The sequence below is a fragment of the Hemitrygon akajei genome, chromosome 11, assembly GCF_048418815.1.
Source record: "Hemitrygon akajei chromosome 11, sHemAka1.3, whole genome shotgun sequence".
NCBI classification, from domain to species: Eukaryota; Metazoa; Chordata; class Chondrichthyes; order Myliobatiformes; family Dasyatidae; genus Hemitrygon; species Hemitrygon akajei.
The window spans coordinates 130,978,576-131,089,950 of NC_133134.1; the positions used below are offsets into that span (position 1 = coordinate 130,978,576).

Here is a 111,375-nt window from a genome sequence, read left to right on the forward strand (position 1 = left end):
AATACTGTTAAAAATAGTAGCATCAGACTTCAACGGACCTCTCTATCTTTGCTGGTAAGTGACCTGGTTACGGGGTACGTAACAACTTGGGGTTCTTGTCTCGAGATTTGACACCAAATTGGGAGGCCAGTGAATCGGGCTTGTAAGTCCAAACTTGGATCTGGTTACGCGGGTAGCCAGACGGAAAACCAGCAAAGATGGACGTGGGTGAATTTATAGAAAACCCGACTCTGGAGGCGCTAGAGGCAGCCACCAAATCAGACTTGATAAATTTGGTGAAGGGGTTAAACCTCGCAGAGGTGAGGTTGTCAATGAAAAAGCGGGAGGTGCGAAGGGCAATAACTCAGTATTATATTGGGAAGAATGTGTTTGCAGCTGAGGTATTGGAAAATATCCCTGAAAAGGTACCAGCTAGTGGGACGGCTCAGTTAGAGTTGGAGAAATTAAGGTTGGAACATGCAATTAAATTAAAGCAGTTGGAAGCAGCTGAGACAGAGAAAGAAAGGGCCGAGAGAGAAAGGGAGCAAGCGCTCCAGCTAAAGGAGTTAGAGGTGAAACGGGAGGAGGAAAGAGCTGAGAAACAAAGAGAGCACGAAATTCAGTTAAAACAGCTGGAAGCAGCTGAGAAGGAGAAAGACAGAGCCAAGAGAGAGAGAGAGAAAGAGAGGGAAAGAGCTGAGAAAGAGAAGGAAAGGGCCGAGAAGGAGAGGGAGGCAGAGAAACAGAGGAAACATGACTTGGAGATGGAGAAGTTAAGGCAAGAGCAACGAGTTCAGGGGTCAGACCGAGAGGAGCGGTTTAATGTTAGTCGGGAGTTGAGGTTAGTACCTCCGTTCGAGGAGATGGATGTTGATAGTTATTTCTTGCTTTTTGAAAAGGTGGCAGTGAGTCAGAAGTGGCCCAGAGCACAGTGGGTGGCGTTGTTACAAAGTGTGTTAAAAGGGAAGGCACAGTGGGCATATATGGCGTTGTCCATGGAGGAGGAAGAGGAGGAGAGTTATGACAAAGTAAAGGCGGCCATTCTCCGGAGTTATGAGTTAGTACTTGAAGCGTATAGACAAAAGTTCAGAAATTTGAAAAAAGGGTGGAATCAGACGTATACCGAGTTTGCCTATGAGAAGGGTGTGCTCTTGGACAGTTGGTGCACAGCAGAGATAGTGGAAGAGGATTATTGGCATCTCAGGGAGTTAATTCTGATTGAGGAATTTAAAGGTTGTGTTTCGGAGGATATCCGGATGTATTTGAATGAGAAGCCGAATAAGTCCATCTCAGAATTTGCTAGGTTTGCAGATGAATATGCCCTAACCCACAAGACAAAGTTTTCCTCGAATAAATGTTCCCAGAGAGACCGTGGGAACGATCGAGAAAGCCCGCCGGCTGAGGCAGAGGTCCCGCCGGGAGCTAGTGGTAAGATTGAGGGGGAAAGGCAAGAGGGCCAGAGATTTCCGGGCTTGACCTGTTTTAATTGTGGAAAGGGGGGGCATATTGCATCTAGGTGCTTTGCTCCGAGGAAAGAGACAGGAAAAGGGAAAGCAGCAGTCCGTATCGGATGTGCCGTGGTAATCAGTAAATCGACAAGAGAGCCCCGGGTAGACAGAGTACGAGAAGGGTCTGAGACTTGTATGTCAAACGGAACTGTGTCTGTGAGGGAGGGAGGCACCTCAGTTCCAGTACGGATCTGGAGAGACACGGGGGCTGAACTATCATTGATCAGCAGTAAGGTACTAGATTTTGGTCGCAAGACGGGAATGGTAGCTGTGAAAGGAATAGGCAAAGGGACGGAAATTGTGCCCTTGCATAGGGTCATTATGAATTGTGAGCTAGTCTCTGGACCAGTTGAAATGGGGGTGCGATCAGAATTCCTGAGAACTGATGCGGACATCCTTCTGGGTAACGATTTAGCCGGTGGTAAGGTTTGGTCAGCAATGACGCTGACGAGCCGGCGGGCAAGCATTGCAGCCCCGCCCCTAACGTCCAAGATCTATCCCGCATGCGCGGTTACTCGCAGCCTGTCGAGAAAGGCAGCTGAGAACGAGAGCAGTTTAAATCTGGCCAGTGTCGATTTGGCTGAGACATTTTTACCGACCCTGTACCACGAGGGTTTAGAGGGTGGTAAAACGAAGAGTAGTAAAGTGAAAGAGAGTAAGGGAGAGGAGGTAGACCTGCCCTTAGCGAGGAGAAAAGTTCTAGAGGCAGGAGATAAAGATGAGAAACAGGTAAGAGCTGTTAAAAGGTCCAGGGTTGGACATGGATGATCTGTCTGGTTTGGCAGAACTGTTTGAAGAAGTTGAAAATTCTAAAGGTGTTCCCGATAATGAACTGAGGGCAGTCCTAGATGAAAAGGGTGCCCTTACCTTGAAGAAGTCTGCTGGGTTGGCAGATGAGGTTGTTTCAGCCCGCGGGGTTGAGTTTACTCCGGAAGGGAGTTGCCCAGAGAGTAGCTGGAAGAATCAGGGGAATTTAGAATTTGGACCGGGTACGGGTATTGAAAGCCTGGAAGAGGCAAATGTCCCGTTGGAGTGTGTCCAAGATGTGGATGCACGTGGTACTGAACCTAGTAATGAAGCTCAGAAAAAGTCTGAGGTATTTGATTCAGTTGACAAGGAAGGCAGTCCTTGTGGGTCAGATAGACTTGGTTCAGCGAAGAAAGGGTTAACCTTGGTAATAGTGGGAAGTGAGAGTTCCCAGGTGTTTGTGCTCGAAGGTGTGTTAAAAGTTAATGTGGAGATCAAAAGTGGGGAGATGAATATTATCATTGAAGAAAACGGGAAATATGTAGTTCCCAAATCGAATGAAGAAAATTTAAAGCCTGCGGATCACTTACAGGTTGAGTTGGAAGATGACGGGGCCCCCATGCTATTGTTATTCCAGAGTGTGGTGTGAAAAGGCAGAATCTGAAATGCTGCTTGAACAAAGAGTTTGAATTGAAAACTAATAGCCTGAGGGGTCCTGAAGAGAAAGCTAGCAACGCGTAAAATTAAAGAATTGGGTGGAAATTTAGAAGATGGTCTAAGTTTGGGACACAGTGTTGATAAAATAACTCCTATGAAAGAAGTGGGCAAAAGCCTATTTCGCCAGGGTACCCAAGCTCCCCACGTGGGAACTAACCGGAAAAGAGACGAGGGTTAATGGGGACGCCATTTTTAAATAGCAGAAACCGGTTTTAAGGGATTTCGACAAAGCCTGTGAATAATAAAAGACAACCCACATGGAAGCCTGCCTGTTAAGTTTGAAAGATACATAACGATTGGTATTTGCATGAACTTTTGTAGTATACACGTAAGCTTAAGATCACAACTCTTTAGTTTTGTTTGCTGAAAAAAAATAGGTGGTTACTAAATTGGAGTCTGATGCTACAAGACTTTAGTAGGGTACAAGATGTTAAGCTATTAAAGGAAGTGACAATTGTAATCGGTAACCATCTAGATGCTGAATTGAATGTATAACTGTATTACTCTGTAGTGAAAAGGAAAAGCTTTTGTATTGTGTTAGATTCTCAAATCCTGTAAGACTCTGGATTTTCACCGCTTCATTTTCACCGCTGGTGAAAACGCTTTGAAGAAAGGGGGAGTTACAAATGTACCACAGCTCTGAGGGGCTGAAGGGTGTGGGGTAGCCCCCTCCTTTGTGAGAATCGCAAGATCACTATTAAGTCAGTTCAGGGGACACAGGAAATGAGAGAAAGACATGCAGAATCCACAAAAGGGTTGGAATGTGTCCTGGCCTCCGAAAGGCGGACCCATTGATACCGGCTATTGTCTCTTGGAGACGGACTTGTGTATTGCATCCTGCACGATGCATTGAAGCCCCCCCCCAGGCAATGAACCGAGGGGGAGGTTGGTGGAGGGATTGCATCATCCCAACCTGATCGACATCTGCGACCCTGTGAGTCAGGATAAAAAGAGGGTCTGGGGGAACAGCCCCTCAGACGCACCAGAAGAAACGCTAGTGATCCCGTAATAGCGAAAGCCGGTGGAAGGTCACGTGCGTCTGTTTCCATTTGCTCCGGAATCGGTGGTCTTTACCACGGAAGAATGGTTTTTAGCTAACAACGGGGAAATCAACTCCCAACGACTCTCAAAAGATTGGCATCATAAAAGGAATGGGCAAGTTTTAACCCATCTTTCTCTCCAACCAAAGGCTGTAACCTACAGCTTGACTGAACTAAAGTGATTTTTATATTTCCATCGGACAATACATTATCCCCTAGACAACGATAGAGCTATTTCTTATTGATTATTATTATACCCGCGCTTTTAGATTTAGTATTGACAACATATATTATCTGTGTGTTTGCATTGATATTATTTTTGTGTATTTCTATCAATAAATACTGTTAAAAATAGTACCATCAGACTTCAACGGACCTCTCTATCTTTGCTGGTAAGTGACCCAGTTACGGGGTACATAACACTCCCGGCGGGCTTTCTGCCTCAGCCGGCGGGCTTTCTCTACCATTCCCACGGTCTCTCTGGTAACTTTTATTCGAGGAAAACTTTGTCTTGTGGGTTAGGGCATATTCATCTGCGAACCTAACAAATTTGGAGATGGACTTATTCGGCTTCTCATTCAAATACATCCGGATATCATCCAAAACACAACCTTTAAATTCCTCAATCAGAATTAACTCCCTGAGATGCCAAAAATCTTTGTCCACTATTTCTGCTGCACACCAGCGATCCAAGAGCACACCCTTCTCATGGGCAAACTTGGTATATGTCTGATTCCACCCTTTCTTTAAATTTCGGAACTTTTGTCTATAGGCTTCAGGTACCAATTCGTAGGTCCGAAGAATGGCCTCCTTTACTTTCTCATAATTCTCCGACTCTTCCTCCTCCATGGATAACGCCGCATATGCCCGTTGTGCCTTCCCTTTTAACACACTTTGTAACAACACCACCCATTGCTCTTTGGGCCATTTCTGATTCACTGCCACCTTTTCAAAAAGCAAGAAATAACTATCAACATCCGTCTCCTCAAACAGAGGTACTAACCTAAACTCCTGACTAACATTAAACCGCTCCTCTCGGTCTGACCCTTGTGCTCTTCGCTCTTGCCTTAACTTTTCCATGTCCAAGTCGTGTTGCCTCTGTTTCTCTTTCTCCTAATACTCTCTCTCCTTCTCGGCTCTTTCCTTTTCCTTTTCAGCTGCTTCCAGCTGTTTTAACTGAATTTCATGCTCCCTTTGTTTCTCAGCTCTTTCCTGCTCTTTTTCCTTTTCAGCTGCTTCCAGCTGCTTTAACTTAATTTCATGTTCCAACCTTAATTTCTCCAACTCTAACTGAGCCGTCCCACTAGCTGGTACCTTTTCAGGGATATTTTCCAATACCTCAGCTGAAAACACATTCTTCACAATATAATACTGAGTTATGGCCCTCCGCACCTCCCGCTTTTTCATCGACAACCTCACCTCTGCGAGGTTTAGTCCTTTCGCAATATTTATCAAGTCTGACTTTGTGGCAGCCTCTAGTGCCTCCAGAGTCAGGTTTTCTATAAATTCATCCACGTCCATCTTTGCTGGTTTCCCGTCTGGTTACCCGCGGTTACCAGATCCAAGTTTGGACTTACAAGCCCGATTCACTGGCCTCCCAATTTGGTATCAAATCCCGAGACGAGATCCCACTTTGTTACGAACCCCGTAACTGGGTCACTTACTAGCAAAGATAGAGAGGTCCGTTGAAGTCTGATGGTACTATTTTTTACAGTATTTATTAGTAAAAATACACAAAAATAATATCAATGCAAACATACGGATAATATACGTCGTCAATACTAAATCTAAAAGTGCGGGTATAATAATAATCAATAAGAAATAAGCTCTATCGTTGTCTAGGGGATAATGTATTGTCCGATGGAAATATAAAAGTCACTCAGTTCATGCAGGCTGCAGCCTTGGTTGGAGTCGAGAGAGAGATTTTTAGAAACTTGCCAATTCCTTTTATGATTTCGATCCATCAGAGTCTCGTTGGGGTGGCCGTTCACTTGTGGCCTCTCCTTTAGCTAAGCCGGTCTTCTGTGGTAAGGCCGCCAATTCCCAGGCAAGGGAAAGGACGCACGCAAGCCCCCCACCGGCTGTCGCTATTAAACGCTGTCACGGGATTTCTAGCGTTTCTCCTGGTGCGTCTCAAGGGGTTGTTCCCCAGACCCTCTTTTATCCTTATTCACAGGGTCTCAGATGTCAATCAGGTTGGGATGATGCAATCCCTCAACCAGCCCACTCTGGTCATCCCCTGAGGGCTTCAATGAATAGTACAGTACTCAATACACAATTCCGTCTCCAAGAGACAATGGCCGTTATCTGTGGCTTTGTCTTGCTGAGGCCAGGACACATTCCAAAACCTTGAGGATTCTCTCTCATCTCCTGGGTCCCAGACCCGAATTAATAGCGAGCTTGCGATTTTCAAGAAGGAGGGGGCGACTTTGTACCCTTCGGCCCTTCAGAGTTGTGGCACATTCGTAACAGGTCCTATATCTCAGAAAGGATGTGTTGTCATTGGAGAATGTCCAGAAGAGGTTCACGAGGATGTTTCTGAGAATAAAGAGGTTAACATATGAGAAGTGTTTAGCAGCTTTGGTCCAGTACTCACTGGAATTTAGAATGCAGGGGGATCTCATTGAAACCTACTGAATGTTGAAAGGACTCGAAAGGGTGGATGTGGAGAGGATGTTTCCTATGGTTGGGGTATCCAGAACTAGAGGGTACAGCCTCAAAATTGAGGGGCAACCTTTTAGAATGGAGGTAAGGAGGATTTTTTTATCCAGCGAGTGGTGAATCTGTGGAATGCTCTGCCATAGACTGCAGGGGAGGTCGAGTCGGTTGGTATTTTTAAGGCAGAAGTTGATCTTTTCCTGATCGATCAGGGCATCAAAGGATATGGTGACAATGGAGATGTATGGGGTTGAGTGGGATCTGGGATCAGCCATGATGAAATGGCAGAACAGACTTGATGGGCTAAATGGCCTAATTCTGCTCCTATTTCTTACGGTCTTACTGTTTTATCTGAAAGACATACGAGTTAATAGTTAATTTCTCCCTTTTGTGTAACTGGGTGGAGCACGCTCATTGTGCCTGAAGGGCATATTACAGTACTCTATCTCTAACCATACCATGTCACAGTCTGGTCCATTGACACCTTGTTTCCATTGAGTTCCTTTTCCTTGTGGTTTGCCTGGATTAGGTTACCTGATTTTCGTTCAAACTGGCAGCATTACAACTCGGGTTTACATCTACTCCCTGCTGGTTTGTCACCTCAGCAGTGTGGCTCTGCTCGTTCCGAGCCGCCGAGAATGGGTTGAGTCAAGAGCTTGCTGCCTGGAGTCAAGATACAAATGGACTGTCATTGTTTTTGTCATTTTCTGTCCAGCTGAGTATTGCAGGCTGTTTTGCTGCTGCTCCGAGCCAGGATGTGAGTAGTCTGTCGTCGTTTTGTTTTATCACTTAGTGTCCAGTTCCAGGCTCGAAGTTAAGTCCTAGTCCAGGCCTCAGGCTCGTCATCCAAGTCAAGTCCGAGTCCAGGCTCATCATCCAAGCCAAGGCTTCGAGTTCCGAGTCCAAGTCCGTCACTGTGTCAAGTCTCCATGCCTGTGTCCTGCACTTGGGTTCATCCCCAGTCACTCTGTGTAACATATCTAAATTCTAGGAAATGACTTGAACTGGGCAACCTTTTGTCAAAATTAACTCCTCTGTATTGATCATAGGCTGCCACCCCTCACTTTCCACTGCCTGTCAATCTAAAAATTATTTCAGCCTTTCAAATAGAGTGGATACACTATTTGGAAATGGTTCAAAGTTCTCTCATAAACTGCATTTTATATTTACGTTCCCCGTTGGCTTCAGTTTTTTTTGTCAGGAAGTATATTTCCTGATAAGGAATATTACCTTAACTGTGGACCAATGATTTTTTTATATGCAGATTAATGTTAACGTTTAACAAACATTCACATTTCCGCATTTCATGTTTTGGCCACAGATTTCTATCCTGCTGAGTAAGTTTCTCAGGAACTAAGCAGGACAGAATTCTATAAAAAGGAGTGTAGATCAAATATCTCTCACTACTGTGTCATGTATTTCATCATAAAAGTATGGATTCTGCTGCTGACCTTTCCTACAGTAAGTGTTACTACATTTCTATCTTTAAATTGAAATAAAATGCTTGAGTAATTGTTAAAATATCAGCTTTAATTGTATTAAGGTCATTGTTCAAATTAATTGTTTAAAATGCAAACATATTTACATTTTCCTGGACATTGTGTGGTGGGGTTGATTCCTCAGGTTGAGAGTCTGACCTTGACAGACCGAACTTTGGAAGTGGAGCATAATATGTGAAAGTTATAATTCTTGAGACGTTTGTGTAAACAACTGAAATGTTGTATGTAGTACGCATTCTTAATTCAGAGATTTTTTTCTTTATCTTGGCAACCCTCATCCACGTATATAATGAAATAAATCTTTCCAAAAGCACCATGTCAAAATACCAGCTTATTGTAACACGCACCAAATGCTGGAGGAACTCAGCAGGTCCGAAATGTCGACTGTACTCTTTTCCATAGATATTGCCTGGCCTGCTGAGTTCCTCCAGCATTTTGAGTGTATTGCTTGGATTTCCAGCATCTTCAGATTTTTTCTTGTTTGTGATAAAATAATCAATGATTAACTTGGACTGGAATGTCTGATTAAGTTCATTAGCAGTATGAAAAACATTTTACACAGCTTGGCAAAGCTTTACTGATCCTTTTGATCTCTTGTTGGTGTTCAGCAGCATTCTAAAGGCTGAAATATGTGCCCGGGCAGATGATATGCTTGACCCTTCTGTAGAGTGTGATATATGTGAAAGCCCTTCCCCTGCCCATGCCCACCCTCCCTAATTTTTATCTTTGGGTTTTTTCTTGAGGAGTAAGTAAAGGCTCTGCTGAATTCACACCGTTTTAATCGTAGAAACCTCTGTACTGATATTCAAAATGTTATCTTTATTTTGATTATGAGTTTGGAAATAAGCACAAACAATCCCCAAATCAAAATAAATGACAACTTTATATATCCCAATTATAATTGTAACAGGTAACATTTAAAAATTTGCAGCAGGATATAATAGAGCCAAAGCAAACTCAAATAAAATCAAGTTTACTTGTCATTCAGTCATATTTGGATACAGGCAAACGAGACAGTGTTCCTCTGGGGCCAAGTTGCAAAAACATAGACACACATTCAAAATAGCGAGAAAGAGGGGAAAAAAAAGAAAATGAATAAAGCACATTTTTAGTCCAAAACCCTGAGTAACAAGTCCTGCAAATTGATGGTTGGTGGCAGTCCAGCCTGTAATCCCACTGATCCAACACTTTAGGACAGCACCAACGGGAGAGGCCAGATGCCATGGTAAATGAAAGCCTGCGACAAGAGGCCCACTCCTTGCTCCGATCGAGGCGACACTGCTGCCTCGCTGCCTGTCCCTCTCCACCAAACGAGGGAAGCAGGCTTGCAGCAATCAATGTCCAACAAAGTCTTCTGATCGTAAAAGAATTGAACAAGACAGTCACTCATAGTTTCACTACACACCGCCTTCATTCCAACTTGAAGGCACCAACTCCATTGCCTCCAGGTAGCAGGCAGTAGCATGATCTGCACCCAGGTCACCTCTTCTCAACACCATCTGGCAAACCCCTTGGCATGACTTGAATCCTCCTGACTCGCCTCCCTTGGCTGACGGCCCGGACTGACTTGCCTTCTTTGAACAGCTGGCTGGCTCTTACGACACCCTGGCTGGCTACTCCAAACAATGAGCAGCTCACTGATGTGGTAGACCTGTTTTATATGTAGTTATTGGAGTTAAGAATCATTTTACTATGTATGGAAACACATTAAGCAAAGAAATAAACATCTTTGATTGTCTAACATGAAGAAATCTGCAGATGCTGGAAATTCAAGCAACACACACAAAATGCTGGTGGAACACAGCAGGCCAGGCAACATCTATTGGGAGAAGCACTGTCAACGTTTCGGGCCGAGACCCTTCGTCAGGACTGACCTTTGATTGTCTATTGAGATCCTGCTGTGTGTACAAGTGCCGCTGTCTTACCACGAGACCGTCATTACATCAAACACTGTGAGGTGGAATCTAAGAAAGATGTTGTTGTGATGCATCTATCCAAGTATTTCACACTGCACATCCAATTAAATAAAAAGTTAAAGAGCTTCAAGATGCAGAGGTGGCTAGTTCTGTAGTCATTAATATCCTGTCCCTTGTTCTTGTGTTCATGCAAATTGCTGGCTTTGTGCAGGTAGATGTTAACTCACCACTTGATGTGCGATGTAATAGGAGGAACAGAAATAGACAACTACAGAGCATTGAGTTATCAGCAATTAGTGCAATTATACATCGGAGGCTATCCGGGAGGGAAAGGAGGTGATAATGTTAATGTACGTTAGACCTTTTTCCACTCAAAACCCATCTGAGCTGTGGACATAATTTAGCTGGATCATCCTCATTTCTTATACGGCAGCAACAAACTATGGGCGGAGCTGTGAATCATTCTGAAGGCAATATCTGTTAGGCTAGACTGGTGAACAGGTTAGACGGGATGTTGGAGCCAGGTTGATGTTATCAGATCTGCAAAGGCAAAACTAACGCTGCATAGAACGTGGAGGTGGGTGTCCCTCCCGGAATGTTAGAGGGGATTGCTTATTAAGTTCTGGTTTTGCTGTAGCCCCACACTCCTGATATTTGGTGACACAGAGTGGACATGGCAGAACAATTGAGGAACCTTGTTAGGTCTGCTCCTAGGCCTGGCCGAGGTGGGCATTTAGAGGTGGAGGTACTGGACTGTTTGAACTGATTGCCTGCCCCACTTCTGAGGATACATTTGTGCTTGTAGAGGACGCACATAGTGGCTCATAGGAGGTCATAAGCATGACAAGAGGGTCTCCTGTCAGATTCCCGCTCCTCCAGCCCTTTTATCTCTTTCACCAATCCAGTCCAGGTCTTTACTTCACCCCCTACCCTTCTCCCAGTTTCACCTATCATCTGCCACCTTGTACTTCGTCCTCCCCTCCCCCACCTTCTTACTCTGCGTTCTCATCGTTTCTTCCAGTACCAACGAAGAGTCTTAGCCTGAAATGTCAACTGATTCCTCTTTTCCATAGATGCTGCCTTGCCTGCTGAATTGCTCCAGCAATAGTGGAAATACTCTACAAATAAATGCTCATTCTGGGCCTGTTTCTCAAGTTCTACTCACATTAATGATTTATTGTGGAATTAGTAGTTGCTTGGAAAAACAAATTTGAAGAAAACACGAATGTCATTAATATTCTGGAAATGTTAGAAATGCTAGATATGATATATCATGTAGAAGGGATAAGTCAGAAAGAAGAAAGATAGAGTGAAGCAAAATGTGGGTACTAGACATGGAAATATATCTGACTAACCTGACTAGAAATCACTCTTGTTCTCTACATAAATGCGTAATTACAATTACATTTACTTGTTGTATTCCCCTTGGTCTCCTTTCCTTCAATTTCCCACGCATTTTAGTCTTCAATATCGTCAGAATTTTTATCTTAACCAAAACTGATGGAAATAAATACTCGATTCTCACAATTTCCTGTGTAAAAACATTTTTGGTCTAGTTCCAGATCTCTTTATCTATGAATCTGTTGCTCACGTTCATGACCTCAGCTCAGTTTGAAGCAAACAGTGTGATGGTATTGGGTTTGCCGACCATAAAGTTCTAAACTCAAATGAAAATCTTAGCCCTCTTCGATATAGATAGCTATAGGTACCTTTACTAAAGGGAGTTTATATTGTATCCACCTGCTGTTTAAAAGCTAGTTCGCTTCCCTGTTTATCCTTCATGGCAGGTTTAGTTGCCAATACCCAATGTTTGAGCATTGTATCCTAACTTGGAGGATATACTTCCATCTAACAAAGTAGTTTAAAAACGGTTCATTTAAATTCAGTGATGCACATTTAAATTTAGATAAAATTCTTCCAACACTTTTAAAATTCACTGAAAATTTTTATTATATAAAAGATTTTCAAATTGCAATCCAATTCTAAAACACAAAGGATTTCCAAAACACAGGGACAATTTCTTATAAGCTAGGCAACAAGTTGAGTTGAATGAATCATCCATCACAGAAATTGAAGGCTGGGGTTAGATTCTAGTCTCCTGTCTTTCTGTCACTCTTCTTAATGTTGTTGGAACATTCCTAATAAGCCTGTCTGCTCTCTGCATGTATGTTGTTTTTCTGCCACTTGGGTGATTTCAAACACATGGTATTTTTCCAGATACCTTTTCATACAAGTGGTCTGAAAGCCATAGGGGACAAAGATTCCCACAATTAATTCTGTGAAGCTGACTCCCTGAGCACACAAACCTTCCAACTATTAATAAATCAGCTATTTCTAAGTTTTAAGTAAGTCTATTATCAAAGAACATATTCGTTGCCAGATACAACCCTAGAATTCATTTTCTTGTGGGCATACTCAGTAAATCCAAAAACCACAACAGAATCAATGAAAGACCGCACACAACAAAATGGGCAAACAATGGATGTGCATAAGACAACAAACTGCAAATATAAAAGAAAAATGAAATAATAATATGAAATAAATAAGCAATAAATATTGAGAACATGAGATGAAGAGTCCTTGAAAGTGAGTCCATAGGTTGTGGAAACAGTTGGTGAGAGTGAAATTATCCCAACTGCTTCAAGAGCCTGATGGTTAAAGGTTAATAACTATTCCTGATCCTGGAGGTGTGAGCCCTGAGGCTCCTGTACCTTCTTCCTGATGGCAGCAGCAAGAAGAGAGCATCACATGGGAGGTGGGGTCCACTGATGATGGATGCTGCTTTCCCACAAAAGCGCTCCATATAGATGTGCTCAATAGTGAGAGGGCTTTACCCATGATACCCAGTACTTGTAGGGTTTTCTGTTCAATGGTATTGGTGTTTCCATGCCAGGCTGTGAGACAGCCAGTCAATATATTCTCCAGCACACATCTATAGAAGTTTGTCAAAATTTTAGATGTCATGCTAAACCTTCACAAGCTTCTAAGGAGACAGAGACATTGCCGTGCTTTCTTCGTAATTGCACTTACTGTACATGCTTGGCTCAGGACTGGATCTCTGAAATGATAACACTAGGAATTTAAAATTTAAAGTTGCTGACCCTCTCCACCTCTGATTCCCTGATGAGGACTGGCTCATGGACCTCTGGTTTTCTCCTCCTGAAGTCAACAATCATCTCCTTGGTCTTGCTGACACTGATTGAGAGGTTGTTGTTGTGGCATTACTCAGGCAGATTTTCAGTCTCCCTCTGTATGCTGATTTCTCACCACGTTTGATCTGGTCAACAACTGTGGTGTGTCATCAGTAAAATTAAATGTGGTATTGGAGCTGTACCTGGCTACTTATTCATAAGTGTAAAGCGAGTAGAGCAGGGGGCTAAGTACACAGCCTTGTGTTGCACCTGCTCTGATGGAAATTGTGGAGATGTGCTGCCACTCTGAACCGACTAAGGTCTGCAAGCGATGAAATCAAGGATCCAATTGCACAAGGAGGTATTGAGGCCAATGGTTTGAAGCTTATTGATTAGGTTTTTGAGTAGATGTTAGTATTGAATGCTGAGCTGTAGTTGATAAAGAGCATCCTGAGGTATGCATCTTTGGTATTCAGCTGTTCTGGGGTTGAGTGAATAGCCAATAAAATAGCCGTGGACTCGTTGTGTCAGTAGGCAAATTGAAGCAGATCCCAGTTGCTTCTCCGACAGGAGTTGATGTGTTCCATTACCAACCTTTTAAAGCACTTTATTACAGTGAATGTAAGTGCTGCTGGGTGATAGTCATTAAGGCAGGTTACCACATTCCCACATTCTTCTTAGGCCCTGGCATATTTGAATGCCGCTTGAAGAAGTTGGGTACCTCAGATTACAGAAGCAAGAGATTAAAGATACCGGTGAACACTCCAGCCAGTAGATCTGCACAGGGCTTTAGTACTTCACCAGGAACCTCATCTGTGCTGGATACCTTTTTTGTGAGCTCGCCCTCCTGAGGGATGCCCTCAAGTTTGTCTCAGGGACTGAAATCACAGGGTTATCAGGGCTTGGGAGTTCATGAATGGTCCTCCATGTTTTGATGGTCAAAGCCATCAGAAGGCATTGAGCTCATTCGAATGCAAAGCCCTGTTGTCACCTCTGTCACTTGATTTCACTTTGTATGATGTAATAGCATTCAAACCCTGACACAATTGTTGAACATCCTTTATTGATTCATGTTTGGTCCAGAATTGCCATTTTGCCTGTAAGATGGCTTTCTGGAGATCGTACTTGGACACATTGTACCTTAATTAATTTCCAGACCTGAATGCCTCTGATCTGGCCCTCAGCTGAGTGTGGATCTCATGTTTCATCCAGGGCTTCTAGTCAGGGAAGACTCTGAATGATTTTGTGGGGACACACTCATATACAACTGATTTAATAAAGTCTGCAATAATCATGGTGTATACATTCAGATCCACTAATGCGTTCTTGAAGACTGCCCAGTCCACAGACTTAAAAGCAATCCATTGCTGCTACTCTGCTTCCTGCCAACACCCCTGTTGTATCTCTGCAGCCTTGATCTCGAGCCTCTGCCTGAATGCAGGTAGGGGAGAGACAGCTAATTGGTCAGATTTCCCGAAATGCAGTCTTGGCTGGAACAGCAGGCATTCCTTATCACAGTACAGCAGTGGTCTTGTGTGTTGGGACCTCTGGTGCTACAGGTTATACACCGATGGTAATTGGGCACAGATTTCATCAAACACGCCTGGCTGAAATCTCTGACTATGATTTGAAATGTACTGACTTGGACTGGTTCTTGTTTGGTGACAGCAGCATGTACTATCTCAAATTCCTGATTACAGTTAGCTGATGGTAGTATGTAAGCTGCAGTCAGGATCATGGAGAAAGAAGTCTTTTGATAAATAGAATGGTCAGCACTTGATTGTGAGGTGTTCCAGGTCAGAAGAACACTAATATGACAGAGCACCACTGAGAGCTTATCATGAACCAATCCCCCGCCCTCCACCCACGCTAGCCTTTTGCCTTTTCTGAATCAGTAATTCAGTCCAAACTATGTATTAAGAAGCCTTCAGGTCTGATGGCCAAATATGGCATGCTCAGAGTAAGCCATGTCTTGGTAAAACACAGAATACAACAACTTCTCATTTCCCTCTGATACAGCAATCTTGCCCTCAGATGTCCAGCCTTGTTCTCCAGAGGTTCCACATTTGCCATCAAGATGTTGGATAGAGTGTTTCAGCCTGGCTTGGAGCCCCCCTCCCACCTCATTTCTGGCCATGTTGATGAGCCTTTGTCCATTTAAAGGAGCTGTACCTGCTTGGCGCATGGCCAAGCAGTTAAGGCATTCGTCTAGTTATCTGAAGGTCGCTAGTTCGAGCCTTGGCTGAGGCTTGCCTGTGTCCTTGAGCAAGGCACTTAACCACACATTACTCTGCGATGACACTGGTGCCCAATGCCCTTCCCTTGGACAACATTGGTGGCATGGAAAGCAGAGATTTGCAACTTGGATGACTGCCGGTCTTCCATAAAAAAAACTTTCCAAGGTGCAAATCCATGGTCTATTGAGACTAACGGAGGCCTACACACCTGTTTGCTTTAGATTTAAGTCTTCAGAAGACTGTGACATCTATAGTTCATTAAGTTGGTACAAAAGTACATTGCTTAAAGGGAAATTAAATTACATGCTGTGAGAGTAACTCAAAAGAAGTATAATTAGAAGTATTGTACATAGCCCAGAGAACTATTGTACTTGGAGTATTGTACATGGAGAAATAGTAAATTGGATTAGACATTGGCTCAATGGAAGAAGCCAGAGAGTGGTAGTGGAGGATTGCTTCTCTAAGTGGAGACCTGTGACTAGTGGTGTGCCACAGGGATCAGTGCTGGGTCCATTGTTATTTGTCATCTATATTAATGATCTGGATGATAATGTGGTAAATTGGATCAGCAAATTTGCTGATGATACTGTTATGATCGCAGCCCCCTCCTTCTTGAGAATCGCAAGATCGCTATTAATTCGGGTCTTGGACCCAGGAAATGAGAGAGAATCCTCAAGGTTTTGGAATGTGTCCTGGCCCCTCAGCAAGACAAAGCCACAGCTAATGGCCATTGTCTCTTGGAGACACCTTTGTGGATTGGGTGCTGGACTACGTGCAAGCCCCCCAGGGCAACGTGGGCTGGGTGATGGGGAGAGATTGCATCATCCCAACCTGATTGATATCTGCTACCTGGCAAGTCCAGATAAAAGAGGGGCTGTAGAGGTGGCCCCTCAGACGCACCAGAGGAGACGCTGGCGATCCTGTATAGTGGGCAGCCATTTGAAGGAAGCCACGTGTGTTCGGTTCCCGTGCCTGGGAGCCGGTGGCTGATACCACAGAGACGATTTTCTTGAACTAACAACGGGGAATCAACTCCCCCGACTCAACGGATTGGCCTCATCAAAAGACCCAGGCAAGTTTCTTTTCTCACAAAATCTCTCTCTCTCTCCAACAAGTGAAAACCCAGTGATCCCCAAAGCCCAGAAGCCTGCAGAAACTGAGTGACTCTTATATTTCCAATGGACAATATATTACCCCCTAGACAAATGATAGAGCTCTTTCTTATTGATGATTATTACTATACCCACGCTTTAGATTGAGTATTGACGACGTATGTTATCTGAATGTTTGTATTAACCTTACTTTTGTGCCCCTCTATAAATAAAGACTTTTAAAAATAGTCCCATCAGACTTCAATGGACCTCTCTATCTTTGCTGGTAAGTGACCCAGTTACGGGGTACGTAACAATACAAGGACTGGAGGTGTAGTGGACAGTGAAGAAGGTTTTAAAAACTTACAGAGGGATTTGGACCAGCTGGAAAAATGGGCTGAAAATGGCAGATGGATTTTAATGTAGACAAGTGTGAGGTATTGCACTTTGGAAAGACAAACCAAGGTAAAACATACAAGGGAAATGGTAGGGCACTGAGGAGTACAGTAGAACAGAGGGATCTAGGAATACAGATACAAAATTCCCGAAAAGTGGCGTCACAGGTAGATAGAGTAGTAAAGAGAGCTTTTGGTACATTGGATTTTATAAATCAAAGTATCGAGTATAAGAGTTGGAATGTTACGGTGAGGTTGTATAAGACATTGGTGAGGCTGAATTTGGAGTATTGTGAGAAGTTTTGGTCACCTAGTTACAGGAAGGACATTAATAAGTTTGAAAAAGTGCAGAGAAGACTTACAAAGATGTTGCCAGGACATGAGAAACTTGAGACTTGAGATTTAAGAAACTTGAGTTACAGAGAAAGGTTGAATAGGTTAGGACTTTATTCCCTGGAGCGTAGGAGAATGAGGGGAGATTTGATAGAGGTATATAAAATTATGATGGGTATAGATAGAGTGAATGCAAGCAGGCTTTTTCCACTGAGGCTAGAGGAGAAAAAAACCCAGAGGAAATGGGTTAAGGGTGAAGGGGGAAAAGTTTAAAGGGAACATTAGAGGGGCTTCTTCACACAGAGAGTAGTGGGAGTGAGGAATGAGTTGCCAGATAAAGTGGTAAACGTGGGTTCACTTTTAACACTTAAGAAAATCTTGGACAGGTACATGGATGAGAGGGTTATGGAGGGATATGGTCCAGGTGCAGGTCAGTGGGACTAGGCAGAAAAATGGTTTGGCACAGCCATGAAGGGCCAAAGGGCCTGTTTCTGTGCTGTAATGTTCTATGGTTCTAACAGTGCCATCTTGAAAGAAAATATTTTTGATGTGTTAAGTGATAGCATCAAGCAAGCTTCCTTGATATAAATAACATAGCCAACATTGTCTGCTTTGATACAAGCCCAACTAACATAACTCATTGTCTTACATTGCATCCTTGAGTAGTAAGCATCCTGGCTCGAAAGGCAGTGCTGTTTATTTGCAAAGCTGTCCTTTTTTCTTCAGACTGATTATTGCTTTCTATTTACATTAAGAACTGATGACTGGCTCCCGTTTATGACATGAAGCTAAACAAAGAATATTGGTTGGATGTCTAACCTACTTAAGAACAACACCTTGATCTCTAGTAGTTCAGAACTGCTGTGTTTAGCAACCTGTGCTTGGCGAAATCCATCACAGCATTAGTTTTTGTTCAATCCTGCCTTTTCGCAACGTTAAGCACTTTCATCAAAACATCATGTTAACTGTGTTGTTCCAATGTAAAGTTCTTTATTCATATTTCCACATGTAATGATGCATGCCAATGTATCTACATTGCAAGTACCATAATTAAGTACAATAATTGTTGAGAAGTAATTTTGGGTTCCATTTTTACTCCAAAGACTTAAATATGACTCTTTAAGTTTGAATCCAGAACTGATGGACTTATGCGAAACAAAATTCACTGCCAATTATGCTATTATTTTGGATATGATGTTAATTTAAGCCTTAATCTGCTTTCTCAGCCTCCATGAGATTAAAAAAAAATCCTGCAGCACTACTTCAAATGTGTAACCCCTGTCTTCTTTCCATTTATTATTTCTTAGCCGACATAGAAAATATCCATTATCCAGTCCTCATCACTTTGCTGCTCATGGAAATTCGTTGTGTTTAAATTGATCATGTTTCCAACATTACAAAGTGGATTAAAAATGATTCTATCAGAATGATAGATCTTCAGCCTGATATAATAACTGCTTCTCTTTCTGCTTGACCATCAGTGTTTCTGTTTTGATATAAAATTTCCAACATCTGCAGCTTTTTGATTTACAAAGTTTTGTATTAAACATTGGGGTGGCAAGTACATTTTATTCATTTGTTTCAACATCCTTTCAGTCATAAAATTAATACTGCACACAATGCTCTTAACCAGTACATTAATTGTTTACAGAGGCTCATTACTAATTCTTGACATTTTTGTTTTATGCCCCCTGCGATAATCCTAGAATTTTTCCAGAGCTGTGTAGCATTATCAACTTGAACTTCTGTAGTTATTGACTGCCTCCATTAGTTTGCATAGGGCACATTAAACCTAGAGTGAAAATACAACTCACGATATGTGTTACTTTGGGGAACAGCACTATAATTTATCCAGTGAAGTAAAATGATAAGTGTTAACCAATTTTAATGAAAGTATCCGGAAATTAACTGGAAATCTAAGAGTGTGGTAAGTGAAATGACTTTCTGTTAGTTCTATTGAGTGGTTGGTATCATATTAAATTATTCCGGAGTAAAACGTGAAACAAGTATAAAATGATTTGAGAATGTTGTATCTAAAGGGCAAAAAATTTAATTTCAGAACTTTGGCATACAAACTGAAGATTTGGGGCCTGTGATATTACGTCGCCAGAAGAGGACATGGGTTCTAGGTAGTATTGATATCACTGAAGAAGAAGAGGGGCCCTTTCCCAAAGTTGCAGTTGAAGTAAGTCAGTATTTGCTACAAAGTTCTTTATAGGGGATTACATTTACAATGTTGCATTCACCAAAGTGTTGCCATTGTTAATCATCCAAAAGTTTTTCTTAATTTAATCAGAAATTTATTAGCCCCCATGTTTACTCTACAAAGGGAAGTTTTAACCTACAGCTTATTTTTTAAATTATATCTCATTGATTCAAAGTGAGCATTCTATCCATTAACTTCAGCATGCTTGTTACAATTAGCTTTTATATTTTGTTGCTTTTCTTACCAATGGCTCTGTGAGGTAACAGACTGCTCAATTTAGGAATTGCCTGTTCTGAAAACTACTTTGTTACAATTAGTTTTCATTTTGTTTTTATAAGACTAGAGAGATTTTAAGTTTTTATGACGATGGTTGAAAAAGATGTGGGTTTGAACTGAAATAATTTGTAGTCTTCCTTCTCTTATGTTTTAGATACACCATATTAGGACAGCTAGAGAGCAAGTTATATTCAGATTAAGAGGAAATGGAACTGAGAATAACTTGTTTTATCTGGACAAAAAGACAAATATAATAATGGTTTCACGCAAGATTGATCGTGAAAAAACTCCAGTACTTACGGTAAATTTTGACTTTATTTTCATCTGTTTTTGTTTACTGAATTTCATGGTGTTAAATTGCTGTGACAGAAAATAAGATTTAAATAATGAGAGTTAAAATCATACAGAGCAAACCTCCACAAAACTTCATCTGAGCAGCAACACAAATTTCCACTTTATTAGAGAACGTGCAAGTCCACTCAAGTTAATGGTACCACCTTAAAGGAAGATGATAAACTAAACATACGTTTGAACTAATGATTAGAGATATTTGAACTAACAATTAGTTCAAATATCAATAAGTGAGTTAATATTTATTTATTTTATTACTATTTATAGACACTGCATGGTAACAGACCCTTCTGGTCCAATGAGCCTGTGCTGCCCATTACACCCATGTGATCAGATAGACAGACAGACAGACAGACTTTATTGATCCCGAGGGAAATTGGGTTTTGTTACAGATGCACCAACCACGAATATAGCAATATAAAACCATAAATAATTAAATAATAATAAGTTAATCATGCCAAGTGGAAATAAGTCCAGGACCAGCCTATTGGCTCAGGGTGTCTGACACTCCGAGGGAGGAGTTGTAAAGTTTGATGGCCACAGACAGGAATGACTTCCTATGACGCTCAGTGTTACATCTCGGTGGAATGAGTCTCTGGCTGAATGTATTCCTGTGCCTAACCAGTACATTATGGAGTTGATGGGAGACATTGTCCAAGATGGCATGCAGCTTGGACAGCATCCTCTTTTCAGACACCACCGTCAGAGAGTGCAGTTCCACCCCCACAACATCACTGGCCTTACGAATGAGTTTGTTGATTCTGTTGGTGTCTGCCACCCTCAGCCTGCTGCCCCAGCACACAACAGCAAACATGATAGCACTGGCCACCACAGACTCGTAGAACATCCCCAGCATCACCCGGCAGATGTTAAAGGACCTAAGTCTCCTCAGGAAATAGAGACGGCTCTGACACTTTTTGTAGACAGCCTCAGTGTTCTTTGACCAGTCCAGTTTATTGTCAATTCATATCCCCAGGTATTTGTAATCCTCCACCATGTCCATACGACCCCTTGGATGTAAACACTGGTGCCTTAGCCCTCCTCAGGTCCACCACCAGCTTCTTAGTCTTTTTCACATTAAGCTGCAGATGATTCTGCTCGCACCATGTGACAAAGTTTCCCATTGTAGCCCTGTACTTGGCCTCATCTCCCTTGCTGATGCATCCAACTATGGCAGAGTCATCAGAAAACTTCTGAAGATGGCAAGACTCTGTGCAGTAGTTGAAGTCTGAGGTGTAGATGGTGAAGAGAAAGGGAGACAGGACAGTCCCCTGTGGAGCCCTAGTGCTGCTGACCACTCTGTCTGACACACAGTGTTGCAAGTGCACATACTGTGGTCTGCCAGTCAGGTAATCAATAATCCATGACACCAGGGAAGCATCCACCTGCATCACTGTCAGCTTCTCACCCAGCAGAGCAGGGCGGATGGTGTTGAACGCATTGGAGAAGTCAAAAAACATGACCCTCACAGTGCTCGCCGGCTTGTCCAGGTGGGCGTTGACAATTAACTTAGGAACCTGTACATTGTTGGAAAGTGAAAAGCAGGAGCACCCAGAGGAAACCCACGTGGACATGGGGTGAATGTACAAACTTCTTACAGACAGTGGTGGACTTGAGTCCAGGCTTCTTATGCTGTATCAGTGACCCACTAATCACTATGCTACTGTGCCACCGCCTTGAGCAATAGATATGGAGAAAGAGTTTTGTAAGAGTAATGGTGAGCATAGAACTACCGGATTATCGTAACATCTCAATTAGTTAATTTGTACCCTGTGTAGATGAAGAAGTCTTCTCTCCTACTTCATCTGCAATACTAGACTGGTGGACCCCTGAATGAATAAAATTCAAAACAGAATAATTTTTGGTTTTGGTTACATTATAAGTGATTTATTATATATTTTAAATTATCTTTATATTCAGTTATATGTTAGTGCTCTCAGTGCAACTACACTTAAGAAAGTAGGTCAAGATCTGATGTATCAAGTCCTGGTGAAAGACATCAACGATAATTCACCAATCTTCAATCAATCTGAATACGAAGTAGAAATACCAGAAAGTACACCTGTGGGTGAGTATCTTTAAATTAATTCTTTGATATAAAAAAATTAGGCCAAAGACAAAGGAGGATGACTGAAGAGGAGAAAAAATGTAACTGTAAAGCTTTGACCAGCATTTACCAATGGAATGGCGTAAAGGGTCACCAGTATACTCCCAATACAGCTTGTTGTTTTCATTTAAAGATGCTTATACTCGCAAATCAGGTCCAAGCTAATTGCCACAGATGGGTGAAAAAATAGCCTCAGGAAGGACTGTGCTAAACCAGCCATCAGATACCATGGGGAATTAAGGTTCTCACCGGTCATAGCACTAATGCAGCTGATGCTTTAAAGTTGCCGGTGAGCCAATGAAATGTAATGCAGTGATCCACCATGAAATGATTCTGAAGGCTACAAATTTAAGAACAAAATACTGCATTCGAAAATATGATTTATTTTCATCTTTTCCAAATAGTTTTGCATTGATGTCATAATTAAAAATACTAAATTTATGAAGTTAAGTTAAAATTGGATCAGCCATGATAAAATGGCAGAGCAGACAGGATGGGCCAATTGGCCTAATTCTGCTGTTACATCTTATGGTCTTAAGTTATCAAATATATTAAATGTTTAATAGGAAGGGTAAAATGGATTGAAAGTTGACACCACAAAAGAGCTGGGTTGACTTTAAATCAGGTTAAAATTCAAAGTTGCCAACCATGTCACACTTATTCACATTTGAACTTAAGAAATAAATGCAAGAGTAGGCCATTCATCCCCTTACATAGTCCCTCTACATTGGATTTGGGTGATCCATAGCCTTCTCTACATTTGTGAGATCTGATGTAAATTAGGGTTCTGCTTTGTCAAGCACCTCCATTCCATCTGCCAAAAGCAGACTTTCCCAGTGGCCAACCATGTTAATTCCGATTTCCGTTCCCGTTCCAACATGTTGGCCCATGGCCTCCTCTTGTGCCATGGTATGGCCACTCTTAAGATGGAGAGGCAACACTTCATATTCTGAATAGGTAGCCTCCAACCTGATGGCATGAGCATTGATTTCTCCTTTAGGTAATTTTTCCCCTCCCCTTTCACTCTTCTCCTATTCCCTACTTTGACATCTTACCCCTTCTGACCTTCTTATCACCTGCCCCTGGTGCTCTTCTTTCTTTCCTTTTCTCCTATAGTTCACTCTCCTCTCCTATCAGATTCCTTTTGCTCCAGCACTTTACCTTCCTTACCCACCTGTCTTACCTGTTACCTTCTAATTAGTCCTCCTTCCCCTCCCACCACTCTTTTTATTCTGACACCTTCCTGCTTCCTTACCAGTCCTGAAGAAGGGTCTCAGATCAAAGCTTTGACTGTTTATTTTTATTTTAAAAATATTTTTATTAATTATTATTGAAGATTAACAAAAAAGATACATTAAGTCAATATATCATTATATACAATAAAGAATTAAATTAGCAAATAACTAATTAACAAGCAATATATCAATAATAATAAGAGAAAATAAAGTGTTAAGAATATTTTTGGAAAGAAAAAGAAGGAAAAAAAGAACCCCTACTAACTGAAAAAATAAACAGACAAAAAAAAAAACCCATTGGGAGCACAACCCCGGAGCTATACATCATACAAGCTTCCATAGAAAAAACATCAATCCGCCAACTCAAATCCACTTAAAAAAGATTGGAAGGAAACAATATTAATTAAGTCAAATCAGATGATAGTAGCGGGCGAATGAACCCCACCTTTTCTCAAAATCAAATCGAGGATCGAAAGTTCAACTTCTGATTTTCTCCAAACTAAGGCATAACATCACCTGAGAGAACTATTGTATCAAAGTAGGAGCAGAAACATCTTTCCATTTCAACAAAATAGCCCTTCTGGCCAATAATGTAACAAATGCAATTGCATGTTGGTCTGATGGAGAAATATCATGAACATATTGAGGGACTATACCAAATAAAACTGTCAATTTATTAGGTTGTAAATTAATTTTTAAAACTTTAGAAATTGTAGAGAAAATAGACTTCCAAAAATGTTTCAGTACAGAACACGACCAAAACATATGTGTCAATGTAGCTGTCTCGGTTTTACATCTGTCACACTGACTATCAATATTAGAAAACAGTTCAGACAGTCTCTTCTTAAATAGTAATGATGTACAATTTTAAATTGAATTAGAGAGTGATTGGTACAGATCGAAGAAGAGTTAACCAGCTTCAAAATCCCCAACCAATCTTCTGTTATCAGGGTCATGTTAAGCTCTCTCTCCCAATCTTGCTTAATCTTAAGTGAAGGGTAATTGTGCTGTTGTAACAATAAATTATAAATTTTCCCAATAAAACCCTTCACTAAAGGATTCATTTTTAAAATAATATCTAACAGGTCAGAATCTTGTATATATGGAAAATTACTTAAGTATTTTTGTAAGAAGCGTCTGACTTGAAGATATTGCAGGAAATGTGAATATGAGAGAGAGTATTTAGTTACTAATTTCTCAAAAGACATCAATTGGCCATCCTGGAACAGATCCATGAAGAGAAAAGTAGGATCACTTAGTGAAGGTTTAAATAAATAATTTCAATAAATTAAACTAAAAAGTTTAAATATTTTAAGATTTAAAAAGTTATGAAACTGGAACCAAATTTGTAATGACTGCTTAATCACAGGATATGAATTTAAATTAGTAATTTTGGCCAGTTGTACAGGTAAAGAAGCTCCTAATAATGAAGTTAAGTGGAACTGTCTCACAGCATTCAATTCCAAATCAGCCCAAGGCAGTCGTTCATCTCTATCAGCCCAATATAACCAAAAACACATATAATGTATATTGACTGCCCAATAATCCATTCTTAAATTAGGCAAAGGAAGATCTTCATCTTTTTTAAATTTTTGTAAATGATATTTGCCAATTCTTGGTCTTTTATTATTCCAAACAAAAGATGAAATAATAGAGTCAACCTGATCGAAACTCTTCTTCGTTAAAAAAATGGGGATATTTTGAAATACATTTAAAAATTTTGGTAAAATCATCATTTTAACTGCATGGATTTGGCTGACTAACAAAAGTGTAAGTGGATTCCATCAACAAAATAAAATCCACTAAAGGAACCAAATTAGCTTCATAAAGGTCTTTATGATTTTTAGTGATAATAATACCAAAGTATTTGAATGAGTCTGTAACTCTAAAAGGAATGTCATCATATATAGAAGCAGCACACACAAAATGCTGATGGAACACAGCAGGCCAAGCAGCATCTATAGGGAGAAGTGCTGTCGACGTTTCGGGCCGACACCCTTCGTCAGGACTAACCGAAAGGAATGATAGTAAGAGATTTGAAAGTAGTGGGGGGAGGGGGAAATGCAAAATGATAGGAGAAGACCGGAGGGGGTGGGATGAAGCTAAGAGCTGGAAGGTGATTGGCAAAAGTGATACAGAGCTGGAGAAGGGAAAGGATCATGGGACGGGAAGCCTCAGGAGAAAGAAAGGAGGGGGGGGGGAGCACCAGAGGGAGATGGAGAACAGACAAACAACCAAAGATGTCAGGGATGGGGTAAGAAGGGGAGGAGGGGCATTAACGGAAGTTAGAGAAGTCAATGTTCATGCCATCAGGTTGGAGGCTACTCAGCCGGTATATAAGGTGTTGTTCCTCCAACCTGAGTTTGGAATCATTTTGACAGTAGAGGAGGCCATGGATAGGCATATCAGAATGGGAATGGGACGTGGAATTAAAATGTGTGGCCACTGGGAGATCCTGCTTTTTCTGGCGGACCGAGTGTAGGTGTTCAGCGAAATGGTCTCCCAGTCTGCGTCGGGTCTCACCAATATATAAAAGGCCACACCGGGAGCACCGGACACAGTATACCACACCAGCCGACTCACAATGAAGTATTGCCTCACCTGGAAGGACTGTCTGGGGCCCTGAATGGTGGTGAGGGAGGAAGTGTAAGGGCAGGTGTAGCACTTGTTCCGTTTACAAGGATAAGTGCCAGGAGGGAGATCAGTGGGAGGGGGACGGGTGGACAAGGGAGTTGCGTAGGGAGCGATCCATGCGAAAAGCAGAAAGGGGGGAGGGAAAAATGTGTTTGGTAGTGGGATCCCGTTGGAGGTGGCAGAAGTTACGGAGAATTATACGTTGGACCTGGAGGCTGGTGGGGTGGTAGGTAAGGACAAGGGGAACCCTATCCCGAGTGGGGTGGCGGGTGGATGGGGTGAGGGCAGATGTGCGGGAAATGGGAGAGATGCGTTTGAGAGCAGATTTGATGGTGGACGAAGGGAAGCCCCTTTGTTTAATAAAGGAAGCCATCTCCTTCGTCCTGGAATGAAAAGCCTCATCCTGAGAGCAGATGCGGCGGAAACAGAGGAATTGTGAGAAGGGGATAGCCTTTTTGCAAGAGACAGGGTGGGAAGAGGAATTGCATTGGCGCTGCCTCTTGCACACATGCTGAGCTCGTTGACTTCATTAACTTTGCCTGCAACTTTAGCTTCACAAAATATCTTTAGCTTCACAAAGTGCAATAGCCAAGAGTTCCAGCACCAAATTAAATAACAAAGGACTTAACGGACATCCTTGTCTTGTACCCCGTGAAAGCCGAGAAAAGGAGATCTGCAATTGTTAGTAATAACAGTAGCAATAGGGCTTTTATATATCATTCTAATCCACTCATTAAAATTAATACCAAAGCCAAATTTCTCTAAAACACTAAATAAGTATTTCCATTCAACTCTGTCAAATGCCTTTTCAGCATCAAGAGACAACACATTGGGGAATCTTAGAAAAGGATGAATATATAACATTTAACAGTCTCTGAACATTAGAAAAAGAATAACAGCCCTTTACAAAATCTGTTTGGTCTTGAGAGATAATTTTAGCTAGCTGTTCTCCAGCCAATTAGCCATTATTTTTGAGAGAATTTTAGCATCCACATTTAATAAAGATATACGTCTATATGAAGCACAGTCAGTAGAATCTTTATCTTAAGAATTAAAGAAATAGAAGCTTCATAAAATGTGGGAGGTAACTCTCCTATCAAAAAAGAATCTTTAAGTGTTTCCAACATATATGGAGAGTCCAATTTTTCAAATTTTTTATAAAATCCTACAGAATAACCATCCCGTCCAGGAGCTTTATCAGATTGCATTGAAAAAATTGCTTTCTGCATTTCGCTTTCAGAAATAGGAGCATCAAGAGTTTGTTGATCTTCAACAGAAATTCAAGGAAAATCGATCTTTTGTAAAAGGGCATTCATTTTAGAAGAATCAACTGGAAACTGAGATTTATAAAGTTCAATATAGAAATCTTGAAAAATTTTATTAATATCTTCATAATTACATGCTAAACTACCATCTCCCTTACAAATATTTAGAATTTGTTTTTTAGCTCTAGGTTCTTTTAATTGAGATGCTAATAGCTTATTATTTTTATCTCCAAACACATAAAATTGACTTTTCAATTTAAACAAATTTCTTTCAATAGGATAGGTTAATAATAAGTTATATTGTGATTGGAGTTCAATCAACTCTTTGTTTGAATATATCAATGTTAGGAGAGATTGCATAAATATTATTCAAGTCTTCTATTTGTTTGGAAATCTTATCTAACTCTACTTTTGTCTGTTTCTTAAGCTTAGCTGAATAGGAGATTATCTGACCACGCAAATATGCTTTAAATGTATCCCATATAATCAATTTCGACACATCTCCCATATTATTAAAAAGAAAAATATCTTTTATCTGAGTCTCAACAAATTTGATAAAGTCTGAACTCTGCAATAAATTTTCTGGAAAACGCCAAGGCAAATTTGCAATAGCGACATCATTCAATTCAAAAGCTAAACTTAAAGGCACATGATCCGAGAGAGCTATAGCATTATTTTCACATTTCTGGACTTTGGACAAAAATTGGGAATCAACTATAAAGTAATCGATTCTCGAATACTTTTGTGAACTTGTGAAAAAAAGAATAATCTGTATCATTAGGATGTAAATGTCTCCAAATTTCAACCAGGCCAAAATTAATTAAAAAAGAGTTAATAAATGATGCAGCACGACTCGGAAGCCGCTGATTGGTTGAACTCTTGTCAATCAAAGGATTTAAACAACAGTTAAAATCACCACCCATTAACAACATATATTCATTTAAATCTGGCAATAAAGTAAATACATTTTTTTTAAAAAAAGGATCATCTACATTCGGTCCATATAGGTTAACCAGAACAATTTCTCTATTGTTCCTTTAACAATTAAAAATCTACCATTAATATTTGACACAATGTCTTCTTGGATAAATAAAATACTAGAATTAATAAAAATAGATGCTCCCTTTGTTTTGTTTTGACAGGTAGTGTGAAATTGAAGGCCCTTTCACATTTAAAAAAATCTATTTTGATTGCCCGTATTTATACGCGTTTCTTGAACAAAAATTATATCGGGTTGGAATCGATTAATAATTTCAAAAGTCTTCTTTCCCCTAATAGGATGATTCCAACCACGTACATTCCAACTTATAACATTTATCTGTTTAATTGCCATAAAAGAAATTTTATTTTATTTAACACATAGATACACGCATACCAGCGCAGGCTAATCAAAACTGACAGTGATAAGTATAACCATATACAAAATATGCATGCTCTGTAACTCCATAATGGGAAAAATTACAAAAAAGAAAACTAAAATTAATCTTACAATTAATCCTATAAATCAAAATTATCCCCAATCCTCCCACCAAAAAGCCTGAAATTCAGCAAAAAAAGGCCGAAATGCCTCCACATAGAGTAAAAAAAGAGAGAGACTCTGCAAGCTGCCCATTTTATAATAGTGGTTTTAAAAAGCTTTCCTTAATTCCTCCCCCCAGTTACAGAAAAAAGACAACATATGGCTCTAAAATAGAAAAACCCTGCAAAGGAAAAAAACATTTTGCTAAATGTAAAAAGCCAAACACTACAAAGCAACACACCACCAGATCAGGTCATCTTAACTGGTTCTTCTGCCCACTTACAGGCCTTGCTTCTAACTGATATATATGCAATTTAAATATCAATTTGCTTTAATGCCTTCCACTACTTTACGGAGTATTATTGTGCTGAAACAATGGACACTGGTGAGGCTGGGTAATCATTAAAACATGGAACAGATTCCCAACTGAAACGGTTAATACAAGAGGGCACAATTTTACGGTGATCAGAAGAAAGTATAGGGATTTCAGAGATGCTTTTTTCATAGACCAGTGGGTACATGGTAAGATCTATCATGGGTAGTCATAGAGACAGACACAACAAAGACATTCAAGAAACTCCTAAATAGGCTCATAGTAAAGGACAGATAGAATTCTCAACAGGACAAAAACATTTGATTAATCATAAAGTAGATTGAAAGGTAAACAACATGGGACAATGGCCAGCACTGTTCAGTTTTTCTCTACAGCATCTAGTTCCCCATATCCAACATCAAAGTTCAGAGAAAGAAATATTTATACGTAATCCTTAAAAGCAGCTGGGGAATACAAAAACAATCTCCAAGGACACCAAAACAATAAAATTAAACAAAGGAGAAAAATACCTATGTAATCTCTAATGAAGAAAAATCAGCAACATTTTCCATTTAACTGACACGCCCAATGAAAAACTTTTTTTAAAAACTAGTTATCTATCGACTAAGCACTCCCAACTATATATATAAGAAAAAGATCTTATGAGCTATGGAAACTATCACTTAATTAATGAAAAAAAGGGGGATAAAAACAAATAAATCAAACAATCTGTCAGTTGTCTTAATTCACTCGGTAGATCAAGCAGATTTCAGAAAAGTCATTCATCATTCACATCGGAAAGTTCACATCATCTTTAAATGGTCAATGGATCAAAGGACATCTTAAACAAATTAGAAACAAAATTTCTTCTTATCTCAATCATCAATAGATAAGTCCTTATTTTGAAACTGCAGCCAATGGGAATTAAAACATGCAATCTACTTGTGAAGTCTCTTAAAGATTTTGTACATTTGAAAGAGATAACTTTTGAATGTGAGTTTCGGTTCAGTTTCTTTACGTGACAAACCTGTGATCCTTGGAATCAGTCTGTGAAATTTCACGTACTTAAATGTAATTTCTTGCATAGGGAGACCATTTGGAGTGGGAGGGAAACAATCTAGTTATTGTGGTCCAAGTGAATATGAACAACATAGATAGGACAAGAAAGTAGGTTCTGCCTAGGGAATTTGAGCAGCTGGGGTTTAAATGAAAATGTAAAATCAAAAAAGTAATAATTTCTCTGTATTGTCATCTGAGCCATGTGTCAATAAGCACAGGGTTAATAACATCAAGGAACTAAATATTTGGCTCAAAAACTGATGGAAGTGTGTTTAAATTTGTTGGACAGTGGCATCAGAATTGGAGAAAGGGATAGGTAGTCCAATGGGATGGACCCCACCAGAAAGAACCATGCTAAGGCCAGGGTTGTGGTGAATCCCATATCTAGGGCAATGAATAGGGTTTTAAACTAAATAATAGGAGGAGGGGGTGGGTTTAATAGCTTAGAAAAGTATGGATAAAGTAGAAGGGAAAGAGAGTGCAGGAGAAGTGACTGAAATCTCCAGAATAAAGAATAAGACAAAAAAATTTAGAAAGGGATAAGAATTTAAGCTCAGGCAACATGGAGATAAAACTGAGAAGGGCAGGAATTACAGGACTGAAAGTGTTATATTTGATATTGTTACATACCCCATAACTGGGTCACTTACCAGCAAAGATAGAGAGGTCCATTGAAGTCTGATGGTACTATTTTTAAAAGTCTTTATAAAGGGGCACAAAAGTAAGGTTAATACAAACATTCAGATAATATACGTTGTCAATACTCAATCTAAAGCACGGGTATAGTAATAATCATCAATAAGAAATGGCTCTATCATTTGTCTAGGGTATAATATATTGTCCGATGGAACTATAAAAGTCACTCAGTTCATGCTCAGTTCACTCAGGCTTCAGCCTTTGGGGACCGCTGGGTTTTCACTTGTTGGAGAGAGAGAGAGATTTGTGATAAAAGAAACTTGCCCGGGTCTTTTGATGAGATCAATCCATTGAGTCGGGGGAGTTGGTTCCCTGTTGTTTGTTCAAGAAAATCGTTTCTGATGTACCCACCACCGTCTCCCAGGCACGGGAACCGAACACACGTGGCTTCCTTCAAATAGCTGCCCACTATACGGGATCGCTAGCTTCTCTTCTGGTGTGTCTGAGGGGCCGTCTCTACAGCCCCTCTTTTATCTGGACTCACGGGGTCTCAGATGTCAATCAGGTTGGGATGATGCAATCTCTCCCCGTCACCCAGCCCACGTTGCCCTGAGGGCTTGCATGTAGCCCAGTCCCCAATCCACAAAGGTGTCTCCAAGAGACAATGGCCATTATCCGTGGCTTTGTCTTGCTGAGAGGCCAGGACACATTCCAAAACCTTGAGGATTCTCTGTCAGTTCCTGGGTCCAAGACCCGAATTAATAGCGATCTTGCGATTCTCAAGAAGGAGGGGGCTGCGGTCATAACAATATAATATACAAATATATTTGACGTAATATACAAAATAAAGTATTTTGTAGTGCAGTTAGAAAGTGGCAGGTAAGACATTTGTCCATCGCCGAGTCATGGTTGAGAAAGAACATAGCTGAGAGCTTAATATTCAGGGATGCACATGATATTGAAGGGAAAATAAGGTAGCTAGTGGTTATATGGTGGCTTTGTTGCTAAAAAATGAGATTGAAATCTGAGAAAGAAGTGACATAGAATCAGAAGATGTAAAATCCTTGTGGTAGAGATAAGAAACTTGAAAGGTAAAAATATCCTGATGGAAGTTATGTCCAGGGTTCCGAGCTGTAGCTAGGATATAGGGTACAAATGACAATAGGAGATTGAAAAGGCATGTAAAAAAGGGCAATGATATGATGGTTGGTGGATTGAGGATTTCAATATGCAGATAGATTGGAAAAATTAAACTGTTACTGGATCCCAAGAGAAAGAATTTGTAGAATATCTATGAGGTGGCATTTTTACAGCAGCTTGTTTTCAAGTGTTCTAGGGAAAAGGCAATTCTGGATTGGGTGTTGCATAATGAATCAGATTTGATTAGGGAGATTAAAGTAAAATAAAACCTTAGGAAGAAGTGATCATTACATGATACAATTTCCCCTGTGGATTGAGAGGGAGAAGCTAAAATTGGATGTTTCGGTATTAGAGTTGAGTGAAGGTAACTCAGAAGCACCAGAGAGGAGTTGGCCAAAGCTGATTGGAAGGGGTTCTAGCAGGGATGACAATAGAGTAGAAATGGCTGGAGTTTCAGGAGTAATTCAGAAGGCGCAAGATTAGTTCACCAAAAAGATGAAGCATTCTAAAGAAGGATAAGGCAACGTGGCTGACAAGAGAAGTCAAAGAGAACATTAAAGCAAAAGACAGGGTATTCAGTATAATGGGAAGCTAGAAGATTGGGAAAAATATAAAAACTCTAGGAAACAACTAAAGAAGCAAAAATGAAAGAAGGGATAAAGTATGAAGGGAAGCTAGCCAACAATGTAAAAGTTGATACCAAAAGAAAGGCAAGACTGGGCAAATGGCCTCTGGTAGATGACATTGGAGAGGTAGTAATGAGGAACAAATAAATGAAGGATGAACTGAAAAATTATTTTGCATCACTCTTCACTTGGAAGGCACCAGCAGCATACCAGAAATTCAAGTGTCATTGGGTGGAAGTTAATATTACTAAGGATAAAGATGTTTGGGAAGTTGGAAACTCTAAAGGTTGATAAGTCACTGGCCAGATGGACTACACACCAGTGTTCTGAAAGAGGTAGCTGAAAGGATTGTAGAGGCATTAGTAGACATCTTTCAAGAATCTGGAATGGTTCCACAGGACTGGAAAATCACAAATGTCACTCAGTTTATAAGAAGGAAGGAAGGCAAAGGGCAGAAAGCGATAGGCCATTTAGCCTAACTTTAGTGGTTGGCAAGATGTTAGCTTCAATTATTAAGAATGTTTTGGGGAACAAAGACAATTAAGCACCATAACAAGCTCAATAAAATAGGCTGACATCAGCAGGGTTTCCTTAAGGGGAAAGTTTGGTTGAGTTCTTTGAAGGAATACAGGAGCATTAGGATAGACAAAGGAGAGTCAGTGGATATTGTATTCTTGGATTTCCAGAAGGCCTTTGACAAGGTGCTGCACATGAGGCTGAAAAACAAGATAAGAGCTCATAGTTTCACAGGAAAGACATTAGCATGGTTAGAAGATTGGCTGACTGACAGAAGGCAAAGAGTGGGAAAAAAGGGGGTCTTTTCTGTTTGGTTGCCAATGACCTTTGGTGTTCTGCATGGGTTGCTGTTGGGTCTCTACATTTCACATTATCCATTAATGATCTGGATGATGAAATTGTGGCTAAGTTTATGAATGAAGCAAAGATACATGGAGGGCCAGATAATACTGAGAAGCAAGCAGACTGTTGCAGACTTGGACTTGGGCTTGGATTTCTAGCTGAATGAGCCCACACTGCCCAATTACACACACGTGACCAACTAATCTACAAACCTAAATGTCTCTGGTAGAATGAATAAAGGTACAGTCTATTTTCTAAACAGGGAGCAAATTACACCATCGAGGTTGCAAAGAAACTTAGGAGTCCTCGTGCAGGATTCAACAGTAGGATAAGTCAATAGTAAGGAAGGTAACTGCAATGTTAGCATTTATTTCTAGAGGACATAAGCAAGGATGTAACATTTAAACTTTATAAGGCATTGGGCAGACCACATTTCGAGAATTGCTGTGGGAAGCCTTCAATAATAAAACTTTGAGAGTACAAAGCTTGTATGTGCCTGTCAGAATAAAAGGTAAAGATAACAAGTGTAGGGAACGGTGGTTTTCAATAAATATTGAGGCGCCGGCAGGTAGGAACAAATGAGCTGCTGTGGAGTATAAGAAATGTAAGAGAACACTTAAGAAAGAAATCAGGAGAGCTAAAAAAGTCACGAGACTGCCTTAGCAGCTATGGTGAAGTCGAGCAAACAGATTGCAAGGGACAAAATTAGTCCTCTGGAAGATCAGAATTGTAATCCATGTGTGGAGCCAGAATAGATGGGGGAGACCTTAAACATTTTTTTGCATCTGTACTTCAAGAGACAAACACAGAGCCTATAGAAATCAGACAAAGTGTCATCCAGTTCATGGACCCTGTACAGATTACAGAGAATGAGGTGCTTGCTGTCCTGAGCTAAATTAAGGTGAATAAATCCACAGGGCCTGACAAGGTTTTCCCTTGGACCCCATGGGAAGCTATTGCACAAATTATAGAGATATTCAAGTCATCCTTGGTGGCTAAAGAGGTACCAGATGACTGGAGGATAGCCAATGTTTAAGAAAAGCTTTAAATATATATCAGGAAATTATAAATGGGAAACTTATTGGAAGATATTCTAAGGGATCATATATATTTGTATTTGTGTACACATGGACTGATTAAGGTTAGTAAACACAGTTTTGTGTGTGTTAAGCTGTGTCTAACCGATCTTATGGAGTTTTTTTTGAGGAAGTTACTGGGAATGTGAATGAAGGAAAAGCAGTGGATGTTGTCTACATGGACTTTAGCAAGGCATTTGACAAGGTCCCGCATGGGAGTTTGTTCAAGAAGATTCAGACACTCGCCATGCAAGATGAGGTAGTAAATTGGATTAGATCTTAGCTTCTTGGTGAAATTGGAGTGTGGTAGCAGGTGGTTGCTTCTCTTACTGGAAGCCTGGGACTAGTGGAGTGCTGTGGGATCGGTGCTGGCTTTGTTTTTGTCTGTCATCTATATCAACAATCCGAATGACTATATGGTAAACTGGATCAGCAAATTTGCGAATGACAGCAAGATTGAAAGTATAGTCGACAGTGAGGAAGGCTATTATGGCTTGCAGAGGAATCTGGATCAGATAGAAAATGGGCTGAAAAATGACAGATGGAATTTAATGCAAATGTGTGTAAGGTGTTCCACTCTGATAGGACCAACCAGAGGATGTCTTATACAGTGAATGGTAGATCACTGAGGAGTGTGGTAGAACAAAGGGATCTGGGAATACTGGTCCATAATTACTTGAATGTAGCATCACAGGTAGATAAGGTTATAAAGAAAGGTTTTGCCGTATTGGCCTGCATAAATCAAGGTATTAAGTTCAGGAGATGGAGGTGTTATGTTGTATTGTATAAGACATTGGTGAGGCCTAATTTGGAGTGTTGTGTGCAGTTTTGGTCACCTACCTACAGGACAGATGTATATCAGGTTTAAAAAGTCACTCTCTTTGAACAACTTTCATGGTCTTTCTTTGTTTCATGGCTATCTGGAGAAGACTAATTTCAGGGTTGTATATGGATACATACTTTGATAATAAATGAACCTTTGAAAGAGTACAGAGAAAATTTACAAGGATATTGCCAGGTCTGTAGGACTTGAATTATAGGAAAGATTGAATAGGTTATGACTTTTTTCTTTAGAACATAGAAGACTGAGAGGAGATTTGATTGAAGTGTACAAAATTGTGAGGGTATAGATAAGGTAAATGCAAGCAGGCTTTTTCCACTGAGGTTGAGTAGGACTTCAACCAGAGGTCAAGGTTAAGCATGGAGGGTGAAATGTTTAAGGTGAACATGAGGGGAAACATTTTCAAATCGGAGGGTCAAGAGAGTGTGGAATGAGCTGCCAACACAAGAGGAGCATGTGAGCTTGATTTCAATGTTTAAGTGACATTTGGATAGGCATATAGATAGTAGGGGTATGGAGGGCTATTGTCTCACCGGTCGATGGGATCAGGCAGTTTAAATTGTTATGGCATGGACTAGATGGTCTGAAAAGCATATTTCTGTGCTGTATTTTCTTTGACTCTATAACTCTATAAGGTGTGAAACTTAACTATAGCTGTTTTTAGCAATAAAATCTATTGCAATGAGATTCAAGATAATTCAATTAAACATGCCAACATTAAAGTATATTACAAGAAATTCTTGTGATGCTATAGAATATAATAGATCGATTACTGAGGAATATAACTTGACACAGGATAATTATTTCATCAAATGTCCTGTGTTCCCTTCAGGTAAAGAATTTTTCAGAGTTAATGCCACAGATGCAGATGAGATTAACAAACCCAACTCGCAAATTTCGTACTTTTTCACAACTCAGAAATTCTCAAATTATTTCCAAATGGATCTTTCAACTGGAGTAATAAGTTTAAAAAAATGTCTAAATTATAAGGTATGTCAAGTTTTAAATGTTCTTTCTGGCATCATGTTAGTAACATGATAAAATTAACAGGACATGTGAAAAAGACCATTTTAAATTAGATTACTTCAATAAGGTTTTGTTCTGATTTATTCAAATCCAATGAAACGTTGCCTGAATGCAGCTGTCAAGTCTGCCTGCAGAAATCAACGTTGTGCTCTTAGTGTATAACCTGATACATGCTTAAAATAATTTGGTAGACAAAAACTATTCTGTGGAAATTCTCTGGCACAATACTCAGAGTTTATTTTCATAGCATCTATTTATTCCCCAGTGTATATTTGCTGTAATATATAGAGTAGAATGGAAATGTGTGCAGTATTTCCAGAGAATTTAATTCTTAATGATAAATTTTATATGCATTTTTTTGTCTAAGTTCAATCATCAGACATCAAGAACATAATTATTTGGTTTTGCATTACTTAACATCCAAAGCTTTAACTGATTTATCAGGAATTTGGTCACAAAATGCATGACTTCTGATGAAGCAGCCAACCAAAACATTAACCTATCATTTCTAAGGCTGGCTGACATGTTTGTTCATGTCTTGTATCTTCTGGTTTGATATTGAATTCTAAATTTTGTGTTTTATTTAATCTCTTCTCTTGTCTGTGCCCATGCTTTGAAAATTGTTATAATGTTTCTCATTGTATTTTTTTTAAACTTAATATTTCTACATTTAGAAGATGAAATCTTACACCCTCACTGTGAGTGCAAGGGACAATGGTCATCCTGTTCTTAGCAGTACTACAACAGTGCAGATTAATATTTTGAATGCAAACGATTATCTCCCAGCTTTTAAAAGAACTGGCAATGTAAGTCATGTTTACTTTCATGCGTGTATGTGTAATTTTTGAAATATACTGATAAAGTCATTAACCTGACTTTTCAGTGTGGATATTCTTTTAAAAGACCTATCTACACTGGATTAGAAAGTACGTGATCATATTTGCAAAGGAATGTCATTTTTCAGATAACTGCCTTATTTGAATGCCATAGATGAAAAATCAATTACATTTCTGGGGTAATAATCATCGCTGCACAAATTTAAATAAAAAGTATTTCAGTACAAATTATACTCTACATGTAAAAAGCATAAATGGCTCAGATCAAAAATGCCTTTAAATTGCAACTGAACAACTTTAAAAAGAATTGATTTTTTTGTTATCAGTATATTCAAAATATATTGATTTTGAATATAGCATATTTCAAAATATGCTATATTAATCAGAATTTTTAAATTAGAGTATGATGCTTTGCAAATCACTATTCTTATTACAATTAAATCTTGTTAGACCAAATGAAGAGAACAGCCCAAATCCATTAGAAAGCGAGACTGAAACTAAATGGTCACTTTATTACCGCTTATGGTAAATATTTTCTTAATATTTACAGTATATGTATTAAGTAAGTACATATGTTAAACAAAAATATATTTATTATGTTAGTAGTTTTCTCCCTAAAACTGTTTAATGAATTTCACTGTCTCAACTTGTAGCAGAGGTTAGTTGGGTCCCATAAAAGGGTGAACCACTGTACAATGGCCGCAAAGTTTCCCAAGTCTGGGAAAAAAGAAGCTTCTATGACTGCGACTGTCTCTGTCTCCTCACCTGAGATTCTTTCCAATTTGGAACCGCATCGACAAGAGATGTTATCTGAATATAAGTCTTCTTTCAGTTCGTTGGAGTCAAAACTGGATCAAATTAACGCCAGAACATCTATCTCATCTTGAGCTAACCTCCGAAGATTTAAAACGTCGCGTTCAGCAGCTGGAAGCCGTCTGCTCCAATTTGACTGAGCAAAACACCAAGTTATCTTCCAAAGTAATTAACCTCAAAAGCCGCAGTAGGCGTCATAATCTACGAAATCTCGGGTTGCCAGAGGCTATTGAAAGGGGATCCCCTGTCGAATTTTTCTTTTTTTTTCTGTGAGATTTTCGGGAAGGAAATTCTTTCAACCCTACCGGAATTAGATAGAGCATATCGTACATATCTCCCTAAGGCCGGCTAGGGCTCTAGGCCATGTCCTGTAGTTCTTTGTTTACATCAATACCAGGTGAAAAATCTTCTCATCACGGAAGCAGGTTGGAGGGGAAAACTGGATTACAAGGGTCACCCCATTCGTATTGTGGAAGATTATACTCCTCAAGTTTTGAAGATGTGTGCCGCGTATAAAGATGTTACGAAAGTTTTACAACCATGGACTCAGACCCTCTCTGCATTACCCAGCCCATCTCCGAATAACTCTTAACACTGGGGACAAAATGGTTTAATTCGGTTATGGAAGCTCAGAAATTTATTGAAGATCTCCCCAACATTTCGACTTCATCAGACTCGGTCTGATTATTTTAAATGGCTGATAAGTACTTTCTTAGATTTTTTTCTTCTTCTTAGTTTTTTTTTCTCTCTGCTTTCTTTTTAATTTACAGTACTTTTTTCCATAGTTTTTCACAGGTAGGTTACTCTGGATTATTATTTTGAATTAAGTTTAAAATTTTTTGATGGAATTGTTTCTCTTTATGTATAACTTTGATTCATAGTGCATAAGTTCTCTAGTTTCTGTATTATTAGTTAAACGGAGCTTATGATTATATCATGAAACTGGAAGTTGGGTTTTGGGGTGTATTTTTTTTGAAGAGCCTGTTGCTTTTTTTTGGTAGTAATCTTGTTTTGGGATTTGAGGTGGGGGAGGGTTCTCTAGTGCCAACACTGTACATTTAACTTTTTGTTATTCTTTGGTATGCAGGACAATTCCTTGTCCAGATTTTCTTGACTTAAATTTTTGCCTCAGAGTTGTTATCTGAATGTTTGATCTTGACTATGCCTACTGCTCTTTAAGGTTTCAAAAATGACAATGGTTAGTCCGTTGAATTTTATAAGCTGGAATGTAAAGGGATTGAACTATCCTGTTAAAAGAAGGAAGGTGCTTTCACATCTTAAGCAACTCAAAGCTGACGTTGCTTTTTTGCAAGAAACTCATATTCGAAGCTTTGATAATTCTCGTCTTATGTCACGGTGGGTGGGACAGCACTTCCATTCTTCCTTCCCGGCTAAAGCCGGGGGGAGGGGGTCTCCATCCTCATTAATCAAAAAGTTCCTTTTGAGCTTCATAACAAGGTATCTGATACTAATGGTCGTTTTATTATTGTCTCTGGGAAATTGTTTAATATTAGGGTAGTATTGGCTAACCTGTATGCTCCTAATTCGGATGATGTGAACTTCTTTCAACGTTTTTCTCTTTATTGCCTGAGAACTTATATTCTCTTACATTGGGTGGTGACTTTAATTGCTGGTTAGATCCAGTTTTGGATCGATCGTCCTCTGTCCCTTGACTACCTACTAAATCTGCTTTATCTATTCATTTTTTTCTTTTTAGTTATGGTATCTCTGATGTGTGATGGCTTTTTCATCCTATTGAGAGAGATTACTGCTTTTTTTCACATGTCCATCATACTTTTACTAGAATTGACTATTTTTAACGGATAACCAGCTGATTTCATCTGTTTGCTCTTGTGATTATCAGACTATATTGATTTCAGATCATGCTCCAGTTACCATGTCTATAAACTTTCCTGTTCTTCCTCAAATGAATAAACCATAGAACTATAGAACCATAGAATATTACAGCACAGAAACAGGCCTTTTGGCCCTTCTTGGCTGTGTCAAACCATTTTTCTGCCTAGTCCCACTGACCTGCACCTGGACCATATCCCTCCAAACCCCTCTCATCCATATAACTGTCCAAGTTTTCTTAAATGTCAAAAGTGAGCCGCATTCACCACTTCATCTGGCAGCACATTCCACACTCCCACCACTCTCTGCGTGAAGAAGCCCCCCCAATGTTCCCTTTAAACTTTTCCCCCTTCACCCTTAACCCATGACCTCTGGTTTTTTTCTCCCCTGCCCTCAGTGGAAAAAGCCTGCTTGCATTCACTCTATCTATACCCATCATAATTTTATACACCTCTATCAAATCACCCCTCATTCTCCTACGCTCCAGGGAACAAAGTCCTAACCTATTCAACCTTTCTCTGTAACTCAGTTTCTCAAGTCCCAGCAACATCCTTGTAAACCTTCTCTGCACTCTTTCAACCTTATTAATACCCTTCCTGTAATTAGCTGACCAAAACTGCGCACAATACTCCAAATTCAGTCTCACCAATGTGTTACACAACCTCACCATTACATTCCTACTCTTATACTCAATACTTTGATTTATAAAGGCCAATGTACCAAAAGCTCTCTTTACGACCCTATCTACTTGTGACGCCACTTTTAGGGAATTATGTATCTGTACTCCCAGATCCCTCTGTTCTACTGCACTCCTCAGTGTCCTACCATTTACCTTGTATGTTCTACCTTGGTTTGACCTTCCGAAGTGCAATACCTCACACTTGTCCGCATTAAACTCCATCTGCCATTCTTCAGCCCATTCCTCCAGCTGGTCCAAATCCCTCTGCAAGCTTTGAAAACCTTCCTCACTGTCCACTACACCTCCAATCTTTGTATCATCAGCAAATTTGCTGATCCAATTTGCCACATTATCATCCAGATCATTGATATAGATGACAAATTACAATGGACCCAGCACTGATCCCTGTGACACACCACTAGTCACAGGCCTCCACTCAGAGTAGCAATCCTCCACTACCACTCTCTGGCTTCTTCCATTGAGCCAATGTCTAATCCAATTTACTACCTCTCCATGTATACCTAGCGATTGAATCTTCCTAACTAACCTCCCATGCGAGACCTTGTCAAAGGCCTTACTGAAGTCCATGTATACAACATCCACTGCCTTCCCTTCATCCACTTTCCTGGTAACTTCCTCGAAAAACTCTAATAGATTGGTTAAACATGACCTACTACTAATAAGTCCCTGTCTATCCAAATACTTGTAGATCCTATCTCTTCGTATTCCTTCCAACAATTTGCCTACTACCGATGTCAAACTTACTGGACTATAATTTCCCGGTTTACTTTTTTGAGCCTTTTTTAAACAACAGAACTACATGAGCTATCCTCCAATCTTCTGGCACCTGACCCGTGGATATCAACATTTTAAATATTTCTGCCAGGACCCCTGCAATTTCAATACTAGTCTCCTTCAAGGTCCGAGGGAATACCCTGTCAGGTCCTGGGGATTTATCTATGTTGATTTGCCTCAAGATAGCAAGCACCTCCTCCTCTTTAATCTGTATAAGTTCCATGACCTCCCTATTAGTTTGCCTTGTTTCCATAGACTCCATTCCAGTTTCCTTAGTAAATACAGATGCAAAAAACCCATTTAATATCTCTCCCATTTCTTTTGGTTCCATACATAGCCGACCACTCTGATCTTCAAGAGGACCTATTTTATCCCTTACTATCCTTTTGCTCTTAACATTCCTGTAGAAGCTCTTAGGATTATCCTTCACCCTGACTGCCAAAGCAACCTCATGTCTTCTTTTAGCCCTCCTGATTTCTTTCTTAAGTATTTTCTTACTCTTTTTATACTCCTCAAGCATCTTATCTCCTGTTGCCTATACACGTTATACATCTCTCTTTTCTTCTTTATCAGAGTTCCAATATCCCTCGAGAACCAAGGTTCCTTATTCTTATTCATTTTGCCTTTTACCCTGACAGGAACATACAAACACTGCACTCTCAAAATTTCTCCTTTGAAGGCCTCCCACTTACCAATCACATCCTTGCCAGAGAACAACCTGTTCCAATCTACGCTTTTTAGATCCTTTCTCATTTCTTCAAATTTGGCCTTTTTCCAGTTTAGAAATTCAACCCGAGGATCAGATCTATACTTATCTATGATCAAATTGAAACTAATGATGTTATGATCGCTGGAACCAAAGTGTTCCTCTACACACACTTCTGTCACCTGCCCTAACTCATTTCCTAATAGGAGATCTAATATTGCATCCTCCCTAGTTGGTACATCTATATATTGATTTAGAAAACATTCCTGAACGCATTTCACGAACTCTAATCCATCTAGACCTTTAACAGTATGGGAGTCCCAATCAATGTGTGGAAAATTAAAATCCCCTACAATCACAACTTTCTGTCTCCTGCAGTTGTCTGTTATCTCTCTGCAGATTTGCTCCTCCAATTCTCGCTGACTATTGGGTGGTCTATAATACAACCCCATTAATGAGGTCATACCTTTCCTGTTTCTCAGCTCCACCCATATGGCCTCAGTAGACAAGCCCTCTAATCTGTTCTGCCGAAGCACTGCTGTAATATTTTCCCTGACTAGCAAGGCCACCCCCCACCCTTCATCCCTCTGCCTCTATCACGTCTGAAACATCGGAACCCTGGAACATTGAGCTGCCAGTCCTGCCCCTTCTACAGCCAAGTTTGAGTAATTGCTACAATGTCATAATTCCATGTGTCAATCCAGGCTTTCAGCTCATCTGCCTTTCCCACAATACTCCTCGCATTGAAATATACACACCTCAGAAGATTATTACCACCACACACAACCTTACTATTTGTGACTTTGCTTGAACTACTAACATCATTTATTTTTACCGCCATTCCACTATCTACTCTGGCACTCTGGTTCCCATCCCCTTGCAAATCTAGTTTAAACCCTCCCCAATAACACTAGCAAACCTACCTGCAAGTATGTTGGTCCCCCTGTAGTTCAGGTGTAACCTGTCTCTCTTGTACAGGTCCCACCTGCCCCAGAAGAGGTCCCAATGATCTAGAAATCTGAAACCCTGCCCCCCACACCAGTTTCTGAGCCACGTGTTCATCTGCCAGAGAATTCTACTCTTACCCTCACTGGCACGTGTCACAGGGAGCAATCCAGAGATTACTACCCTCGAGGTCCTGTTTTTCAACTTCCTACCAAGCTCTCTGTATTCACTCTTCAGGGCCTCCTGACTCTTTCTACCTATGTCTTTGGTACCGATGTGTACCACGACATCTGGCTGATCACCCTCCCACCTCAGAATGCTGTACACGCAATCAGAGACATCCCTGACCCTGGCCCCCGGGAGGCAACAAACCATCCGAGAGTCTCTGTCACGACCACAGAATCTCCTGTCTGTACCCCTGACTATGGAGTCCCCTATCACTACCGCTCTCTTCTTCTTCCTCCCTCCCTTCAGCACTGCAGAACCAGACTCAGTGCCAGAGATCCGGCTGCTGCAGCTTATCCCAGGTAAGCCACCCAACAGTATCCAAATCGGTACACCTGTTCTGGAGGGGAATGGCCACAGGGGAACCCTGCACTACCTGCCCTTTCTCCTTCCCTCGCCTGACAGTAACCTGACAGACCAAGGAGATGGTGGTGGACTTTAGGAGACCTAGGCCTCATATGGAGCCAGTGATCATTAATGGAGAATGTGTGGAGCAGGTTAAGACCTACAAGTATCTGGGAGTACAGTTAGACGAGAAGCTAGACTGGACTGCCAACACAGATGCCTTGTGCAGGAAGGCACAGAGTCGACTGTACTTCCTTAGAAGGTTGGCGTCATTCAATGTCTGCAGTGAGATGCTGAAGATGTTCTATAGGTCAGTTGTGGAGAGCGCCCTGTTCTTTGTGGTGGCGTGTTGGGGAGGCAGCATTAAGAAGAGGGACGCCTCATGTCTTAATAAGCTGGTAAGAAAGGCGGGCTCTGTCATGGGCAAAGTACTGGAGAGTATAACATCGATAGCTGAGCGAAGGGCGCTGAGTAGGCTACGGTCAATTATGGAAAACCCTGAACATCCTCTACATAGCACCATCCAGAGGCAGAGAAGCAGTTTCAGCGACAGGTTGCTATCGATGCAATGCTCCTCAGACAGGATGAAGAGGTCAATACTCCCCAATGCCATTAGACTTTACAATTCAACCGCCAGGAGTAAGATATGTTAAAGTGCCGGGGTTGATTGTATTTAATGTATTTAAGTAAACTACTTAAGAACTTTTTAAAAAAGCTATTGTTAATGCTTTTTGAGAGAGTGATTTAGATGCATATCATATTTTTACTGAGTTAAGTATTGTATGTAATTAATTTTGATACAACAAGTGTATGGGACATTGGAAAAAATGTTGAATTTCCCCATGGGGATGAATAAAGTATCTATCTATCTATCTATCTATCTATCTATCTATCTATCTAATTACCTGTGCCCTGTTCCTTAGGTGTAACTACCTCCTGGAAGCTACTACCTATAAACTGCTCATTCTCCCGAATGATCTGGAGGTCATCCAGCTCCTGCTCCAGTTCCCTAACGTGGTCTGTTAGGAGCTGCAGCTGGATGCACATCTTGCAGGTATCGTTGTCAGGGACCCTGGAGGTCTCCCTGACTTCCCACATCCTGCAAGAGGAGCATTCCAACATCCTGCCTGGCATATTCTCTAGTCTGAACAAAAAAAAATGCAAAACAGAAACTTACCAGAACCTACCCTTGCCTCTGCCTGCTTCTCACTGAAGCCTGATTGAGACAAAGCCGTCCCACTCTGATTCAGTCCACTCCAATGATGGCCGCTACGACGATGGCCGCTGTATATGGTGGTCTTTCTTTTAAACCTTGGTGCGCTATGTCACGCGCATGTGCAGTCTAGCCTCTTTTCCCCGAGCTGTTAAAGAAAAGAAAAATGACCTTCTCTCTACGATGCCTTCGGCCTTCCACTTTCAGCCTCTTGATTCGATTGAAAAGGTGTTTCAATCCGACCTTGTTATTGGATAATGATTTTGTAAAATTTATGAAGGACCAGATAACCTTTTTCTTATACACTAATACGTCATCTGATGTTTCATCCCATAGTTGTCTGGGATGCTATGAAAGCATATCTGAGGGGTCAAATTATTTCATTTACTGCAAATCTTAAAAGAAAGACTCTTTTAGAGCGACTAGATCTGATCAGTCAGATTAAAGCAATAGATCAACTATATGCCCAGACTAAAAATCCTGAACCGTACAAGAAGCGAGAGAACTTCAGACTAAGTTTGACCTCATTTCTACGCAACCAGTTGAGCATCAATTTCTTGAAAGCAGGAGCCGATCCTATAAGTTTTTAGTTAACCAACTGAGATGCTCTAAAGCTAAACAACATATTACAAAAATTCAAATGGGAAATGGGAATATTACTTCCAATCATTCTGAAATCAATGATACATTTAAGAATTATTATTCTCAACGTTACACCTCCGAATCTTTAAACAATAATATTTTTGTTGCCCATTTTTTAAATAGTTTAAACATTCCTTTGCTCTCCTCTGATTTTAAAGCAAAACTCAATGAGCCATCATCATTAGGAGAAATAGAAGAAATATCCTCTGCCATTTCTGCACTGCAGTTGGGCAAATCTCCTGGTCTTGATGGGTTTTCTGCAGAATTTTACAAATCATTTTCCTCACTACTTCCATCTCAGTTATTATTAGTTTTATCTGATTCATTTAAAGATGGTAAATTGCCACCATCATTTAATGAGGCATATATTATTCTTTTACCCAAAAAGGGTAAAGATCTAACTGAATGTTCTTTGTATAGGCCGATCACTCTGCTAAATGTTGATGTTAAAATTTTGGCTAAAGACCAAACTGGTTTTATCAAAAATCATCTTCCCCTTTTAATATACGACATCTATTTAATATCTTATATTCACCCCCAAAACGGAGAAAGTGTTTGACTGTGTGGAATGGAATTAACTTTTTGCGGTTTTAGAAAAATTTAATTTTGGACAAAGTTTTATTTCATGGATAAATTGTTATACTAATGTCCCGTGCCTCAGTTGTGACTAACTCTCAGCAATCCCTGTCTTTTAGCCTTAAATGCGGCACCCAACAAGGATGCCCTTTAAGTCCCTAACTTTTTGATTTGGCTATAGAGCCATTGGCGATTGCACTTTAAAGTTGTCCTGAAGTGACGAGGATTTGGAGGAGAGGTGTTCAGCATAAAGTTTCTCTTTATGCTGACGATCTTTCACTTTTTGTATCAAATCCGTCTACTTCCCTACCCCCAAAGTTTTTACTTCTTAATTAATTCAGCCAGCTTTCCAGTTATAAACTTAATTTACATAAGAGTGAACTTTTCCCTATTAATAGAGAAGCACAGACATTAGTATTTCATGACCTCTCTTTCAAGGTAGATAATAATCAATTTACTTACCCTGGTATTACAGTAACAAGGAATTTCAAGAATCTTTTCCGAGAAAATTTTGCTAATCTTTTAAATTCTACAAAACAGAGTTTGACACAATGGTCACCCTTATCTATGTCTTTGGAAGGTCGAATTAATGTTATTAAAATGTATATCCTTCCTAAATTTTTATATTTATTTCAGCCTTTACCAATTTTTATTTCTAAAGCTTTTTTTTGACTCATTAGACTCTATCATTTTGCCCAATTTATGGAAGGGTAAACTTTTCAGACTTAATAAAGCTTACCTTCAAAAATCTACAAAAGAAGGTGGTATGGCTTTGCCTAACTTCCTTTCATACTACTGGGCAGCCAATATTCGTTGTCTTACCTTTTGGTCCTTCTATCATAATCAGTCTGATTGTCCAAAAAGAACGGCAATGGAGTTGAACTCCACTGAGGATCTTTCTATTTCTGCGCTTCTTGGATCTGTACTTCCTTGTCCTTTGACTAGACTAATTGCTAGTCCTCTTATTAAACATACTCTGAGAATATGGGCTCAATTTAGAAAATATAATGGCTTTCATGGTTTCTCTTTCTCCAGTCCTATTCTGCATAATCATCTTTTTTAACCTTCTACGCAAGACTCAACATTTCATGATTGGCATAGAAAGGGCATTAGGCGTTTTGAAGATGTTTTTATAGATAATTGCTTTGCAACTTTTCAACAATTGTCTGTAAAGTTTAATCTTCCTAATACTCATTTCTTTGGATACCTTCAAATTAGACATTTTATTAACCCTTTATTGTCTAATTTTCCTGAGATGCCCGAGAAAAATGCCGTGGACCTGTTTCTTTGTATTAATCCATTGGGTAAAGGCTTAATACCTTTTATTCGTGATAAGTTAATGACCTTGAGGCATGTTCCCTTTGATAAAATTAGAACTGTATGGGAGCATGACTTAAATATGTCTTTATCTGATGCGGTTTGGGATTCAATTCTTAAGTCAGTTAACTCAACCTCCTTATGTGCTCGCCACTGTCTTTTACAGTGTAAGGTAGGGCTCACATGTCTAAATCTAAATTGTCACAGTTTTATCCTGACATTAGTCCTGTTTGTGACAAATGTAAAGTTGGCGTGGCTTCTCTTATTCATATGTACTGGGCTTATCCTGGTCTAGAGAAATTCTGGAGAGAAGTCTTTTAAACTCTATCTCATATTCTTAAGTTCCACTTAGAACCTAATCCTCTGATTGCCCTTTTTGGTACCTTGGGTGAGGCAGATATGCATCTGAGTTCGACTAAATGTCAAACACTAGCTTTTGCTTCTCTTTTGGCTATATGCTTAGTCCTCCTCAGGTGGAGAGATGTTGCCCCACCCACCCATGCTCAATGGCTTAATGATATAATGTCCTGTTTAGACCTTGAAAAAATTCATTATTCACTCTTCAATTCAGACATAAAGTTTCAAAAGGTGTGGGGACCTTTTCTCAAATACTTTCATAACTCCCTTTTAGATTAAGTAATTATTTTCAATTCCTTACTTTCAGCTTTTTAAAAAAAGTTTTATTATTTCTTTGATGGAATTATATTATTGTTTTGGTAGTAGGCATTAAAATATTTTTTTTCTTATATATTACAGCTCTGTTGGATTGAATGTTCAGATTAATTTTTTTTACATATTGTAATGGTTGGCCTGGAGTTTTGTTGTGGGAGGATGGAGAGGTTACTATCTCTATATGATCTTACTTTGGGTGCTGTTTCCTTATTGTTATGAACTTTATATTTGATACATGTATTTTGTACTGTATTAATTTTTATTTTGTAGTTGGGTTTTTTTGGTCTGTAGCTGTTCTGTAGAAATGCATAAAAAATTAATAAAATAAAAGGGTGAACCACTGAGTTTCAAAGTTTCTGTGATCACAGTAAGTCAGGAAGCAGTTGTGGTGAGATTAATGTTACAGTTGTCGCTTTTGTGTTGGTTTTAGACAATACTAGAAAAATGTTCTTTCTTATTGGGCAGCTGCTATCATTATGGAACAGTTAGTGTAACTCTCTGGGATCCTACCATGCATTGACTCTGACAGAAAGGTTGAATGAGAGGAATCATTTCTGGCATTTTTACTGGGGGATGTTAAATGTGTCTGCTCCAGCCAGGTTTATCGAGGTATGATGCACACCTTGAGAAAACATAATGAGAAACAAAATAGTCTGCGTTTCAGCTTTTGCTTACATTTTTTCTTTTGCCATTAATACTTAATCACAGAGGACCGTAATCTACTCATATACTGAGCAGACCAAGGGTGACTGAATGCTTGTTTATGCTTTTTTTAGATCAGAATGTTGAGGAATCAGCAAGGGAACACACAATTTTAGGTCTATTTTGACATAATGATAACACGTTTGTTAAAGATTCATTTTTAAGAAACTGAGATCATAATAGATCGGCATTTTATCTAAACAACTAAAATATGTATTTTTAATGAGAATCCTGAGGCATAAATATGAATAATGGAAATAATGAATACATGAGGCTTGGATTGGCTATGATAGATAGTGACACCACATCAGTACATATGACTATAAACAAGCAATGTCTGACAGGTAACAAGTACAATGTTTACAATACACAGTTTGCCCTTCAAGGCAAAAGAGTCAGGTGAATTTAAAGATGCTATGAGATTAAAAAAGAAGTCTCATAATGTTGCCACAGAGGCAATAAGTCTGAGGATTATGGAAATTTTAGAATTCAGCCAAGGAGGACCAAGACAGTGATGTGGAAAGGAAATTAGAATATGAGCATGACTGGAAAGAGACAAAAGAAAAGATTGTGAGAAGGAAAAGATTAGCAAAAGTTTAATTATGTCCTTCATACACAGAGCCAAGAGAAATTCTTTTAAGGAATGAGGCACCAAAATTAAATGTTTTGTTTATACTATTGTGAATATGTCATAGAAACCCTTTTTGAAATGGAGTAGGACTAATAGTATACAATAAATAAGGAAAAGAAATTAGCAATAACAGATAAATTTATCAAAATGAAAGGTAATACTTCCCAAGAACCGGATAATCTGTATCCCAGGGTTTGAAGGATGTGTCTATGAATATGACAGATGGAGGGACATTTTTCCCAAATGTCACAGTCTATTCACAGTAAAAAGACCCTAATGGGTCTTGTATACAGACCTCAAACAGTATTAAGGATGTGGTCTACAAATTACAATGGGACATGGAAAATGTATGCCAAATGGGCAATGGTATAATAGTCATGGGGGATTTCAATTTGCAAGTAGATTGAGAAAATCAGGTTGGTGCTGGCGCCCAAGAGTGGGGGTTTCTGGAGTGCCAATGAGATGGCTTTTTAGAGCAACAAGTAAGGTGTCAATAATTTTAAAGAGTATACCAAAAGTTTCTTCAGGTACATAAAGTGTAAAAGAGAGGTGAGAGTGGTTATCAAGTCTTTGGAAAACAATGCTGGAGAGATGGTAATGGGGAGCAAGGAAATGGCAGATGGACTGAATAAATATTTTGCATCAGTCTTCACTGTGGAAGACACTAGCAGTATGACGGAAGTTTGAGAGTGTCAGGAGGCAGAAGTGTGTGAAGTGGCCATTACTAGGGAGAAGGTTCCTGGGAAAGTCTGAAGGTAGATAAGCCACCTGGATCAGATGGTATGCACCCCAGCATTCTGAAGAAGGTGGCTGAAGAAACTGTGGAGACATTAGCAATAATATTCCAAGAATCACTAGATTCTGGTATGTTTCTGGAGGAATGGAAAATTGCACGTGACAATCCAGTCTTCAAGAAGGGAGAGAGACAGAAGAAAGGAAATTACAGGCCAGTTAGTCTGACCACAGTGGTTGGGAAATTGTTAGAGTCGATTGTTAAAGGTGTGGTTTTGGAGTACTTGGAAGCACATGATAAAATATTGTAGGTCGTATCTAGCATGGTTTACTCAATGAAAATTTTTGACAAGGTGCCCCACATGAGGCTGCTTAACAGGTTAAGAGACCATGTGTCACAGGAAAGATTCTAGAATGGATAAAGCAGTGGCTGATTGGCAATAGACAAAGTGTGGGAATAAAGGGAGCCTTTATCTTTTACTGGCTGGCTGGTGATGGCTAATGGTGTCCACAGGGGTCTATGTTGGGACCACTTCTTTTTGCGTTAAGCGCCTACGATTTAGATGACAGAATTGATGGCTTTGTGGCAAAGTTTGCAGACAATATGAAGATAAGCGAAGGGTTTCATAGCTTTGAGGAAGTAGAGAGTCTACAGTAGGACTTAGGAGAATGGGCAATAAAGTGACAGATAAAATATAGTGTTGAGAAGTATATGGCCACACACTTTGGTAGAAGAAATAAAAGGGCAGTCTATTTTCTAAATGGAGAGAAAATTCAAAAATCTGCAGTGCAAAGGGAGTTGGGAATCCTTGTGCAGGACTTCTTAAAGGTTAATTTGCAGGTTGAATCAGTGGTGAGGAAGGCAAATGCAATGTTAGCATTCATTTCAAGACAACTAGAATAAAAAGGCAAGGAATGTAATGTTGCAGTTTTATAAAGCACTGGTGAGTCCTCACTTGGAGTATTGTGAACAGTTTTGGGCTCCTTATCTAAGAATGTATGTTCTGACATTAGAGAAGATTCAAAATTCACAAAAATGATTCTGGGATTGAAAGGTTTGTCATATGAAGAGCGTTTGATGGTTCTGGGCCTGTATACTCTGGAATTCCGAAGAATGAGGGGTGACCCCATTGAAACCTATCAAATGTTGAAAGGCCTCAATAGAGTGGATGTGGAGAGGTTGTTTCCTTTGGGGGAGTCTAAGACTGGAGGATGCAGCCTCAGGATAGAGGGGTGCCCTTTTAGAACAGAGATGAAGAGGAATCTCTTTAGCCAGAGAGTGATGAACTTGTGGACTCGTTGCCACCGGTGACCGTTTTATCTTATGGTACTGAGTAACTCCCACATGTACCAACAATATTTAAAGCAAGGAGAGAGTCAATGTGGAATATTGAAGAGAAATTACAAGAGAATGTGATTCAAGAAGTGGGGCAATTGGAAAGTAAAAACAGTATTTGGCAAAGTCAACATGAATTTATGAAAGGTAAGCTGTATTCAACAGACCTTTAAGGAAGTTTTGAAATAGGGTGAAACCTGGAGATCAGAATACCTTTGATGAGAGATTATAAAAGAAAATTGAGTACAAAAATAGAAATATCGCACCATCATTATGCTGTGACCCTGTTGAGTCCACATCTGTAATATAGTTCATTGGTCTGGATATATAAAACAAAAACAACAGATTTTAGTTATTAAAGAAATCAAGGGATATGTGAAAACGCAAGTGGTTCTGCGGTGTTAGATCTGCCAAGATCCTTTTGAAAGTTGGAGATGGCTCAAAGCTGCAAATGACCTTCCCCTATGCAGGTCTTATTCTCATATGTTCTACTGATCACTAATTGTATGCAGTCTTAAATTTGAATTAGTTTGTTGTTGACTATAAGAATTTTCATTTTGATATTTGTAAACATTGATATGTTTTTTTTTTACAAATGTGCATTGAAATCTTCAGTTTTTAGGTAAAGTTAAAGAAAATGATGAGCATGTGGTTGTACTCCGAGTAAGCGTTACTGACGATGACGTTCCACAGACCCCAGCCTGGAGAGCTAAGTATAAAATAATAGAAGGGAATGAAAATGGGAATTACAAGATTGAAACAGATCCAAAGACAAATGACGGCATTCTATCTCTAGTCAAGGTAAACAACTTGCTTTATTTAGCAGTTTAGTACCTGGCCTCTCGGCTTTCTCCAAGTGAAGCTGAACTAGGAAACCTCCATTCATTTCGAGGTTCAATCAAGTCTGATTGAGCACAATATTTGTCACTGTGGATCAGAAGTTAATATTTTAATTTTTTTTTGCCAAGCTCACTAACAGCAATGTGTTTTATATTTGGAAATATGTTTGTGTTCTACTATAAGAGGATAAGCATTTAAATTGGGAGGGGGCAAGTTCAAAGGAGATGTGTAGGACAAATGTTTTTTACACAAAGAGTGGTGAGTGCCTGGGGCTCTGTCAGGGATTGCAGTGGAGGCAAATATGAAAGAGGTGTTTAAGAGGCACATGAATATGTAGAGAATGGTGAGATATGGACATTATGTAGGCAGAGGGGACTAGTTTAGTTAGGCATTTAATTGCTTGTTTAATTGGCTCAGCACAGCTCTGAGGGCTAAGTTGTTGTTCCTGTGAGGTACTGTTTTATGTTCTATTAAGTCGTTGGTTAATTCATAAAATACAGGTTTTTATGGAACAGAAGGTAGAATTCTCCCGCCACAGATGTTGGAAGCTGGAGCAAAACAAACTGAAGAGCACAGGGAGTTGAGCAGCACCTGTGAAGGCAAAGAGATAGTTGATGTCACAGGTTGTGACTAAACTCTTCTGGGCTCTTTGGTAATATTAAGATTTCTTTTATGTCCACTGAAATACCTCATCCAAAACACTGCTTTAGTGTATCACTCCCTTGACACTGAACTGGAATATCAGCTGAAGTGATGTGTTTAACCACTGGAAGGGGAACTTAATCTGCCTCAGACACAAAGAGTTACAATTAAATTACAGCAAACATTTACCAACCTAATGCAATAGTCTTTTGAACTGGTCACTTAATGAAGAGGTTAACCAACAGGTGTATACTATGCTTCAAATTAAGACTCAAAATTAAATAAAATGGATTCCGGTTAATTGAGCCATCAGTTAATTGGCACATCTGCTTATTTGGAATAAATCTTAAAGTGCAAAAAGAAATTGAGAAAATAGCTGGGATTCCCTTTGTGTATTTGGGACACTGTGCTGTTTAATTGGGGCAGGAGACTGTAGCCCAACAGTTTCTAACTAGAGTCCATCACATGAACATCATGTGACTGTTAGACACTACGCTGTGCTTAGAGTGAGTAGTTTTTAAATAGTGGCACTTGCATGTTTGTGTTCAAAAAGCAGTGATTTTTGTCACTGACAATTGGCAAGCAATAAGCAGTACAACAATTCAGAACTGATTTGCTCACTGTAGTTACAAACATTCAGGCTTGGAGATGTCAGAAACAGTGAAAGTGAAACAACATCATTACTTCAACACATTAGGAAATATGAAGATTTTGCATTTATTGACAATCATCTGCAATGTTACAATGAAAATGAAGATTTGGAGAATACTATCATCAAAAGTATTGTTTGAAGGCAGTCCGTTATCTGCACTAGGTGTTTGTTCATTTACAGTCGATCAAAAGAATATGGCAGCATACACTGCCATATTAATTCCTCCATCAATAACTATTAGGAACCAATACACAGTTTATAGTACTGTAGTAGCTTTGGTAGGGTTCTAAATTGTTATGTATTTCATTTAAATACATACTTTTTTGCTCGGTTAAATGGTAGTTTGTGCTATTTATACAGTCATGGATTAATAGAAAAATACAGAATGAAACAGGACTTTTGGCCCATCTATTCTGTGCTGAGCCAGTCAAACTAACCATTATACCTTTTTAATTATGTCTATGAAACTTAGGTTAATTGGGCCAACTGCTTAATTAGGCCAAAATGTACTGGTCCTGATATGTCCTAATTAAATGCAATGCACAAGATAGAAAAATGGTGGACATGCAGGATGGAACGTCAGATTGATCTGAGAGTAGGTTAAAAGATAATCACAACATTATGGGCTGAAGGCCCTGCACGGTGCTGTAATGTTTGGTGTTTTATGGAAAAGTGTAAACAGTTGACATTTCGGGCTGAGACTCTCCATCGGGACTGGAAATAAAAGATGAAAAGTCAGGGTGAGAAGGTGGGGAGAGCAGAGGAAGAAGTACAAAGGAGTAGGTGATAGGTGAAACCGGGAGCAGGGGAGGATGCAAAGTAAAGAGCTGGGAAGTTGATTGGTGTGAGAGATAATGGGCTGGAGAAGGGGCAATCTGATAGGAAAAGGTAGAAGACTATGAAAGAAAGGGAAGGGAGAGGTGCACCAGAGGGAGGTGATGGGTAGGTGAGAGAGGGAAACAGGAATGGTGAAGGAGGGAGGGGCAGCAATTACCAGAAGCTTTAGAAATTGATGTTCATGCCATCATGTTGGAGGCTACCCAGACAGAATACGTATAAGGTGTTGCTCCTCTAAGCTGTGTGTGGCCTCATTGTGGCAGAAGAGGAGGTCATGGACTGACATGTTGGAAGTACTAATTTTCTTTTATTTGCAGCATTTAGATTTTGAAAGTGGTTCTAAAGGAAAGCTGAATATCACTGTTGAAAATGAGGAACCCTTTTACTTCTGTTCAGAAGTGGCTAATAAACAAATACCAACCCCTGACAGTATCTCTGTAGACATCACTGTGGAAAATATCAATGATGCACCTGTGATCCACCCTCCAGAGGTGACAATTAGTCTATTTGAAAATAAATTACCGGATTATGACCTGGTGAAGTTTAACGTTACCGACCCAGATAACTCTAATCCTGAGAACATCAGGTAAGAGGCATTCAACTTTGAAGCATGTGATGACAAAATTACATTTTGAAAAGAAAATATTTTGCCCCATTGGCAAGTAATTATTTTGCCTATTGTCTTTTGTCACGTTTTCTCTGAAGTAACTGCAGCCATAAGTTTTGAGTCCCGAATCAGCTATACACAGAATTTAGCAAAACTTTCATTACTTTGATACTCTGCAAGATATGCTTCTGAACATATTGACCACAGTTTTGTGAAAAAGCAATAGCATTTCAAAAGGAATTAGCATGTACATTTGGTTGTATTTGAATGCCAAGTGCCACCTAAACTGAAGTGTGATGGATAAGAACCATTGACCGTATGTAGATATGGCCGAAAGACATGCCTGCCACATTGGATAAAGCAGATACACTTTCAGCTGGAGTATACATCTGGAAATTCTTCAGCATAAAGATTCCATGCATCTTTAGGATACATTTTTGTTTAACAACATTATGTTTCTTTGCTGAGGACACATGATCACAACATTCTAAACAGTAACAAGGTCACAAATTTCTCATTATGAGAATGAAGAAACACTGATTTTCATTACAAAATTCCTCTTTTTTTTGAGTGGAATTCATGATGCTCCAGTGATCAGTGGAAGAGTGGAGTTTCTGAGATTACTGAACTAACTGAAGCTTGTTTCTACTTGTCAATTCTAAGACTTGCTGGGTTTCATCCATAAGAGAGGCAAGCACATGTACTGGTTCAGACTGCCACCCGCTGGCCACATAGTAATTAACTGCTTGAAAATTTATACTAAGGCATTTTACCAGTTGCTCAGAGCAGTTTTATTTTGTAAATTATAAAAGTGAAAGACAGTAGATGCTGAAAATTTGAGAAAAGGAACAGAAACTGCTGGAAATATTCAGCAGGTTGGAGTAGATTGTTTCAGTTCATTGACTTTTCATCTGAATTAGTTGTGAGGCCACAGACCTGAATTGCTGTTTCTCTCTCCATTTTTCTGCTCTGTATTTCTAGTATTTTCCATTTATTATTTCAGATTTCAAGCATCTACAATATTTCACCTTTGCATTTTTAAAATATTGCCAGTTCAAATGATCTCTCATGGTAGCGAAGGGGAGAATGCAGTTCCCTCTCTCAGGAACTTGGCCACAACTGCTTCCTTTGATCTTTGAAAACCACCCAATTTCAGCCTGCAACTAACTGCAGTGTGTTTCACTGCCGCTACACACCACACTATGGTCAGGTGGTGTACATTTTCCATTTGTGCTGCTCCATTCCTTTGAGAATCTACTGCAGCATCTGATTTGTCATTTCCATAAGACATAAAAGCAGAATTTGCCATTTGACCCATCATGTCTGCTCCACTGTCCAATCGTGGCTGATCCTTTTTCTCCTCCTCGGCCTCACTCTTTGGCTTGTCCCCATAACCTTTGATGGAATGTCCCAACAAGAACCTATCAAGCTCTGCCTTGAATACACCAACAATCTGGTTTCCACAACTCCTGTGGTAATAATTCCACAAATTCACCACCCTCTGGTTAAAGACATTTCTCTGCATCTCTATTTTAAATGGTAGCCCCTCATCCTGAGGCTGTGCCCTCTTATTCTAGATTCCCCCAACATGGGAAACATCCTTTCCTCATCTACTCTGTCTAGGCCTTTCAACATTCAAAAGGTTTCAATGAGATACCCGCCCCCCATCCTTCTAAATTCCATTGAGTACAGACCCAGAGCTTTCAAACTTTCCTCGTATGATAACCCTTTCATTCCAGAAGTAACCTTGTGAACCTCCTCTGCCCCATATTCCAATGCTAGTGCATCTTTTCTTAGATGAGGAGCCTAAAACTGATTGCAATACTCAAGGTGAGGCCTCACCAGTGCCTTATAAATATCACACACCTGTTCTTGTATAATAGAAATTAATGCTAACATTGCATTTGCCTTCCTCACCACAGGCAAGTTAACCATGTGGTGTTCTGCCCAAGGGACTCCCAAGCCCCTTTACATCTCAGAATTTTGGATTTTCTCCCTGTTTAGGAAATAGTCTGCACATTTATTGCTTCTACCAAAGTGCATGACCATGCATTATTCAACATTGTGTTTCATTTGCCACTTTCTTGTCCATTCTCCTATTCTGTCTAAGTTATTTTGCAGCCTATCTGTTTCCTCAACACTACCTGCCCCTCCACCAATCTTTGTATCATCTGCAAACTTGACAACAAATTCGTCTATTCCATCATTTAAACCATTTATATACAGCATAAAAAGAAGTGGTCCCAACACTGACCCCTCCAGAACACCACTAGTCACTGGCAGCCAACCTGAAAAGGATCCTCTTATTTCCATTTGCTGCCTCTTGCCAATCAGCCAATGCTCTAAACATGCCAGTTATTTTCCTGTAATACCATGGGCTTTAATTTGGTAAATAGCCACTTGGCATCTTGTCAGAGGCCTTCTGAAAGTCCAAATATACAACAACCACTGCATCCCCTTTATCTATCCTACTTGTAATCTCCTCAAAGAATTCCAACAGGTTCATCAGGCAGGATTTTCCCTTAAGGAAAACATACTGATTTGGTCCTGTCTGGTGCTGTGGCCCCAAGTATTCCATAACCTTATCCTTAACAATGGACTTTAACATCTTCCCAGCCACTGAGGTCAGGCTAACTGGTCTATAATTTCCTTTCTGCTGTCTTCCTCCTTTCTTAAAGAGTGGAGTGACATTTGCAATTTTCCAGGCCTCTTGGCAGAATGTCAGAATCCAATGATTTTTGAAAGGTCATTACTAGTGCCTCCGCAATCTCTATTGCTACCTCTTTCAGAATCTTCGGGTGCAGTTCATCCGGCCTGGGTGACTTATGTACCTTTAGGTCCTTCAGATTTTTGAGCATCTTCTCTTTTGTAACAGTAACTGCACTCACTTCTCTTCCCTCGCACCCTTCAACATCTGGCATACAGCTAGTGTTTACCACAGTGAAGAGTGAAGCAAAATTCTCATTTAATTCATCTGGCATCTCCTTGTCCCTTCTCTGACCTCATTTTCCAGTGGTCCTACATCCACTCTCATCTCTCTTTTATTTCTTTACACACTTGAAAAAGCTTTTACTATCCTCTTTGATATTGTTTGCTCGCTTGCTTTTAAATTGCATCTTTTCCCCCCAATGACTCTTTTAGTTGCTCTCTGTAGGTTTTTAAAAGCTTCCCAATCCTCTGTCTTACCGCTAACTTTTCCTTTACTGTATGCCCTCTCTTTTGCTTTTACATTAGCTTTGACTTCCCTTTGCAACATTGTTCATGTTTGGCAAACTGTCCATATTCAGCATGTTCCTTATTATCTACACTTGAAGTATATGCCAAAATAGACACCTTGAACGTTATACTTTTGACTTATGACTCACATCTAGTCATTCATTTTGCCCATCCTTTCTCTCGAAATTTAAATTAACATTTATTTTTCAATGAGGGTTATTTTTCCATTGTAGCCATTGTTACCACATGACAGCTCATGATCAGCTCACCATGGAAAAACTGCAACTGGATGTGGGTGGAGGAGAGAAACAAGCGAAACTGCACTGAAACTAAGTTAATGTAATCTTTTTAATGGCAACTTTCAATCATGATGAAGGCTGATATCTATTCTTTAACATAACTGTGAAATGGACCTTTAACTGCCAATTGTGAACAATATTATTGAGGTCCATTCCACTTATACAATGGACCTTTGGTCCAGAAGACTGGTAAAGCACACCTAATTACCTGGTGAAATACAGTCAATAGTATATTCAAGCCATTATTCTCTGCATCAAAAGACAAATGAACTTGTGGAAATTTAAAGGTATTCTGAAAAGGCTGGTGCTCACGATTCCAGGAAGGATTAGCATGATAGCTGAAACTGTGGAAATAGTGTGACATCATTCTGTATTTCATGGTCTCCATGATCAAGTATGGGAATTAGGTCATCATAAACACAAGAGATTCTGCTGATGCAGGAAATCCAAAGCAACACACACAAAATGCTGAAGGAAATCAGCAGCATCAATGGAGGAGAACAAAAAGTCAGCATTTCATGTTGAAAGGTCTCAGCCCAAAACGTCGCCTATTTACTCCCCTCCACAGATGCCGCCTGGCCTGCTGAGTTCCTCCAGTATTTAGTGTGTGTTGAATGGGAACTATGTGAGAAGCTACTTCGATATTTCCATATTGTATCAAGTTTCCAATTGGAATGGAGTCAATCTGTTAAAGGAATCACTACATAGGTCTCTGTGAATGCCAGAAGATCACAATGGCGTTTGAAGTTAAATAGATAAGGTTGTCAGCTACCTTCAAGAGACAGAGATGTGGCTAATTTAAACAATCTGTGTTGATGGTGAGGGTGCAGGTATAGCTTGGAGGATTACAATACAATTCTGCCAGATACAATTTGGGATCCATTTGCCACACCAGATGATTGTTATGGCAGGGGAGTTATATCCAAGGCCCAGACCTAATGATGGTTCTCAATCAAAAACAGACTGAGTGTGGTGCGGACAAATTGGCTGGCAAATTTCTGACTGTGCACTTTAATGGTATCTTATTGTTTTGAAAGTGTTTTGAGATGTTCTGAAATGAAGAAGAATAATGCTGTATAAATGCTTGTGTATCTTCACTAGTAGTTAAAAAGATTCTGGAACCATACAGTTGGATGACTCTTGAACTGAAGGAATAGACAAAATGGAGTTCAGTTTTTCAATGTTACTTCCATAATCATTGAAGACTGGCTAATCCACAGCAGAGGCAGTTGTCAGGGCTCTCAATTTGCTGATAGCGAGAACAGATCAGCTGGTGAAGCATTCTAGCTGGAGAATGGCAATAATTTCAGTAGCAACTGCGGTGCCTGGCTCAGTGGCTTAGTCCCAAAGCCCTTTGAGTGACATCAGTGAGTTAGGGACGCTGAATACAATGACATATTGATCTATTTTCTGTCCATCCCAATCACCTTGCTTTCCCAAGCCTAAAGCAACAGACTTGTCAGAATTGGAATCAGGTTGAAGATCACTGGTATATGTCGTGATATCTATTGTTTTGCGACAGCAGGACACTGTAGTACATAATTTAAAATATCTACAAAAACTATAAAAGGTCACCTGCCCTTTAATGAACTAGTTGGGTTTCCCCTAACAACTAACATGTCATAATTGAATCGTAGACAGCAAGTGGAGAAATCTCGTGGAGGCCAGCATTGTGAGCTGTGCTCATCTATGGCTGAATGCTGCAGCTGGACCATTGCCATCCTGTGGAACTGTAGTAGAGAACGTGTGAGGCACCAGCTGATGTGGCAACTGTTCCCGATGAGCTTGGCGGAGTCTATTTCTAATATATGTGGCATGTGTTTGCAGTAATGTCATCGTCCCTACATAGACTATCAAATGTGCCATCAAACAAGTATAGTCGTCTCTTCATCCATCTGAAAACTATATGCACCACTTAAAATGGAAGATATTTAGTCTTGTCTGTCGATTATCCTGTTTAATTGCAGTCATGTGTTCTTCACATCATTGCTATTGAGGAGTGTGGATGTTTCTTAAGATAATGATGAGTCAATTGTCGTGGTGAATCACAAATTACTTCCAGCATATTGTCTCTCCCTGTGGTGCTCTACATGTTGTCTCATGTCTCAATGTCTGTCCTTGCATGCTGATGAGGAATCCATTATAGAGCCCTCATGAGGCCCAAATACAAACAGGGACACTAGCATCTCAGTAGTTAACTTCTGAGCTCCCTGTCTCTACCTCTGCTGAGTTGAACCCGCAGAAGTTTTACCATGCTGGGAAGAAGGAAGTTAAAGATTTGTAGTCAGTTGTAGGAATATACTGTATGTGATAAACAAGTTCAGATTGTTGAGGGAAGTATATAGCTGTCATTGGTAAGATTTAAGGCATGGTAGTGTTCTTTGTATAGTAGTGCAAAGGTGGCCCTTAGGAATTCATAAGGGCATCCACTGTTCACCCATAATTATAGAATAAATAGCAACAGGAGCTAAATCATTTCCTGGAAACATGCAGTAGAAAGGTCAGGGTAAATTTTGTACAAATCTGATAGGTTCCAAAATTGTCAGTTTGGAGTTCAGTCTTAAACTTGCATAACTAAGCAATCATTCAGCAGCAAATTATAAATGTCTCCCTCTTAATTACAAGGACGATTAGCTAATTACAGGTTAGTTAGTTATTACAGGTTTTGTCTGGCCTGTGCTACGGTTCTTCATCTCCAGTGTTGTTTCAATTTGCTGGAATCTGGATTGTGTAAAGTGCTAGAGGACAATTAGCTGATTTCAAGGCTTCTCTGCAAATCAACTTCTGCTCCAGTTGATTGTGCAGTAGGCTTTCTACTGGAGTCCTGGGAATTATCAGTGATTAGAATCTCAACCTGACCAGCTACATAAATACATTGGCTCTTTGTGCAGATCAGAGGAGGGGTGTCCTATGGAAAGTGACTTTCAAGTCCTTTCCACCATCTATGAGACACAACATGATACCCTCTGCTAGCTCGTGCAGCACCTCTAGATTCAGTGCCAGCCAGGATCAACCATTTTAAACATACATTTGCTCCATTATCGGCAGGTGATGATTGCAATGAGTGCCTTCTACAATGTGCAATGTGATTACTTGGCCAGGCCACTCTGAAATCACAACCCACAAGCTCTACCACAAGGAGGGAAAGGGGAGTGTAGGAGCACCATCACCTACAGGTTCCCCTCCAACCCACTCACTATCCTGATTAGAACTATTTTTTTGGACATTTGTTGTTGCTGTGTGTACTGACTGTTAACTCCTGCCCTTCTTGACAAAAAACAGATTCCACTTGGCCAATGAAAGGTAATAAATCCATGCCTAGTTTCCTGGAGCCAGGCGAAATGGCTTCTTTCTATGGCAATGTTTTGCCAGATGTACTTGGGCCTTATTGACTATCTGATAGGCAACAAGAACAAGCTGTAAGACAGGCACCACATATGCACAATGAAAGCCATGCCACTGAAGGTCATGATATCTGTAAGGTTAGAGTACTGGGTGCGAAGTGAAGCTTCTATTGGATGTATCCTCCCGGGACACTCATGGCATAATTCAGCAGAGTGAACGTCCAAATTTATGTTGAACTATTGAATGCTCCTCAACATTGCCATTGTGGAGGGAGAGAGCCTGCTATGAGTTATTGGATCTCTAGCTTATAGACAGAGGTATAGAGAAAACTAAACTGACCCCTTCTGTCTGTGATGCTTGTCAAAAACTCGTCAAGAATATTACCTCAATTCCCTAGTCACTGTTATCCCACAACTTCCCTTTGCTGTTTTAGAGAAGTTTGGAGAGTCAACTTGTTGAATGAACATCTTCTCACATCTGCCTTGTCTCTGGGCCAAAATACTTAATGAGATTACTTCAGTTTTGAGCTTGACAATTTGAAATATTTGTACATACAAAAATGTTGCAGGTCTGTAGTGCATGAGAAAATCTTGGAGCACGATGTTGTATTTGGCAAAGCCACAAAACTGCTGAATATGTCTCAGAAGCCAGAGCGAATTCTATTCACTCTTCCTGCTCAAAAATTTGAAGTGATAAATATTTGCTACATTTCTTGTTGACTGAGTATGAAAACACATATTTTAGTTCTTCATTTCATGAACCGAGACAATTCTTCCAACTCTATTACAAATATTATTGGAGATCAAATGGGAGTTGCATAAAATGACACTGTAGGAAATGGGATATTTGTATAATTTTGTATGCAGTTATAATTTTCTGTAGTATTGAAGAACAAACTTATGATGTTTGTTTAAAAGGTTCGCTAAGGCATACGATCCAGAAGATTGGGTTACAATAAATGACAAGACTGGTGTTGTTAGAGCTTTACGTAAAATGGATCGTGAGTCTCCTTATGTAAATGAAAGTATTTACAGCGTTATTATTCATGCCGTTGATGATGGTAAGTCAGTATATAACAACTGCCTTTATATTTTTACTAGAAGATTTGTTTGTGTTCTCCTTACTAGCAATCTTCTCTTATTTAACTTCCAGATGAATTTTAATGATGATCTTGCTGTAAAAATCAATGATATTGAGATTAGTTTCAGATCTTTAAAGCCTCACTGCTTTGGAAATCTATTTTAATCTAAGAAGAATTTTAAACACAATAATTTATTATTTTCCACAATGGGCACTCATTTGGTTTAATTGATTGTGGCTGGTGGCAGTTACTTCAGTATTTTTTGCCCGTTGGACTTAAAAGTTCTAATATGATGCATTAGAAATTTCTACTATCTTCTAAGCAACCCACAGTAACTCAATTACAACTAATTTTTCTCCCCACCTGCAATTTGCATTATTTCCCTGAACAATTTTCATTGACTTTAAAGATAAAGGAGGAGAATTTTGATGGATTTCAACTTATTCCCTTAAAATCTATTATTAGATACATTAACACATTTCAAGATGTGCTAATTTTGTCTTTCTGAATATGCTCTTGGAGACTTACATTATCTCTTACAATTATTAGAATCTGATTTCATGCAGTGCAAGATTTTCCACTTCATTGCATTCTATTTTTGAATTCCTCTTTCAATCAACATGTGTTTCTTCTCCGATGAATTTTGGATCTGGGCATCATAGCAATTTACCCGCGGATTTCATTGGTGCCTCTAATTTGGATGAATATCTTGGAGAAGTGTTTAGTTTTTATGTGGAATAAGTCCTAATGTGATAGGACTAGATCTTCTGCTAAAAGACCAACCACTTCACGTAGCACTTTTGGCTTTTACTTAAATAATTGTGCAGACACTTGGGATTTGTACATGAAGACAAAAGTCTAAAATTTTCCCCTAGCTGATTGCCACTGATTGGACTGCTACTCTATTGTACTGAAATCCTCATTGAGAATGGTTAGGGCAGTGAGGTCTGTATAAATACTGTGGTTAGTTTCTAGAATGAACTAAGTCACAGATCTATACTGCCATCATTATAAGTAGGAGTGGAGTATTTGTTTACATGGCTGGGTGCCTGCTGAGTTTGAATTGTTCATTGCTGCTTCCTTGTAATACTAGATATCAACATCAAAAACAGTCAAAACAGGTTGAATGCAGGTGTTAGATCATGATCGATGATTCATATTAACTACATCATGTGATATCTCTCTCTCCTCCCCCTCTCTCTCCCCTCTCTCTTTCTCCCCTCTCTCTCTCCCTCTCTCTCTCCCCCCCTCTCTCTCCCCCCCTCTCTCTCCCTCTCTCTCTCCCCCCCTCTCTCTCCCCCCCTCTCTCTCCCCTCTCTCTCCCCCCCTCTCTCCCCCCCTCTCTCCTCTCTCTCTCTCCCCCTCTCTCTCTCTCACGTGCACATACACACACAGCAGAACTGACTGTAAATTTTACTTATGATTCCAATATAGATTGCACCTGTACCAGTTTTGAGTGAAATGTTTCCAAAGCAAGATCTCAGCTGACTGGTAATTCCAAACCAATGGACTTGCTCAAGGATAAAGGAAAAGGAGAAAGGAAGTGAATTTAGATGACATTTGACTGTTTATTTAAAAGAAAGATAACTTTACTCTTTTGACTTCCCCCTTCCTTTCTAGTCCTGAAGAGGGGTTTCAGCCTTAAATGTTGACTGTTTATTCATTTCCATAGATGTTGCCTGACCTGCGAGGTTCCTCCAACATTTTGTGTGTGTTGCTTAAGATAAATTTATATATTTTATTATAAGTACAATTCATTATTTATGATTTGCTTTCCTCCAGCAACACCACCTTTAACAGGCACTGCTACTTTGAATATTATGTTGAGTGATGTCAATGACAATAAGCCCTATTTGATCTCAACATATGAAAAATTGTGCTATAATGGCGAAACTCAGTTTGTGACTCTTAAAGCAAAAGATGACGACATGAATCCATTTGGAGGGCCATTTAAGTTTTCACTTCTGGATAATGAACCAAATATAAAGGAGCTGTGGGAATTGGAGACAATGACTGGTAGGTGGTAAACTTGATGCTGTTAGCCAAGGTCACTGTACTCTTGCAGAAGATTATTGACATTTAATTCTGGTTAATGTATAATGACAGATGCTTAACTTGGAATGGGCTTTTTGAGTCCTTGATAGTTGTATTTACCGACTAACCTTGTGTCAATAAACGTTGGTACTTTCATGGCAGGTTATTCAGTTAATCTTTTAAGAAGAAAGGAAATTCCAGTTGGAAACTACACCATACCTTTAACTGTTCAAGATAGACAGGGATTGGTCCAAAGGAACACATTACATATATGGGTCTGTTCCTGTCCTGATGGAAAAAGATGCCCTGATCCTAAGCCACCAACTGCTGCTCTGAGTGTTGCTGCTATTGTCCTTCTGTTTGCAGCTTTTCTGTTTTTGTTATGTAAGTAAATTCCTGCACCATAACCACATATTCAAACTGTGATTCAGTAAAACTGAATGTGAAAGTTTTCTCAATAATACATGTCAAACTCTTTAATTATCTAATTTATCAATACATTTGCCTGAGATCTGAGAGAATAGGGGAAGAGAGGGGCATATGTGACCAATTAAACCCTGTTTCTCTATCCACAGACAATGTTTGACTTGCTAAGTATTTCCATTTGTTTTTCTTTCAACTCTCTCTAATTCCAGGTAACGATGAAGTCATATTGTATGCTTTACACATTAATGGATTAAATTCAGCAAGTATTTGCTGACATCAGAATTTAATTTTTTGTTCTGTCTTTCAATGAACAAGGCTTTCTGATTAGGAACCAGTATCACAACAAATAATCTGACCTATTTTAAAGCGGTTGATAATTGACGATAACTTGTAAGGAAGTGTTTTTGTGGGAGATGAATTTCCATTTAGAAATTCATGATTCATTCACTACACCTCCCTATTGCCTTTTGAATAAATGTAGATTTTTCACTTCCATTATCTTGAGTGATTATTTCAGCTATTAGTCACTTCAGGAGGAATTGGTCCTCTATAGTGGCTTTAGTATTCATAAATTTAGTGAAATGTAGTGTTTAAATAAATCTTATTAATTATTCAGTTTGTTTTGTACTGGCCTCATATAGCTAACCTACCTAAATTTGTTTTCATTCCGTTGTGCTGTAGATATCAAAATCTTACAATCACTATTTGCACTTAACATTTAGATACTATTTTGGTCAACTGAACATTTTTAATCTATTCATTCTTGCAGACTTAACTAAATAATTTTTTTTCATAGTGGGTCTTTGTCTGATTATTTCCATGAAAAGGAAAAATCTCTTCCCGTTCTCAGCTGAGTATGCCTGTGGATCAATTATGAAATATGACCAGGAGGGACCTCATATTGATCTTAAAGTGAGTAAAACTGGGCTACAATTTAAATAGCAAACACGAGGAAATCTGCAGATGCTGGAAATTCAAACAACACACACAAAATGCTGGTGGAACACAGCAGGCCAGGCAGCATCTATAGGAGAAGTACTGTCGATGTTTCGGGCTGAGACCCTTCGTCAGTCCTTTGTGTATCAATACTTGAAGTGATAAGATCCATTAACACATTGAAGTAAATCTTGAGATGCTGATTCTGAATGGAGCTTCTGATGTTGAGCTTTTGCATGTTTAGTAAGTCCACACCATTTGTTTGGATAAAGCCAACTGTGCTCATCATCATATTATTTAGTGACAAACAATGCCGTGTCAGTCACAGTGCTCAATTACTCAACTTTATTTGGAGTCCAGGGGAAGGGCTGAGGCTTGGAAGTAAACTGTCACACTCTTGGGAATTCCAGAAATTTCAAAGAAAATTTTAGACATGTGGTTTAGAACATAAAGGGAAATATATATATTTTAGTTATGTTAATTTAGCTTACTTTTATCTCCAACATTCCCAAGATCTTTCTGTTTTTAACAAGCTTTTTTTAATATAAATTTTAGATTATTTACTTCAATTTGAACAGTTTTTTAATTATCTGACTGTCTCAAGCATTTAAAAGCAGTCAGAAATTTTCAGTTCTTTGAAAGGAGATGAAAATCAGCCCTCAACACTGCTTTCTGTTAAAGTTCATCTCTGGATGGAGAGCATTTGTAGTACACCTCATGAATCTGGATGTCTCCAAAGCTCACTGCGCACCCCCCCCCCCCCCCCCATGGTGCAGAAGTGTATGAGATCGATTTCCTACATCTGTAACAAGTGCATGGCGACTGGTAGGAACCACAGATGATGGCTTGGAGCAATGGGCCAGATCCAACAATGTTTTTAATAAATCCTACTTGTCAATGAAAAAAACAAGCTTCCAAATTTGGTTTTTCATTTATGTATAAGCTTCCAACTTCTCTTCAGTTATTTTCTTCATCCTCATTCATTGGGAAATATAATGAAATCCAAGTGAAGCATAAATTATTGCAATAGGTTAAATAATCAAAACATAATAATATAATTACTTAATGTAAAAAAAGGATGAATTAGTGTTAATCTTATTTCAGATTTCCACAATCTGCAAAATGTTCCTACTTAATAATTTGAAGTTGATGCATACTTTTTATAGGAAAGGGTGTAATTAATAAGTGCAAACTAATAGGACTGTAATGGACATTGTTCAAAATAGGTCTTTGGTGCTTAAGAGGTTTTGTTTGATTTCAGGAGTTGTCAAATAAGCTGCCTTTGTATGAAGAAGCAAATCTGAACTACATTGGTTCTGAAAAAGATAAAGTAAGTAAAATAATTTCTGTAGAATGTAAATGATATTGTCTTTAACATAGAAAATCTAGCATTAGGAAAAATGATGAGGTATTGCAATAAAATGGTTAGTGCAAACATTTGAAGCTCAAAATACCCTTTTAGCCCTTTTCACAAGGTCAGCACTGTCTAAATAATGAGATATATGCACTTTGGCAGTACTGGAAATGGGCAACTGCTCTTTCATAGAAACATAGAAACAGAGCTGTGTTAAACATGTCCCTACCTTAGAACTACCTAGGCTTTACCCATAGCCCTCTATTTTTCTAAGCTCCATGTAGCCATCCAGGAGTCTCTTAAAAGACCCTATCATTTCCACCTCCACTGTTGCCACCAGCAGCCCATTCCAGGCACTCACCACTCTCTGTGTAAAAAAAAAAGCTTAACCCTGACATCTCCTTGGTACCTACTTCCAAGCACCTTAAAACTATGCCCTCTCGTGCTAGTCATTTCAGCCCTGGGGGAAAGCCACTGATTATCCACAGGATCAATCCCTCTCATTATCTTGAACACTTCTATCAGGTCATCTCTCATTTTCTGTCGCTCCAAGGAGAAAAGGCCGAGTTCACTCAACCTATTCTCATAAGGTATGCTCCCCAATCCAGGCAACATCCTTGTAAATCTCATTTGCACCCTTTCTATGGTTTTCACATCCTTCCTGTAGTGAGTCGACCAGAATTGAGCACAGTACTCCAAGTGGGATCTGACCAGGGTCCTATATAGCTGCAACATTACCTCTCAGCTTTTAAACTCAATCCCACGATTGATGAAGGCCAATGCACCATATGCCTTCTTAAATACAGAGCCAACCTGCGTAGCAGCTTTGAGTGTCCTATGGACTCAGACCCCAAGATCCCTCTGATCTCATGCTGACTTTTTGGATTCTCAGAAAGCAGAGTGCAACACAGTCATAAATAAATGCACAACTTTGTGCTTGTAATAGTACTGCAAACTTGTGAAGCGTTAGCAATGATGTCAGCATTGTTTCTGATGTTTATTAGAATTTTGTTTTGATGTTTATTTTGTTTTGTCATATCATGAAATATTGCATTCCCCAAAATATTTCTATGTTCTAGAAGCATGCTATTCAATGAATAACATATACGCATATGAGCAACTTGGACTATTCATTGAGAAAAATGATGCCAGTCTACATGTCTTGTTAATATGCACAATTGCTACTTACACTATAAGATCACTTGAAAAGTCTTTACAATGGAATTTGATTTTTCTTGCTAACTGTACAGAAATGGTCAATCTGTGCAATTGTGGGGTTTGGTAAAATCAACTACACAATCAAATACACTTTAGGCATTTTGTGAGTAGAATCAATACCTAATGATGTGATCTATTACATACTGTTGTTTGGAACATTTTAAACTGGTTAAACTTTTCTCCTGAAGAAGTTGTTAGTCCCTCACATAGAAATCATGTTTTCCAAGCACTTATTTCATTCCAGATATATTTTTTTAATGACAGACTAACTTTTTGGCACTAACTCCTTCAGTCTAGTGCAGAATACTGGAGGTTGTGCAAGATTGCATACATATTTTGCAGTGAGGTGCATTGTAATCCTTTGGTGCTGCTGCATAAGTTGATCTTGCAGTATAAGAATATGGCTTCTGGTAACTCATGTTTTTAACAGTAATGGTGAAGGTCTGTGACCTCCTTTGGATGGAGTTTCAGTGATATAACTGAATATTATCATAGCTGCATTCCCCATGACCTCCCTAACAATAAGGCCCAGTCTTTGCAACAGGCAAGGAAGGTTGGAAGGGAGAAGGGCATGGATACAAGAGAGAAAGGATATCTGTATATAATACATTAGGGAGGCCTTTTCTAAGTGTGCTGTTAGGGACAATGTTGTTGTCCAGAGATTCTCCTGAGTATTCAGCAAGCTAATGAGTGGGGGAATTAATGGATTTCTCCAAATAATCTGCCCTTGGTATTTCATTGTTAAGACCCCAAGCTCAAGGGTAAAAATGCAATTTCTACTGGCATGGGCCTAAGAATTACTTAGTAAAAATTATGATAACTCTCTTAACTAAAAGCTGCATCTCGTCTGCATTTGGCTGACAAGGACAGCAGATGAGATTTTACAAAGGATGTGTTATTTTGCTACCAGCAACAAAAGCTGCCTGTATTCACTGCTGACCACTGTGATATGTGGGAGCTTATGAAGAGCCCCTTCTATTGATCTAGGTTTCCAAACTGTGCCAAATCTTAATGCCAATGCCCTGTTGTGGCATGGTCTTGCACAATATAATGATATACTGTCACATGGTGGTTTGTTAAGGTTGTTATAGCCGGGGGTGGTAGTAGGGAAAAGCTACCACTACCTATTGAACGCTCCCAATGGCGTGCATCTGAACAAGCCAAGTCCACTTCCTCGTTTTCTGTTTCTACTGACCGGAGAAGGATTTACTGGCACCTTAAAACCAGCCACTTTGGGCAGATCAGCCGTGGTTGGCAACTCATCTACGAGAAGGAAAACTCAGATCTCAAACCCTTGCAGCTATACCCACTCATGGGGAAGGCTTCGGGAGTAAACCTCAAGGGAAAACCCAGAGCTGGAGTCCCTAAGGCAGTGCTACGTCAAGCTCAATGCTGATTGGCAACTCCTATGACTCCGCTGGTGCCAAATTGTTGTGGTCTCTGCGGTTCATTTGGATTCATCATCTACATGGAGATGAGGAGGCTACTCCATGGGCAATCGCTTGCCCTCCATATTGCAGTGCTCTGGCTAGTGTATCATGCAGACAGCTGAGACACAATGTTCATGATCAAACCCTCTCAATGGAGAGCCTTAGTCAAACGGAGATGGGAAGGAAGATGGTAGAAGAGATCTACCAATGAAAAATAGTTGAATAATCTAAGCAGTACCATTATCCAATCATCAATCATGTCAAGGATTTTGCACTTCCACTTTAATTCCAAATGATTAAAATTCATAACAATTTAAAGCAATTAGTAAATAATTTAATACATATTTTCTTACAATCTTTCCTCCACTTTCAATTCAGTATACACCAGGTCTAAGCTTAAACAGCAGCAATTTGGTACAAAGCTTTTGGTATTTCCATTTGTTGGAATTCAGGGTTTCTTCCCCCTTTTTTTCAAATCCATTGATTCTTGCTACACAATGCCTCACTGACATTTCTTTAACTTGGGTAGTATTCTTCATACCTCAGTTATATATTGATGATCATCAATGCAGAACACCACAAGGAATTTGATTTTCAAGGTCTGTGAAAAAATATTTTGAAGCAGAGACAATTGATTGATTTTTCTCTTCCTAATCAAGGCATACTGAGCATAAGTCAAGTCAAGTCAAGTCACTTTTTATTGTCATTTTGACCATAACTGCTGGTATAGTACATAGTAAAAACGAGACAACATTTTTTCAGGACCATGGTGTTACATGACACAGTACAAAAACTAGACTGAACTACGTAAAAAACAACACAGAAAAAAAACTACACTAGACTACAGACCTACCCAGGACTGCATAAAGTGCACAAAACAGTGCAGGCATTACAATAAATAATAAACAAGACAATAGGGCAGTAAGGTGTCAGTCTAGGCTCTGGGTATTGAGGTTTCTGTTAGCTTTGGGGAAGAAACTGTTACATAGTCTGGTCGTGAGAGCCCGAATGCTTCGGTGCCTTTTCCCAGACGGCGGGAGGGAGAAGAGTTTGTATGAGGGGTGTGTGGGGTCCTTCATAATGCTGTTTGCTTTGCGGATGCAGCGTGTGGTGTAAATGTCCATAATGGTGGGAAGAGAGACCCCGATGGTCTTCTCAGCTGACCACACTATCCGCTGCAGGGTCTTGCGATCCGAGATGGTGCAATTTCCGAACCAGGCAGTGATGCAGCTGTTCAAGATACTCTCAATACAACCCCTGTAGAATGTGATGAGGATAGGGGGTGGGAGATGGACTTTCCTCAGCCTTCACAGAAAGTAAAGATGCTGCTGGACTTTCTTTGCTATGGAGCTGGTGTTGAGGGAACAGGTGAAATTCTCCACCAGGTGAACACCAAGAAATTTGGTGCTCTTATCAATCTCTACCGAGATGTGGTGTATCTACTGTTGCATAGATTTCAAATACTTAATTCATTAATTGACAGTCAAACTCTAGAAATGCCTGTTTTACTGGAATTTTAAAAGAAATGAATATTCATTCATTCACACTGAGTGAAAAATGACTGAAATTATTGATGAGGATTTTAAGTTCAGAAGTCAGGAGACAGGTCTCACCACTGATCATCAAACTAGCCTGCATGGATTTTGCAGTTGGTTGGAAAAATATGTTACTTGTGAACTCCAGGATAAAATTATTGGTTGAGAAAAAATGTTATTCAAGATAAAAATTGAGCACAAAATTTCATTCAGTTTTCCAAACCTTTTAAGATTTTCTGTGATTTAGTTTCCTACTATTGACTATATTTTCCATAAACCTGTGCAATTGGTCAATATTTTAGACCATAATTTCCTTCCATTAAAAATATTTCCTCAATGTAAGTGGAACCTATAACATTGTATAGATATTGTTGGAAATATTTTGTACCTAATGCTATAACTTTAATGTTTCTAATCAACTACTTCTGAGAAATTGGATTTTAAATTCATGGAAGTACCTTTAAATGTGCAAAACATATGTATAAATCTGACAGCCATCCATATCTAGTCCTTCACAAGTTTTTTTAATGCCTCCACTCTATATTCTAGCTACCTGGTATCTTAGTAACATCAATAAACTTGGATATAAGGCCTTCTTTTTCTTCATTCATTGTTGTTCCATTACAAGTCCGTGAAGAACACCAATCAACATGAAACATCAATTGATTATGCACTAACGACATGGCTCTAAATCCCACCTCCTCACTAATTTTATTTGTAACTTAATCAGTTGCCTCTTATCTTATGAATTCTCAAAGCTGTTAGCAATTTGTGTTTAATCATGTAAGTGCTTTGTATAAGTCAATTTGAAGAACATGGATGAATACACTTTATGTTTGACTTATTTTCACTTTAGGGGATGACAGGAAGTATGATGAAGACTTTTCGACAATACGGTGCAAATGATTCAAGAATCTGGGGTTATAGGCGTGATTCAGTAAGAACAAATCTTTAATTGCTACTGAGTGATGTTATCTTTTATTTTTGATAGGGTGTCAGGCAACACATTGTTGTAGGTCATAGTCAAGGAGTCATACAGCACAAAGAACTATTCAATTCAAGTTTAGTTGTTCATAAATACTCATGAATACAGTCAAAGGAAACAGTGTTTCTCCAGGATCAAGGTGCAAAACACAGTACCAACAGTCACACATAGTACAAGGCATACACAAGATAGCAAATACAATGTTATCACAATCATGCAATAAAAGAGACCAAAACTCATGCCATCAATCCACAATTGACCACAATAGATGCTGTCTCCATCCAAGCAAACACTGCGGGAGGCGGTTGGGGGGGGGGGGGGGCTACAGGCTGGATGGTGCACCACACTGCCCCTGGAGGAGTGCAATGGCCCCGATGCCCACCCATCACACCCCACCCCCCACCCTCCCAGGGCCCAGAGCTCACACATACAAGATAACAAGCCCATGTAGAATGTCAGTAAAATACAACCAGAGTGGCATCTTTTGTTGGCCCCATAGAACCCGCTGCTACCGATCACTCCATGTTACCAAAAGTTATTTGGTTACCAGCAACAAAAACTTTCTGTTTTCACAGCTGTCTACTGTGAAAAGTGGGAGCTTGTGAAGAACACTTTCTATTGAACTGGGTTTCTAAACTGTGCCAGTTCTTAATGCCAACGCCCTTTTGTGGCATGTTCTTGCATAATAGAATGATATACTGACAAATGAAGCCGAGGAGGAAGAGAATGCTGGTACAGGTGTACCCATGAAAAATAATTGTTAGTTAGATAAGCGGCAACATTTTGATTACCCAACTGTCAAACATGTCAAAAGTTTTGAATTTGAACTTTAATTCCAATCAATTAAAGTTCAAAGTAAATTTATTATCAAAGTACATATATGATGTCACCATATGAAACTCTGAGATTCCTTTTTGCAAGCATATTCATTAAATCCATAATAGAATAATAACCATAATGGAATAAATGAAAGACCACACCAACTTGGGCATTCAATCAGTGTGGAAAAGGCAACAAACTGTTCAAATACAAAAATAAATGAATAATAATAATTAACAATTAAGCAATAAATATTGAGAACATGAGATGAAGAAACCTTGAAACAGAGTCTATATGTTGTGATAACATTTCAATGGCGGAGTAAGTGAATTTGAGTGAATTTGAGTGAAGTTATACCCTCTGGTTCAAGAGCCTGATGGTTGACGGAGAGTAACTGTTCCTGACGCTGGTGATGTGAGTCCTGAGGCTCCTGTTCTTTCTTCCTGATGGCAGCAGTGAGAATAGAGTATGACCTGGGTGACAGGGGCCCATGATGATGGATGCTGCTTTCCCACTGCTACGCTCTGTGTAGCTGTGCTCGGTGGTGGAGATGGCTCGAACTGTGATGGACTGGGCTGTATTCACTACTTTTTGTAGTATTTTCCATCCAAGGGCATTGATATTTCCTTTCCTGGCTATAATGCAACCAGTCAATATACTCTCCAGCACACACCTATAGAAGTTTGTCAAAGTTTTAGATGTTAAGCCGAATCTTACAAACTACCAAGGTAGTAGAGGCACTGCCATGCTTCTTCATAATTACACTTGCATGCTTGGCCCAGGATGGGTCCTCCAAAATCATAGCACTGAGGAATTTAAAGTTGTTGACCCATTGCATCTCTGAACCTTCGATGAGGACTGGCTCATGGACCTCTGTTTTCCACTTCCTAACATCAATAATCACCTCTTTGGTCTTGCTGAATTTGAAATAATATTCATAAAACACTCTTTTTTTTAAAGTAAGCAATGTACCACTTGTTCTGTTGCAATCTTTCCTCCTGATCCAATACAGTAATGGTTTTGCACCAGATGCAAGTTTAAATAGCAGCAATAGTATACAGAAATTGCGACATTTCCATTGGTTGGAATTCAGGTTTTCCTCCTGTTTTTCCCCCCCAAATGCATTGATTCTTGCTACACTATGTTTCACTAACATTTCTTTAAATTGGGTATCATTCTCCATACCTCAGTTAGACATTGAATGTCAACTGGATGTTCCTCGATGCAGAACACCACAGGGAATTTGATTTTCAAGATCTATGAAACCATATGTTACATCAGAGTTTATTGGTTAATTTTCCTCCTTCCTTATCAAGGCATACTGACCCTAAATATGGTGTGTCTACTGCTGAATAGATTTCAACCAGTTAATTCAAAAATTAATGACGAATCTCTAGAAATATCTGTTTTGATGCATCTTTAAAAGAATCTCATTCATACATACACAATAACTGAAAGTGGCTGAAGCTAATGATGAGGATTTTAAGCTTAGTGGTTATGAGACAGGCCTCCCCACTGCTCCTGAAATCAGCCAACAAGGATATTGTATAGTTAGCAGTTAGTTGAGAAAGGGTGTTATTTGTGAACCCCAGGATAAAATTCTCAGTTGAGCAGTATAGTTGATCAGGATACAAGTTGGGCTCAAAACTGTATTCATTTTTTGACAAATGAATTAACTTCTAAGATTTTCCTTGAGTTCATTTCTTATCATTGACTATGTTTATGATAAACCTATGCGATTAGACACTGTTTTAGACCATAATTGCTTTTAATTAAAAATATCTCCTCATGTAAGTAAACAATCTATAATGTTTTATTGCTATAGTTGGAAATATTTTCAATCTAATATTAATAATTTTAATGTTTCTAATCCACCACTTCTGAGAAATCTGATTTTAAATCTATTGAAATATTTTTAAATGTGCTAAATATCTGTTCAAATCTGGCAGCCATCTATAATCAGTACTTTACAAGTTATTTAAAATATCTCCACTCTATATTTTAGACACCTAGTATCATCAATAAACTTGGATAAAAGGCCTTCTTTTCCTTCACTCATTTTTGTTCCATTACAAGTCTGCGTTGAACACCACTCAACACATAACAAGAATTTATTATGTACTATTGACACAATTCATTTTCTCACGTCCTGTAGTTTCAAACTTAGTAAGTTGCCTCTTATTTTATAAGCTCTCAAAGCTGTTAGCACATTGTGTGTGTAATCATGCACGTGGTTTTTATCAGCCACTTTGAAGAACCTAGATAAATACATTTATGTTGGACTTTCTTTCACTTTAGGAGATGACAGGATGTACGATGAGGACTTTTGGAAAATACAACATGAATGATTCAGGAATCCAGATTTATAGGCATGATTTGGTAAGAACAAATCTTTAATTGCTACCTAATGATGTTTCCTTTTCATTTTGGTAGGCTGTTAGGTAATACAATGTTGTAGGTCATAGTCAAGGAGTCATACAGTGCAAAGGGCAATTTAATTCAAGTTTAATTGTCATACATAAATACTCGTGAATACAGTCAAAGGAAACAGCGTTACACAGAGCACAAGACAGCAAATGCAATGTTATCGAATCACTTGTGCCATCAATCTACAGTTGACCACAATAGATCTCCTGTTTCCATCCGGGCAACACTGTGGGGAGTGGGGGTGGGGGGGAGGGAGGCTCCAGCCTGGACAGTGCACTACACCGCCCTCAGAGGAAAGCATTGGCCCTGACCCCCGCCCCCCCAACTCCGGGCCCAGAGCTCACGCACACAAGATAACCAGCCCATGTAGAATGTCCGTAAAATACAACCAGAGTGGCACATCTTTTGTTAACCATATAGAAACTGCTGCTACTGATCACTCTGTTACCGGAAGTTATTTGGTTACCAACAACAAATGCTGTCTGTTTTCACAGCTGATTACTGTGATAAGTGGGAGCTTGTGAAGAACCCCTCCTACTGAACTGGGTTTCTAAACAGTGACAATTCTTAATGCCAACGCCCTTTTGTGGCATGTTCTTGCATAATAGAATGATATACTGACAAATGGAGAGGAGAAGGATGAGAATGCTGGTACAGGTGTACCCATAAAAAAATAATTGTGAGTTAGATAAGCAGCAACATTTCCAATAGCCAGCTATCAATCATGTCAAAAGTTTGGAATTTGCACTTTAATTCCAAATATTTAAAGTTCAAGTTCAAAGTTGAAAGAAAATTATTATCAAAATCACTTACATACGACTCTGAGATGCATTTTTTGTTGACATATTCAATCATCTATAATAGAATAATGACCATAATAGAATCAATGAAAAACCACACCAACTTGGGTGTTCGACCAGTGTTGAAAGGGTTAAAAATTGTGGAAATACAAAAAGTAATATAGAAACATAGAAAACCTACAGCATAATACAGGCCCTTGGGCCCACAAAGCTGTCCTAAACATGTCCTTACCTGAGAAATTACCTAGGGTTACTCATAGCCCTCTATTTTTCTGAGCTCCATATACCTGTCCAGGAGTCTCTTAAAAGACCCTATGGTATCCGCCTCCACCACTGTCGCCAGCAGTCCATTCCACGCACTCACCACTCTCTACATAAAAAAAACTTACCCCTGATATCTCCTCTGTACCTACTTCTAAGCACTTTAAAACTGTGCCCTCTCGTGCGAGCCATAATATGTAATAATAATAATAAAAATAAACAAATGCTATAAGTGTCAAGAACATGAGATGATGAGCCCTCGAAAGTGAGTCTGTAGGTTGTGGGAACATTTCAACGATGGAACAAGTGAATTTGAGTGAAGTTATCCCCTTTGGTTCAAGGGCCTAATACAGGCCCTTCGGCTCACCTTCTATTGAGAGGTATTAACTGTTCCTGAATCTGGTGGTGTGAGTCCTGAGGCTACTATACCACCTTCCTGATGGGAGCAATGAGAAGAGAGCATGACCTGGGTGATGGGGGCCCATGAGGGTGGCTGCTGCTTTCTGGCTACTGCACTCCATGTAGATGTGCTCAGTGGTGGGGAGGGCTTTACCTGTGATGGACTTGGCTGTATTCATTACTTTTTGTTGGATTTACCATTCAAGGGCATTGGTGTTTCTATTCCAGGCTATGATGCAGCCACTACACAGTTTGTCCAAGTTTTAGATGTTGTCTGAAACTTACAAACTCCTAAGGTAGTAGAGATGCTGTCATGTATTCTGCGTAATCGCACTTGCATGTGGGCACAGGATAGTTCCTCCAAAGTAATAACACGAGGAGCTTAAAGTTGCTGACCCTCTCCATTTGTGATCCTCACTGGCTCATGGATTTCTGGTTTCCACTTCGTGAAGTCAACAATCAGCTCCTTGGGCTTGCTGACATTGAATTAAAGTTCACAGAGCACTAACATTTCATTAAATTGGGTGTCCTTCTTCATACCTCAATTAGATATTGAATGGCAGTCGGATGTTCATCAGTACAGAACACCACATGGTTTTGACTTTCAAGATCTAGGAAAACATATTTTGCAGCAGTTTTATTGGTTGATTTTCTTCCTTTCTTATCAAGGTCTACTGACCCTAAATATGGCGTATTTACTGCTGAATAGATTTTAACCACTTAACTTAAAAATTAACGACAAATCCCTAGAAATATCTGTTTTGTTGCATCTTTAAAAGAAGCTCATTCATTTATACACAATGACAGGAAGTGGCTGAAGCTAATGATCAGGATTTTAAGCTTAGTGGTCATGAGACAGGTCTCCCCACTGATCTTGGAATCAGCCAACAAGGATATTGTATAGTTAGCAGTTAGTTGAGAAAGGGTGTTAGTTATGAACACCAGGATAAAATTTTCAACTGAGCAGAATAGTTGATTAGGATGCAAGCTGGGCTCAAAATGGCATTCATTTTTTGACAAGTGAATTAACTTCTAAGATCTTCTTTGAGTTCATTTCTTATCTGTGTCTACAATAAACCGATTCAATTAGATAATGCTTTAGACCATAATTGCTTTTATTTAAAAATATCTTCTCATGTAAGTGGTAATCTGTGATATATTATTGATATAGTTGGAAATATTTTGCAACCAGTGCTAACAATTTTAATGTTTCTAATCCACTGCTTCTGAGAAATCTGATTTTAAATCTATGGAAGTATATTTAAATGTGTGAAACAACTGTTCAAATCTAACAGCCATCTATATCTAGCCCTTTACAAGTTTTTCTAAATACCTCCACTCTCTATTCTGCCTACCTATTATCTTAGTATCATTTGCTATACACTTGGATAAAAGGCCTTCTTTTCCTTCACTCATTTTTGTTCCATTACAAGTCTGCATTGAACACCACTCAACTCATAACAAGAATTCGTTACGTACTAATGACCCAGTTCAATATCCCACCTCCTCACTAATTAAATATCAAACTTATAGGTTTCCTTTTATTTTATAAACTCTCAAAGCTGCTAGCATATTTGTATGTGTAACCATGGCAAGTGTTTTAATAAGCCAATTTGAAGAACATAGATAAACACACTTGACTTTCTTTCACTTTAGGGGATGACAGGAAATATGAAGGGGAATTTCGGACAATTCATGTATGATTCCAGATCTCAGACTTCTCAGCACAGTTTTGTAAGAACAAGACTTTAATTTCTACTTCATGATGTATACTATTCATTTTGATAGGATGTTATGAAACACATGATTGTAGGTCATAATCATGGTATGCAGCACAGAAATAGGCTCTTTGGACTGTTTACCCCAAGGTGTCCACCCCAGATAGAAGAAGAAGAAAGCCCTTAACTCCGAGTGGACTCGTCGGGACGCTGTCATCATGGCGTTTATTTTTTTAGCAGGATTTCTTATTTTTACGAGGCCGAGTTGCTAGCTCAACACTCAACCCAGCACGGATGAAAAGCGTGCAAGGGAGGCAGCCGGATTCGAACTCAGGAGCCTGCACTCTGAAGTCCGGCGCTGATGCCACTATGCCACCAGCTGGCTAACCCCATATAGAACCATTTTATTCACACATTTGTTGATTTATTGATACAGCGCAGAATTGGCCCTTCTATTCATTTTGATAGGATGTTATCTAGCCCTTCTAGCCCTTTGAGCCTCCACCCCAGCATATCCACAGCCCCAATTAATCCTAGTCTAGTCACAGGATAATTTAGAAAGACCTGGTACGCCTTTGGACTGTGGAAGGAAACCAGAGCACTCAGGGAAAAGCCACACATTCTACAAGGAGGATGTAGGGAGGCTCCTTATAGAATGGTGCAGGATTTGAACTCTGAATTCCGGAGCATCCTGATTATTGTGAAGCTCCTCAGCCTAGTTGCTGTGTATAGCCCACACTCCTCAAAACCTTCTCCATCCATGTGCCAGTTAAAATATATTTTAAAGATTGGAAACGTACTTGCCTCCTCTACTTCCTTATTCAAAGGCATGGTGGTGCTTTTTCAGCAATATAAGTAACCTGATTTGGCTGCAACTGGAGTATTATAACCATCTCTGGGCACGACACTTTAGCAAAGATGTAAGAGCTTTGAGTAGAATGCAGTAAACATGATTGCCAGGTCCAGGTCCTTGTATATAGACAGACCAGAGAAGATGGAGTTGCTCTTCAAGGAACAGAGGCATCACGCTGCTCATTAAGTGATGTAATTTGAAGCTTGGCCAGTGGGGGAAGAATAGAGGGTGGTTAGCGCAGGGTAGGGCATATGGGTCATGAATGAAGTACCCAATTGTGTTAGTGGTAGCATGTGAGTGAGTGTTTGTATATCTACAAACAGCAGCACTGTTGACGGTGAGCATCTCATGTTGTCTTTCCAATATTAACTTTGGTTGCTTTTGCCACATTTCTCAAATCCTGAGAAAATGTGATCTGGTGTCAGAGATAGATCACTCAGTTCAAAGTTTAACGCTGATCATGTGTTGGCACAGAATTCCAGATATGCAATATTTTAATTAAAAATACATAAATGAGCTGCTTAATAATGCTGTTTTCTTTCAGGATAACTTGGCAATTCTAATGAATTTCACAGGAAATTACATAAAAAAGGTAAGAAAAGAATTATTCGGATTTATGAGAAATTTATGAGTGGCATGTTGTTCTTTCTTGTGTGTCTGGAAACCGGGAATTTGCGTTTTCTTTGCTGGGGAGAGATGAGGAGAGAAGACGTGAATGGAGAGAATTGATAGACCACCAGTCAGAGTGGACTTGGAGCGAAGGTCCAAAGGTCAGCGATGATCGAAGGTCGATGGTGGATGAACGGCCTTATCACTGAGCTCCAACATTGTCCATTGGACTGTTTCATGAGAATGAACCCTTTTCTTTTTTTATTTCTTTACTAACCATATAGTCAAATTAAGAATTATAAAGCTCAATCATTTAATTGCATATGGTGTACTGTTTGTTATTTCGGGGTACTGATTTGTAACAGGGGACACATCATGCAGCATCCACCCAAACGAGATTTCTTAAGTTTGGCCGGACCAGGGAGCTATCATCCCTTATATTAAGCTGCTAGCAAACCAGGAGTTACAATTGTGGGGGCTATATTCGCAATTGATTCCGTTGGGTGCTGTGTGATTACCCTGAGCATTGAACCAGTGGGGTAGATATTCGTACTCCAGATGAATTGTTAATTTGTCTGCTAAGTACTGTTAAAGTTGTGATTGTGGGCAGAGGTTTTGATAAAATGGCTGGCGCAGCTCTTGTTTTAATGCAGACCAAAGCTGACGTAACGGTAGCTGGGGGCGGAGATTTCAAAGACAGGGTTCTATCGTTTCTGAGGAGTGAGGGGAAGAAGTGGTTGGATTTGGAAAGTCTAATTAGTCCACGTCCCCCGGTGAAGAGTGAGAATTCTGAGGTAGTATCTGCCCTTACCTTTCTGGCAAATAAATGGAAAATCAGATTCAAGGTCCCAGCTACGGTAGTTCTGCCTATTCTCTGGAATTATGCCCACCCCTGAAGGGGAGGAGTATGAGATTTGGGTGGAGAGGATCTCTCAGTTGTTGGATAAGTGGCAGTGTTCTGATGACGTAAAGTGAGAAAGATTGGTTGAAAGTTTGAATCAGTTGACATTGTGAGAGCCGTCAGGTTGCGGTATCCCGTAGCGACAGCTGTCAATTACATGCAAGCACTGGACAATGCTTTTGGTCCGACTGGAAGCCCAGTGGAGCTCAAGGTGGGGTTTCGGAACATGCGTCAGGAGAAGGGGAGAAGCTTTTTGCTTTTATTTTTCGGCTAGAGATGCAGCTAAATTGCTTGTGGCGCAGAGGGGTCATTCAGGTGGCTGAGGCGGATCAGTTTTAGAATGGACCAGGTAGCCAGGGGCACCCAGTCCCATGACCTGATTGCTTGGGGTCTCCAACAGTCTCATAAGACATGCCCCCTCCATCTTTTGTTGAGCTCATCAGAGAGGTACAGGAAGAGGAGAACATGTCAGAGGCATGGGAGGGCTCCGTCAGCAGGGCACAGTCCTTGGTAAGTGGTCCCCTGCGGCGAAGAGACCACAGAGAGACTACCCCGGGGAGTGGTAGAGGAGATTATGGCAGAGTTGAGAATGGAGATATGTCGGCTGTTATCAGCGGGTGTGACCCCCCCCCCAATAAGATGGAGCTGATGGGGGGGGGGGTGGATTCCCCAAGGGGATGAACAACGCGGAGGGCTGCTGGCAGCAGGTGTCATGCCAGAAGGAGAGTGAGCCCCCGGGTATCTCAGCAGGGAGTGTCATTGGGAAAACTTAGAGGAGACCCTGTGAGGGACAGTCTGGTGTCTCTGGGGGAACATGTTCACAGCAAAGTACCAAGGAACGTGGGAAAGCGAAAGGCCCAGTTCCTGAAGGCTTAGTGGGACCACGCTCCAGTGTGTCACTACAGATAGAGGATATTGATGCTAAAGCCCATACTCGACACTGGGTCGCAGATCATGTTGTTGTATTATTCATTTTACCACCAGTTTCTGAAGCATTTACCCTTGACCCCATTCAAGGCACTGGAGATCTGGGGGCTTAGTGCTAGTGATTATCCATATGACGATTATTTGTCAGTGAAGTTGGAATTCTTAGAGGCCGATGTGGGAGCGTCTGAGTTCCTTGATACATTATTGCTGGTTTGTCCAGAACTTGTTGAGAAGGGCAGTGTTTCAATTCTAGTGGGGACCAGCACCCCTTTTGTGAGGAGGCTCATGGGGGCCTGCAAGGAGAAAGCTGGCAAAGAGCTTTCTGGGAACATTATCCGTGCACCCGGGGTTTCAAGCTGCTTTTGAGGAAGTGAGTGACTGAATTAAGCTGGATACTGAATTTAGACGAGGGACTGTGTGGTTCACAATCAATGGTAGTAGGGCCTAGGGAAGTAGCAAGAGTGATGGGGACACTCAAATTTCTCGGAGTGCCTGAGGGTGAGGTCCACTTAGTGGACACTCCGGAAGACCACGAGGGGGAGTCAGGATTTCCTGCTGGAGTACTGGTGAGGCCCAAACTGCAGAACTCCTCAGTTGTAAAGGCAAGCAGGATGGCAGGGATTGTCAGGAACACTACCAAGAGGGAGGTCACTTTCAAGCGGGGGGGGGGGGGGGTGCCCCTGGCGCATTCGTTCCCGGTGATGGTAATGTCTAGTGTCCCTGTGAGACACATCGGGGAAAAACTATTGGAAAAAGGGGGAAAGTTGACTGCTGAGTCATTCAACTTCAGGGATTCCCCAGTTCCTGCATGTTGGAAGAGGAGGTTGGTAGAGAAGATGTTGAAGCTGGAAGCTGTCTTTTCCACTGATGAGTTTGATGTGGGTCATTCCAAGAGCATGCGTCACACTATCTGGGTGACCGAGGACACCCTGTTCAGAGGAAGGTTGCGGCAATTGGCCCCTGCAGAGGTGGAGGACGTTCGGCAGTATTTGTGTAAGTGGAAGGAAGCTGGGATCAATACCGAATCCTGAAGCCCCTATGTGTCCCCAGTAGTAGTGGCCCGAAAGAAGAATGGGAAGGTACAGATGTGTGTGGACTACAGGACTCTGAACAGGTGTACCATCCCTGACCAGTATACGGTCCCAAGGATTGAAGACACGCTGGCCTGTCTGAGTGGAGCGAAGTGGTTCAGTGTGCTGGACTTGAGGAGTGGATATTACCAGATCCCGATGAGTGAGGCTGACAAAGAGAAGATGGCATTTATATGTCCACTGGGATCCTCCCAGTTAAAAAGGATGCCCTGGGGCATATCGGGAGCCCCTGCAACCTTCCAGCAGGTCATGGAGAAGATGGTGGGGGATATGAACTTGCTTGAGGTATCGGTATCTCTGGATGACCTCATAGTGTTTGGATCCACCTTGGAAGAATATGAAGTGAGGCCTGCTGAAAGTGCTGGGCCACCTGAAAGCTGAAGGGTTAAAACTTTCCCTGGACAAGTGCCAGTTCTACCAAACGTCTGTTAACTATGTTGGGCACATAGACTCACGGTGGAGCAGCTACAGATGCAGTTAAGATGGAGGCGGTTTCCACTTGGCCGAGACCCTAGACTGTGAGCGCTTGTTCCTTGGGTTCTGTGGTTACTGTTGGAGATTCGGTGAAAGGCTACATGGAAGTGAGTCACCCATTGAATCAACTTCTGTGTGGTTACCCTCCCTTGGGGAAGAAAGGGAGGGGGAAAAAAGGACAGGAGGGTGGAGAGTATCTTAGCCTGTCAGAGCTCTTTGGACCGAGGTGGGATGCAAAATGTGAGGAGGCCTTTCAGTTGCTGAAGGAGCTGCTGACCCAAGCACCAGTGCTGGCTTTTGCGGACCCCCGATTGCCGTATGTACTGCACATGGATGCCAGCCAAGAGGGTTCAGGCGGTGTCCTGTATCAGGATCAGGGCACTGGGTTGAGGCCCAATGCGTTTGTCAGCTGGAGTCTTTCGCTCTCAGAGAAAAACCATTCCACGCACAGGTTGGAATTTCTGGCGTTGAAATGGGCAGTGGTGGATAAGCTGAGTGACTACCTCTACGGGGACAAGTCTGAGGTGAAACCCCTAACTTATATCCTGGCATTGGTGAAACTGGATGCCACAGGCCATCGGTGGTTGGCAGCGTTGTCTGCCTATGATTTCAGCCTGAGATATCTGCCGGGAAGCAGGAACATTGATGCTGATGCTTTGTCCTGACAAGTACATGAGGGACAGTCAGAGATGAGGAGTGGGAGAGCATTCCTGCCCTGGGGGTGAAGGCCATGTGTCAGTTTGCCATCACCATGAAGGCAGAGGGAAAGGAAGGGCAGGATCAAGCGGTGGATCAATTGGGGGCTTCTGATGATGCCATCCCCCAAGTTTATTGTAACCTGACTGCTCTGAAGACAAATCAGCTGCTGGAATTGAGTTCTGGGGAAGTGGCAGCGGCTCAGCGAGATGATCCAAGCATCGGTACCATTTGGGCAGCGGTCGAAATGGGAGACATGGCTCAGGCGGAGAAGACGAAACATGCATCAGTGCCTCCATTACTGTGAGAATGGCCTTGGTTGGAGTTGAAGAACCAGATCTTTTATCGGGTCGCATCACCCCCAGACCGACATCTGCATTCCCAGCTGGTTCTGCCTGTGAAGTATCGGAGGATTGCGTTGAAGTCACTGCATGATGATTCTGGACACTTGGGGGTGGAAAAGACCAATGGATTGCACAGAGACTGGTTTTACTGGCCCTGGATGAAATCACAGGTTGAAGAATACAGCAAGTCGTGCATTCGATGCATACAGCGAAAGACGCTGCCCACACGGGCAGCTCCTTCGTCCCACTTGCAGAGTGCGGGGCCTCTGGACCTGGTGTGTAACACAGCGAATGACTTAGTCATCATGGACCACTACACCAGATATGCTCAGGCTTTTCCTACCAAGGACCAGAGGGCGTCTACGGTGGCAAAAGTCTTATGGCAGAAGTATTTCATCTATCATGACCTTCCCAGGTGGATACATAGTGATCAGTGATGGGATTTCAAGAGCAGACTCATCCATGAGTTACTGGGCATGCTTGGAGACAAGAAGCCGAGGACCACGCCCTATCATATGCGGGGTGATCCCCGGCCAGAGAGGTTTTATCAGACCTTGCTAGACATGCTCAGGACCCTGGAGATCAGCAAGAAAAGCAGGTGGAGTCAACATATTGGGCATCTGTACATAAAATGAAGCTACTGGATACTTGCCATATTATCTGATGTTTGTGTGTGAGGCGAGGTTGCCCATTGACCTTTGCTTTGGGACTGATGAGGGTGACTTACCACTGAAGACTTATCTGAAGTATGTGTCTGATATGATAAAAGAGCTGTAAAGGGCTTATGAATTGGCTGAAAAAGCAAAATCAAGGAAATAAGAGGAGGTACGATCAAAAGGTGAGGTTCTCCCAACTCTTGCCGGGAGATTGAGTCCTCATAGGGAATTTGGGGCTACTTGGAAAGGATAAGTTGGCTGACCACTGGGTGGCTACACTCTATCTGGTGGAGAATCAGATGCCAAACCTACCAGTTTTCCGGGTGAAACCAGAGGATGGGAGTGGGCCTGTCAAGGTTCTCCATCAGAAACACCTGCTGCCCCTGGGACAAGAGTTGCAGGTAGACCCAGAGCCCGACTTGGGGCCTATACCTAGTAAGAAGACTGTGGAAACATGGGGAGAGTGCAGGGCTCACAGCATGTGAAGTTAGACTGGCCCTCACCCCTGGGAGGGATACTGATTCGGAGGATGAGGATCTGGATGTGTGGTATATGCCACCTTTTGCTAATCCCCATTGATTGAGGAAGAGATTCCTGGCACTTCTCCCACTGTGTCAGGTGAAGTGGGGGCAGGGGCTATCTGTGGTCAGCCTGGGTTGCAGCGGGACTCTGCAGTGGAGAAAGCGAGTCCTGAACACGGGACAGAAGGGTCCAAGTTGCAGGTGGGCACAAGTAATAGGTAGGGGGGAGGCCTCGCCAGGTAGATCTGAAGAGTTGGGTGAGGGGGTGCGGAGGTCTCAGAGAATTAGGAGACCACCGGATAGGCTGGCCTATATAGCACGAGGTGAGCAGAGTGTGACCCCCATCTATTTGGGGAGCTATGTCAATGCCTTGTGCACCTGGATTGGACTTTGTGTTTTGCAGAAAGAGTTGGTGAATTATATCAACGTCATGAGTACATGACTAAATTTGGTAGGGTGACAGTGTAACACGCTGTAAGGTTTTACTGCTAATGCAATGGCCTCTCTGATATGTTTTGCTGCTAAGGTAATGGTTTCTCTGTGGCAGCAATGTTTGGGCTATGACTAGAGATAATGGGGCATGTTAGCCAATGAGTGGGATGTTGTCCTTTCTTGTGTGTCTGGGAGCCGGGTATTCGCGGTCTTTTTGCCAGGGAGAGGTGAGGCGAGAAGAAGTGAATGGAGAGAGTTGGCAGACCGCCGGACAGAGTGGACTTGGAGCGAGGATCCAAAGGTCGGCAACGACCGGAGGAGGTCAATGGTGGACGGACGGCCTTATCAGTGAGCTCCAACATTGCGCATTAGACTATTTCATGAGAATGGGCCCTCTTCTCTTTCTTAATCATATAGTCAAATTAAGAATTATAAAGCTCAATTGTTTAATCACATATTGTGTACTGTTTGTTATTTCATGGTACTGATTTGTAACAGGGGACACATCAAGCAGCATCCACCCAAACGAGATTTCTTAAGTTTGGCCAGGCCAGGGAGCTATCATCCCTTAGATTAAGCTGTCAGCAAACCGAGAATTACAATTGGAATAGAAAACTTACTGAAAAGCAAAATTATAAAATAAACCACACATAATGGTAAAATTGTTCAGCATGGATTTTTTTTTCTCTATTTGTCAGAAACTGAACGCTTACAATGACATGCAAACTTCATGTAAAGATGATCAGCTCCATGTTTACAAGTATGAAGGTGAAGAAGGCAGAAGAGGATCTTTGGATTCCATCACTATTGGAAGTGAACATGGATACAGTTTTCTAGATAATTTGGACTCCAGGTTCACTGCACTGGCAAAAATTTGTCAACAAAATGGTCAAAAGTGACTTGCAATTGATGCTCCTTAGATTTAAATGTCTTCAATCTCAGCTAAGAAACTCACTCAGCAATTTTAAGAAATTCAATTACTATTTTCATTTTGTGTGGTTGTTAGAATGTCTTTTAAACAATGTCATTGTACCTACCTCTACGGGTTCCTCTGAAAGTAATTCCCATACTACATTCATGCGACATGCGGAGTCAAGGGATATGGGGAGAAGGCAGGAACGGGGTACTGATTGGTGATGATCAGCCATGATCACAGTGAATGGCAGTGCTGGCTCAAAGGGCCAAATGGCCTACTCCTGCACCTATTGTCCATTGTCTATTACATAAATATTGTGCAGTGACCATCTTCAAAAAGCGAGTATCTAGCCGCCGATCTTTAACATTTAATGACACTATTAGAGACTTAATACCTTGTATCGAGAGACACGCTTACCAATACTGCTGGATATCAGAAAGTTTGAAATTATCCCCAAAACAACAGGGATTGTTTGCAAGTGAATGAGAAGAGTGAAAGGGAGTTTAAATCTGAACTGTACAGCCATGAAGTTGGCAGAAATGCATCGGTTTCTCACTTTACAACAGTCAACAGTCTCATCCACTCAGTTACAGAACTTCAGTTTTATTCTCTCTCATTATTTCACTGCAGCTTAAAACATTTCATCTCTGATTTTTCTCAGTCCTGATAAAAAGCCATTAATATACACCATTAGATTTGTTCCTCTCCATTCAGATGTTGCCTGAACTGTTGCGTATTTCCCACATTTTCAGTTTTATTTGTATCTGCATTCCTCTGGTAAAACAAATAATTTCTAATTACTTATGAAGAAAGTTCAAGGCTCCAGAAGTATGTGTTCTTGAGACAAAATGCATGTTTTATCAGGCATTAACGTAAAGGTCATTGGCAGAGTAGGAAGTCAAGTAACTACATTAGTAAAAGGTAGAGACAAATACAGACTGAATCTTTCTATTGCCAGGAACCTGCAATTTTATGTGGAAAAAGAACACTTATTTGCCTCTCATAAGATAAAGCCATTGTTTTTTTTAATTGCAAAAATAAATTTTGTTCATAATGAAAAATGTTTACAAAAGAATAAATGTTTTATATTCTTTATGTTATATGGTTAATATCTTTAGTAGGGTTAAACCGTAGCACCATTGCTACTGGGGTGGCAATGGGGTGATAAAACATTTCAATATTTGAGAGGGTTCTCCACCTGATTTAGCCCCTCCATGTGCAGTAGCAGAAGGAGCCCAGATTGATGTCCTTCCCCACAGAGCACTTGCGTTGGCTGCACCGAGTTTTAGTGCATCCCAAGAGCATGTACTCCTGCACCTTGGGATGTGCCTGTCAGCAGCGTTCCCGACAGACATCACAATGTGCTGGGAGTTCTGCGCAGACCAAAAGGCATCTTTCACTGAGTTGATGACCTTCCAGCAGCACATGGTGTCTGTCCTGGTGTGTGATCTTGGGAACAGCCCATGGATCAGAGAAGCCCTCTGTTCCACAGCTGTCTGGGATGAACTGAGACGAGGGGCCTTGCATCTGCCTTCACATGTTCCTAGCAAATTCACAGTCTACAGAGGAAGAATCTGATTTTCAGAGCACATCCCCACCCCAGCTCGCTGGAAAATTCTGACAATGAGACATCCAGGTGATTTGGTCAGTTTAATCAGGGAACCATCCCACATTACCCATAGAGTACCAGTCCTGCAGTGGCTGTAGGATATCCGTTGCTGTCCTTTGTCTGATGGACTTGTTAAAGATGTTTGAACATAGAACATAAAACATAGAAGAGTACAACACAGGAACAGACCATTCAACCCACAATGTTGCGCCGAAGCAGCTAAAAAGCAAATCAAAAACACCCAAAAACTAACCTCTCCTACCTACATAACGTCCATATCCCTCCAGCTTTCTTATATCCATGTGCCTATCCAAATCTCTCTTAAAAGCCTCTAATGTATTTGCCTCTACCACCATAGCAGGCAGCACATTCCAGGCATCCATGACTCCCTTAGTAAAAAAACTTACCCCTACATTTTCCTTGAATCTACCCTCTCTTGTCATCAATGCATGCTCCCTAGTATTAGATATTTCTACTGTCGAAAACAGATACTCTCTGTCCACTCTACTTATGCCTCTAATCTTATAAACATCTATCAGGTCTCCCCTCAGCCTCTGACACTCCAGACAAAACAACCCAAGTTTATCCAGCCTTTCCTGATAGCACACACCCTCTAAAACAGGCAGCATGCTGGTGAATCTCTTCTGCACTTTCTCCAAAGCCTCAATATTCTTCCTTTCGTGGGGTGATCAGAACCATACACAATACTCCAGATGAGGCCTAATCAAAGTTTTATAAAGTTGCAATATAACCTCCTGACTTTCAAACTCAGTGCCTTGACTGATAAAAGCAAGTATTCTATAAGCCTTCTTACCACTGTATCAACCTATGTAGTCATTTTCAAGGAGCTAAGAATTTGGATCCCATGATCTCTCTTCTCAGCAGTACCATCTCCCTGCATTTGCCCTACTGAGTGCAACACCTCATAGTTATCTGGGTTAAACTCCATCTGCAACTGGTCTATATATCGTGCTCTATTCTTTGCCAGTCTTCTGCACTATCCACAACTCCACCAATCTTGGCATTTACTAACCCAACCATCTCCATTTTCATCCAGTTCATTTATATACAAACAGCCGAGGTCCCAGCATTCCCTGTGGAATGCCACTAATTACGGATCTACAGTTGAATGTTCACCCTTCAACCACTACTCTGTCTTCAATGCACAAGCCCGTTCTGAATCTAACCAGCCAATTCACCACGGACCCCATGCATTAAATCTTTTGGATTAACCTCCCATGAGGGACTTTGTCAAATATCTTATTAAAATCCATGTAAACAACATCCACTGCCCTACCCTCAGCAATCTCTCCTGTCATCTTGTCAAAAAGCTCAATCAAGTTGGTAAGGCATGACTTCCCACACATAAAGCCATGCTGATACTCCCTAATTAAGCCATGGGTTTCCAAATGCTCATATATCCCATCCTTAAGAATTTTCTCCACCAATTTCCCTGCAACTGATGTGAGACTCCTTCAATAACTTGGAATATATCCCATCAGACCCTGGGGACTTAACCACCTTAATACTCCTTGGGAGACCCAGTTCTTGCTTCTCCTTGACCTCTTGTTGCCCCAACACATTTATCCACTCAGTACTGATCTCCTGATCCTCCATATCCCTTTCCTTGGTAAATACTGAACCAAAGTACTCATTAAGTACCTTACTCCCTTCTAAGCAAATGTTTCACTCTTTATCCTTGAGTGGTCCCACCCTCTCCCTAGTTATCCTATGTATGTATAGATTGCCTTGGGTTTCACCTTAATTCTACTTGCCAAGGATTTTTAATGGCATTTGATAGAGGTGTATAAAATTATGATGGGTATAGATAGAGTGAATGCAAGCAAGCTTTTTCCACTGAGGCTAGGGGAGAAAAAAAACAGAGGACATGAGTTAATGGTGAAGGGGGAGCTTCCTCACACACAGAGTGCTGGGAGTGTGGAATGAGCTGCCAGTTAAAGTGGTAAATGCGGGCTGACTTTCAACATTTAAAAAAAAACTTGGACAGGTACATGGATGAGAGGTATATGGAGGGATATGGTCCAGGTGCAGGTCAGTGGGACTAGGCAGAAAAACAGTTCGGCACAGCCAAGAAGGGCCAAAAGGCCTGTTTTTGTGCTGTAATGTTCTATGGTTCTATGGCTCCTCCTGTCTTTCCCAATTCTCTCCTTTAAGTCTTTTTTCTGGCTTGTTTGTACTCCTCATGTGCTTCCTCTGATCTGGCCTTCTGGAACTTTACATATTTTTCCTTTTTCCTCTTGACTAGATTCATCACCTTTCTAGACATCCAAGGTTCTCTAATCTTTCCATCCCGATCCTTTCTTCTAACAGGAACATCCCTTTCCTGTACTCTGTGCGGTTCATCTTTAAACACCCTCCACATATCTGATGTGGACTTGCCAGAGAAAAGGTGCTCCCAATTATCACTTAGTTCCTGCCTAATGCCTTACTCCAGTTTCAAACTCTCCCACAATAACTATACCTATGCTTATCTATAGCTATTCTGAAAGATAAGGAGTTGTGGTCACTGTTTCCTAAAGGTTCATCCACTGAAAGGTCAGTCACCTGGCCAGGGTCATTACCCCACACCAGCTTCAGTCTGGTCCCTCCCCTCATTTGACTATCTACATACTGATTTAAGAAACGCTCCTGGATACACTTAACAAATACAGCCCCATATAAACCCCTTACAATAAGAAGGTCCCATTTATATTAGGGAAGCTGAAATTGAAATCCATCATTACAACAACGCTACTTTTCTGCATTTCTTTGATTTGATTATTAATTTAATTTGTTCCTCACTGTCCTGGTGGCTATTAGGGGGTCTGTTCTACAGTTCCCTCGCTGTGATTGCACTCTTCCTATTCCTGAGTTCCACCCAAACGGAGTCAGTGTCGGACTCCTGCATTATGTCTCCTCTGAGCGCAGCTGTGATATTGCCCCTGATTAGTTGTGCAAATCCAACCTCTCGTTTACCTCCTCCTCTATCTTTCTAAAACTTCAAAAACCTGGTACATTAATCACCCATTTCTTCCCCTTTCTCAACAAGTGTCTGTAATGGCTACAATATCATAGTTCCATGTACTGATCAATGCTCTAAGTTCATCACCCTTACTCATAATATTCCTAGCATTAAAATATACACACTGCAAACTATCTGACCCAACATACCTGTTATTTTGATTTTGCTTTTCAATACTTTTCCTAATATCTACCTTCTGGATTACTGACCTGGGGCTCCATTTCCCAGCCCCCTGCATAGCTAGTTAAACTCTCCTGAGCTGCATCAGCAAAACTCCTGGCCAGGAGATTGGTTCCCCTCCAGTTCAGGTGAAAGCCGAGCCTTGTACACTGGTCAACCCTCCCCCAGATAAAGTTCCAACGATCCAAGAACTCAAAACCCTGTCCCCTGGACCATCTCTACAGCTACTCATTCATCCATGCTATCTCCCCTTTCCTACTTGCACTACCCCTCTGCCCTGCACATAAGCAATGGCATTCTCTGAGTGGCATGAGGCTGTTCCTGCCCGGTACACCACAGGTTTGCTCTGGATAGATCCCCTGTTCCAGTAAGGTCTTGACCAGTGGCAAAGGTGTAAGACTGAATCTTTGCCCTGGATTGATCACCTCTCTTTAGTCCTCTATGTTCTATGGGCCCTCTATGGGCACCCCTCCCCACCCACGAGCCCCTCTGAGAGGACGCAATCCAACCTAGCAACGCAGGAGCCCCAGCCTGCCACCCCCACGACTTCCCCGACCCAGGACTCCGGGGAATCGGCACCCCACCCCACACCCGTATCTCCGACCCAGGACTCCGGGGAATCGGCACCCCACCCCTCACCCGTACGAATGGAAGGACAGACAAGGGGAGCCACCCCAGCCCGAGAGCCGCAGGACAGCGGACGGACAAGGGGACAGGTACGCCTCAGTTGCAACAGCCAAGGGTGTCAAATAACTAGGCATCCTAACTCTAAACAGAAAAATGTAAATTGGGAACTGAGGCCCCTTAAACCTATACTGTTTATAGGGGACTCTAACATTTCCAGGATCAAAAGATGCCCTAATAAGGATATTCAATTGGACAGCTTTCCGGGGGCCAAATTCATCCATGCCACTGCTGTCCTTGACAAGTTAGAGCCACAGCCAGAAATTAAGAAGGTCATCCTTTCTTTCGGAATAAACAACAGGTCCCATAAACTAACAACAGCTGCTAAACAGCTTCAACAACTACTGAGGATGGCCAGCATTAAATTTCCCCATGCCAGTATCTGGGTGCCGGAATTAAACTTTAGCCACAGCTTGACAGAGGCAGAACAAGCAACCCTGGGCCAACTAAACGAGGTTATTAGAACTAAGAATCATATCCCTGCAATCCCGGCGAGACAGTTTAAGGTAGACACAGACCATATCCATTGGACAGAGAGCACAGCCCAGACAATAGTCAAGAGGTGGATGCAGGCTTTAAACTAGAGTGGGGACAAAGCCAAGAGAGGCAGGGTCCACGACTGGGAGAGACCATTGTGAACCTCTCCCGTACATTCACCCCTACAGAAACCCAGCAAAAGGTTCTGAACAGGGGCCTGACTTTTGTACCGACTGCAAAACTCCATAAGGAGCAGATTGAGAGGGACATGAACAAGTTCTATAGGAGACTGGTACTCGTTGACTATTTCGGTGAGTCAGAACGTAGAAAGACCCCTTTCACCCCTCCCTCGAACTGGATGCCCAAGAGAAGGTACAGGTCCGAAGCTATTCTAGAATTTAAGAGCACACTGGGTGAGATAATAGAGAGGGAGAGGGAAGTACAGGATAAGCCCAATCTAACTAGGAAGGAGAGAGCAGCCCTGACAGAACTGAGGGAAAACATGGACATTGTCATCAAACCAGCGGATAAAGGGAGCATCATAGTTATCATGGACAAACAGCAATACCTATTTGAAGCACACAGACAATTAAACAACATGGAGCACTACACGAAACTAAAGGAACCCATATATTGGGAAACACACACAGAAATTAGGAACATTTTGCAAAAACTGGAAAGGACTGGGTACCTCAAAGGGAAGCAAGTTGAGTACCTGACAGGGATGCAGCCACGGGCGAGAAAGTTTTATATCCTTCCCAAAATACACAAGAACCCAGACTCGTGGACTGTTCCAGGGGAAATTCCACCCGGCAGGCCCATCGTGTCAGACTGCAGCAGTGAGTCATACGGGATAGCGGAGTTCATCGATGCCTGCCTTAATCCACTCTCACAGAGACACCCCAGCTACATCAAGGACACGTATCACTTTGTCCGGATAGTCAATTCCATGTCAGTGCCCCCTGGGGCCATACTCTTCACCATGGACATCGAAAGCCTGTACACCAATATTGAAACGGACAGGGGTATAGAGGCAGTGAGGGACATCCTACAGAAGAACCCTCAGCTAGGGAGACCGGACGAGGCCTTGCTAGAACTCCTTCACCTCAGCCTGACTAAAAATGACTTTGAATTCGATGGTAAATTCTACCTACAAGTCAAGGGCACAGCAATGGGAAAGAAGTTTGCTCCAGCCTATGCCAATATATACATGGCTGGGTGGGAGGAAACAGTCTATCCAAAGTGCCCTAAAAAACCCATGTGTCTCTATAGATACCTGGATGACATTTGGGGAGTGTGGACACACTCAGAGGGGGAATTAGAGGGATTTATTCAAATCCTAAACACTCATCACCCATCCATTAAGGTTAAAGCTATAACAAATAAGGAGAAGGTTGACTTCCTGGACACCACAGTGTTTAAACTAGCACCAGAAAGTGGCAACCGAAAACTAGCTACCAAGGTATTCTTTAAAACCACAGACACACACACCCTCCTACAAACAGGGAGCCACCATCCCAAACACACCTTTAGAGGCATTGTCAAGGGACAGCTGAACCGGTTTCACCGCATTTGCACTAGGCCGGAGGACTTCCACCAGGCCACAACCATCCTCTTCTCTGCACTTAGACACAGGGGCTACAGCAGAAGGAGACTTAGGCACATTAAATCTGACTTTCTGAAAAGTATCACAAATCCCCGACCACAGAACATCACAACACAGAAACTACCCTTGATAACGGGATACACTGGGATGGCAGTGAATATTCACAGGATGGTCAAAACACGCTTTGAGCAACTGAAAACGGAAGTGGGGACACTGGGACAATACACCATTGTCTCAGCCTTCAAAAGGGGTAGGAATCTGAAAGACATACTAGTCAGTACCAAAGTACGAGCAGCGCCAAACTGTGAGGTGGGAAACTGCAGGGCATGCATATACCTGAGAATTTCAAAAAGCATACACAACAGAGCCACAGGAAAGTGGGCCGAGATAGAGCAGAGGATAACTTGTGAACAAAAGAATGTAGTAAATGCCATCCTGTGCACAGAATGCCATATTATATACATCGGGGAGACGGGCAACAGCTTGAGAACCAGACTCACGGGACACCTCAGTAACATCAGAAGGGGAAACCAAAACAGACCAGTTAGCAGGCACTTCCAGGAGCATGGGACGTACCCCTTAAAAATATTAGGCCTGGAAACTAACATAAACTGGTCAAACGCCCAAAGAAAACTAGCAGAGAGGAGATGGATTGAAACACTGCATATTTATTCTCCGTACGGCCTAAATGAGGCCTAAAAAGCTAGGTTGTCCTGAAACTAACATCTTCACAACCCGTAAATACGGATGCTCTTCTCGCCAGGGGGCTAAATTCACCCCACACCACCAGTTATATACCCTTTGAAATAGCATTACCCTCAGAATTACATGCCTTTCATTGTCTGGTCCAGGGGAAATACACAAACCAAGCCTGATCAGCTTTGGTGGGGCCACTTCGGGGAGGGTGTATGATGATTAAAGGCCCGAAACACCTGATGATCCGAGGGTTCATCACTGACGATGTCTCCCAGTGCACACCCGGTTCGTTGAACGAAGTGGGATCGGACCACGACAATGAAAGGTATGGACCAGATTAACCTGACTTCCCTATATAAGCCTAGCCTCCATACCAGCTCATACTCAAAACTCGGCAGCCTAACCTCTCCCAGCCAAACATATACATCCACCAGCCCTACACTCAAACCTAATCCTAAAGTCCAAAAGGGGCACACACCCCCACAAACCCTAGACACTTCCTGATTTGCCCGGGCTTCAGCCCCACAAACCCTAAGCACATCCCGATTAACCCTTGCTAAACCCCCACAAACCGATATATACATCCACCGGTCCAACACTCAAACCTAATCCTAAAGTCCAAAAGGGGCACACACCCCCACAAACCCTAGGCACTTCCCGATTAACCCTGGCTTCAGCCCCACAAACCCTAAGCACACCCCGATTAACCCTTGCTAAACCCCCACAAACCGATATATACATCCACAGCCGGTCCAACACCCAAACCTAATCCTAAAGTCCAAAAGGGGCCCACACCCCCACAAACCCTAAGTATACCATGATTAATACTTGTTTAAAACCCCATAAACTGGATATTCTGTGTTAAGAAGGGCAAGTTTCAATAAAGGCAAGTGTTGGACCTGGTTAATGAAGGCGTGGGCCAGTTCAAAGTGGCAGGGTCGCGTGAAATTGAATCTCAAGTGGCGAGATCAAAAAGCACGAGGGGGCTTTTTTGCCCACTGCCCGCATAATTTTAACCTAACCCTAGCCCTAACCCTAACCCAAACCCTAACCCTAACCCTAACCCTAACCCCAAACCCTAACCCTAACCCTAACCCTAACCCTCACCCTAACCCTAACCCTAACCCAAAAGGGGCACACACCCCCACAAACCCTAGGCACTTCCCGATTAGCCCTGGCTTCAGCCCCACAAACCCTAAACACACCCTGATTAACCCTTGCTCTCCCAGCCAAACATATACATCCACCAGGCCTACACTCAAACCTAATCCTAAAGTCCAAAAGGGGCACACACCCCCACAAACCCTAAGTATACCCTGATTAATACTTGTTTAAATCCCCATAAACTGGATATTCTGTGTTAAGAGGGGCAAGTTTCAATAAAGGCAAGTGTTGGACCTGGTTAATGAAGGCGTGGGCCAGTTCAAAGTGGCAGGGTCGCGTGAAATTGAATCTCAAGTGGCGAGATCAAAAAGCACGAGGGGGCTTTTTTGCCCACTGCCCGCATAATCTTAACCTAACCCTAACCCTAACCCTAACCCAAACCCTAACCCTAACCCTAACCCTAACCCCAAACCCTAACCCTAACCCTAACCCTAACCCAAACCCTAACCCTAACCCTAACCCTAACCCTAACCCTAACCCAAACCCTAACCCGAAACCCTAATCCTAACCCTAACTCTTAGAGAATTCTGTATGAAAATGGATCTTCTCTGTTCAGATCAGAAACAGGAGAAGATCTGCAGATGCTGGAAATCTGAGCAACACACAAAAAAATGCTAGAGGAACTCAGCAGACCAGGCAGCATCTATGGAAAAATGTACAGTTGACTTTTTTTCTATGTCCTCCTTTTTCAAAGTAAAGGGCTTCCCTTCTTCCACCATCAATGCTGCCCTCGACTACATCGCTTCCATTTCACGCCTGTCTGCTCTTACCGCATCCTCCCGCCACCCTACTAGGAACAGGGTTCCTCTTGTCTTCACCTACCACCCTACCAGTCTCCGAGTCCAGCACATAATTCTCAGAAACTTCTGCCACCTCCAATGGGATCCCACTACCAAGTACCTCTTTCCCTCTCCCCTACTTTCTGCTTTGGGCAGGAATCGCTCCCCACGCAACTCCCTTGTCCATTTTTCCCTGCCCGCTGATTTCCCTCCTGGCACTTACCCTTGCAAGCGGAACAAGCGCTACACCAGCCCCTACACCTCCTCGCTCAGTACCATTTAGGGCCCTGAACAGTCCTTCTAGGTGAGGCGACATTTCACCTGGGAGTCTGTTGGGGTCATCTACTGTATCCAGTGCTCCCGGTGTGGTCTCCTGTACATCAGTGAGACCCGACGTAGATCGGGAGACCGTTTTGCCGAACATCTACACATCATCCGCCAGAACAAGCGGGATCTCCCAGTGGCCCCAGTTTAATTCCATTTCCCATTCCCATTCCGATATGTCCATCCATGGCCTCCTTCACTGTCATGATGAGGCCACACTTTGGTTGGAGGAGCAACACCTTATATTCTGTTTGGGTAGCCTCCAACCGGATGGCACGAACATCGATTTCTCTAACGTCCAGTAATGCCCCCCAACCCCCCTTCACCATTTCCCATCCCCTTTTGCCTCTGTCCTTGCCCACCCATCGCCTCCCTCTGGTACTCCTCCATTTTCTTACTTCCATGGCCCTCTATCTCTTTCACCAATCAACTTCCCAGCTTTTTACTTCATCCCTCCCCCTCCAGGTTTCACCTATCATGTCGTGGTTCTCTCTCCCCTTCCCCCATCTTTTAAATCTACTCCTCAGCTTTGTTTGTCCAGACCTGTCAAAGGGTTTCGGCCTGAAACTTCAACTGTGCTTTTTTTTCCATAGATGCTGCCTGGCTTTCTGAGTTCCTCCTGCATTTTGCGTGTGCTCCTCTGTTCAGAATTCAGAACAACATGTTGACAGGCATCATGCTGTTCTCCTTGTGCACAAGTCAGATAAGGTGTGATTGAGGATTGGGTGAGCTTCAGAGTGCAGTTAATCACCACACTGATCTGAAGTCTGAGCAAAGATATGCCATTCTTATTCAGAATCGATTAGTTGTATACTGATACTGATCAATAGGTAACCTTGTGTATGCTCAGATTTGCAGAAGCTTATTATGCCAAATGGTTCCGGTTCCCTGCTCTTCAAAGTACTCTCTGTGTTGGGCAGACCACATACTATCTGTAAACTGTCCTGCCTGGTCATGACCTTGACCCTTGCTTTGCTGCAAATTCTGCAGCGCCACTTCCGGTCAGTTAGTGTGCCAGCAAGACAATATACAAAGGAGCTTCAATTGGTTCTGATTTTCCAGTTATAAAGAGAGCGAGTAAACAGAGTGAATCATACAATTAGCTCCTGATTTCCACATGAGGCAACAGATTTCAGTTGAATTTCAGTTTAGGATTTTAACACAGACAAATGTGAGGTACTCCTGGTCAGACATTATAACAAATGACAGGGACCAGCCATCAGGAAGAAAACACAGGAGCCTCAGGACTCACACCTCCAGGTTCAGGAACAGTAATTATCCCTCGATGTAGGGAGTAGCTTAGGAGGATTAATGGCACCTAATGGTGACTCCTTTGCTTGAATCTTTGGAAACAGCTCTATTTTCATCTCTAATATCTCTATTTTTCCCTTTCAGGGTTCTTTTGAAGACCCTGACCTGGAGTTACACATTGACTATGGTTCTTTGCAGGAATGGGACCCGCACTCGGGGTTTCATGAATGGCCGTTGTTTGGCACACCAAGGGCTCGGCCTAAGAGCTCTGCTCGCCTTCAGAGGACTGAGATTTCGTTGCTCTGGAGATGGGGGTGGGGGTGGGATCGGAAGTTGGTGACTCTGCTGTGGTGAACTACATATACCTGTCTGGACTGCTCCTGTGGCTCCTCCCACAGACCCCTGTCTGGACTGCTCCTGTGGCTCCTCCCACAGACCCCTGTCTGGACTGTTCCTGTGGCTCCTCCCACAGAGCCCTGCTGACTGCTCCTGTGGCTCCTCCCACAGAGCCCTGCTGACAGCTCCTGTGGCTCCTCCCACAGACCCCTGCTGACTGCTCCTGTGGCTCCTCCCACAGACCCCTGTCTGGACTGCTCCTGTGGCTCCTCCCCCCCTGCTGACTGCTCCTGTGGCTCCTCCCACAGACCCCTGTCTGGACTGCTCCTGTGGCTCCTCCCACAGACCCCTGCTGACTGCTCCTGTGGCTCCTCCCACAGACCCCTGTCTGACTGCTCCTGTGGCTCCTCCCACAGACCCCTGCTGACTGCTCCTGTGGCTCCTCCCACAGACCCCCCGCTGACTGCTCCTGTGGCTTCTCCCACAGACCCCCGCTGACTGCTCCTGTGGCTTCTCCCACAGACCCCTGCTGACTGCTCCTGTGACTCCTCCCACAGACCCCCTGCTGACTGCTCCTGTGGCTCCTCCCACAGACCCCCGCTGACTGCTCCTGTGGCTCCTCCCACAGACCCCTGCTGACTGCTCCTGTGGCCCCTCCCACATACCCCTGCTGACTGCTCCTGTGGCTCCTTCCACAGACCCCTGCTGACTGCTCCTGTGGCTCCTCCCACAGACCCCTGCTGACTGCTCCTGTGGCCCCTCCCACATACCTCTGCTGACTCCTCCTGTGGCTCCTCCCACAGACCCCTGCTGACTGCTCCTGTGGCTCCTCCCACAGACCCCTGTATAAAGGTGACTGTGGCCTGTTGCCCAGCCTCATTCCCCAGGATGTAGTGTTGTTCATTCTTCCAGTCAATAAAAGCCGAAACCTCGCTTCTTACGTCTCAGAGTGAGTTATCGATGGTGCATCATCTGCAGTCATTGGAGATGGAAGATTTGTGTGCTCAGAGACCGGAAATTTTTGGGCACAGAGCTCGGAAAAAGTGACAGAATGGACGTTTAACATCATAAACCAGCGAGTTTATGTCTTCCTTCTTACTGTGAAACAGAGGCATCTCTTTCTCACTTATTAGGGAGAGAGAGAGCCTGTGGTATGTCGAATACCGGCTGAACAAGTAGTCTTTGCAAGTCTGTGTCTTTACTGTTGCTTTGCTCACACTTAAGTGCTGGGTGGTGGGTGCTGATTTCTTTTGCTGGTGGGGAGAGGGAGGATTGTTGCCTGTTGTCGCTTACACACGGGAGGGAGAGGAGCTGGGGGGACTTTGGGGTTCTAACATTTAAATGTCGTTCATTCTTTGGGGGCAATCCTCTGTTTTCATGGATGGTTGCAAAGAAAAGCATTTCAGGATGTATGTTGTATACATTTCTCTGACATTAAATGTACTTTTAAAAGCTTTGAACTATCAGGCTCTTGAACAAGAGGGGATAACTTCATTCAACTTGACTTGCCCCATTACTGAACTGTTCTCACAACTTAAAATAGATAAGTTCATTGAGGAATGGATGAGAATATACATTCAGTGGCCACTTCATTAGGGACTTTCTCTACCTAATAAAGTGAGCATTGACTGTATGTTCATTATCTTCGGCTGCTGTAGCCCACCCACTCAAGGCTCGACGTGTTGTGCATCCAGAGATGCTCTCCTGCACATCGCTGTTGTAATGGGTGGTTGTTTGAGTTACTTTCTCCTTTTTGTCAGCTTGGAGCAGTCTGGCCATGCTCCTCTGACTTTTCTCATTAACAAGCCATCTTTTCCCACAGAACAGCCACTCATTTGATGTTTTTGCACCCTTCTCTGTAAACTCTGGAGATTGATGTATGTGAAATTCCAAGGAGATCAACAGTTTCTGAGAAATTCAACCCACCCTGTCTGTCGGCAATAATTATACCACAAAGTCACTTAGATCACATTTTTCCCTCATTGTGATGTTTGGTCTGAACAGTAACTGAACCTGAAAAATGCTGCGTACTTTTTATGCATTGAGTTGCTGCCACATGATTGACTGAGTTGACATTGCCATTAGCAAGCAGGCTTACTGGTGTACCTAATTAAGTGGCTACAGAGTGTTATTCACCTGGAATCGATAAACTAAACCCTAGGGCTTTGACAGACGTAGCTGAAGAGATTATGGAGGGCGGGGTAATGATATTTTCAGAACCACAAGAATCTGGAATGGTTCCTGTGACTGGAAAATCACAAATGTCACTCTGCTCTTTAAAAAGGAAGGGAGGCAAAAGATAGAAAATTACAAGCCATTTAGCCTGACTTCAGTGTTTAGTAAGATATTAGCATCCATTGTTAAGGATGAGTTTACAGGGTACTTGAAAGCACGCAATAAAATAGAGCATGGTTTCCTTAAGGGAAATCTTGTCTAGCAAGTCTGTTGGAATTCTTTGAGAAAATACCAGTCAGGATAGTCAGTGGATGTTGTTTCCTTGGATTTTCAGAAGGTTTCTGACAAGTCACCACTTGTGAAGCTGCTTCATGGTATTAAAAGCAAGATACCATCATGGACAGAAGATTGGCTGACTGGCAGAAGGCAAAGAGTGGGGATAAGTGTGGCCTCTCTGGCTGGCTGCTGGTGAATAGTGGCATTTAGGGAAAGGTCAGTGTTTGGCCTACTAATTTTCACAGTATATGCAAAATAATGGAATAGATGGCTCTGTGGCCAAGTTTGCAGATGATACAAAGATAGGTGGATGGGCAGGCAGGTTGTGGAAGCAGGTAGTCTGCAGGACTTGGATAGATTAGGAGAATCTGCAAAGAAACAGCAGATGGAAAATAGTGTAGGGAAGTGTATGGTCATGCACTTTGGCAGAAGGAATGAAGGAGAGTGAATTCAGAAATCAGACATGCAAAGGGACTTGGGAGTCCCATTGCAGGATTCCCTAAAGGTTAACTTGCAGGTTGAATCGGTGTAAGGAAGGCAAATACTAGGTTAGCTTTCATTTCAAGAGGACTATAATATAAAAGCAAGGATGTAATTCTGAGACTTTGTAAGGCATTGGACTGACCACTATTTTGAGTTGTTTTGGGCTGCATTTAAAGAAAAAATGTACTGGCATTGGGGAGGATCCAGAGGAGATTTACGAGAATGAGGTTTGATGGCTCTGGGCCTGTACTTGCTGGAGTTTGGAAGACTGATGGGGGGGGGGGGTGCAGGGGTATCTCATTGAAACCTACAGAAAGGCATTGTTAGAGTGGACATTGGGAGGTTGTTTCTGATTGAGGCAGAGGCTAGGACCAGAGGGCACAGCCTCAGAATACAAGAATGTCCCTTTAGAGCAGATATGAAGAGGAATTTCTTTAGCTGGAGGGTGGTGAATCTGTGAAATTCATTGCCACAGACCGCTGTGGAGATAAGTCATTTGGTATATTTAAAATAGAGGTTGATAGGGTATTGATTAATAAAGGCATCAGCGATTACAGGGAGAAGGTAGAAGAATGGGGTTGAGAGGCTAATAAGTTATCCATGATGAAATGATGGAGCAGAATCAATGGTTAATCCTGCTCCTATGTGTTAAGGTCATGGATGGTCAGAACTTCTCCCACATTAGTGGAGTCTAGCATTAAGGAGCACAGATTAAGGAAAAAAAGGGCAAAATTTAAAAGAGATCTGAGGGTTAAGTCTTCCACCACTGAGAGGATGGGTAATATCTGGAAAGAGAGTAAGCAGGAGAAGGCAATTGTATACATAAATAAGTGTATATAATTACAACATTTAACAAGTGCTTAGGCAAGTACTTGGATAGGAAAGGCGTAAAGAGAAAAGGGTCCAATGTGAACAAATGGGATTAGAACAGGCTAGCATTATAGTTGGCATGGTTGATTTAGGTCAAAACAGCCAGTTTTCATGCATGTTTCTATGATTCTATATCAATTATATATATCATGTGGTCAGAACATTGCAAATAAACTCCAGACTTGATAAATCTGAAATTCTAGAATCATAGAGTCATAGAACAGTACAGGCCCATCTAGTCCATGAATAACTATTAATCTACCTAGTCCTAGCACCCTGCACCTGAACCATAGCCCTTCATACCCTTCCCATCCATATACCTATCCAAACGTCTTTTAATGTTCAAATCAAATCTGCAGCCACCCCTTTGGATGGCAGCTCACTCCACACTCTCACCACTCTTTGAGTGAAGAAGCTCCTCCTCATATTCCACTTAAACATTTTACCTTTCAACCTTAACTACAGGAAAGGATCTTGGTGATTGTAGGGATGATTTACAGTGGATGGAAAAGCCTGAGCTTGTAGATATTAAGGAAGAGGATGTGCTGGAGCTTTTGGGAAGCATCAAGTTGGATAAGTCACTGAGACTGGATGAGATGTACCCCAGGCTAGTGTGGGAGGCGAGGGAGGAGATTGCTGAGCTTCTGTCATTGATCTTTGCATCATCAATGAGGATAGGAGAAGTTCTGGAGTATTGGAGGGTTGCAGATGTTGTTCCCTTATTCAAGAAAGGGAAAGATAGCCCAGGAAATTATGGACCAGTGAGTCTTACTTCAGTAGTTGGTAAGTTGATGGAGAAGATCCTGGAGAGGCAGGATTTATGAACATTTGGAGAGGTATAATATGATTAGGAATAGTCAGCATGGCTTTGTCAAAACAGGTCGTGCCTTATGAGCCTGATTGAATTTTTTTAGGATCTGACTAAACACATTGAAGTCAAAGAGTGGTTGTAGACAGTCGTATTCTGCATGGAGGTCGGTGACTAGTGATGTGCCTCAAGGATCTGTTCTGGGACCATTTCTCTTTGTGATTTTTATATCTTACCTGGATGAAGAAGAAGAGGGATGGATTAGTAAATTTGCTGATGACACAAAGGTTGGGGGTGTTGTGGATAGTGTGGAGGACTGTCAGAGATTACAGTGGGACATTGATAGAATGCAAAACTGGGCTGAGAAGTGGCAGATGGAGTTCAACCCAGATAAGTGTGAGGTGGTTCATTTTGGTAGGTCAAATATGATGGCAGAATATAGTATTAATGGTAAGACACTTGGCAGAACGGAGGATCAGAGGGATCTTGGGATCAGAGTCTATAGAACATTCAAAGCTGCTGCACAGGTTGACTCTGTGGTTAAGAAGGCATACAGTGCATTGGCCTTCATCAATCGTGGGATTGAGTTTAAGAGCTGAGAAGTAATGTTATAGCTATATAGGACCCTGGTCAGACCCCACTTGGAGTACTGTGCTGAGTTCTGGTCGCCTCACTATAGGAAGGATGTGGAAACCATAGAAAAATTGCAAAGGAGATTTATAAGGATATTGCCTGGATTGGGGAGTATGCCTTATGAGAATAGGTTGAGTGAACTCATGGTTCGGGAGGGTTTTTTCTGCACTTTTTCAACCTTATTGACATACTTGCTATAGGTAGGTGACAATAACTGCACACAATACTTCAAATTAGGCCCCATCATTGTCTTATACCTCTTGAACATAACATCCCAATTCCTGTACTCAATACTTTGATTTATGAAGGCCAATGCAACAAAAGTTTTCTTTAACTCCCTATCTCCCTGCAACACCACTTTCAAGAAATTATATATCTGTATTTGCAGATCTCTCTGTTATTAGCACACACCTCACTACCCTACCACTCATCGTGTAAGTCGCACCCTGGTTGGTCTTCCCAAAGTGCAGCACCTCATACTTCTCCGCATTAAATTCTATCTGACATTTTTTAGCCCATTTGTCAAGCTGGTCCAGATTGAACAGCAAGCTTTGTTAGCCTTGCTCATTACACACTTCACCACCCAATCTTAGTATCATCTGCAAGTTTGTTGATCCAGTTTACTACATTATCATCCAGATTATTGATATAAATGACAACCAACAATGGACAAACATTGCTGCTGCACACCACTGGTCACAAGCCTCCAGTCAGAGATACAACCATCTGTTACCACTATCTGGCTTCTCCTGCAAATCCAAAGTCTAATCTAATTTACTACCTCATTTTGAATGCCAATCAAACAAACCTCCTTGACCATCCCCCATGTGGGGCCTTGTCAAAGGCCATGCTGATGTTCATGTCCTTGTCTGTGCAAATACTTCAATATTCCTTCCCTTAGAATATCTCTAATAATTTGCCCACTAATGATGTTAGGCTCACTGGCCAATAATTTACAGGTTTATTCTTAAAGCTTTTCTCAAACAACATTAGCTATCCTCCAATCATCCGAACCTCACCCGGGGTGAAGGAGGTTTTAAATATCTCTGCTAGGGCCCCTGCAATTTCTGCACTAGCCTGCCACAAAATGCAAGGGAGCACTTTGTTAGGCTCTGGGGATTTATTCATCCTAGTTTGACTTAAGCCAGCAAATACCTCCTCCTTTGTAAATTGTATATGGTCCATGACTTCACTGCTGGTTTGCCTCACTTCTTTAGACTCTGTGTTCTCTGAAACTTACCCAAACATATCTGAGAAACTCTGTCACATCCAGCAATGTTGCCTTGAATTATTTTTACAGCTGCATGGACCAACCATTGCCCTGAGCAGGAAATTTTTACACAGCCTGAAGAAGGCACGGCACTTTAAATGTGTAAATATTAAGACAATCCCAGCTGTGTGGCAACAAAGGCTATGCGCATGGGGCATTACATTTACTGCATGGTTGCATACCCATGCAGTTTAGAGGGAACAGTGTCATCCAGCCTTTTTACACTGCAGGGAGTTCCCGTCAATGTGTGGAAATTATCATCACCTACTATCACAACCTTATGTTTCTTGCAACTGTCCGCAATCTCGCCACAAATTTGTTCCTTTGTATTTGCTCCTTTGCTTTATTTGCAAAAGAAAAACAAGGCAAGGTAATCCATAATAAGCGGCAAGAAACTGAGAATGGCAAAGAAAAAGCAAGACTGATTGCCTGTCAGTACATCCCTTAACATTGCTTCGTAATGATGTAGTTAAGGAGACCTACAGGATTAAAATTAAAATAAAAATCTGCAAATGCTGGAAATACTCAGCACGCCAAGTGACATCAATAGAAAGAGAAACAGACTTATTGTTTCAGGTTCAATTCCCTTCAAGACTGACTGAATCACAACATAAGAGCAAGGAAATATTCTGGAAGGGAATAATGTACAAATTTACCTCCAACTAGCATAGTAGGACTACATGGATGGCCAACAGCAAACTCCCTGTGCTCACAGCTGACATTCAATGAAAGCATTTTTTGGGGCTTAGGGTAAATGGGAAGAAGTCAGGCACAAAAAGCTGACTGTATTGTAGCCTATCTTCCTCATGCTTGAATTTTTTCCTCTTCTCTCCACTATATTCTTATACAGCTTCCTCTTCCCTTCCATTGATAACTTTACCAGGCTGCACTTGTGTCATTGTAATGTCTTAAAAAACCAACAGGATTATTGCAGGACAACCAGCAAATCTCTCAGAATCCCAGTCTCAAAATTAGTCAGGAGAAATGCGACTAGTACCGCTAGATCCTTTGAAACAGTACGTCATTCACATGAACTTTGTCTTCGGCTGTGTGAAGTTAAGGAAGGAAAACATGGCTTTTGAAAATGATGAAAATATCTAGCAGTGAAATATTAAAACAACAACACACACAAAATGCTGGTAGAACACAGCAGGCCAGGCAGCATCGATAGGGAGAAGTGCTGTCGACGTTTCGGGCCAAGACCCTTCGTCAGGACTAACCGAAAGGAAAGTCAGAGATTTGAAAGTAGTGGGGGGAGGGGGAAATGTGAAATGATAGGAGAAGACCGGAGGGGGTGGGATGAAGCTAAGAGCTGGAAAGGTGATTAGTGAAAGTGATACAGGGCTGGAGAAGGGAAAGGATCATGGGACGGGAGGCCTCAGGAGAAAGAAAGGGGGGGGGGGGGAGCACCAGAGGGAGATGGAGAACAGGCAAACAACTAAATATGTCAGGGATGGGGTAAGAAGTGGAGGAGGGGCATTAACGGAAGTTAGAGAAGTCAATGTTTATGCCATCAGGTTGGAGGCTACCCGGCCGGTATATAAGGTGTTGTTCCTCCAACCTGAGTTTGGATTCATTTTGACAATAGAGGAGGCCATGGATAGACATATCAGAATGGGAATGGGACGTGGAATTAAAATGTGTGGCCACTGGGAGATCTTGCTTTTTCTGGCGGACCGAGCGTAGGTGTTCAGTGAAACGGTCTCCCAGTCTGCGTCGGGTCTCACCAATATATAAAAGGCCACACTGGGAGCACCGGACGCAGTATACCACACCAGCCGACTCACAGGTGAAGTGTCGCCTCACCTGGAAGGTCTGTCTGGGGCCCTGAATGGTGGTGAGGGAGGAAGTGTAAGGGCAGGTGTAGCACTTGTTCCGTTTACAAGGATAAGTGCCAGGAGGGAGATCGGTGGGAAGGGATGGGGGGGACAAGTGGACAAGGGAGTCGCGTAGGGAGCGATCCCTGCGAAAAGCAGAAAGGGGGGAGGGGAGGGAAAAATGTGTTTGGTAGTGGGATCCAGTTGGAGGTGGCGGAAGTTACGCAGAATTATATGTTGGACCTGGAGGCTGGTGGGGTGGTAGGTAAGGACAAGGGGAACCCTATCCCGAGTGGGGTGGCAGGTGGATGGGGTGTGGGCAGATGTGCGGGAAATGGGAGAGATGCGTTTGAGAGCGAGTTGATGGTGGACGAAGGGAAGCCCCTTTGTTTAAAAAAGGAAGACATCTTCGTCATCCTGGAATGAAAAGCCTCATCCTGAGAGCAAATGCGGTGGAGATGGAGGAATTGTGAGAAGGGGATAGCCTTTTTGCAAGAGACAGGGTGGGAAGAGGAATAGTCCAGGTAGCTGTGAGAGTCTGTAGGCTTATAGTAGATATCAGTAGATAGGCCGTCTCCAGAGATGGAGACAGAAAGATCAAGAAAGGGGAGAGAGGTGTCGGAAATGGACCAGGTAAATTTGAGGGCAGGGTGAAAGTTGGAGGCAAAGTTAATGAAGTCGACGAGCTCAGCACGCGTGCAAGAGGCAGCGGCAATGCAGTCGTCGATGTAGCGAAGGAAAAGAGGGGGATGGATATCGGTATAGCCTTGGAACAGGGGCTGTTCCACAAAGCCAACAAAAAGGCAGGCATAACTGGGACCCATACGGGTGCCCATGGCTACACCTTTGGTTTGGAGGAAGTGGGAGGAGCCAAAGGAGAAATTATTGAGAGTAAGAACTAATTCCGCTAGACGGAGGAGAGTGGTGGTAGAGGGGAATTGGTTAGGTCTCGAATCCAAAAAAAACCCGAAGAGCTTCGAGACCATCTCGGTGGGGGATGGAGGTATATAGGGTCTGGACGTCCATGGTGAAAATAAGACGGTGGGGGCCAGGGAACTTAAAATCATTGAAAAAATTCAAAGCATGAGATGTGTCAGGAACATAGGTGGGAAGAGATTGAACAAGGGGGGATAAGACAGTGTCAAGGTATGCAGAAATGAGTTTGGTGGGGCAGGAGCAAGCTGAGACAATAGGTCTACCTGGACAGGCAGGTTTGTGGATCTTGGGTAGGAGGTAGAAACGGGAAGTGCGGGGTGTGGGAACTATGAGGTTGGTGGCAGTGGATGGGAGATCCCCAGAGCTGATAAGGTTGGTGATGGTATAGGGGGCAATGGCCTGGTGCTCCTTAGTGGGGTCATGATCAAGGGGTAAATTATAGGAGGTATCAGAGAGTTGTCGCCTTGCCTCGGCCAGGTAGAGGTCAGTACGCCAGACAACAACAGCTCCCCCCTTATCAGCGGGTTTTATAGTGAGGTTGGGATTGGTGCGGAGAGCAGAGCGTTGGGAAGGAGTGAGGTTGGAATTGGAACAGGGTGTGGTGAAGTCAAGACGATTGATGTCCCGTCGGCAATTAGCAATAAAGAGATCCAGAGCAGGTAGAAGACCAGAGCGGGGTGTCCATGAAGAGGAGGAGTGTTGAAGACGGGAGAAGGGGTCATCGGTGGGTGTAGGAGAGTCCTTGTCAAAGATGTAAGCTCGGAGACGGAGCTGGCAGAAGAAGAGTTCAGCGTCATTGCGTACGTGGAACTCGCTGAGGTGTGGGCGAACGGGGACAAAGCTGAGGCCCTTACTCAGGACAGAACACTCTGCCTCAGAGAGTTGAAGGTCGGAGGGAATGGTAAAGACCTGGCATGGATGAGAGATGGGATCAGAGGGGGGAGGGAGTCTGGTAGTGTCAGTGGAGAGGGGAGGGTTGGGCTGAGAGGAAGATGGAGTCTCTGAGGGCCTAGGAACTGACGATGGGATCTGAGGGAGAGGGGATTGCAGAGTGGTGGTGGGGGAAGGGGAGACGGGAGTCACAATCACAGCATGTGAAGACCCGGCCTGGAGTTCAAGACTGGAGTCGCAGTCGGTGGTTGCGCAATCACTTTGAAGCTGTCCATGGTCGTTGGAACCCATGTTGATGGCGCTGGAGTCCGGGTTCTGAATATGCCCTGGGTCGCTGGGGCAGCCGAGATCGACTACCGGGGCCGGGGACATGATACGAAGACCATGCTCTGGGGTCTGCAGATGGAAGATCTTGCAATCCTTGCAGGATGTGATAAACTCAAAGAAATGGCGATTGCACGTATGGATCCGACGGAGGATGTAATAACGGACAGGTCCATTGCAAACAGAGAAAAAGGTGTCCCGGAGCCGTGGAAGGGATTGTGATGGGGACGCCAGGTACCTTCTCATGGCGGAGAGTGTCGCCCTCAGAGCTCGACGGGAGAAACAACGGGAGGCCGAGTCAATTAAATCAGAAGGTCCAAATTGAGAAGCTCGAAAACGGATCCTGAAGCCAACTGGAGTCAGTTGGCGGTGGAGACACGTTCCAAGGAAGGATATATGGCTGTAATAGCGGATCTGGGTCAAAATATGATCGAAAAGTTGAAGGGCCAAAGGAATTATAGATGGGGAGCTGCGAGAGAGGGTTTCACTGAACTCCCGTCGAAGAGAAGATTTAAACATCTTCACTGGCAGAGGCTTCGCAGTAGTGAATTTAAAGAGCAAACATGAGGAGATCTGCAGATGCTGGAAATTCAAACAACAACACACACAAAATGCTGGTAGAACACAGCAGGCCAGGCAGCATCGATAGGGAGAAGTGCTGTCGATGTTTCGGGCCGAGACCATTCGTCAGGACTAGCCGAAAGGAGAGATAGCAAGAGATTTGAAAGTAGTGGGGGAGGGGGAAATGCAAAATGATAGGAGAAGACCAGAGGGGGTGGGATGAAGCTAAGAGCTGGAAAGGTGATTAGTGAAAGTGATACAGAGGTGGAGAAGGGAAAGGATCATGGGATGGGAGGCCTCAGGAGAAAGAAAGCGGGGGGGAGCACCAGAGGGAGATGGAGAACAGGCAAACAACTAAATATGTCAGGGATGGGGTAAGAAGTGGAGGAGGGGCATTAACGGAAGTTAGAGAAGTCAATATTCATGCCATCAGGTTGGAGGCTACCCGACCGGTATATAAGGTGTTGTTCCTCCAACCTGAGTT

The 111,375-nt window shown here is 41.5% G+C and overlaps 1 protein-coding gene across 1 annotated transcript; it reads left to right on the forward strand.

Moving 5' to 3' along the window:
- The first annotated feature begins 7,963 nt into the window (after positions 1-7,963).
- Positions 7,964-88,814, forward strand: LOC140736015 (cadherin-like protein 26). The gene is made up of 18 exons (XM_073061694.1): positions 7,964-8,110; positions 19,311-19,436; positions 19,888-20,034; positions 22,005-22,152; positions 36,226-36,383; positions 37,094-37,225; positions 52,054-52,239; positions 54,727-54,995; positions 62,794-62,936; positions 64,740-64,973; positions 65,154-65,375; positions 66,214-66,329; positions 67,615-67,683; positions 72,747-72,827; positions 75,993-76,073; positions 79,238-79,315; positions 80,697-80,744; positions 87,502-88,814. The coding sequence occupies exons 1-18, from the start codon at positions 8,063-8,065 to the stop codon at positions 87,700-87,702; spliced, it is 2,487 nt and encodes an 828-aa protein (XP_072917795.1). The 5' UTR covers positions 7,964-8,062; the 3' UTR covers positions 87,703-88,814.
- Positions 88,815-111,375: the final 22,561 nt, after the last annotated feature.

Bases quoted from the DNA above. Each gene is read 5' to 3' on its own strand.
- LOC140736015 (XM_073061694.1), top strand. From the start codon at position 8,063: ATGTATTTCATCATAAAAGTATGGATTCTGCTGCTGACCTTTCCTACA. The intron at 36,384-37,093 runs GTATGTCAAGTT...TTCTACATTTAG, and splicing joins AAAAATGTCTAAATTATAAG to AAGATGAAATCTTACACCCT. The intron at 72,828-75,992 runs GTAAGAACAAAT...CTTTCACTTTAG, and splicing joins GGGGTTATAGGCGTGATTCA to GAGATGACAGGATGTACGAT.